The 131,179-nt window shown below is 63.7% G+C and overlaps 14 protein-coding genes across 20 annotated transcripts in view; 9 read left to right on the top strand and 5 right to left on the bottom strand.

Moving 5' to 3' along the window:
* Nucleotides 1-6,747, top strand: part of FAM83H (family with sequence similarity 83 member H) — a 7,321-nt gene extending 574 nt beyond the window's left edge. Inside the window, exons 2-5 of one of the 2 annotated variants that reach the window (XM_056125025.1) lie at nt 1,261-1,722; nt 2,064-2,228; nt 2,294-2,418; nt 2,604-6,747. In XM_056125025.1, coding sequence (XP_055981000.1) covers nt 1,276-1,722; nt 2,064-2,228; nt 2,294-2,418; nt 2,604-5,424 — 3,558 coding nt within the window. In that variant the 5' untranslated portion in view covers nt 1,261-1,275 and the 3' untranslated portion in view covers nt 5,425-6,747. Of the gene's footprint in view, nt 1-1,260; nt 1,723-2,063; nt 2,229-2,293; nt 2,419-2,603 lie in introns of those variants that run through there. The other variant, XM_056125026.1, reaches the window with a different exon arrangement.
* Nucleotides 6,748-7,519: 772 nt separating this feature from the next.
* On the bottom strand, nt 7,520-11,256 carry MAPK15 (mitogen-activated protein kinase 15). The gene is made up of 13 exons (XM_056125417.1): nt 11,188-11,256; nt 10,451-10,549; nt 10,295-10,324; nt 10,129-10,219; nt 9,541-9,671; nt 9,312-9,475; nt 9,080-9,219; nt 8,777-8,834; nt 8,450-8,587; nt 8,264-8,366; nt 8,087-8,186; nt 7,794-7,999; nt 7,520-7,696 (listed from the first exon to the last, which is right to left on the bottom strand). Exons 1-13 carry the CDS (start codon nt 11,254-11,256, stop codon nt 7,520-7,522), a joined length of 1,506 nt encoding a protein of 501 aa, XP_055981392.1.
* Nucleotides 11,257-15,298: 4,042 nt separating this feature from the next.
* On the top strand, nt 15,299-16,650 carry CCDC166 (coiled-coil domain containing 166). The gene is made up of 2 exons (XM_056125416.1): nt 15,299-15,706; nt 15,808-16,650. Exons 1-2 carry the CDS (start codon nt 15,299-15,301, stop codon nt 16,648-16,650), a joined length of 1,251 nt encoding a protein of 416 aa, XP_055981391.1.
* Nucleotides 16,651-20,096: 3,446 nt separating this feature from the next.
* On the bottom strand, nt 20,097-21,224 carry ZNF623 (zinc finger protein 623; the record flags this gene model as incomplete). The annotated part of the gene is made up of 1 exon (XM_056125415.1): nt 20,097-21,224. A coding segment is annotated over one exon (1,128 nt), but the record flags the coding sequence as incomplete, so codon positions are not given.
* Nucleotides 21,225-30,655: 9,431 nt separating this feature from the next.
* Nucleotides 30,656-34,040, top strand: GFUS (GDP-L-fucose synthase). Its single transcript, XM_056125044.1, has 10 exons — nt 30,656-30,856; nt 31,157-31,271; nt 32,157-32,285; nt 32,430-32,503; nt 32,648-32,781; nt 32,863-32,927; nt 33,171-33,237; nt 33,353-33,432; nt 33,559-33,658; nt 33,822-34,040. Exons 1-10 carry the CDS (start codon nt 30,711-30,713, stop codon nt 33,875-33,877), a joined length of 966 nt encoding a protein of 321 aa, XP_055981019.1. The 5' UTR covers nt 30,656-30,710; the 3' UTR covers nt 33,878-34,040.
* A 575-nt stretch (nt 34,041-34,615) lies between these two features.
* PYCR3 (pyrroline-5-carboxylate reductase 3) lies at nt 34,616-37,573 on the top strand. Its single transcript, XM_056125045.1, has 6 exons — nt 34,616-34,735; nt 35,801-35,865; nt 36,285-36,464; nt 36,576-36,788; nt 36,948-37,040; nt 37,138-37,573. Exons 1-6 carry the CDS (start codon nt 34,633-34,635, stop codon nt 37,318-37,320), a joined length of 837 nt encoding a protein of 278 aa, XP_055981020.1. The 5' UTR covers nt 34,616-34,632; the 3' UTR covers nt 37,321-37,573.
* Nucleotides 37,574-37,800: 227 nt separating this feature from the next.
* On the bottom strand, nt 37,801-41,969 carry TIGD5 (tigger transposable element derived 5). Its single transcript, XM_056125414.1, has one exon. It carries the CDS (start codon nt 41,967-41,969, stop codon nt 39,099-39,101), a length of 2,871 nt encoding a protein of 956 aa, XP_055981389.1. The 3' UTR covers nt 37,801-39,098.
* Nucleotides 41,323-48,710, top strand: EEF1D (eukaryotic translation elongation factor 1 delta). Of its 4 annotated transcripts, XM_056125028.1 has the most exons (11): nt 41,333-41,498; nt 42,831-42,914; nt 43,852-44,882; nt 45,399-45,522; nt 45,722-45,793; nt 47,456-47,497; nt 47,718-47,814; nt 47,883-47,980; nt 48,062-48,280; nt 48,360-48,554; nt 48,637-48,710. In XM_056125028.1, exons 3-11 carry the CDS (start codon nt 43,852-43,854, stop codon nt 48,673-48,675), a joined length of 1,917 nt encoding a protein of 638 aa, XP_055981003.1. In that variant the 5' UTR covers nt 41,333-41,498; nt 42,831-42,914; the 3' UTR covers nt 48,676-48,710. The 4 variants fall into 4 exon arrangements, with proteins under 4 accessions (XP_055981006.1, XP_055981004.1, XP_055981003.1 ...); XM_056125031.1 differs by lacking the exon at nt 47,456-47,497 and having other exon boundaries at nt 41,323-41,498; nt 45,402-45,522; XM_056125029.1 differs by lacking the exon at nt 47,456-47,497 and having other exon boundaries at nt 41,323-41,498.
* Nucleotides 48,711-49,470: 760 nt separating this feature from the next.
* NAPRT (nicotinate phosphoribosyltransferase) lies at nt 49,471-52,882 on the top strand. The gene is made up of 13 exons (XM_056125039.1): nt 49,471-49,696; nt 50,399-50,526; nt 50,603-50,685; nt 50,802-50,932; nt 51,003-51,118; nt 51,229-51,425; nt 51,492-51,632; nt 51,763-51,847; nt 51,946-52,026; nt 52,172-52,274; nt 52,359-52,513; nt 52,596-52,703; nt 52,783-52,882. The coding sequence occupies exons 1-13, from the start codon at nt 49,471-49,473 to the stop codon at nt 52,843-52,845; spliced, it is 1,617 nt and encodes a 538-aa protein (XP_055981014.1). The 3' UTR covers nt 52,846-52,882.
* Nucleotides 52,883-53,995: 1,113 nt separating this feature from the next.
* MROH6 (maestro heat like repeat family member 6) lies at nt 53,996-57,907 on the top strand. The gene is made up of 14 exons (XM_056125046.1): nt 53,996-54,226; nt 54,319-54,471; nt 54,561-54,715; nt 54,912-55,029; nt 55,125-55,309; nt 55,395-55,532; nt 55,628-55,742; nt 55,836-55,979; nt 56,052-56,225; nt 56,681-56,848; nt 57,034-57,153; nt 57,260-57,362; nt 57,482-57,547; nt 57,657-57,907. Exons 1-14 carry the CDS (start codon nt 53,996-53,998, stop codon nt 57,902-57,904), a joined length of 2,118 nt encoding a protein of 705 aa, XP_055981021.1. The 3' UTR covers nt 57,905-57,907.
* Nucleotides 57,908-59,326: 1,419 nt separating this feature from the next.
* Nucleotides 59,327-62,919, bottom strand: GSDMD (gasdermin D). 3 transcript variants are annotated; one of them, XM_056125041.1, is made up of 11 exons: nt 62,817-62,919; nt 62,261-62,493; nt 61,997-62,189; nt 61,322-61,490; nt 61,120-61,231; nt 60,956-61,009; nt 60,572-60,619; nt 60,115-60,290; nt 59,897-60,038; nt 59,731-59,804; nt 59,327-59,630 (listed from the first exon to the last, which is right to left on the bottom strand). In XM_056125041.1, the coding sequence occupies exons 2-11, from the start codon at nt 62,487-62,489 to the stop codon at nt 59,391-59,393; spliced, it is 1,437 nt and encodes a 478-aa protein (XP_055981016.1). In that variant the 5' UTR covers nt 62,490-62,493; nt 62,817-62,919; the 3' UTR covers nt 59,327-59,390. The 3 variants fall into 3 exon arrangements, with proteins under 3 accessions (XP_055981016.1, XP_055981017.1, XP_055981018.1); XM_056125042.1 differs by having other exon boundaries at nt 61,394-61,490; XM_056125043.1 differs by having other exon boundaries at nt 61,415-61,490.
* A 4,926-nt stretch (nt 62,920-67,845) lies between these two features.
* ZC3H3 (zinc finger CCCH-type containing 3) lies at nt 67,846-101,440 on the top strand. Its single transcript, XM_056125027.1, has 12 exons — nt 67,846-67,947; nt 68,367-69,498; nt 69,768-69,961; nt 79,476-79,629; nt 89,421-89,605; nt 91,630-91,672; nt 91,752-91,913; nt 92,615-92,684; nt 93,620-93,751; nt 99,756-99,937; nt 100,017-100,375; nt 101,338-101,440. Exons 1-12 carry the CDS (start codon nt 67,860-67,862, stop codon nt 101,367-101,369), a joined length of 2,733 nt encoding a protein of 910 aa, XP_055981002.1. The 5' UTR covers nt 67,846-67,859; the 3' UTR covers nt 101,370-101,440.
* A 2,662-nt stretch (nt 101,441-104,102) lies between these two features.
* Nucleotides 104,103-105,145, top strand: MAFA (MAF bZIP transcription factor A). Its single transcript, XM_056125238.1, has one exon. The coding sequence runs from the start codon at nt 104,158-104,160 to the stop codon at nt 105,136-105,138; it is 981 nt and encodes a 326-aa protein (XP_055981213.1). The 5' UTR covers nt 104,103-104,157; the 3' UTR covers nt 105,139-105,145.
* A 15,238-nt stretch (nt 105,146-120,383) lies between these two features.
* On the bottom strand, nt 120,384-126,176 carry RHPN1 (rhophilin Rho GTPase binding protein 1). The gene is made up of 15 exons (XM_056125302.1): nt 125,989-126,176; nt 124,113-124,186; nt 123,655-123,786; nt 123,497-123,572; nt 123,333-123,410; nt 123,076-123,200; nt 122,837-123,003; nt 122,560-122,744; nt 122,324-122,480; nt 122,166-122,252; nt 121,901-122,095; nt 121,246-121,322; nt 120,864-121,010; nt 120,626-120,787; nt 120,384-120,490 (listed from the first exon to the last, which is right to left on the bottom strand). The coding sequence occupies exons 1-15, from the start codon at nt 126,067-126,069 to the stop codon at nt 120,479-120,481; spliced, it is 1,755 nt and encodes a 584-aa protein (XP_055981277.1). The 5' UTR covers nt 126,070-126,176; the 3' UTR covers nt 120,384-120,478.
* Between the last annotated feature and the right edge of the window lie 5,003 nt (nt 126,177-131,179).

The following is a 131,179-nucleotide window of genomic DNA, read 5'->3' as shown; positions in this document are numbered from 1 at the left end:
CTCACCTGGGCACCTTCCACTTCCGGAAGAGCCGGGGTCTGCAGGCCCGGGTTAGGGAGCCATCCGGTCCCCCCACCCCAGGCCCTGGGAGCTTTATCTGGTTGTTTCGGAGGCCAGAGGTCAGTGACTGCTGCTGAGTCACGCCAGTGGGGTCCAGCTGGTCCCTCCCAGCCACAGGTGCGGGAGGACGCTGCTGCGGTTCCCCACTGCTGGTTGGAGTGACCCTGTCCCCAGCCAGGCTGGGGAATAGTCCCTGACTTTGTGAGGGCCCTGGCCTGGACACCGGGACCCTCATTCCAGACCAGCCCTGTCTCAGGAGCCACCTCTGGCTCCTCTACGGCTTCCCCCAACCCCCATACTTCCCCTCCCACAGGGACCCTGTAACCCCCCTTCAGGGTAGCCCCAGAGCATCCCCAGCCTGTGGGGCCTATCGCACGAGGCGGTGCAGCCCATGTGCTCAGCCCAGCACAACCCTGCACCCCGCCCTGAAGTACGGCCCAGCTCCAGGAAGGCTGGTTCCCAGCACTTAGGCCTGCTGCAGGGGCCCTATGTGGCCCCCAGAGCTCACCCCTCCTGGCTCCTTAAGCCCAGGGACCCCACCAGGACCTGTGCCCAGACCCTGGGCGCTCGGCAGGCTGCAGCGCGCCTGAGCCGGCCCTCCTGCTTGGCCGGCGGCTCCCCAGGGCCAGCTCCCACACAGATCCGCCCCGCAGACACTGGGTGCAGGCAGTCAGGGAGCCTGGGGCAGCTCTTGGAGGGTGGAGAGGGCCACGAGCTGCTCTCCCAGGTGGGGCAGCGTGGGCGGAGGAAGGAAAGGGTCCTGGTGAGTGGGACACAGGGAGGGTCTCAGGACAGTCCTGTGTGCTGGGGTGGCAGGAAGAGCTGAGGGAGGGCTTGGCCCTTGAACCCTGCAGGCACGGGGTGTAGGCCTGACTCACCCAGCACCCGGGGCAGGCCGGGAAAGTGTCAGAACCAGGCAAGAGGAAGGTTGTGGTAGCAAACACGTGATGACTCGGACCTGCCTTGCATTTTCTTTGTACCAACAGTCGCCCAACATTTTTCCTGTGGCAGAAAAGCTGGGACCGTCTAAGGCAGAAGTGATGTCAGGGAGTCAGGGCGCCTGGGCTGGGCCCCCATCTGGTTCTGGTGCCTCGGCAGGCCCCTGGGCCCAGAGCCACCTCCTCTGTGCCCCTGACAGTGTGAGGGCTGGGCTGGGCCGGTGCTGTGCCCTGGTGATGTGCTTCCCTGCCCCCTCCCCAGGTCCCTGGCCCCGACATGGCACGTCGCTCACAGAGCTCGTCCCAGGGGGACAACCCCCTGGCACCCGGGTACCTGCCGCCCCACTACAAGGAGTACTACCGCCTGGCAGTGGACGCACTGGCCGAGGGGGGCCCAGAGGCCTACAACCGGTTCCTGGCATCAGAGGGGGCACCGGCCTTCCTCTGCCCAGAGGAGTTGGAGCATGTGAGCCGCCACCTGCGGCCCCCCCAGCACGCTGTCCGCGAGCCGCCGGAGGGCAGCCCCCCTGATGCAGACTTTGATGGCTCCTCGGGCACCTACTGGCCCATGAACTCAGACCAGGCAGTACCCGAGCTCGACCTGGGCTGGCCGCTGACCTTCGGCTTCCAGGGCACGGAGGTCACCACACTGGTGCAGCCCCCGCCGCCCGACAGCCCCAGCATCAAGGACGAGGCCCGGAGGATGATCCGCTCAGCACAGCAGGTATCCGACCCTGGGCCCAAGACAGAGCCTGGGGGGCACCCTGGGGTCATTCCCTGCAGGCTATCCCCACTTCCCGCGGTGGCACATTGTCCCCCTTCGCATCTTCAGAGAATGACCTCTAGTCCCGCTTTTGACCCTGGGGGCTGCTTGCCCCAACAAGCTGGTGGCAGTGGGAGCCTGGGGGTGACAGGTCGCTGATTCTGACCCCTGGCCAGGGAACAGGGGCCCATCTGAGGGCAGCAAGACTGGGCTGGGCTGTCCTTCAGGGCTTCCATCTGGGGTGGCAGAGAATGGTGGGACAGTGAGGGCCCTGCCCTCTGCATGTGCTCTGACCCCGGCAGGTGGTAGCAGTGGTGATGGACATGTTCACCGATGTGGACCTGCTGGGGGAGGTGCTGGAGGCAGCCGCGCGCCGGGTGCCTGTCTACATCCTCCTGGATGAGGTGAACGCAGAGCACTTCCTGGACATGGCCGACAAATGCCGCGTCAACCTGCACCATGTGGACGTGAGTGATCGGCCGGTGGTGGGAGAGGGGCCGGCGGAGCGGACCTAAGGCCTGTCTTCCCACAGTTCCTGCGCGTGCGCACCGTGGCGGGCCCCACCTACTACTGCCGCACGGGGAAATCCTTCAAGGGCCACGTGAAGGAGAAGTTTCTGCTTGTGGACTGTGCCGTGGTGATGAGCGGGAGTTACAGGTGCGCCCAGCGCTGGGAAGGGAGCAAGGACTCCTGCTTGGGACCCAAGCAGCAAGCCTTCCCCGCCCCCCTCCCCCACTGACTCCCCTGTCAGTCCCCACCCGACCCCCCCCAGTCCCCCGCCGGACTGGCCCCACCCTCCCCCAGCCAGCCCCTCCACTCCTGACTCTGGCCTTCCCACACAGTTTCATGTGGTCCTTTGAGAAGATCCACCGCAGCCTGGCGCACGTGTTCCAGGGCGAGCTGGTGTCCAGCTTCGACGAGGAGTTCCGCATCCTCTTCGCGCAGTCGGAGCCGCTGGTGCCCTCGGCCGGGGCGCTGGCCCGCATGGACGCCTACGCGCTGGCGCCGTACATGGGGGCCGGACCCCTCCTCAGCAGCCAGATGGCCGCCGCGCCGACCCCCTTTTCCTTCCCCAAGCGCGCACACCTCCTGTTCCCGCCGCCCCGGGACGAGGGCTTGGGCTTCCCGTCCTTCCTCGACCCCGACCGCCACTTCCTGTCCGCCTTCCGCCGGGAGGAGCCCCACCCGGGGCTGCGGCCGCTGGCGCGCCGACTGGACGCGGAGCCCGTGGAGCTGGCGGGCGCGCGTGGCTTTTTCCAAGCGCGCCACGTGGAGCTGGACGCCTTCAAGCGGCACAGCTTCGCGGCCGACGGTGCGGGCGCCGTGGAGAACTTCGCGGCACGACAGGTGTCGCGGCAGACGTTCCTGAGCCACGGCGACGACTTTCGCTTCCAGACCAGCCATTTCCACCGTGACCAGCTCTACCAGCAGCACTACCAGTGGGACCCGCAGCTGGCGCCACCGCCACGCGCGCACGGCCTCTTCGAGAAGCTGCGTGCCGGCCGCCCGGGGTTCCCAGACGCCGATGACCTGGCGCTGAGCGCCGCGCCCCGCTTCCCCGAGCTCGGCCTGGACACGCCGCAGCGGCTGGACTACGTGCCGTCCAGCGCCTCGCGTGAGGTGCGCCACGGCTCGGACCCCGCCTTCGGGCCGGCACCTGGCCTGCGCGGCCCGGACCCCCGCCCCAACCTCGGCCAGCGCTTCCCGTGCCAGGCCGTGGCGAGGCTGGGCGCAGAGGCGGCGCCCGACGCCGACCCCGAGCGCCGCGCCGGGCCCGAGGGCCGCGCCGGCCTGCGCCACTGGCGCCTCGCGTCTTACCTGAGCGGCAGCCACGGCGAGGACCCAGCCGAGGAGGGGCTGCCCGCGCCCATGGACGCGGAGCCCTACGAGGATGACGCACTGTCCGGCGGCCGCAGCGGCCCCGCAGGTGACCCGCAGGTGACCTTCCGCCTGCCCGCAGCCTTCCCGCCCAAGGGCCCAGCGCCCGGCGGGGGCGGGGGCGAGGGCGCCGAGCGCGAGGGCCCAGAGGACGCAGGCCTGTCCAAGCAGGACTCGTTCCGCTCGCGCCTGAACCCGCTGATCCAGCGCAGTTCGCGCCTGCGCTCCTCGCTCATCTTCAGCTCCTCGCAGGCCGAAGGCGCAGGCAGCGCCGCCACCACCGAGAAGGTGCAGCTGCTGCACAAGGAGCAGACGGTCAGCGAGACGCTGGGCCCTGGCGGCGAAGCCGTGCGCACGTCTGCCTCCGCCAAGGTGGCCGAGCTCCTGGAGAAGTACAAGGGTCCAGCCCGCGACCCCAGTGCTGGGGGCGCCGTCACTGTCGCCAGCCACAGCAAGGCCGCGGTGAGCCAGTCGTGGCGCGAGGAGGTGGCTGGCCCGGGCGCCGCAGGCAGTGAGCGCCGCAGCCTGGAGAGCTGCTTGCTGGACCTGCGGGACTCGTTCGCGCAGCGGCTGCACCAGGAGGCCGAGAGGCAACCCGGCGCTGCGACACTCACAGCCACGCAGTTGCTGGACACGCTGGGCCGCGGTGGCACCGACCGGCTCCCCTCTCGCTTCCTCTCCACGCAGGGGCGAGACAGCCCTCCGCCAGAGGTGCTGCACTTGGACCCAAAGGGAAGCCCCACGCCAGGGTTCCCCCCTCCGAGAGGCAGTTCGACTGAGCAGAAGGCCAGTCCCACCTCCGGTTACCCGGAGCGCAGGGGCAGCCCGGTGTCACCCGTCGCTGAGCGCAGGGGCAGCCCAGTGCCGCCCGTAGCCGAGCACAGGGGCAGCCCGGTGCCACCCGTGGCTGAGCGCAGGGGTAGCCCGGTGCCGCCCGTGGCTGAGCGCAGGGGCAGCCCGGTGCCCCCCGTGGCCGAACGCAGGGGCAGCCCAGTGCCTCCCGTGCCTGAGCGCAGGGGCAGCCCTGTGCCCCCCGTGCCTGAGCGCAGGGACAGCCTCACTCTCTCCTTCCCTGGGGAGTCTCCAAAGCCCGGGTCCGCCGAGGATGCCGGCGGCACCATGGACGTCCTGCGTAAGGGCTCCTTGCGCCTCCGGCAGCTGCTGAGCCCCAAGGGCGAGCGGCGCACTGAGGATGACGGCAGCTTCCCCGCTCCGCAGGAGAACGGGCAGCCCGACAGTCCCCGGCGGCCGTCCCTGGGCCGAAGCGACAGCTCGGATCCTGCTGCCGGAGATGAGCGCAGCCCACGGGCGCGCCTGGCCTCAGCCACAGCCAACGCCTTGTACAGCAGCAACCTGCGGGACGACACCAAAGCCATCCTGGAGCAGATCAGCGCGCACGGGCAGAAGCACCGCGGCCCCGGCCCCGGCCCCGGCCCAGCCCACAGCAGCCCCGAGCTGGGCCGCGCCCCCGCAGGCAGTGGCCTGGCCCCGGACATGTCCGACAAGGACAAGTGCTCGGCCATCTTCCGCTCGGACAGCCTGGGGACTCAGGGCCGCCTGAGCCGCACGCTACCCGCCAGCGCCGAGGAGCGCGAGCGCCTTCTGCGCCGCATGGAGAGCATGCGCAAGGAGAAGCGCGTCTACAGCCGCTTTGAGGTCTTCTGCAAGAAGGAGGAGCCTGGCAGCCCCGGCGCGGCCGAAGGCCCCTCCGAGGAGGACACCAGGGACAGCAAAATGGGCAAATTCATGCCCAAGATCCTGGGCACTTTCAAAGGCAAGAAGTGAGAGTGGAGCCCACAGCGCGGACCTCGGGGCACACCCAGGAAGTGGCTGAACTGGCCCCAGCGCCTCTCTGGTTCTACCCTCCCTCCCTCTCTCCCCATCACTCAGGGACCAACTGCCTTAGCCCACCCGGTCGGTGCCCTGCCCCTCTGTGCCTCAGCCTCCTCTCGGGGCTCGTGCGCTCGGGTTCCCCAGCCCCGTCCTCTGCTGCAGCCGCGCCTGGTGCCCCAGGACCCCTCTCCACCTGGAGGCCAGCTCCCCGCTGCATCTACTGCCTTATTTGGGGGCCCCCCTTGGGGCCCAGCTGCTGGTTATAAGAGACAAGTGGGACCAGAAACAGGATAAGTCCAATGAGGTGACAGAGAACCCCTGTAGCCGCAGATTTGGGGCCCTCACAACTCTGGCACGTGGCACAGGTGCCATCCCCGGCCACACTCCACAGGGGCTGAGTCAGGTGAGGGCTGAGGGTGGCCACAGCTGCTGCTCTGAGGGTCCCGGTACTGAGCCTTGTCCCCGTGCCTTTCTCACCACCAGAGTGTCTTCAGTTTGGAATGACTCATTCTAGTGCCATTTGCTTAGAAAGTTTCTCAGTGCAGGTGCTAGTGTTGGCAAATTTATTTTTGCTATTTGTGGGGGGGCGTGGCACACCCAGCGATGCTGGGGGTTACTCTTGGTTCTACACTCAGAAATTACTCCTGTCGGTGCTCTGGGGGGTGGGGGTGGGGACCATATGGGATGCCAGGAATTGAACCTGGGTCAGCCACATGCAAGGCAAATGCCCTACCTGCTGTATTATTGCTCTGGCCCCAGCTTTGGCTGTTTATTCCTGAGTATTTTTTAAGTAAAAATATCTCCAGTCATTCAGGCTGAGTAAAGAATTAAAAAGCAGGGCTGGAGCAGGAGTACCCTGGGGAGGTCACTTGCTTTGCACGCCTTCAACCCAAATTCAGTCCCCAATTCCCCATATGGTTCCCTGGCCCACCAGGAGTGATCCCTGAACACCACTGAGTGTGGTCTAAAACCCAAAACTTAAAAACTACTGTCACAATGTTTGGGGAGTGGAGGTAGTAGGCACAGTCATGAGAGCCACCATTAGGTGAGGGCTGGGCAGGGCCGCCAGGGCCCAGAGTTGTCCCTGGACCTTGGTTGTCCCCAGGCAGCCGGGGGGAGCCCTAGGTGGGTCCAGGTGCTGCCAGAAGAGCCCAGTGGGCATCCTTTCCAGGACAGGCCAGAGGCGGGCTCCATGCAGGAGCCTCGTGTCTGCTCTCCCACCTCCTCAAATGTGATTTCCTTCCTGGAGTCAGCAATAAAGCAGCACACCTATGACTAACAAGCTTTTTTTTGGGGGGGAGGGGGTACATCTGTCTCTGCATTCAGGGGTCACTCCAGGCAGGGCTCAGGGAACTATGTGGGGGTGCCAGGGAGCCAAGCCAGGCTGGCCCCGTTTCGAGGCAAATGCCCACTGGATGAGTGCTCCAGCCCCTGGCTCTGACTTTTAGCCTCTGAACTCAGTTTCCCTCTGGGCACAGCTCCCATCCCTGGCAGGTGCCTAAAGGTCCCCCCAGTCTGGCCCATCACTGTGCCTGTATCCGGTAACCCAGCACAATTTCCCTCAGCCGCTCGGCAGGCCAGGAGGGGCACCGCCCTCTGGGGGATTGTCAGCATCCCTAGCTGCCAAGCCATCCTCCTGTCCCTTAGCAGTGATGGGGTCCACAGGGAACTCACCACTGCCCCCTCCACCCCAGCTGGACACCCAGCACAGGCATGGCAGAGTGCCAGCACAGGTGCCCGTACAATCCCCACCCAAGCCTGAAGACAGGATGTTCCAATAGCCAGTGGTGAGGATGACCCCTGTCCCTGTCCTTTGCCTCTGCTCAGGCTATCCTTGCCAGCGCCTGAACTGTCAGGACCCACTGGGGACACAGGCCATGCAGAGGTGGACTCTGGGTGGGCCTTAGATGGGGTTCCCAGGGTGGGGTGGGCCCACGGGGATCAACAATAAGTGGGTGGGGGGTAGACAAGACTTTATTGGGAGAGGGAACTGGGAGTGGAGGAATTGAGGGCCCCCAGCTGACGGTGGGGGGCAGGGGTGGAACGTTCAGGTGCGGGGCCCTGGGAGCAGGGCCAGGCGGCTCAGTGCCGACTGGCACACGGTCCCGTATGCTTGTGAGTAGCCCCCCAGTGCAGCCCGCGCGGCCCCCTGGGCGCCCTGCGAGACTGAGGAGCCGAACATCCTCCGACCGGGCCGCTGCTCCACTGGGGGCGCGCGGGGAACCTGCAGGGGCGGTGGGGGTGGGGGGCGCAGGTGAGGGCCCAGCCAGGTGGATGGGGCGCAGGGCACCAGGGCCGTCCAGAGCGGGGGCGGGGCTCACCCGTCGCTCGCCGCCCATCCTGGCCCCTCGGCCTGGGTTCCCTTCACTCCGGATCAAGGCCCGGTTGGCCATCCCTGCGGCGGCCTGAGAGGTCAGGGAGGGCGCGGGGGGCGCGGAGGGCTCCGCCTGCGGGGCGGGGTGCTGACGACCTTCCCGCGGTCCTGCCCCGTCCTCCCGGGGACCGTTCTGGGCTCCGTCGGGGGCTCCTGGGAAGCGGAGGGGAGGCCCAGGTGAGTGAGGAGGGGCTGCGGCGGACACCGGGTAGCGGGGCGGACCGGGCCGAGCTCACGCACCGGGCGGCTGTCGGGGGTCCGGCGCAGCGCGGGGACGGAAAGCCGGGCCCTCCCCGAGCACGGCGCCCCCCGGGCCGCTCTCTCTGCGCTCGGCGACCATCTGCGGGAGGACGCGCTCAGCGGCCAGCGCTGGCCGGACACGGCGGGCAGCGCGGGACGGGCAGGGGCTGCGCGCACCCGGTACAGGCGATTGCGGAACTCGCGCTCCGAGAGCCGCTCCTGCTGCCCCGGGAGCCGCACGGCCGAGTCCAGGGCCCACTCGCTGGCCGGGCAGTGGAACCTGCGGGAGGGGAGGCCGCTGGGCAGGGCGGCCCCGGCCCCGCCCCGCCCCGCCCCCGCCCCCGCCCCCGCCCGCTTTCCCACCTCTGCACGTAAGGGTGCCGCAGCGCCTGCGCCGCGCTCAGACGCTTGTCCGGGGCGAACACCAGCAGCTTCCCGAGGAGGTCCAGGGCCTCCGGGGGCGTGTCGGGCGGCAGGAGAGTGTCCAGAGGCCGCGGTGGCCTGCGGGTGGCCTGCATGTCACCCCCTCCAGGCCGAGCCCCTCCCCACTTCCCTGCCTCCGGAGATCCCCCCAGCACCCCCAGGCAGCCACTGCCGGTCTCCCCTGCGTAGGGAGGGGTGCGGGGGCTCCCCAAAACAGCACCACTGGACTTTGGTCCCGGGGGCAGGACTGGCGCGGTTGGGCCTCACCGGCAGTGCAGGCGGTGCCTGATGGCGGCGCTGAAGCCGGAGCCGAGAGCCTGGAGGTCTGGTGGGTGCAGAGGGCAGGTTCACTGTGCAGTAGGGATGTCCGCAGCTCGCCCCGCCTGGCGCCTGACACCCCTGCACCCGCCTTCTGGGCATAGGACCCCCCCCCACGTGCTGCCTCCTGCTGATCCCCCTCCCTGGACACCTCTTCTTCAAAACTCCCACAACTTCCCCTTGCCCTGTCTCTCCTGCCAGCCTTCCCCTCCACTCCAAATGTCCAGGGGCGGTACCCCAAGCTGTGCTCACCCTCCTGGGATGGAGGCGGCACAGTGTCGAGGATGAGCTGCAGCTGGTGGAGTGTGGACGTGCCGGGGAACAGAGGGCGACCCCGCAGCATCTCCCCCAGGATGCAACCCAGGCTCCACAGGTCAACCCCCGGGGTGTACCTGGGGCAGGAAGGGTGGAGGCTGGGGGGGGACCCCACAGGCAGAGGCGGGGGCGTGGGTGCCTGGGGCAAGGACACAAGGGGGCAGGTTACCAGCGGGAGGACAGCAGCACCTCGGGAGCCCGGTACCAACGGGTGGCCACATACTCGGTCAGCGCCTGGCCCTCAGGCCCCTGCGGGAGGCCGCTCAGGGGCCTCGCCAGGCCGAAGTCACAAAGCTTCACCACACAGTTGGCATCCAGGAGGACGTTGGCTGGCTGGGGGAGAGGAGAGTGAGGGAGCCTGTGGGCACACAGGAGTGGGCCAGGGGCAGGGCAGGCACCTTCTGGTCCCGGTGGATGACGCCTCCAGAATGGATGAACTTGGTGGCCCGCAGTAGCTGGGCAAAGATGTAGCGTTTGTGGATGTCCTTCAGCAGGGTCCCCTTGCAGATGGCAGCATGCAGGTCAGTGTCTGGGGGTATAGGACTTCCCTGTGAAGCCACCAGGGACAGCCCCTGGCCCCTCCGGCCCTGGGCTTGCTCTCTGACTTTGTCTAGACAGTAGGAGAGTTTGAGGGTTTGCTTTTGATACTTTGTTTCATGCTGCTTTTGGTTTAGATAATGGGCCCACACAAGCTGGGGGAAAGGCCAGACCTGGATGGGGGTCAGTGGGGGCCATAGCCCCTACATGGGAGGTGCCATATGGTCCCCTAGCACCACCAGGAGCACCTCTGGGTTGGGTGATGCCAAACAACAACAACAACAAAAAATTTTTAAAGAAAAAAAAAGACAGTGAGCAAAGCAGGTGCTGAGGCAGTGGGGGCCATGCTCACCGGGTGTCCCTGCTCCGGGCCACCCAGGGTGTGGAAGTCGAGGATTGGGAGGCCTGGGCATGGGGCAGAGGCAGTGGCGCTGAGTGACCTCACTCACCCATAGACTCAAACACCAAGTAAAGATCCTTGTCATTGGCCGCTGGGATCACATCCAGGAGGCGAATGATGTTGGGATGACCCTGGAATTCCTGAGGAGAGTCCAGGAGGTGCTAGGAAAAAGGTCTGGAGGCCGGACTTGCCCTCCGCTGGATTTGGCCACTCACCTGGAGCAGTGCAACTTCCCGGAAGGTCCTCTGCAAGAGGCAGATGTCAGCATAGGGGGTCAGTGCACTCCCCCCCACCCTCGCTTCCCCAGGTGCTCTGGGAAAATCCAGAATCCTGATGGGTCTGGGCCCAACCCCACACCCCGACTCACACACCTGGGCGTCCATCTCGTCCCTAAAGGCATCGAAGATCTTCTTGATGGCCACAACCTCACCAGTCCTGCGGTCCACTGCCTTCCACACGATGCCATACGCCTGGGACCGAGGCTGCACTCAGAGATCGGTCCGGCGCACACGCGCCCCCTGCCGGGCCCTGGCAGTAGGTGCAAGGGTGGCGCCACCGCGCCCTGGGGGCCCTGCCACCTGCCCAGCCCTGCTGGAAATGGATCCCCCTCGAAGGCAGCCTCTCTCAGCGCTCCACCCTGTCCCTGTCTCTGACCACCCGGGACCAGCTCCTGCCGGCCCTACTCCAGCTCCCTGGCAGCTTGTCACCCACGCCTGTGTTCTATCCTCACCAGACCTTCCCGTTGGTCTCAGCACACACCAAGCGGGTGCCCATCTGCAGGCACTGCGGGTACAGCCTCTGCCCTCACAAAACCCTCAGCCCCACACCTTCCATGCTGCTCACGCCAGAGTCCTTCCCACCCCGGGAGCGCGGAGTCCCTGGAGCCTCCTCACCGGCCAATCCAGAGGTCTCGCAGTGGCTGGGCCACACCTGCCCGCGCAGCCCTGCAGCCTCGGCCCTGCACATCAGGTGGTCGGGGGTCTGAGCCCTCCCCGAGTGCCGCCCCCGCCCCGACGTTCCCCCCCAAACGCCCCAGGGGCTGCTCGTTCAGAGGCCCCCTCTGCTGGGGCTGCTGCAGAAGGGCAGCGCATGACCTAGACCTGCTCACCCCCTTCCCGAGCCGCCGCCTGAGCAGGTATCTCTGGGCGACGTGATCGTCCACCTCAGCCGCGCACATGCCGGACGGCTGAGCCCGAGCCCAGCTGCGGAGCCTGAGCAGCAGACCCCACGCGGCCAGCACTGTTGGACGCAGTTGCCGGGGAAACCGCGGGACGCGCTGTTGTGGGCGGGGCTAGGCCGCGCGCGGCCAATCCGGGGCTGCCGCCGAGCCGGGCCCCCAGGCAGCGCATCCCGGGAGAGGGACGAGGGCCTGAGCAGCGCAGCCCTGAAAGAGGGGCGGCATTCAGGCCTGACTGGGGGCTCAGGAGGCCCAGCAAGGAGGCCCACTGGGACGGACGCCCCTGGCCATCAGGGGGGAGGGTGGAGGGCGAGGGGCGGCGCTGGGGCGCGTCAGAGGGGGCACCCCTGGATTCGCGGTGTAGAGTGGACGTGAGAGAAGGGGGTCCCAGATGATTCCGTGGTGGGGGAGGAGCGGACTGGGAGGAGACCGGAAGCGAAGAGTCTGAGCGTGAGACGTGGAGCCGCCCCAGGATGGCAGAGTTTAAGGCGGGCAACTGATGTGGCTGGAGGAGGTGCCTAGCCGCAGCTGGACAGATTCCAGCTCAGGCAGAGACCAGCGATGGCGAGCAGAGACTGGGCCTCAGCTGTCACTCAGGGCCAGGCCGACTCAGATACAACGGCCAGGTGAGATGCTGAGGGTGGGGCATCCCTTATACACCAGTCTGGTTTGGGTGGTTTGGTTGCCAAGTTACTGAAAAAAGCCCATCAACAAAACACAAGGCCCTGGAGTTTGGTCAGGTCCCACAGCTGTCACTGCTCTGTCACTGGTCGCATTTCTCAATGATTCTCCTCGGAGTCACTTAGGGGTAGGCCAATGACTAGCAACTGGGGACGATGCCTGGGAAGGTGGAGTTGGAGCAGAGTGAGAGGTGAGCAGCTGAAAAGTCTGGTTGTGGAGAGGACACGGATGAAGGCCACTCACTGGCCACCCAGGGCAGCAGAGTGCGCAGACACTGGTGAAGGATGGTGAGTGTGACCCGAGCAGAGAAGCGGGAGCTGGTGGAGGTCTGGGAATATCAGGCTGGGAGCCTTGTCACGGTCCCCTTGATGGGCCTGAGGGAATGAGCATGTGTGAGACACCCAGAGGCCAGGCCAGTGGGCATCTCTCCCCTCTGGTGTGGCCACCAGCGGTGGGCTGTGAGAGGGGCAACAGGCATTGCCGGTGACTCATGCCAAAGCTGTCAGGTCAGCCTCATCCTCCACCTTCCCTGTGAAGACGGAGGAGGTCCTGACCTGCTCCCTCGCTGTCAGGAAGAGGTCAGTATTCAGAATGATACCAACACCAGTGAATTGATGTAAAAAATAAAATCGCAGAACTTTGGCTCCACTCTGTCTTCTTTTACTTTTTTGCTTTTTGGGTCATACCCGGCGATGCACAGGGGTTACTCCTGGCTCTGCACTCAGGAATTACTCCTGGAGGTGCTCTGGGGAACATATGGGATGCTGGGAATCAAACCCAGGTCGGCCACGTGCAAGGCAAACGCCCTACCTGCTGTGCTATCTCTCCAGCCCCATCCACTTTGTCTTTCTGAAGAGGCCCCACGCCAGGGACCCCAAATCTGGTGGGTTCTGGCTTCTGTTCCCAGGTTCTCGGCTGTAGCCACTGGGGAGGGGTCCTGGTGCAGAGCCAGCATGGGGTGAGGGGGTGGCATGATACAGACAGTACCACAGGGGGAAGGAGAGGAGCTTCTTGGTCTGGTGCCCCCAGAAGGCCCCGTGGACAGGCCATCTCCGTGGGCACTGAGCACTCCACTGCCCCGCAGCCCTTGTGATGCTGTGTCCACCCAGCAGAGCCTCAGCCCTGACCCTGGCCTCACTGGAGCCCTCCCAGCACCGCAGCCAGGCTGCAAATGTTGAGTGTGGTGGAGGGAGGACTCAACAAGAAGCAGGGGACATGGTCAGAGGCACAGCTGGGCACCCACAGACAAGTGCCCTGTGCCTTAGTTTCTCCATCTGTGAAAGGGGAGCAGAGGTTGTAACAAGAACCCACCCCAGCCCACTGAACACTCTCAGGAAAGTGCTCACTATGTCTCAAGAGCTGGCAGAGCTACAAAACACAAGAACAGCAAGACAGATTGCAACTATGGGCCTCCAGGGCTGCGTGGGCAGTAGGATCCAGGGTCCTGGCAGAGAGAACTGGGGTGGCTATGAAGCAAGGCTGGGCACGGTGGCCACCACCATCAACCCTTCCAGATCAGGAGGTGAGCCAGCCCCAGGTGGTCGCTGCTGTCTGGGAGTGAGCCACAGAGAGAGGGCAGAAGGGCCGGGTGGGGAGACCTCTGCTCGAGACCTGGAGCCTGGTGGTTCCCTGAGTCACCCCTCGCAGCATGGCTCCAGGGGCAGTGCCAGCCAGGGTTGGAAGAGGTCCTGGAGGACGCGACCACGTGGGGGTGCAGGCTGGGGAAGGCAGCAAGTGAAGGAGGCAGACGAGGAGGAACGGGTCCCTAAGGTGGCAGCACTTCTGAGCCTTAAAAGGACACATTGTGGAGAAGGCCAGAACACTGGCACGCCGTCCAGCCTGAAAGCCGCTGCCTGTGCAGGTCGTGCCTGCCCGTCAGTAAAAGGCCCAACTCCATGCAGACTCCAGAAGTCAATAGGGCAGAACCTGGAGGGGCGGGGCCTCCTAAGGCGGGGTGGGGCCTACCTCAGGACAGGGCTTCCCTGGGGTGGGGCGGGGCCTCCCAGGGTGGGGCGGGGCCTCCCTCAGGGTAGGTCCTCCCCAGGGCGGGGCCTCCCCAGAGAGGGGCGGGGCTTCCCTCAGGGCGGGGCCTTTTCTGCTTCAGTCTTTCAGGTGGGTACTGGTGCGCCCTGAGGGTGGCCAGGTAGAGACTCAGGCAACTGGGTGGGCCAGAAGGGTCCTGGGGTGTCCATGCCCAGTCCTGAAGAGAAACTGGAACGCACCCGAGGTGGACCGTGGGGGCACCCTGGGAAGAAACTCAGTCTCCGCCAGTCCAGTTCTCCCACGGCTCTGGTGCCCGTGCGGCAGAGCGCGAATTTCCTTGATGTCTTACACGGTTGCTGATTTACAGCTCTGTGAATAATTTCGGAGGGTTTGAGCGTATAGACAAAGGGGGGGGGGACTGGAGAGATAGCCCAGCGGGTAGGGCGTTTGCCTTGCAGGCGGCCCACCCAACCCAGGTTCGATTCCCAGCATCCCATTTGGTCCCCTGAGCACCGCCAGGAGTAACTCCTGAGTGCAGAGCCAGAAGTAACCCCTGTGCCCCTGTGCATCGCCGGGTGTGACCCAAAAAGCAAAAATAAAATAAATAAAGTTAAAAAAAAAAGACAAAGGGAGATTTGTGTCTTGGCTTATGCCTGTGGGAAGAAGCACTCGCCCTACCTGGAGCTGGTCCGTCTGTGTGTCCCAAGAGTTGAGCCCAAGTCCAGGAGACAGCCTGGAGCCCGGAGTGACCTGTCTTCAGCCTCCCTCTCCCAAGCCAACTGCCTGCGAGAGGGCCCTGCGTGGCCGGCCCTGGAGGGGCTCGCATACCTGGCCAAGGTGAGTGGAAAGACGATGAGACTGGTCATTTCCAAGGCCAAAGGCGAGGCCCAGCGTGGCCACCAGCTGAGCAGGGGAGCAGGTGCCCAGGGCAGGGGCCAGTGTGCGCTTAAGGGCCCCCGAGGCAAATGCCCAGGGCAGGGGCCAGCGTGCGCTTAAGGGCCCCCGAGAGGCCTTGCGAGGCCACGGGTGGCACCTAATGGACTCAGTACCGTCCAGCAAGCGGAAGTCTCACCGAAAGCTCCAGAAGACACCCAGGCAGTCGGGAAACGCTTCCAGCAAACGGCGGTGACGGCATGGAAGCGCCGACACCAGGTCGGGACCGCCAAGCTCCCCCTCTGGTCCGCGGGGATGGGACACATCTCCGACGGGGAGTGAGGGTGGGGGCAGTTGCCCCAGGAACGGGTGTGGGTGGGGGAGGGCGACTGAGTTCTGTCTCCCTAGAGACGGGGCGACTGTCAACATTGCTACAGCTGGAGCAGCCCGGGGCAGCCGGTCCCTCTCCTCCGGGGCCTGGACGCCAGCAGGCCGAGCCCGGGCCATGGCACCCAAGAAGCGCCCGCCGCCGCCGGCGGCGCGGCCGCTGCCCGAGCGCGTGCAGTACCTGCAGCGCGAGTACGTGCTGCTGTCGGAGCTGCTGAGCGCCTGCGAGCAGCGCGTGGACCGGGTGCTGCAGGAGAACGCCTTCCTGGACCGCGAGGCGCTGCGCCTGCGCGAGGAGAACCGCCTCTACGCCAGCTTCGTGAGCATGCGCGCGCAGCGCTGCGCCAACGCCGTTGTGGGGCTGGACGAGCAGAACCGCGTGGACCTCTCGCAGGTCCAGTGCCAGCGGGCGGAGCTCGAGCAGCTCTACCACGGCCGCGAGGACAGCGTGCGCGCGCAGCTGCAGGAGACAGAGGCGCGCGCGGCGCTCGTGGCGCAGCAGGTGCAGGAGCTGCAGCCCTACAAGGCGGGTGCCCGGGGCCACCCCCCCACCCCCACTGAAGGCGCGGGACCAGGCGGGCGGGGCGGCCGCGCGCCGGCCTGCGCTGACCCACACCCCCGCCGCAGGAGCTGCAGCTGGAGCAGCTGGCCCGGATCCGAGCGCTGGAGCGCGAGCTGCTGCACAAACGCGTGGAGCACACGCAGCTGCTGCACCGCGTGAAGCGGCGCTTCCAGGACGACCGGCTGGCCTTCGAGCGCGAGGCGCGCCAGCGCGTGCAGTCCCTGGGACGGCGCGCCGAGCGGGAGGCGACGCGCGCGCTGCTGGCGCACACGCAGGCCATCCGCGTGGACAACCGGCGCCTGCGGCTGGAGCTGCTGCGGCTGCTGAGCCGGGCCCAGGTGCTGCACGACATGCGGCGCCAGCTGCTGCAGCAGCGCCAGCAGCTGCGGCAGGAGCACGAGGACGTGCGGCACCTGGCGCGGGTGCATGACTGGCTGCGCCGGGGCCCCGGGGGCCCGCCACTGTGGCGGCGGCCGCCCTTCACCTTCCGCCCCAGCATACTGGACAAGCACCCGACACCCGCGGCATCCACCTCCTCGACTTTTTCCACCTCCCAGCAAATCCCGGTTTCCGCCCCATCCCACACCCGGATGGACCTCCCCCCTCACAGGTCCCAGTCGTCCACGCAGAAGGCCTCGCGGGCGGGCTCCAGGGCCCTGTCACTGTTCTCGTCCAAGGCAGACTCACAGGGCCTGCCTTTGACCCAGCCCTGTCCCGAATCCCACATCCTGTCTCCGCCCCGGTCCCAGCCCAGCTCCAGGGCTCTGTCCTCCGTGGGCAGTTCCCAGGGCCCCTCCCCTCCACACTCCCACCTGAGTTCCCAGGTCTCCCTGAAGCCCTCCCACAACACCCTCCCCTCTGCCAAAGCCGCAGGAACCCCGGTTAAGGAAGGCAGTGAGCAGTACTGAGCAGGCGTGTGGGCAGGGGCACCGTGGGGGGGCCGGGGCAGGGCTGGGAGCAGGGCATCGTAATAAAGCAACCCTCCTTCGGCTCCTGCCCAGCACCATGTGCTTCTCTGCCCGGCTGCCCTGGCCTGTGCAGAGCTGCTTATCCCTATGTCCACTTCCAGGCTGATGCCCACTAGGTCCTAGGGCAGGATCTGCGGACACTGCATCCCACCACACCAGGGGCCTGCAGGAAGCTCAGGAGCCTGACAGTCTGGTGACAGCTGAAGTGGCAGGCAGAGACCAATGGTGGAAGGCTGGAAGGGACTCCCAGTGCCAGGGAGCTCAAGGAGGTGCTGGCTCAGGATGGTGGCTGGGAGTGCCAGCCAGCAGGGGCAGTGCTGCTGGCTGGGGCGGGGGGGGGGGGGGCATAGGCTCTGCCAGAGGTCCTGTTCCATGGGGCCAATGCTGTGGGCATTGCTGGCAGCCTTTTCTCCCCTGGCTGCTCCTGGTTGGTGTGGGTGCCCCCTGCCGCACTGTCTGCACCTGGCACTTTCTCCTTGCTCCCTGCCGGCACAAATGAGCACCCAGACTGGCCCTCCTGCTGGTAAATGCCTTCTCTTTGCCCTTGGATGCCTGCCCGCTGCTCTGCAGTCCTGTCCAAGGGAACCACTCATAGGGTGTGATGGGGATAACCATCACAGCCCCAGGTACGCCCTGGCTCAGGCTAGCCAAGAGAGTGGGAAGCAGAGCAGCTGGCTATGCCTGGCACTGAGCCCCCAGAAGCTGCTGCCCTTTCAGCTTCCTGTAGCTCTGCGGAGCAGAGAGAGTTCCCTGCGAGGGCAGGTTAGCACTCCAGTGAGGAGGTGACTTGGCCTTGCCCAGAGCCAGGCTCGGGGTATGCTGCCAGGACCCTGGAGAGTTGGGCCCATACAGCCTGCTTTTGCGGGGTCTGGCCGGGCCAGGGGGCAGGGACAATTCTCTTGAAGGCCAGTGCTTGGTGAGGAAGGTGAGAGCATGCCTGTTGGTATGACCAGGGTCCCCATGCAGTCACACCCGTCTCTCGGTAGACACTCTGTGTTAGTCAAGGTCCATCCGGTTCCCAGAGATCTGGCTCTGTTCACCTCCTTGGTGGCCCGAAGACAAGCCCCATGGGTGCTGCTGTGGGTAACAGCAGTCAGGTGTTCCTGGGCCAGGTTGGAAGGTGAGATAGACGTGAGCTGGTGAGGGGTAGTGGTGGCAGACAGGGTCCAGTTCCACCAGTGGCAGCTGCTGCCCTGCCCCATGCATTCCTGCTCGATGTGGGCCGGGTCCCGCTGATTCTGCAGTCCACATCCAAGTGCCCACTCCTCTGAGGGTTCAGAGAGGCATCTGCTTTGGGCTCTGCTTGGGGCCCCAATGTGAAGTTTGAAGAACTGGGAAGTGACTCATGTCACCCATTTTCTCTTTTTATTGGACTCTAAGATCGGCCGTGTACAAGGCAAACACCCACCCTGCTGAACTATTGCTCTGGCCCCATGTCCATTTCTTTAAAAACAAAACAAAATCCTGAGGTGATGTTTCTTGGCTTGGAGCTGCACTTCTCTGTCAGTTTAGGGAGAACAGGAATAGAAATGCACATGCAGCACACACTCCACACCAGCCTTCCTCAAGCTGTTTACACCTGCATCAGGTGCTTGCCTGCATACTGTCTCCAACAGCCGTTTGAAACAGTGATGGCCCAGTATTTCTACACCTGTGCATGGCCCAGATATTCCTACACCTGTGCATGACAAAGGTCCCTGGGTGTGCTTCAGAAACACTAACTTAGGAGCCAAAGCAATAGTATATTGCTTTGTATGCAGCTGACCTGGTGATTCCATATGGCCCCCTGAGCATGCCAGGAGTGCCTCCTAAGTGCAGAGCCAGGAGTGACCCCTAAGCACTGCCGGGTGTGGCAAAGAAAAGAGAGAAACACTAACTTAAAGCAAAAGGAGGTGTCCTTAAACTCATGGGAGGGGCCCAGCTCCAGAAGAGCAACACCAAGTGCTGGGGAGGACGGCCCAGGGGAACACCCACGTGTCCTATGCCCAATGGTGCCACCTCAAGGGGGAACTCACTGGCACTGCCCTGACAGTGGGACAGAGAGAGAGACAGGACAGTGAGTAAGGTGCTGGCCTTGGTGTTCTGGCTTTGCCCCCTTAACAAACAAATTGCATTTATCTGATAACCCAGCAACTAAATTCCTAGGGTTCACCCAAGAGAAATATAAAAGGTACTTTTAAACGCTTTTACATAAATGCTCATTTTATTACTAAGAGTCAAAGCTGGGAGCCACATTTCCATCAGCAGACAAGGGACAGGTTTCACACTTACATGCCGCAGTAGTTGGCAGAGGAGATCCTGGGGCACACGGCAGACAGCCTGACCGTGCCAGGAGGTGGCTGGAGCGTGCACTGTACCAGCCCGTTTCCATGAAGTTCCAGAACAGGGAGCGCTGGATGTGTGTGTTCTCCAGCGACAGAAAGTGGTCACCTGGGGTGGAGGTGTTAATGAGGAAAGAACAAACATCTGGGGGGGCAAGTGGCTTTTTCCCCATGAGGTGAATTCTTGGGGGCATGGATCTGTCAAACCTCTATGCACTATGGAGATTCACTGTGTGGAAACCACACATCCACATGATGGTCTAGAATGACCCATCTGCATGAAGCCAAGTGAGGCTGTGTCACGCTGCCTGCAGCTGAGCCGGGCTCTCCAAGACACAGGCTGTGTCACCCTGCCTGCAGCTGCCTGCAGAACGAAGCTCTCACTCCCTTGGCTGCCTGGATCTGCAGATGACACCGTCCAGCACAGGCACATCCAAAACAAAGCAGCAGCCCAGGAAGTGAAAGCAGGAGAGTGGCAAGTCCATTTACTGGTCTCTTACTGTCTAAAGTGACAAATGAGACACACCCCTCCCCCAGAGAGTCACTGTCCTCAGGAAAGAACAGTGTCACAAGGGAGTGGGGCAGCTGAGCTGGGCGCTGAGGAGTCCTGCAGGGGAGGGGAGGGAGCCCTCACATCAGGATGAGGAAGGACAGGAAGCAGCAGAGACAATGTGAGGGGGCACTTGGCACCAAGCAGCCGTGGCAGGGAACTGAGTGCAGGGAGGCAGCACTGGAAGCGGAAGGTCTTCAGCTGCAGGAAGAGGGTGCTTCTCCCTTAGGACAGCAGGAAACCCACTGGTGGTTTGAACAGAGCTGGATCTTTCTCCAACTTGCCTTTCTGTAGAATATCTGTTATTATGGACTCTTTCAGGTCAACCAAGATTAGACTGAGTGCTCCAACTTTAAAGAGGTGAGAATCGTAACTGTGCGATCTAGAACCTTCTTTCCAGGCCAGGTTCCTGCCCGGTTCCTACACTGCAGTCCCCAGAGTGGCCGGAGGGCTCACAGCCTGCAGGGGAAGGAGGCCCCTGACTCGGCCTGAAGCCAGTGGTTTTCAAAGGGTTCTCAGAGGTGGGGACTGCTCCCAGGAGACTGGGGGGCACCCTGGCCTCCAGACTCCTCATCCAAGTGCGCGGGGGACGTGCTCAGGGCAAGCCCCTCTTCCTGAACACCTTCGGTGCTTTGCAAGTGTGCGGTGGTGCCGAAATTATTCCCACACTGGCCGCGCTCATAGAGCTGCTCCTCGGCGTGGACCTTCTGGTGCTGCAGGAAGTTGGACCGCTGGATGAAGCCCTTGCTGCAGTGGCTGCACACATAGGGCTTCTCCCCAGTGTGGACCACCTGGTGCAGAAGCAGCTTGGAGCTCTGGATGAAGCCCTTCCCACAGTCCTTGCACTCGAAGGGCCTGTCCCCGGAGTGGATCTTCTGGTGCTCGGTGAGGTGGGCCTTTTGGAGGAAGGCCTTCCCGCACTCCTTACACTCGTACACCCGCTCCCCGGTGTGGATCTTCTGGTGGCGGATCAGGTAGGAACTCAGAAAGAAGGCCTTTCCGCACTCACTGCAGGCATACAGCTTCTCGCCGGTGTGGATTCTCTGGTGCTGGGTGAAGTTGGATGTCTGGCTGAAGCATTTCCCACACTCGCTGCACACGTAGGGCCTCTCCCCAGTGTGCACCCGCTGGTGCTGGATCAGCTTGGAGCTTCGGATGAAGGCTTTGCCGCACTCACTGCACTCAAAGGGCCGCTCACCCGTGTGGATGCGCTGGTGCTCCGTAAGGTCAGAGCGGTGGCGGAAGCCCTTGCCGCACTCCTGGCACTCGTACTGCTTCACCTGTGTGTGCACCTGGTAGTGGCGGATGAGGCTGGAGCTCCGGATGAAGGCCTTGCCGCACTCGCTGCACTCATAGGGCCGCTCGCCCGTGTGGATGCGCTGGTGGCGGATGAGCAGGGAGCTCTGGCTGAAGCCCTTCCCGCACTCCCGGCATTCAAAGGGCCGCTCCCGCATGTGGCGGAGTAGGTCGGAGCTGTGGCTGAAGGCCTTCTCCCCAGCGCGTACCCTCTGCTGCTCTGCCAGCTCCGCGTAGTGCAGGAAATCTCTCATATTCGCGTTGCACACGTACAACCTCTCTCTGTGGTGGATCCTCGGGGGCTCGGCGAGGGGGGGGCCATGATCGAGGCCATCCTCAGGATCGGGATCGGGATCAGGATTGGCTGGGCCAGCCTCTTCCCCTGCGGGAGAACCTGGCACACCCGGAAGGTCGGGATCCCACGGGAGGTCCACACGGGCCTCTTGCGGCTGCACCTCCCCCATCAGGAGCTGCCTCTGCAGGTGCAGCAGGCTGCCAGCCGCGCCGCCTGCCTCAGCTGTCCCTTCTGTGTGGATCTCCTGGTGGGCAGTGGGCAGGCTCTGCCCCCCTGATCCTGGTTCAGGGGCCCCCCCAGACCCGGGGGCAGGAGGCTCCATCACTGTCAGAGTTTCCGACACGATCTTGTGTTCTACATCCTCAGAAATTCAAGTTCCACGGCTCCTTCCTGAGGCCAAGCCCCACACCAGACCTGAAACGGACAGAAGGTGTCAGCTGCCCTCACAGTCAGATGGGCCAGAGAGTGACTTGGTCCGGCCCACGCCAACCTGCACATGGCCCCAGGCTAAGAAAGCAGGGGCAGACCAAAGGGGGCAGGGCAGCAGGGATGAGGACTGAATTCCGCCTAGAATTCATAATGTTTCCACGGGCGGGGGGGAAAGCACAGAGGGGAGGACGTCGGCCTTGCACAGGGCCGACCTGGGTTTGATCCCCAGCATCCCAGAGGGTCCTCCAAGCCCACCAGGAGTGGGGGCTGGAGTGTTAGCACAGGGGTAGGGTGTTTGCCTTGCATGCTGCCGACTTGAGTTTGATTTCCAGCGACCCACATGGTCCCTTGAGCACTGCCAGGAGTAATTCCTGAGTGCAGAGCCAGGAGAAACCCCTATGCATTGTAGGGTGTGATCCAAAAAGAAAAAAAAAAAGCCCACCAGGAGTGATCTCTGAGCACAGGGTCAGTAGTGAGTCATGAGCACTGCCGGTGTGCCCCCAAACAACAGCAAAGGAATTCATGATGTTTCCTCACTGCCCTCCTCTCCCGAGTCTGAAGCCGGGGCCCCTAGCAGCAACCGAGTCTATCCTGTTGACCAGGCCCGTTCCTCCCTTCACACACCTTCCTGGGTGAAGTGACTCTCAGTCTCCACGCAGGCTTGGGGAGAACCAGCACTTTCCACGCTGTCTTCCTTCCCAACCCTGGCTGCCCCACCCCTCACATAGCGGAGGTGAAGGGGTCTGCCAGCAGTTGTGCCCACACTGCACCTCTGCATTACCAGATGCAGATGCCCTCGATCCCATGTGAGAAGGCAGCAGCCCCCTCCCTACTGTCCCCTTTCCAGGGTTGGAGTGATAGCACAGCGGGCACAGCTTTTGCCTTGCACGTGGCTGACCCAGGTTCGATCCCCAGTATCCCATATGGTTTTCTGAGCACTGTCAGGAGTAATTCCTGAGTGAAGAGCCAGGAGTAATCCAGTGCATTGCCTGACCCAAAAATCAAAACAAAACAAAACCTACTGTCCCCTTCCTACCATCTCAAACCTCATTTCCAGAGCACAAACCTGGCCTACTGCCCACCTCCTGCACACCACTTCCTCCCTAGAGGGCAGTGCCAGCACGAGCACAGTGCTAGGGGAGTGACCATGACCACATTCCTTGGGACTGCTAAGAGGTGGCTTTCTTCATCCGCAGAGCCCATGCCCTCCTTGGTGCCTTTCCTTCCTGGCCCCCGACCAGTCCATGCATAGGCAGATCCTGTGAGGTGCTCCCATGGCTTTCAGCCGCCTTCCAACCTCCAACTGCCATCCCAGGTTCCCTGCCAACACGGCAAGGAACTGGCACTGTCCCCATCCATGTATCTGCCTTCCTGAGAGCCATGGGGCCATGAATGCAGTGGCAGGATGTACCCATCTGAGTGGGGAGTCGCTTCCAGCCCAGACTGAAATGTCAAGTAGGACACAGACCAGGTAGGTGCCCACCTCCTCTGGCGACATGGCTCTCTTGCAGCCCTGAGCCACATTGCTGCCTCCCAGCCCTCACCACATGATGTGTCCCTGCCTGCCCCATCATAGCCCATCTTCCAGGGGATAGGGGGGACACCCACTGGTGTCAGGGCTTACCCTCAGTAGACTTAGGAGACCATATGGGGTGTCAGGGATCAAATTCAGGTCAGTCATATCCAAGGGAAGCACCCTCGTTCTGTACTATCGTTACAGCCCCAGTTCGGCTTCTTGTGGAACATGCCAAAGCATGCCAAGTCTCAGGAAGTGGGATTCCGACATGGGACACAATCTCGGAGTTCCTGGGGCCCGAGGCACCGCACACACTGTCCACATGACACAGCCCAGGTGTGTCTGCTATGGTCCCTCCCTGCATGGCTCTGACACTGGCACCATCATGCAGTGTGGTGGCAGGTGCAGGGTGCTGCCTGGGTGCTTGAGCCTCAAGATTGCAGCATGCAAACCTGCATGCTGGAGGTAACCAAGCTCCCCAGTGAGAGACCTGGGCCCGCAAGGGGCAGGGAGAAGGCTCTGAGGAACCAGGGTCCCCTCCAGGGAAGGCTCTAGGAGGCCAGGCCAGTGTCCTCCAAAGGAAGTAGGCGTGTTCCTCAGCACAAGGCAGGTGCCCAATCCTAAAGTCCAGGCCCCTGACGTGTGACACAGGAAGAACCCGGTGGAGCAAGAGGCTATGGTAGCAGCGTTGGGATTGGGACGGGGACCCTCGGGCTGCCAGGCCACACTGGGGGCTCTGCAACCAGTTCTGCCCATGTTTGCCTCTGAAGTCTGCTTCTCTGTGCTGTCCTCCCATCCCGCCCCTTCCCTGCAGCATCCCAGGTTAGCCCCTGAGGCAGGGTCGCTGCTTGGGGTCATTGTGTCCAAGTCTGGAAAAATCTGCTTCCAAGCCAGGTGGTGGGCAGATGCCTGCTCCGTGGCCTCAGGAGCAAGACCCACACCCTCCAAGCAGATGGACGCGCCCTCTGTCCTGAGTTGTGGGCACATGCCCTCAGTCCTGGCTTGGTCATGGATGTCTCTCGGCAGCTATGTGAGTGAGCCAGGTGGGATGTGTGTGCTGGGGGTGAGGCCAGCTTGGAACTGCTGGCCACACTCAGCCATGCCCAGCAGAAACAGGGGCCACAAGCACCTCCATTGTCACGGCCTCCACCCAACCCCACCTTCCATGTGGAGTCCATTTCGAAGGGCCCCACGAATGGCCAGTCAGTTACTCTGGACTCATTCTGCACCAGGGAGGCACTGGCTGCCTTCGAGTGGGGAAAGGGTGCCCCCCCCGCCCCCAACTTGCTCTCCAAAGCCGAGCTAAGCAGGGCCCAGCACCCCATAGCTGCACTAAGCACACACACCTCCCCTTGCAGACGTGTCCTGGAAGCCATGGGGCGCATGCTGGGCTGTGAGGCCACCTGCCTCTGACATGGTGCCTTCTCTGCTGGAATGTGTGCCACACACCATGTGACGCCTCCACTGCGTGCTCTTCAGCATGGGGTTCCCTCCCCACAACCACCTTGAACCCTGCTGTTCCAGTCAATCCTCTGCTTGTCCCTCTAGAGATGGGGTCCTCGGCTCCTCTGCATGGATGCCTGGAGCACCCCCTGGACACCCCACTGCTCCTGGGGGCTGCGTGGAGAGCCACTCGCCACCTAGGGTCTAGGCCTAGCAGGGGGTGACCTAGGTGGGGGACAAGTGACGAGTGTGAAGACCACTAGTGTCCCCACTTCCTCTAGCTTACAGAAACCTGAGGGTAACCCACGCAGCTACAAATGACACTGCAGGTGCCCAGAGGCAGGTTCAGCGACAAGATGGAGAGAGGGAAACACACACACTGACCCAGGCACCAGGGACCCAACAGGCGCCTGCACGCGAGACGAGCAGAGTTCCAGGCCTGAGACTGGTCACAGAGGTTAACACACTGAATCACAGCTGGTCCCGAGCGACAGCATGCAAATGAGGTGCCTGTTACAGCTGGCCTGCCTGGCTTGGGGTGGGCGGGGCGGTGGGGTCTGGGCCAGTGCCTCCTGCAGCCCTCTCCTGTCAGTGCCACTTCTGGTCCATGTGAAAGTACATGCGGATCTACAGCGCTTCTGAGACCACCTGCTGCCCTCAGACTAATTTTCAAACTTGTTTGGGCTTTTGGTGTTTGGGCCCCGCCTGGTTCTCAGGGATACCTACTCCGGGCTCTGTACTCAGGAGTCACTCACGGCAGGACTCGGGTTAGTCTATGCTGTGGTGGGATTGACAGGGCTGGCTCCAGCCAAGCAAGCAGCCTTCCTGCCGCACTGCCTCCCTGGCCACATACTTCTTAACTCCAGAGTAAGTGTGTTCTTGTGTGGGGCACATCCATCTGTGTGGAGAACTGCCCTTGGAGCTGCTGGATCAAACCTGAGACAGCAGCTCCTACCTCCATTTTTGGTCCTGTTGTCACTGTTGTTTTGAAAAGGTCACTCCAGCGCAGTCAGTGGGGGTGCCTCCGGCAGCAGTGGGTTGGGGGCTCTGCAGTGCTTGGGCCTGGATTCAAGGTCTCACACTAGGCATGGGCGTGGCTACTTTTTTTTTTTTTTGCCTTTTGGGCCACACCCAGTGATGCTCAGGGGTTGCTCCTGGTTCTGCACTCAGGAATTACTCCTGGCAGTGCTTGGGGGACCCTATGGGATGCCAGGGATCAAACCGGGGTCGGCCACATGAAAGGCAAACGCCCTATCGGCCATACTAGCTCTCTGGCCCCATGTGCTCGGCTACTTGACTGAGCCCCAAGGCCGTGCTTGGCCAATCAGGCCTGTGATGCTCCAGGGTCCAAGGATGCAGCACTGCTGGGCCAGTGGGGCCAGAGACCACCAGGACCACCCCAGTGGTGCTCAGGCCTCCAGGGAACACACCCAGTGATGCCTAGAAGCCATGTGATGCCCGGGATCAAACCTGGTCAGGCACAACTAAACATGCACCCCTATCACTTTATCTCCCAGGTCCCCTAGAGAATGTTTTAAAAATTCAGATCTGGGAGTCAGATAGTACAGTGGGCAGGGCTTTGCAAATAGCTGACCTGGGTTCAATTCCCAGGACCATAGTTCTGCCAGAACACTGCCAGGAGTGACCCCTGAGACTAGTGGTAGAAGGAAGCCCCAAGCAGTGCGGCTTGTGACTCCCCAAAATGTTAAAAAAAATTCAATTAAAAAAATCAAATCTGCCAGGATCACAGAAATAGTACAAGGGTCAAGGCGCCTGCTTGGCAAACCTTAGGCTGATCCCAGCACACATGGTCCCTCAAGCATCACCAAGGTGAGCCAGACAATCCCAGGGCAGGAGCAGCGCTGCATCCCCAGGTCTCACATTGAACCACTAGCCCCACTGGCCAAGAATCAGAGGAAGGGGCCCCAGGCCCTCCTGTGCACTACGTAGGAGAGCTCTCCACACCAAATGCTGTGGGCTGGGGAGAGAGCTCAAAGGGCTACCTGGGGTCCATCCTTGGCACCATGTGGTCCCCTAAGCACACATCCAGGAGCAGCTCCCCAGCACTGCCATAGCAGTCCCTGAAACAAATGCACCTTGCATTAAATATACATGTGGAAAAAAAATCAATCTTCCTGGTTCCGCTTCACTCCTATTTTTTGTGCATTCAAGCAAAAATTAGGTACTCCTTCACTTAGAGAAATTTGAAGGGGAATGAACAAAACAAAACAATCCACCACCATAGTACTAATCAGACCCTCCCTTTTTCTAGAACAGAGAACACAGTGGATCAGGCGGCCCCTGGACTGACAGAGTGGAGGGAGAGCGGGCAGTTCTTGGAGATAGGAATGAAGTGGGTGCTGGACCGGGCAGGGAGCTGGGAGTGGTCCTGAGCAGCTGGGTGGCAGGAAGGAGCTGAAGGGGTGTCAGAGCCTCCGGCTGGCAAGTTGGCCAGTCACTGCACATGGAAAGGAAGAAGGGAGGGAGGGGGAAGGAAGGGGGTGGAAGGAAATTAGTCTCAGGAGCTGCACCTTCGGGAACCACCTGACAAGAGCAAAAAGACACACCTGAGCAAGAAGTGATGCTGCCCCGTGACAGCCCCCTGCGACGCCCCAACCCCCGCATTCCCCGGATGCAGTCATGAGGGGCTCCATCTTCCTCTGCATCGCCCAGCCGCCTGTCACGTGCAGCGAGGTGACGTCTGCAGCGTCCTCCGCCCGGGATGCCAGCGGCCCCCCTCCCCTCCCTCGCCATCGGCCCGCGCCTCCCCCCGCCCCGCGTCTCGCCCGGGTCAAGGCCAGTCTCGGGTCAAGGCCAGTCTCGGGGCGGCGACCAGGTCCTCCTCTCAACGGGGACCAGCGTTCCGTGTCTGTGGGGAGCAAGGCGGGGCCGACGCTTCCGTTAGCCGCGCATCCCGGCTCCAGCGTGGGAAGAGGCGGCGCGACGTCGCCGGCGGGGGCGCGGCGGCCGCGGCGGCTGCAGCGGGGAGGCCCGCGGGACGCCCCCGGACGTGCCCCGGCCCGGCCCGGCCCCGCGCCCCTCGGCCCCGGGAGGCGACGCCGCCTCCGCCCCGCGCCCCGCCACCGCCGTCCGGCCGCGCCCGGGCCGCGGGCACCGCCGGGCCGCCAGCGCCCGGCCCCCACACTCACCCGACGCCGGCGGCCCCGGCGCGGCGCGCACCTGCACGGGCGCCCGCCCGCAGCCCAGCACGACGCGACAAAGCCAGCTCGGCCGCCCGCGCTTGGCCGCCGGAAGTCGCCGGTGCCCCGCCCGGGGGACTTCCGGCCGCTCGAGCCGCGCCGCCGCCGCGCAGAGTCGGGGCGAAGCGGGGGCGCGCGCGTCGGGAGCGGCGGGGCGCGAGGGGCGCGCTGGGTCTCAGCCCGGGGCCCGGTACCGCCGGACACTCCCACGCGGGAGCCAGAGGTCACGGCTGAGGCCGGTCAAGGCCCCACGCAGAAACCCACGACAAACCCTGGAGAATAGCCACACGCGCCACACACCCGCCACGGACACCGCTCATTCACCACACACTCCCACAGATACCACACACACACCCCACAAGAACTCACACAGGCTTCACAGAAACCCACACAGACACCGCCAGTGCCCACACACAGACCACGAACACACATACACTACGCCGATGCCCACACAGACAACACGGAACATTCAATGCACAGAGAGCGCAGAGACACCACAAGATGCCCAGACAGACACCTCCACATTTACCACACAGATACCACAGACACCCACACATACATCCGCACAGATCCTACAGAGACGCCACAAACATCACACATTCACCACACAGACACACACACACACACACACACACAGACACCACAGGCACCCACACAGACAGCACACAAACACCACAAATGCCCAGACATTCACCACATAGATGCCTACACGGGCACCATACTCAGTACACAGACAGCACAGAGACACCACAAGATGCCCAGACACTCGCACACATACACATTTACTACACAGATACCACAGACACCCACACACACTACACACAACTACAGAAGCGCGAACACATTCACTACACAGACACTCACAAAAACAACACGGACACCTACACATCCCAAAGACACCACACAGAAATCTACACCAGTAAGGACTCAGACACCCACAAAACACCACAAGGCACCAAACAGACAGCACATACATCGACACAGAGACACACAGACATGCACACAGTCACCCACACAGACATTTCATAGACACCACAGATACCAACAAAGACACCAGACACCACACAAGGCACACAGACACACACAAAGACACCACACAGATACCCATAGGTACACATACTGAGGCCACACAGACACACACAGACACCACAGCCACCAGACGCCACAGATATTTCAACATAGATATCACACAGACACCACAGACACTATACAAACACCTCACAGACTTCCACACAGACACCACAGACACTCCAAAGGACACCCACAAGATACTGCAGATACAACAGACATCCACAAAGCCACTACACACACCCACACAGATGCCTTCAGCTGGCCCCACCCGCATAATCATCAGAATTTCTCCACCCGGAGGGGAGGGGGGCTTGGAGCAAGCTGGGTGAGGGGCAGCGGCAAGTTCAGCATCAGGACTGCCCTAGGGAGCCTTGCGGACATCGGCCTCGTCTAGGATCAGCGCAGGCCGAGCGGGAGGAAAGGGGCCCCCAGACCACAGCTCTATCCGCTCGGAGCCGCAGGAGCCCCTAAGTCCCGTGGCAAAGACCCCCCCCACCCCCCGCACTCTGCTGGTTCAGACACTCCCAGCTCGTGCCCCTGCAGCTCCTTCCGTCTGTCCGGCTCCCCCAAGTTCAGGCCAGTGGAAGGGGAAGGTGCCTACATGCCCCGTTATTGCCGCTGGGAACCTGCAGCGCACTGTGCGCCCCGCCTCCCTCTGAGGCTTTGGCCTCTGCTCCACGCCCTGTGCTCTCCCGGTGCCTCGTCCGGTGAAGGTGGTGATGACCCTCGGTAAGGCGGGGCAGGCGACAAGACGGACATCCCGCAGGCGGCCGCGAAGTTCCGCGGCCCCTTGCCCAGAGTGCCGCGGGGCGCCTGCCCGGGACTCCATTTCCCAGAGTGCCGCGGGGCGCCGGCCCGGGACTCCATTTCCCAGAGTGCCGCGGGGCAGCTGGCCCGACCCCGCCCCTTCTACCTGCCCAGGGAACGTGGCTGGAAACCCGGACGCTGCTCCCGGGAAGGCAGGCAGGTGCGGCCAGGTGCAGGAGAGGTGGGCTGGAGAGGTGGGCCGGGCCCCGCGGGGATTCCCGGGTAACTGTGTGAGTGCCTATTCGGGTGCTCCCAGAGGCCCAAAGCCCTGAGGGGTGCCTGGAGCCGGGCGCCGGAGGTCCCGGGAGTCGGGCTGCAGCTGGGCTGCAGGCCTCGGGGCGGCGGGCGCGGGGCGCTGGGGGTAACCTCGGGGCGCGGGGGAGCCCGCGGGCACCCGGGGTCGGGAAAGGGCGGGGCCGTCGCGATGCGTTTCTCCTTGCCGGGATGGCGTCTTCGCACTGCCCTGCTGTGCTCACAGCTTCAGATTCTTTCAGCATAGCATCTAGCATATGCTGACCAGGGCAGTGGCACCCCAAGGCCCGCCCAGTTCTGAACCGGAAGGGCCACGCCACCTGCCCAGGAGGAAGCGAGGTAGCCCAAGCGCAGGACTAACCTGCGGGGTGGGCCCTGGGCTGCAGACAGGCATGCCTCCCGACCCCCAGCGTGGATTGCACTGGTCGGGACCAGCCCCAACTTCGTCTCCTCCCCACTTGTCAGCCAGAAGGGAACTGGAGCTACCCGTTGTTAGGCCCGTGGGTTTAGAGGGGGTTGTGTGGGGTGCGTGGCGGATACGGGGACAAGCTCTCTTGGCTGGTGACTCCAGGGAACCCTTGGAGCACCGAGCGGAGTCTATCGTCGTCCCCACCCTTCCGAGCAGGGCCGGGTTGTAGGGGTGATTGGAGGCAGCTTCGTGGGCTCTGTCCCGCTGTGGGCTCCCATCTCTCCCCACCCCTTCCCGGGAACCTTGGGACAACCCTTGGACATTTGTGGGGCTGTGCTGGGCTATGAAGGTAGCAGGTGGAGAGCACGTGGGTCTTGGCCCCATACCATCTGGCCTACAGGTGCAGCCAACATGGAGGAGCCCCAAGGGGCGATGCGGATCCTGGTGACGGGGGGCTCAGGGCTGGTGGGCAGAGCCATCCAGAAGGTGGTGGCAGAGGGGGCCCGACTGCCCGGAGAGGACTGGGTGTTCGTCTCCTCCAAGGACGCCGACCTCGCGTGAGTGCACCCCTGCACACACACCCGGCCCTCTGCAGAGCCCCAGGCTGGCCTGAGGTACAGCCACCTGCTCATCTGGGCCCCACCAGGTGCTGGCCTGGTCTGGGTTGCCTGGCTCTGCTCCTGGGCAAGCACCCTTCCACCTCTTCCTGGAAGTCGGCCTCCTCCTCCCAGCCGGTCACTGGGCTGGGGTGCCTTTCCCCCTTGGTCCTGGGGAATCCCTGCCCCCCAAGTGCCTCCCACCCTTGGGCGCTGATTCCTTCGGGCTCCAAGGGGTCCCTGATGTCTGATTCTCCTCAGGGATGCAGCCCAGACCAGGGCCCTGTTTGAGAAGGTCCGGCCTACACATGTCATCCATCTTGCTGCAATGGTGGGGGGCCTCTTCCGAAATATCAAGTACAACCTCAACTTCTGGGTAAGAAGTGAGTGTTGGGAGGCAGGATCCAGCTCTCTGGCTGGGTCCCCATGCATAGGCCCCACCCAGGAAAGTTCCTGAGGGTCTGAGGTGTCATGCTTTTTTTTCTGGTTTTGGTTTTGGGGCTACACACAGAGATGCTCAGGGATTACCCCCGGCTCACACTTAGAGATCACTCCTAGTGGTTGCTTGAAGGACCACATGGGATGCTGGAGACCAAAGCTAGTTTGGCTGCATGCAAGGCAAGTGCCTCACTCCCTGTACTATGCTTCGGTCTCCTGAGGGTCAGCGTCTGGAGCACCTGCAAGACCTGGACACCCCTGATGTGTCTGTAGGGAGCAGGGGATTTGGCCAATTGGAAAAGCCCCAGAATGATGGGGGGGGGGCTGAGAAAAGCAGTTTCCACTGTGAATGCCGCTTCCAGAGCCCTCTGGCCTCCAGACCTGCCTTCTCGCCTGCCTGCAGTGGTCCAGCTCCACTGAGCCAGGCCCTTGGGTGCTCTGGGAATGAGGAGGAGGGGTGCCTTGCGCATGTGAGCAGCAACTTTCTCGCCCGCCTGCGGCCAGTGCTATTGCCCTGGAGGACCCATGTCGGGCTCAGCTGATCTCGACCTGCAGAGAATGAGTGGCGCCAGTGCCACTGGCTCAAGGGAGTGGAAGGACCCTCCTCCGCAGCCCCCCAGCAGTGGGAGCCATGCCCTGCCCTGATGGGAGGGCGGCGGGTCCTCTCTCAGCCGGGTGTGAGTGCAGAGCTGCCTGTTGGCAGGGAGGGGACAGCCACTTCTGAAAGGTCTGCCTAGGAGCTTTGCCTGGGCCAGGGCAGCAGGGTCAGGTCGTGTCCCCATTTATGTGCCTGGAAGCGCCTGACACTCCCCACCCCTTTCAGAGAATGAACATGCACATCAATGACAATGTCCTGCACGCAGCCTTTGAGGTGGGTGTGCGCAAGGTGGTGTCATGCCTGTCCACCTGCATCTTCCCAGACAAGACCACCTATCCTATCGATGAGACTATGGTGAGAGGCTGGGGTCTGGCTGGGCGGGGACCTGGTGGGGCTGGGGCAGGGTGTGACCTGATGGGCAGGGCCTGGGTGGCCAGGGCAGTACATGGCAGGGGTTGGGGCGGGGCCTGAAGTGACTGCCCCCTTCTCCTGCCATAGATACACAATGGGCCTCCGCACAGCAGCAATTTCGGCTACTCCTATGCCAAGAGGATGATCGACGTGCAGAACAGGTCCTCCACAGCAGCCCGAGCCCAGGGGGAATAAAGGAAAGGGTGGAGTTCTGCTGCCTGTAGGGGGTCTGTGCTCCTGTTCCTAGCCTTCCTCTGGCCTGGGTGAGGCAGGTTTGGGCTGTAGGATCTTGCTGTCCTCTGCAGGGCCTACTTCCTGCAGCACGGCTGCACCTTTACGGCTGTCATCCCCACCAATGTCTTCGGGCCCCACGACAACTTCAACATTGAGGACGGCCACGTGTTGCCAGGCCTCATCCACAAGGTGCACCTGGCCAAGAGTGAGTGCCTGCCCCCACACTCCCACACCCCGGGAAGCCCCTGGCCTGGCGCTCGCCCACACAGCCCTCCCACCTCTGCAGGCAGCGGCTCGGCCCTGACGGTGTGGGGCTCGGGGAAGCCCCGGAGGCAGTTCATCTACTCACTGGTGGGTGCCCCGGGCCCTCCGTGTCACTGTGGCAGGCTGGGAGGGGGCAGTGCTGGAACAGAGACCAAGGAACAGACGCTGAGAGTATTGATGCAACTCGGAGCTCAACCTGAGAAAGAACCACAGCTGTCAGATCTGGGCTGACCGAGGGGTGGCCCAGGAGAGCTGGGCAGCAGTGCGGGTGGACCCCAGGCGAGGGCATTCAGGGGAGGTGCCCTTTGACCTTCCTCATTTGACCTCTAGGACCTGGCCCGGCTCTTTATTTGGGTCCTGCGGGAATACAATGAGGTGGAACCCATCATCCTGTCAGGTGCGGGCCCTGCAGACCCCTGGTCTGTCTCCAGAGTGGCTGGGGGTGTGAGTGGGGATGCCTGGTGGTCTGAGTGCAGAAGAGGAGGTTTAACCTGGCCTTTTCCTCTGCACAGTGGGTGAGGAGGATGAGGTTTCCATCCGGGAAGCAGCTGAGGCCGTGGTGGAGGCCATGGACTTCCATGGGGAAGTCACTGTATCCTTCGCTCAGGCACCATGGGTCTTTGTACAGACTGGAACTGACCACTCGGTGCCCCCTATGGGAAGCAGGGTTGGGGAGTGGTCAGTTGCTGCTGCTGTGAGACCTTAACCTGGCTCCCAGTTCGATGTCACTAAGTCTGATGGACAGTTTAAGAAGACAGCCAGTAACAGCAAGCTGCGGTCCTATCTGCCCGACTTCCGGTTCACTCCCTTCAAGCAGGGTGAGCCCCTGGCCCTGACAGGGCTGCCTACCCCATCCACTGGGACCTGGGCTTGGGTCCCAGGTCCCATCTCCACCTCTCCCTAGGCCTCAGCTTCCCCTGTATGGGGCATAGTGGACACCTGCAGGCTTGGTGACAGGTGACATCCCCTTGTGTTTGGCAGCTGTGCGAGAGACCTGTGCCTGGTTCACTGACAACTACGAGCTGGCCCGGAAGTGAGGGTGAATGGCATCTCCTCCCAGACCGACTCTGCTGGGACACAGGGCCCACCACCTTTTCCAGGGCAATTGACCAGAGGTGTCCCGTCTATGTCCCTATCTGTCCTCAGGGAAATGAAGGGCCCACCTGGCAACCGAGGCCCGAGGGCAGCATCTTCAACCCTGCCCTCCCTGCTCCAGGACTCAATAAAGTGTATTTCATAGGCCTGGCCCAGCAGTTCTTGTCCACTGTCCCCCCTGCGTGCCGACACCTTCCCCCACGACTTGGTGTCCTAGTCTGCCAGTGCCCAGGGTTGAGGGCGGCCTTGGAGGATGACTGCTCATGGGGCACAGCGTGGAGCAGAGTGCGTTCCCAGGCCCTCCGCACCTGATAGCCTGGGTCTCCCCAAGAGGGAACCGGGGCTTCCCACCAGTGTGATTTCAGCAACAGTTGGCACGCTGGGCACGCTGCTGGCACGAGCCGCAGGAACTGGCAGGCAGGTCCTTTCCATGGGAATTGAGCAAGACGCGCGGCTCTTCGGAAAGCCGGGATCCCCTGTGCGCGCCCGTGCCGGGGCAGGTTGGCCAGCGCCGCAGCATCTCTCGGATTCGAGCCCGGACCCCCGGCTCTGCAGGGGCGCGGCGGCCCCGCCCACCGCAGGCTCAGCCAATGGGCAGTGGGGGCGGGGCCCGACGTTGCGGAGGCTCCGCCCACCCCAGGCTCAGCCAATGGGCGGCGGGGGCGGGGCCCGGCGCGGCGGCGGCGGCGGCGGCGCGATGGCGGCGGCTTCGGCGGCTCCCGGGCCCGGCCCGCTGCGCGTGGGGTTTGTGGGCGCGGGCCGCATGGCCGAGGCCATCGCGCAAGGCCTCATCCGAGCAGGTGGGCGCGGGCGGGGCCGTGTCCGGGGACGGGGACTGCCGTGGGCCGCCCCGACTTTTCCTGGTGCAGCGGAGTGACTGGGCAGCCCGGAGGTGTCCGTTGTCCCGGCAGTGCCGCGCCAGGCATCGGCTGCTCCGTGGCCACGGTCCCCCTGGTTGGCCTGAACTCCCCAGGGTTGCAGCGGCTGCGCTCCAGGAGGAGGAGGAGGAGTGTAGACACTGCGGCCAGGGCCTGGCTTTCTGCCTCCGTCTGCTGGCCTCTTCACGGGGCTCTCCTGGACACTGGCGTGTGCGTGGGGGGGGGGGGGGGCGGGGTCGCTGAATGCCTCGTGCTTCCTGTTACACCAGGGCTGATAATGCCACGCTTAGGAGCCTTTTTTTTTTCCTTTTTGGGTCACACCCGGAGATGCACAGGGGTTATTCCTGGTTCATGCACTCAGGTATTACTCCTGGCAGTGCTCCGGGACCATATGGGATGCTGGAAATCGAACCCGGATTGGCCGCGTGCAAGGCAAACGCCCTACCCACTGTGCTATCACTCCAGCCCCAACTTAGAAGCCTTTTATTGCTTTTATTTTTTGGATTGCTTTCTGCCCTCAGCTGGCCCCCGGCCAGGTCTACAGGCCTTGAAATCAACTTAAAAAGAGTTTGCTGCAAACCTCAGGTGTTAGATTGGCAGAATAGGCCTTGTGACTTTCCAGTTCCTGCCAGGTGCTGTGCTGGCCCCAAGTGGCACCAGGGCCATTGTCACTGCTGACAGTTGCTGCCCCTCCCGAGGAAGCTCAACCCCTCTCCCCTTGTACCTTTCTTGCCCACATGTCCCTCCCTGTGCAGGAGGCATGGGCCACTTGGATCTGGGTGTCCCCCACTGCTGGCAGGCCACCAGCACCAGAAACAAACAAGTCTGATGCCAGGTCCCAGGTGCCGTCTGCACAGTGCCCTGCTGAGCATGGGGTTCCTTCAGTGTCTGGCAACAGAGACCAGGGTGTCAAGGAGGACTGCACCTGACAACTGGCAGCGCAAGGCAAGCTGCTCCCTTTTCCCCGCTCTGTGTCTTTCCCTCCAGGAAAAGTGGAAGCACAGCTCGTGATGGCCAGTGCACCATCGGACAGGAACCTCTGTCGCTTCCGGGTGAGCGAGCCAGCTTCTCACCAAGCTGAGGCTTCCTTGTGGTCAGGGGGTCCATTTGGTGGGTGTCTTTTGGCTCCTATCCTCTGGGACAAGAACTTAACTGGGTCAAAAACTGAGCTAGTTTTGAGACTGGCCAGGCTGGGGAAGGGGAGGGCAAAGTCCGGATGGGAAGTGAGGGTTGTGGAGTGTCAGGCAAAGGGCTCATGTCTGCGCTGCCTGCATGTGCGTGATGTGGCTACATGCAGACAGGCATGCATGTTGCAGTCAGGGCTGATCATGAGTATGCTGTATCAAGGGCACACTGGAAGGTACTGGTACAGGGGTCTGTGAAGTGCAGGTGTGTGACTGGAGGAGGGGTGCACTGCTGCTATGGTGAGACCCACAGGATACCCCTTTATGCCGGGGCTGGTGTCGCACAGACCCTGGGCTGCCAGACCACCCATTCTAATCACGAGGTGCTGCAGACCTGCCAGCTGGTCTTCTTTGCTACCAAGCCCTACGTCCTGCCTTCCGTCCTGGCAGAGGTGGCCTCCTCGGTGACCTCTGAGCACATCTTGGTGTCCGTAGCTGCGGGGATCTCGTTGAGTACTTTGGAGGAGGTGAGTGGCTGTGTGGGGTCAGCTTCTCATCTCTGGCGCCCCCAGACTGCTTTCAGTCTGGCTTGGGTGTTTCCTGGGGCAGCACCCCCTGACATTAGCCTCTGTCCACAGCTGCTGCCCCCCAGGGCCCGGGTCCTGCGGGTGTCACCCAACCTGCCCTGCGTAGTCCAGGAGGGGACCATGGTTATGGCACGGGGCCGCCACGCTGAGAAGAGTGATGCCCAGCTCCTGCAGACCCTGCTGGAGGCCTGTGGGCAGTGTGAGGAGGTGCCTGAGGACCACGTGGATATCCACACTGGCCTCAGTGGCAGCGGTGTGGCCTTTGTGAGTGACACCTCAGGACTCAAGGGGTGGAGCCCTGGGCAAGCTTTGGCCCAGCTGCCACCTGGCCAGGCTCAGAGCCCAGGAGTCTGGAGCTGCGTGCCAGTAAGTCTGGGCTGATGCCTGTCTCCCCCCACCCCGCCCGCCGCCCCGCTGCTATAGGTGTGCGCCTTCTCTGAAGCCCTGGCTGAAGGTGCCGTCAAGATGGGCATGCCCAGTGGCCTGGCACATCGCATCGCTGCCCAGACGCTTCTGGTGAGTGGGGCAGGGACGGGCCCAGCAGCCTGCTACCTGGGTGCTGGGTGCAGAGCCTGTGTGCTTCACTGGCACTGGCCCATACCCTTCTTCCCAGGGGACAGCCAGGATGCTGCTGCAGAGTGGTCAGCACCCAGCCCAGCTGCGGACAGATGTGTGCACACCTGGCGGCACCACCATCTATGGCCTGCATGCTCTAGAGCGGGGTGGCCTACGGGCGGCCACCATGGACGCAGTGGAGGCCGCCACATGCCGAGCCAAGGAGCTTAGCAGGAAGTAGGCGTGAGGCAAGGCCTAGCCCCATGTCCAGACAGCCCTATTCATACCCGCCCCTCCCCCCCGCCAGCTTTCTGAGGACAGGCGGGGATGTGTCAAAGATCCTTCTCTGGGTCCAGGAGAGACCCTGGCAGGCAGGATGTAGCCCTGCAGAGGCCAGAAGGAGCCACAGGCAAGGAACACTGTCTTGGCGCTAGAGGCAGTACCGCTGGACCTCACCTGTGTGCCTGCCCCAGGGCCAGCCCCTCTGACCCCGGGTTTCAGTCCTCCTGGAATCTGCCATGTCCTGGGAAGGGTAATAAAGACACTGTCCAGGCATGGGTGACCGTGGCTCTTGTGCTGTTCGTCTCAGGTGTGTGTGTGTGTCCTGAGTAGGCCAGAGAACCTAGGACGCCTGTGCAGGTCACCCTACAGCACCTGAAGACGAGGTGTTCCGGGCCTGAGCCCACTACAAAGGTGGCAGGAGGGAACAGTGTGACCATGTTTGACCTTTATTACAGAGCACTGGTGCCCCCCAGCCCCCCAGGACTCACACTCCAGCCAGCCTTGCCCAGGGTACCCCTACCTGAACCAGGGCTGGAGCTGCCTGGGAACACAGGTTCTGACAGATCTGGAGGTAAGCAGTGCCCTGAGCCACCACCTCCCCAGGTGAGCACCTCTTGAAGTGACCTTCTGTGGCCTGGAGTGCCAGAAGGCCCTGACCTGGGCATCCAACCCTGGCGTGGGCATGTGGTCCGGGCAAGACCCCGTGTGCAGCAGAGCCTCGCCCTCATGCAAACTCCCAGACTGGCTGGGCAGGTGACACAGGGAAGGTACCTTGTGGGGGGGTGAGGGGCACTAAGCCAATCAGTGGCAACTCCAGGGTTCCCTGAGGAAGTCCCTGACCAGACTTCCTTGTGACTTCACATGAAACAGGGCCCGGGTGGTGGGTCTGCATGCCAGTGCCCTATGGGGACCATAAACCAGCTATCCTAAGAAGGCTGCAGCGGCTGTCCCTGGAGGGCCTGGCCAGGACAAGGGGAAAACAATGGCAGAGGCTTCTGGGCGGCCAGTGCAGGCCCCTTTCCACACTGGAAGGCCTCTGCTGAACAGCTGGGGGGGAACAAGCGTCCTCAAGCAGCCTTGCCTGTCCTGGCTCCTCCAGGTTCAGAACCAACACAGCTCTCGCTGCCCCGCCCAGGGATCCAAGCCTTTCCTCTCACACTATCATGCAGCAGCCCCGTTCCACAGGGCTAGGAGCAGCTTCCTGGCATCCCATGGCACTGCCAGAAGGGGGTGGGGCAAGAAGGCACTGAGGGTCACCCTGGCACGGCTGTCAGTGCTGGGCCCACATCCGGGCAGGCAGCTGCTCGGCTGTGGCCAACGGAGACGGAGCAAGTGACTGGGGGAAGCACCAGGGCCCAGCCTGAGGCAGGGGGCAGCTCCAACGGGACCCTGCACCCAGGAAACTCCCACCGCCACCTACAGCCCAGCTGCACCCAGTGGCTCAGGAGCCCTGAGGCCAGCCGTCACAGGTCTGAGATGGACCCAACACAACAGAGGCCAAAGCAGGCTGGCCCTTGCCCATGGGACGGCCATGCAGGGCTCTGGCCACAGCCATGTCCAGGTCACGCACGTCACGGGTGGCCACAGTGGAGGCACTGCAGAGGGCTGGGGACCGGGGGACCCCAAAAGCTGCCCCCGAAGGGCTGGACGACCCTTCACAGAAGCCTGCAGGCCAGACGGGTGCAGATCCCAGAGGCAGGAGGATGGGGAGACCACGGGTCCGAATGCAGTAGCGGCTCACTCACCCTGGGCAGGACCTGCTGGGGAGGGCGCGAGGCCCCCCAGCCTGCGGGCCATGCTGACCAGCGAGCGCAGCTGCACCAACTTAAGGGGCCCCACCTCCAGCGGGTCCCGGCTCTCCAGCCACCGCAGCGCCGTCTCCAGACCCCGCACAGCCTCCCTGGCTGTGGGCACCGGGGCCACTCCGCGGTCAGGAGTGTCTTCCTCCTCTCCGGGGTCCGCGGGGCACCCCTCGCCCCTACCGCCATCAGGCAGACCCCGGTCGTCGTCCAGGTGCAGCCACTCGGCCACCTCTTCGGGAGCCAGGCGCTGGTAGGCCAGGGCGGCCAGGTGCGTGAGGTCGCTGAGCACAGTGCTGTGCTCGGTGGCCGCCTCCACTTGGCCAGGCAGCTGCCGCCCGCGCTCCCCGGCAGGCTGCGGCTCAAAGGCCGCGCGCAGGCCCAGGAGCCAGCAGCGCTCGATGCTGCCCGCCTGCACCAGGTCCCAGGAGAGGCCGGCCAGGTAGAGCATGTCCTTGAGCATGAAGCTGCGCATGAAGTCCAGCGGTGAGCCCGCGGCACACGACACCGCCAGGCGCAGAAGCTCCCGCTTGTACAGCTGCTTGAAGGTGGCCACCACGCCCTGCTCCAGCGCGGCGGGGATGGGCGCGCGGCCGCTGCCTGCGCTAAGGAACAGCACGCGCACGGCCCCGTCGGGCGTCTGCAGCTCCTCCGGGGAGCCAGGGGCGTCGGGGCGGCGCGGCCTGCAAGGCCCCTCGCCCTCCTCCGGGCCCGGCGCCCGCGGAGGCGCGCCCGGGCAGGGCGGGTGGGCCACGAGCAGCACGGCCTTCTGCTGCAGGCAGCTGCGGCGAAGGTAGCGCCTGACGCCCGGCACGAACTCCTCGAAGAACCACCCGCGCAGCAGCGGGCGGCTGAGCCAGGCGTCAGGGCTGTAGCGGTAGGAGGCGGGGAACTTGTTCTGGTCGTGGTGGCGGAGGCTCGGGGGGTCCGGCAGCTGCCCGATGACCAGCGGCTTCAGCTTGTGGCTGCCGGTCAGGTTGGCGGCCAGCAGCACGGTGACCCGGTCGCCGCGCGCGTGGCGGCTGTGGCCCCCGGGGCTCCGGGGCGCCGCGCGCTCGGGCAACAGCTTCCAGTAGAGGCCAGTGACGTTGGCGTTGTAAATCTGCTCGTCCCCGTAGCCGCCGTCGGCGGGGCCCGGCGAAGGGGGCGCGCGGGTGGGCGCGGGGCCGGCGCCGGGCGCGGGCCCGGGCTCCGGCTTGACGCGGGGACCGGGCGCGGGCGCGGCGCGCGCGGCCGCGTCCTCAGCCTCGCCGTAGATGCGCTGGCTGGAGATGCCGTGGCGCTTCTGCCAGCGCCAGAACCAGCCGTGGCTGGCCTTGAAGGTGCACTCGGGCCCGTGGATCTGGCGCGCGAAGGCCTCGGCCTGCGCCTGAATGAGCGGGCCCGACAGCGGCACGCCGTGCCGACGCAGCGCCAGGAACCACGCGTACACGGCGCGGTCGATTTCCTCCTCGTTGGCCAGCCGCATCTTCTTGCGCTGCGTGCCCACCTCGCCGCCCAACTGCTCCAGGAACCAGCGCAGCTTGGGCTCGTCCTTAAGCCAGCCGCGCAGCGTGCCGCCGGGCACGCCGAAGTCGCGGCACACGCTGGCCTGCCGCTCGCCGCCCTTGACGCGCTCGATGGCCTGCAGCTTGTCCTTGATGGAGTAGGCCTTGCGGAAGGCCATCTTCACGGCCACGCGCGGGCGCGGCGCGGGCGCGGGCGGCGGCGGCGGCGCCGGGAGCCGCGGCGCGTCGGCCGGGCGCGGGGCCGGCCCGGCCGGCGGGCCCGCGGGGTACATGGCGGCGGCGACGGCGGAGGCGGCCGCGGGGACGCGGGAGCCATAAGCCCCGCGGACCGGCCGCGCGGGGCGGGGCGCTCGGGGGCGGGGCCGGCCGCGGCCCTCCCCTTTGTCTCGCCGGCGCAGGCGCGCTAGCTCCGCCGGGCCCCGCCCCGCTCGTCCAGGCCCCGCCCCTCCCGGCCCGCAGGCCCCGCCCTGCGCGTCACCCGCCGCGAGCCGGCCCGGCCGCCCCGCCCCGCCCCGCTCGGGCGAGTCCACGGGGCTGGCCTTGGAGGGGGCGAGCGCGGCACGGGCGGCCGCCCGGCTCCCTGCCGCTCGCTCCGGCTCGTGCGGGGAGGGGCGGGCTCCGCGGGACTTTCGCTCCCCTGTCCTCCGCGCGGGCGCGGAACCTCCCCCCGCGAGCGCGCGGGAGCTGCGCCGCCGAGCCGGGGCCGCCCCCCGCGCGGCGCGTGGGAGCGCCCGGGGCTTCACTTCCGTGCGCGGCTCCCGGGCCCGCCCTTTCCTCCTGCGCCCCGCGCCGCCTGCCTGCTCCGTGCTCGCCGCGTCCTTGGCTGGCGTGTGAGTACCGTGGGCCGCGCCCGCGCCCGCCCCCGCCGGGACCCCAGCGCCGGGACTCCGGCGCGCCGGCCGGGCTGAGGCCGAGGCCGAGCGCCGCTCTGCGCGCGCCGGGGGCGGGGCCGCGGCCACGTGGCGGCCGAGCTCGGGTCCGGGCCGCGCGGTGCCTCGCCCACCCCTGGAAGCTGGGATTGCCGGGCAGGGCCGGGCCGAGGGGTGCTGCTTGCTCCGAGAAGCGGCGGGGGGCCGTGGGCGCCGGGCCAGGTGGACGTGACCCCGTGGTGCAGGGCGGCCCCGGGCACGCGGGTCCACGAGCGTCCGTGCGCGGTTGGCAGGTGTGGGCGTGGTGCGTGTCCCCACCACCCCAGGGCCCGCGGCGCCTGCCGACCCCCCTGGAAGTCTGGTCGGGGACCTGGTCCAGGCCAGGAGACTGCCTTGCCGCGGCTTCCCCCAGAACCATTCCTGGCGCCCCATACGGCTACTTCCCGCACCCTGTCACCGCCACGTGGGGCCCCAAATATCGGAAGGAAGAAACGATCCCTAGAAAGTGATGGTTTTCAGAAACCGACAGCGTGCCCTGCTGTTGGCACCCGTGCCAGGCTACACTGACAGGGTGCGGGCACAGGCAGTGAGGCTGAGCAGAGAGCACTGCTGGTGTGCCAGGGGCAGTTGGCTCAAGCCACGGTGCCTTGGGTACGGGGTGGGTAGATCTGTCCCATAGTGGTGATGGGGCAGCAACCTTCCCTGGACACCTTCCCTTGGAGCCTGGGCTGTACCCCCACTCTGGCCACCGCCTTGTGCTGTCCTCCTGGTGGCCTGCACCCCAACGCCCCTATGCCCCAGAGAGGGCACAGAGGCTCACTGGCCAGGCATGGTAGGCAGGGGGCCCGGCCCTGGCTTCATGAATCCACTTCCTTTTCCTCTCCCTTGCCAGGGTGGCTGTGGAGGTCTTTCGAGTTGCTGGGGTGGGAGTACCCACACAGGCACATCCTGAGGGGTGTGGGCGTCCACCTCTGGATGCCTTGTGACTGACCAGGAGGGTTCTGCCAGCTCCTGACCTTCTTCAAAACTCCTTGAGCCCTCAGGGTCGGCATCCTCTTGTGGGTCTCGGGTGGGTGCTCAGGGCCTGCTCGGGCCTTGGCTCCTGGGACCCTCGTTCTGAGTGAAGCCCGGCTGGCCCTCTGGGACTGGTGGTGGGTCGGGCTGGTGCCGCGCATCCATCTCTTTTGCCAAACTCACCTGCACGCCTCACCAGCTGCTTCTGAAAGGGGCTCCTGCCTGCCAGGCTGCAGTCTGGCACCTCTAACCTGCTGCTTTCTCTTCACGCTCTCCTAGGACACTAGAGCCAAAGTGAGTACCCGGGCCCGCCTACTGGTGGGGGACAGTCCTCCCAGACCCTGTTAGGGTCCTGGCACTGGGGTACGTCTGGGAGGGGGGGGCCCAGTCTGGCATGCCAACCCCCGCCTGTGGTGTGTCCCATGTCCAGCTGTGAGAGAAGCCCAGGTCCTGCCCGGGCCCCTGGGCTCTGTCCCTTGGGCGCAGTGGGTGATGTCACAATGCCCAAGCCCCTGGGTGCACACTCTGCCCCCACTGCCCAGCTGGCAGCCTGGCCTTGGTGAGTGCTACCACCTGCCTGAGGGAGGGCAAGGGCAGGCTGGGACCTCGGGAGCCCCGGTCCCTGTCCCAGCCCTTAGCCCTGCACTCCCCGCCCCCCCCCCCCCCCCCCGACCTTGCTGTCCCCGTCCCGCTCTGGGATGCTGCCCGGGTTGTCCGGAGCTCAGCTTGAGGCACACCAGAGGCTTGTGTCCATCGAGCTTGACCAAGACCTGCCTCTGTGCTGGGGACAGTGGGGTTCCCCGGGGGGGCTGCTCCTGCTCAGCCCCTTGGTTAGTCCGTGTGCCTGGACACTGCAGAAGCCAGAGGCAGGTCTGTCCTGGGAAAGCCCCCGCCGGTCAGCTGCTGGGTGGTCCCCACAGGAGCAGAGCTCCAGGGTGCATCTTGGTTCTCTGGCCAAGGGGCCCTCACCGGCTCCCCACCTTCAGTGAAGCCCACTCTGCCCGGGGCGGGGTAGGGCACCAATGTCACAGGATGTGCCCTCGGGGCCCGTCTGGGCATGTCCTGCGCTGAAGGCAGGCAGCTGTGACCAGGATCTGGATCCTGAGGCTTGGCAGCAGCCTGGCACGCATGGCGCTTCTGCTTGGCTCCGCCTTTGCACGTGGCCTCCTGGCACCCCCATGGCCGTGTCCCCGGTCCCCCGCAGCATGCCCGCGGGGGGTGGGGGGTACCCGGTGCCCACCGTGCATGGGCCGACCGCTGCAACTGCCGCCCTGTGCTTGCTTTTCACGCTGCGCCGAAGATGAGGAGCGGGAAGGCCCCCCCTGCCCCGGAGAGCGTCTGGGAGGACACGCAGACGCATGGGGAGGCCGCGCAAGCTGCTGCCCCGCTGCAGCCCCCGAACGAGGCTCTGGCCGTGAACGGGCCCAGCCCTGAGGACACCGGGGAGGCCGAGGCCCCAGAGAGTGGCCGGAGTGAGCCAGGCAGGGAGCGCCCGGGGAAGAAGACCCTGCAGAAGAAGAGGAAGCGCTCCCCCAAGGGCGGGCTAGGCCAGGCGGCCCTGGCCCTCGTGGGTCTCTCGGCGGACCACGTCTGGCTCGACAAGCCGCTTTTCGACCAGGCTGAGAGCTGCTACCGCCAGAGGCTGGCAGATGTGGCCGCCCAGGCAGCCCAGCCACCGGCCCTGGGCTCACGCGGCCCCTGCACCCACGGCAGCCTGGTGGCCTGCCACCACGTGACCTGGGGCATCTGGGTGAACAAGCCGGCCTTCGATCAGGCCGAACGGGCCTTTGTGGAGTGGTCGCAGGCCCTGCTGCTGGCCACGGAAGGGAGCAGCCTGCAGGGCGTTCCTGACACGGGCCAGAGGGTCCCTGCGCCTGACCCGGCCCCCCCGTGCCAGCCCAGCCTGCCTACCAGCGGGCAGCCTTTGGGCAGTCTGCAGGCCCTGGTGCAGGAGGTCTGGCTGGAGAAGCCCCGCTGTGACGCAGCCCTGTGCGATGGCCACCCACCCGGGAAGGTGCGTCTGCAGGAGCGAGCCGGCCAGGCCGAGGGAGCCCGGCGGGCCCGCAGAGATCGACGGGGCCGCAACGCCACCGGAAGCAAGCGGGCAGGACCACGGCGTTCAGATGGGGAGGCCCCCTCGGCCCTGCCTCATTGGTACCTCCTGCACAAGGATGCCGAGGCCCCCTGGCTGAGCAAGCCCACCTACGACTCTGCCGAGTGCCGCCACCATGCCGCCGAGGCGCTCCGCATGGCCTGGCGCCTCGAGGCCGCGGCCCTGGCTCACCGTCCCACGCCCCGGGCTGGCCCGTCCATGTCCAGCCTGAGACCCAAGTAGGAGCGACGTGCCGGGACCCTGGGCGGGATCCCAAGACTCTTGGACCCGCCGAGCAGATGGGCTCCCCGCGCCGGGTGTGAGGGAGGGGGCGGGAGCTGTGCCAGCAGGCTAGGGGCAGAGGCTCGACCTGAGGGAGGCCAAGTGGACCCTCTTCTCCGGGGGTGACCCCTCGCCTTGGCCATGGAGGGATGGGAACGGGCCGTGGACTGATGGTGGAGGCCTGGCTGTGCTGTCACTGGGGCCGGGCACACTTGGGCTTGCCGGGGGGGAGAGTCTCTGGGCTGTACCCCAGTGCTCCCAATTTGCCAGTGCCAGGACGCACTGCGGGTGCACCGGGCCTGCGGCCTCTGGTGGCATGAACTCAACCTCACACAGGTGTGCTCTTGGCACGGTGCCCTGCCGTTGTGCCTGCCCTGAGCCACTGGTCTCCCCAGCTTTGAAGGACACCAGGGCGGGGGTACCCCAGGGCCAGCTTCGTCGTAGCCGCCTCAGCCTCCCCTCCACTCTCCCAGCAGGAAAATGGCCACAAACTTTCTTGTGCATGAGAAGATCTGGTTCGACAAGTTCAAGTTTGACGACGCAGAGAGGAAGTTCTACGAGCAGATGAACGGGCCAGTGGGCAGCTCGGCACGCCAGGTAGGGGCTTAGGGTGGGGGTGGGCCTGGGGGCCGGCCACCCATCTGCCCGACCCTGGCCCAGGTGGTGGCCACTTTTCGCTTCTGCTAAGCTTCTGCGCTAGGCTTTTACCCCCACAGGAAGGCCCTTTTATTTAATTTTTTTTTAACTAAAATTTTTTTTAATGAGGGAAAGACAGTTCTTTCTGCACTGTCCGCAGGAGAACGGCGCCAGCCTCATCCTCCGCGACATTGCGAGAGCCAGAGAGAACATCCAGAAATCCCTGGCTGGAGTGAGTACCACGGCGCAGTATCCGAGTGTCCTTGCCTGGCCTGGTCTGCTGGCTGGCGCCGCCACGCCCACTCGGGCCTCCTGCCTCCTCGTGGAACTGGCCCCTTGCCTCCTGGGCATGCGGCCCCAGCAGCAGTGACCTCACCTCGCTGCCATGCTGTCCCTGTCCCTGGGGGGGTGCTCGGGGGTGGAGGACAAGGGCCTTGAGTGGCACCTGTCCAGGTCCAGCCAGTGACCTCCCTGAAAGTTAGGCCCAGGGCTCCAGGGTTCGGTTCTGCCACACCCCGCAAGCCAGCTGTGGTCCCCTCAGAAGGGGGTGCCTGCCAGCCCCCCACTCCTGCTCCAACCAGTTGCCGTCCTCTTTCTTCCTGCTTTTGGCTCGCCTGCTGGTGCTGAGGGGCTGCTCCTGAGGCTTCTTGCGCCTTGCCGTGCTGGGGACGGAGCCAGCCTCGACTTGGTCCCCATTTTCTTTGAGAGCTTATTGGCCGCTGAGGTCTTATCGGCCATTTCCCGGCTCTGTACTGCCTGGCCAAAAGCTCTGTGCTCAACCCGATGGCTTGGCTATTTGGCCCAGGATTTGGGGGCCTTGTGCCAGCCTCTGGGGGAGGACCCACACCAGCAGGCCCCTAGGTGTCCCCGCCCACCAGCACCAGCCTCTCCTGGGGAGGAGTGGCCATCCCTGGACACCCAGACTCGATCCCCAGTTATCTCCCCATGGCCGGTGACCTTTAGGGCCCAACGCAGCCACCAGCTCTCGGGCAAACGTGCCAGCAGCTCCCCCGTGTACTCATGTCCCTGCTCTTCTGACTTCCACCATGGCCCCTGGCCCCTGCCCTACTGCCCTCTGGACCTAGCAGACCTGAATTCACGGGCGCTCAGGGGTGTCTGTGGGCTGTGCTGCAGGAGACCCCAGGGCGTCTCTGTTCTGTCCCACAGTTTGGGGCCCTGCTGACCTCATGGAGACACCAGCCCTCAGACCCAGGCTAGGGTGCAGAAGGCCAGTCTTGGGGCTCTTGGCTGCAGGCACCCCCGCCTCACTCGGGATACCTGTGCTGGGTGCAGTAGCTGTGTCTGGGCCTGGGGGACCGCGGGTGAACTGCTGACCCCAGCTCTGTGGGGAGCATCTGCAGGCAGGCTTGGCGGGGGCTGGGGTGTCTCACAGCCCACCCTTCTGGGCACTGCCTGTCTGATGGGCGCGACCCAGAATCGGGGGGCTCCTGCTCCAATGATCTGCCAGCTGCCCTGGAACCCGCTGCACCCCCCACGGGCCACCATGCCCCTTGCCCTGAGACACTGTCTCCAGCAGGCAGGGTACCTGAGTGTCTTACAGAAGGGGGAGGGGGAGGGTCTCAGGCCATCATGCTCCAGCCCACGCACCAGAGGCAGTGGGGAAGTGTGTGCCTCGGTTGTGGACCCCACAAAATTGCCATCACCTCACTTCAGCTGGAAGAGAGGCTTCCACATGGGGAGGGGCCGCCCCGCAGGCCTGGTCCTGATGCCACTCTCAGTACTCAGCAGGGAGCCGCAGTGGGCCAGGAGAGGCCAGAGTGCTCCTTGCTGCTGCTGTGCCGAGTGGCCACGCCAGGGACGGGGGAGAGGGGTTGCCCCCTGCACATTCTCGCTCGACCCACACTCCCCTCAGTGGCTCTCCATCCCCTTCCAGCTCCAGGCAGTGCTGTCCAGCCCCGCTGACGTGCCTGGGACTGTAAGTCCTCCGCCGGGTCCTGCCATGGCAGGTGGCCCGTCTGGTGTGCGCTGACGTCCTGTGTGGGGCTGCTGGGGCCCTGCTTTGTGCTTGGCTGCGCGTGGTGGTGAGCCAGCCCGACACCCCCGCCCGGGGTGCGATTGGCCAGCACTCGGCTTGGGGGAGCTGGGAACAGGGCCTGTGCCAGCCAGACACCAGCCCTCATCCTCCTGCCTTGCAGGGCTCCGGCCCCGGCGCCAGCGGGCCAGGTGGAGACCACAGCGAGCTGGTGCTGCGCATTGCCAGCCTGGAAGTGGAGAACCAGGGCCTGCGAGGCGGTGAGGCCCGGGCTGGCGGGTGGGTGTCGGGGCCCGTGCTGCCTGCTGACGCTCCTCTGACCCCGCAGTGGTGCAGGGCCTGCAGCAGGCCCTCTCCAAGCTGGAGATCCGGCTGAGCGCGCTGGAGAAGAACTCGCCTGCCCAGCGGGCCGCCCCACAGACCCAGGTGCGTGCCGCCCCCCCCCTGCCCCCAAGGCCGCTGCCTGCCGCCATGGCCTCACCCCTGCCCCTTCCCTCCCCCACGCAGCACGTGTCTCCCATGCGCCAAGTACAGCCCCCCACCCAGAAGGCAGCCACGGCCACTGAGGACGATGAGGATGACGACATGGACCTGTTCGGCAGTGACGAGGAGGAGGACAAGGAAGCAGCGCGGCTGCGGGAGGAGCGACTGCGGCAGTACGCCGAGAAGAAGGCCAAGAAGCCCACGCTGGTGGCCAAGTCTTCCATCCTCCTGGACGTGAAGCCTGTGAGTGCCCGGCGTGGACCCCCTGGGGGGCCTCCCGCTGCCCCTGCTTCCCCCCACTCACCTCTCCCTCTGCCCTCAGTGGGATGACGAGACGGACATGGCTCAGCTGGAGGCCTGCGTGCGCTCTGTCCAGCTGGACGGGCTGACCTGGGGGGGCTCCAAGCTCGTGCCCGTGGGCTATGGCATCCGCAAGCTGCAGATCCAGTGCGTGGTAGAGGATGACAAGGTGGGCACGGACCTGCTGGAGGAGGAGATCACCAAGTTCGAGGAGCACGTGAGTGGGCAGCCCAGGATGGGGTCAGGGGCCGGGGGGCCAGGGCGGTGCACCCACTCACCACATGCCCTCCCGCCTTCAGGTGCAGAGCGTGGACATTGCTGCCTTCAACAAGATCTGAGCCATCCGTGCCGTCAATAAAGATAGATTCTCGCACTCCGGCTCCGCAGTCTTTGGGAATGGTTTCCAGGGGGCTTCGGGGGTCCTCAGGGAGCTGAGCGGGATGCCAGAGGTTGAGCCCTGGTGGGCCGTGGGCAGGGCAAGCTCTGGCCCGGCCCTGTCCTGAGGAGGAGGCAGTGCTGGACTTGGCCTGGGCAGCCCAGCACTCTGCCCCGTGGTTCCCACCCACCCTGTGTGTGTGAGCTGTGCTTGACACCCTGTGCCCATCTCTCCAGCAGCAGTGTCCCTCGGTGCCCTCCCAGGCCCCTTTGTTAGCACCTGGGGAAGCAGCCCGCTGGGGCCCGCTGCCAAGGCCACGGCTCTCCTGATGCCTTGCTGCCAGGTGGCTCCTTGCCCCTGGGGCCACCCAGCTCCCAGTCCCATGTATGGCCAGCACGTACATGTCCCATAGCCCTGGACACCCAGGTGGTTCAGCCGTGTCCTACCCTCCCATACCCATACCCGGGCAGGCCCAGGGCTCTGTGGGCTGCAGTCTGCTGGAGATTGGGGGAGGGGGGTCCGGGGCCCTGCACCTGGAGGTCTGGGTGTGTTGGGGAACAAAGGTTAGCCGAGTAGGGCTGTCCCGCCCTTTTCCCTCTCCGCCCCGCCCGGGAGTTCCAGGCTGGAAACTGGATCCTGCCCCGAGGGGCCCAGAGCTGGGGGCGGGCACCGTGCCCGGCGGAGGCGGGGCGGGTCAAGGGCGGGGAGGTGCCCGCCTTGGTGTCACGCGGCCGGGCCGGGCATTCGTCCCGGCGCGATGGCGACGGAGCAGGACCCCGAGGGGCAGGCAGCGGCACGGCCGCTGCTGACAGACCTCTACCAGGTGACCATGGCGCTGGGCTACTGGCGCGCGGGCCGAGCGCGGGAACCCGCCGACTTCGAGCTCTTCTTCCGCCGCTGCCCGTTCGGCGGCGCCTTCGTGCTGGCCGCGGGGCTGCGGGACTGCGTGCGCTTCCTGCGCGCCTTCCGCCTGCGGGACGCAGGTACGCGCCCCGCGCTCGGTCCCGCCGTGCAGTTCCCGGGGGTTGGGCCCGCTCAGCCCCGCGCCCGGTCCGGACGTGCAGTTCCTGGGGCCCCCACCCAGCCCTGCGCTCGGTCCGGACGTGCAGTTCCCGGGGGCCGCCCGCGCAGCCCCGCACAACCCCGCCCTCGGTCCAAACGTGCAGTTCCCGGGAGCGCCCACCCAGCCCCGCGCCCGGTCCGGACGTGCGGTTTCCGGGGGTTGCGCCCGCGCAGCACCACCCAGCCCCAGGCTCTGTCCCAGGACGTGCAGTTCCGGGAGAGGGGGCGTCGACCGCCTCTCCCCGTCCTGCCCCGCGCTCAGTCCCAGGACTTGCAGTTCTGGTGGAGGCGCCCACCCAGCCCCGCACTCTGTCCCTGGGGTCGCGCCTGCCCAGCCCCGCCCTCCGTCCCCGGACGTGCAGCTCCTGGCTGGGCTGTCCGGGGGTCGTGTCCCGACGGCCGGGCAGTGTGGGGTCCCGCTTCCCACTCAGCCGGCATGCTCTTCCCCAGGGTCACGCCCCTCACAACCCCCGAGCTCTGTCCCCAGACATGCAGCTTCTGGTTGGGCTGTGTGTGGGGGGATGTTGCACCCGGTTGGCCAGACTGGCCCTGGGGTTGTGCCCCGCTGGCCAGGCTGTCCACAGGGTCCAGCACCCCGCTCAGCTCCTTGCACTCCTCCCTAGATGTGCAGTTCCTGGCCTCCGTGCTGCCCCCAGACACGGAGCCTGCCTTCTTTGAGCATCTTCGGGCCATCGACTGCTCCGGGGTGACTGTGCGGGCCCTGCCTGAGGGCTCGCTCGCCTTCCCTGGAGTGAGTACAGGCAGGGTGTGGGGCACCTTGTGTGGCTGGGCTGAGGTGGCCCATGCTGAGCGACCCTCGCCTGCAGGTGCCACTGCTGCAGGTGACCGGCCCTCTCCTGGTGGTGCAGCTGCTTGAGACGCCGCTTCTCTGCCTGTTCAGCTATGCCAGGTGGACGCTGGGGGGGCGTGGGCATAGAGCGGCCACCAGGCACACCCAGAGGGTGGGGCACTAGGGCTCGGGTGCCTCTCTGGCACTCAGTCCAGACCCCCACACCGCGCCCCCAGCCTCATAGCCACCAATGCTGCGCGGCTCCGCCTGATCGCTGGTCCTGGGAAGCGGCTGCTGGAGATGGGACTGCGGCGTGCCCAGGGGCCTGATGGGGGCCTGTCAGCGTCCACTTACAGCTACCTGGGAGGTGAGGTGGGCAGAGGGATGGGCGGCCGCCCCCCTCACCACAGACCCTCTGACCCGAGGCTCTGACCCAGGCTTCGACGGCACCAGCAACGTGCTGGCCGGGCAGCTCCGAGGCGTGCCGGTGGCCGGAACCCTGGCACATTCCTTCATCACGTCCTTCTCAGGCACAGAGGTGCCCCCAGACCCGGTCAGTAGCCCCTGTCCACCGAGGTCAGCCTTGTCCAAGAGGGGCACCAGCGTCCCTGCTGGGCGTTTTCCCCCTCACCGTCTCTCCCCCTCACCGTCTCTCCCCAGCAGATGTTGGCTCCGGCCAGCGGCCACGGCCCCAGAGTGGATCTGGCCACACACGTGGAGATGTGGCTGGAGCGTGTGTGTGTCCAGCTGGGCCTGGGGGTGCAGGAACCACACAGAGGGGAGCGGGCAGCCTTTGTGGCCTATGCGCTGGCCTTCCCTCGGGCCTTCCAGGGCCTGCTGGATACCTACAGTGTGCGGAGGTGAGACTCGGGGTCCCGCCCCCCCTCTGACTGCTGCAGCCCCTCCATGCTTGCCTCTGCCGGCAGGAGCGGCCTCCCCAACTTCCTGGCTGTGGCCCTGGCCCTGGGCGAGCTGGGCTACCGGGCAGTGGGCGTGAGGCTGGACAGTGGCGACCTGCTTCTGCAGGCCCAGGAGATTCGCGGGGTCTTCCGGACCCTCGCAGCCTGGTGAGTCCCTGGGGAGTCCCGGGCACAGAGCAGGGCCAGGGACTGTGAGGAACAAGCCGCCTGTTGACCAGGGAGGGCCCCAGGGTGACATCGGGAGAGGGAGGTGGACACTGTGCCCCCCCACACACAGGTTCCAGGTGCCCTGGCTGGAGTCGGTCCCCATTGCTGTCAGCAACAACATTAACGAGGAGGAGCTGGCCCGCCTGGCCCAGGAGGTGGGCCGTGCTGGGCTCCTGCCGGTTCCTGCGGGAGGGGGCAGAGGGGCCAGGGGCCCCGTGGGCTCAGTCTGAGTCACCTTCCTGTCCTCTTTCAGGGCAGTGAGGTCAATGTCATTGGGATCGGCACCAGCGTGGTCACCTGCCCTCTGCAACCTTCCCTGGGCTGTGTCTACAAGGTGGGGTAGGGCCTGCTGGGAAGCAGAGGGGAGGGGAGCCGAACGGGGGTGGGGGCAGGCCGGTGGCAGGGCGCTGCAGGGGTTATGGGGGAGGGCCCAAGGCAGGGGGCCGTGCCAGGTTCACTGTTGGGGTCCTCTCCCATAGCTTGTGTCCGTGGCCGGCCAGCCTCGCATGAAGCTGACTGAGGACCCCGAGAAGCAGACACTCCCCGGGTGCAAGGCTGCCTTCCGCCTCCTGGACTCCAGCGGTGAGCACCCTGCCCCCCTCCCCAGCCCCTCCCCCCATCTCCAGGCCCCCGGGCCCCTGACAACAGCCCTGTCCCCTCCCACAGGGGCCCCGCTGCTGGACTTGCTGCAGCTAGCAGAAGAGCCGGCACCCCAGGCTGGCCAGGAGCTGAGGGTCTGGCCTCGAGGGGCCCAGGAGGCCCGCACTGTGCGGCCAGCCCACGTGGAGCCACTGCTGCGGGTGTGGGTCCAGCAGGGACAGGTGACCTTCTGCACCTTGCACCCAGAGGAGCCCTTGATCCCTTTCTGGGCCGGCCTCTCACTTGCTCCCTCCCCTCCCCCAGCTGCGTGAGCCCCTCCCACCCCTGGCCGAGTCCAGAGCCTTCGCCCAGCGCTGCCTGGGCCAGCTGCGCCCGGAGCACCTGCGGCTGCAGCAGCCGGAGGAGTACCAGGTGGGTGGGGCCCCAGTGGGCCCAAGGCACTCCTGCCCACCGCGCCTCTCTCCTCTGACCACCCACCCACCCCCTGCAGGTGGCGCTGTCCGAAAAGCTGCGGGCCCTGGTGGACAGGCTGCGCTCGGGAGCCCTTGTGTGAAGCCCGCCGGTGGGCCCGTGGAAATAACACAAGCCCCTCTCCACAGCGGTCTCCTGTCTTTTTTTCCCCAGGGCCTTCCGTGAGCCATTGCCCGGCTGAGGGGCACCCACGGAGGGCCTATGCGAGAGGCCAGGGTTTAAGAATTCAGGTGCCCCCCTACCCCCTCCGTGCCAGGGTGCTGCCCCTCCGTGGCCCCTAAGCTTCCCAGGCAAAGGAAGGAGAAGCCAGGGGTTGTCTGCCACTGGGCCCAGCCCCCTCCAGCTCCCATGGCTCCCATGGTCTGACACCTTCAATAGGGTCAGGGCAGCCAGGAGGATGCCTGACCTGCCACTGGGCAGACAAGTGAGTGACCTCAGGCCCACTCGGCTTTGGCACAGGGCCCCAGGGAGCTGCCTGGGGCAGGGGCTGGCAGCAGGCGGGCACCAGGCAGAGGAGGGCGTGAGGGAATGCTGACAGTCTGGGGCACTGCAGGGAGCACTTCCGCTGCCCAGGAATTCTGCCCGACCGGCTCTCCTGGCTCCCTGAGGACCCGCAGTGCTGCTGGCAGACCTTGGCATGGGGGGAGGAAGGCGGGGACTCTCAGGGCAGCCCCCGGGGCCCCTGGAACCCACTTTTCAGACCCTGGCGGGGGGCAGGGGCAAAAGACACCAGCACCTCCGCCCACTCCGCTGACCCAGCTGAGCCCAGAGGTGGCGACATCTCGCAGTCATGCCTGTCCTGCAGTGTGGCGGGGTTGGAATGCAGTGGGCACGGCACAGCCCAGCCCCCTGGCCCACAGCTTCTCCATGGCTGAGTCAGCAGTGCCAGGTCGGAGCCAGGTGTAGACCTCTGGGCCTGGCTGGGCATGTGTCTCCTAGTCAGGCCCTCGACTCTCCTCTTGGCCACCCCGGACCCAAGCCCAAACTTAGACGAGGGCTCTTTGTGAGGCTGGCCACTTGCAGCCAGTAGCCACAGGAAGCTAACACTGGTCTCAGAGTGGGCGCCACGCCCCGTGTACCCTGCGTGGCTCCCTCCCCCGCAGCACACGCTGACACAGGCTGCCACGCCTGTCCCTAGTCCCGCCCGCCTGGGGCCTGTTCTGGGTCAAGCCCGGGCACAACTTCCCGAGAGGACCAGAGGCAAGTGCTCCGGGCCAGGCTCTCCCGAGACCATGGCTTGGGGCCTGTGGGGCCGAGCCCAGGGGCCTCCCGTGGGGGCGCTGACCCTAACAGCGCTGGCTGAAGGGATCCGAGCCGGCCAGGGCCAGCCCATGGAACCTCCTTCCATGGTGCCTGGGCCTGTGGTGGAGACGGACATTGGAGTGGCCCCGCCCGCGGCTGGCGTGGAGCCCTGCTCCCCAGACAGTGCCCTGGAACCACAGGACTGTGAGGAGCCCCACCAGGTGAGTGCGGAGGGGCCAGGGCAGGGAGCAGGGAGGCTGTGGCTGAAGAGGTGCTGGACACTTCCTGCGCCCCCCCCCCCATATTGTTCTAGGTTCCTCCAAGCTCCTGGGAGGAGGGAGCCCTCGCTGACCTGGCCCTGTGCACAGCTGCCTGCATGGAGGAGGCGGGTTACTCGGGCACTCAGGCCACAGCACTCACCCTGTCCTCAGCACTGGAGGCCCAGGGGCAGCGGCTAGAGGAGCAGGTTGGCCGCCCCCCCACCACCCCCAAGCCCAGAAGGGTGGACCCGGTGGCCATTGGGCCCTGTGCCCACCCAACCCTGTGCTCCCACAGGTGCACGCGCTGGTGAGGGGGCTGCTGGCACAGGTTCCCAGCCTGGCCGAGGGGAGGCCCCGGCGGGCCGCTCTGCGCGTGCTTAGTGCGCTGGCCCTGGACCACGCGCATGACGTGGTGAGCGCGCTGCTGCCCTGCTCGCTGCCCCCGGACAGGTGAGGCCCACCCCGCTCGCGGCTTCCTTCCTCCTCCCCTTCCCGCTTGGGCTGGGAGTCTGACTCGGTCTCCGTGTCCCTGTGTGTCCCTGCCCCGCCCACCGCAGGGCCACAGGGTCACGGGGTGGCTGCACCATGCAGAGGTGCTGGGAGGCGAGTCTATCTCAGCCTCCACTGACCGTGTCTGCACCTGCAGGGCCGCCGCCGAGCTATGGCGCAGCCTGAGTCGGAACCAGCGTGTGAACGGGCAGGTGCTGGTGCAGCTGCTGTGGGCGCTCAAGGGCGGGGCAGGGCCGGAGCCCGAGGCCCTGGCGGTAGGTGACCCCGGTTGGGGTCCAGGCCTGGGTCGTGTCCCAGAAACACCCTCACCCAATCCTCGACCCCACTCTGAGCCCCCTTCCTCACATAGGCCACGCGCGCCCTCGGGGAGATGCTGGCCGTGTCCGGGTGCGTGGGCGCCACGAGGGGCTTCTACCCGCACCTCCTGCTGGTGCTGGTCACGCAGCTGCACGAGCTGGCCCGGAGTGCGCGCTCGCCCAGCAGCCCCAAGGTCTGGGCGCCGTCTGATCCGGGGCCCCCGCACGGCCACGCCAGGTAGGAGGGAGGCCAGGGGAGCAGGGTGTTGGGCCCATGCCCGCAGCCGGTCTCACTGCCCCATCTGCCCGCGCTCATGTTCCAGCTGCGCCGTGGAGGCCTTGAAGGCCCTGCTCACGGGGGACGGTGGCCGCATGGTGGTCACATGCATGGAGCAGGCCGGAGGCTGGAGGAGGCTGGTGGGCGCCCACACCCACCTGGAGGGCGTGCTGCTGCTGGCCAGGTGCGGGGCAGTTAGGCGAGGTGGGGGCGGTGCGCAGGGGAGGCCCCCGGCTGAGGGAGCGCGCATGTCCGCCCACCCCGTGTCGCACCCTGCAGTGCCATGGTGGCCCACGCCGACCACCACCTGCGGGGCCTCTTCGCGGACTTGCTTCCACGGTTGCGGAGCACGAACGACACGCAGCGCCTCACGGCCATGGCCTTCTTCACCGGGGTGAGCCCGCTGCGGGGTAGGGGGTGGCCACGGCCCTGGGCAGTGCGGGCCGGCGCGGGGCCCCGAGCGCACTGACCCAGCGGCCCGGCCCAGCTCTTGCAGAGCCGACCCACGGCAAGGCTCCTGCGGGAGGACAGCATCCTGGAGCGGCTCCGCGCCTGGCAGGGCGACCCCGAGCCCACCGTGCGCTGGCTCGGCCTGCTGGGCCTCGGGCACCTGGCTCTGAATCGCGGCAAGGTGAGGAGCGGGCCGGGCGCCAGGAGGGGCACCGCCTCGGACCCGCCCATCCCATCAGCCCCGTCCCCGCAGGTGCGGCACGTGGGCACGCTGCTGCCCGCGCTGCTGGGCGCGCTGGGCGAGAGCGACGCGCGGCTCGTGGGCGCCGCTCTGGGCGCGCTGCGGAGGCTCCTGCTGCGGCCGCGGGCGCCCGTGACGCTGCTGAGCTCAGAACTGCGGCCGCGCCTCCCGCCTCTGCTGGACGACGTGAGCCACACGCCCCGCCCCGCCCCCACCGCGTCCCGCTGCCTGGGCCGGGTCGCCTGCCCTGCACGCCCCTTCTTAAGTTAAGCCCGCCCCCCGGCCGCGCCCCCAGCGCGCCACGCCCTCCCTCGGTCCCGCCCCTCCACTTGACCCCGCCCTCCTTCAGTACCGATCCCATTTGGCCACGCCCTTCCTCAGTCCTGCCCCTCGCTTGACCACGCCCCTCCCTCAGCCCCATCCCTTGTCTGGCCACGCCCCCGGCGCGCCCCGCCCCTCCTTGGCCACGCCCCTCGGTCCTGCCTCTTCCTTCGGCTCCGCCCTTCTTCCCTGTCCCTGGCCCAACCCGTCTTCCCTGCCTTGTCCACCTTGCTGGCCCCTTCCCACCCGACCCCTGATCGCGCCTTTCGCGCCCTGCCAGATTCCTTCCTTGCTCCCGCTGACCGATCCCTCCTACACAGGCCCGGGACTCGGTCCGTGCCTCCGCCGTCGGGCTGCTGGGGACCCTGGTGCGGCGGGGCCGCGGCGGGCTCCGGGTGGGGCTCCGCGGCCCCCTGCGGAAGTTAGTCCTCCAGAGTCTGGTGCCGCTGCTGTTGCGCCTGCATGATCCCAGCCGGGATGCCGCTGAGGTTGGCTACCCCCACGGAGTCCCAGCCCTCCCCACAGCCTCTCCAGGACATCGGTTTGGGTCTGGGGCAGGTGCTGCGGCCCCCAGCTTCCCTTGGCCTCGGGCATGTCCTTGGGCTGCATGACCCCACCCTCCTACAACTCCCCCTTGCCATTTTAAACGCCCTGGATCCTGCTCTCGTTCCAGAGCTCAGAGTGGACACTGGCCCGCTGTGACCAGGCACTGCGCTGGGGGCTGCTGGAGGAGATGGTCACTGTGGCCCACTATGACAGCCCTGAGGCCCTGAGCCGAGTGTGCCACCGCCTGGTCAGTGGGGAGGTGGGCAGTGACTGCGCTTACACGAAGTCCTCAGTGGCTTTGTGGTTCCCACATCCTCCCAGCCACGGGGACTGACCCTCCTGTCTGCCCCCAGGTTCAGCGGTACCCGAGTCACGTGTGTCGCTTCCTGAGCCAGACCCAGGGCTACCTCCGTAGTCCACAGGGCCCCCTGCGCCGGGCCGCTGCCGTGCTCATAGGTGAGGTCCTGCCCGGCCGGTCCCAGACCTCTGATCTCTGGACGTGGCATTCCCTCCGGCAGGCGGGGAGGGGGGAGCGGTGAGGGTGGTGAGGCGCTTACACGCTTTCTTTGACCCAGGCTTCCTCGTCCATCATGCAAGTCCCAGCCGCGTGGACCAGGACCTGCTGGACGCCCTCTTGCAGGGTGAGGAGCCGATGGCCAGAGCAGGCCCTGGGGAGGCGGTGGATTCTGGGTGTGGCCCACCCCCTGGTGTGGACATGCTGACAGCCGCCCAACCTCCTGTGCCCCACAGACCTGGGGCAACTGCAGAGCGACCCCGAGCCGGCTGTGCTGTCTGCTGCTCAGGTGTCAGCCCAGCAGGTGGCGCTCCTGGTCCGCGCGCAGGCCCGACCCCGCAGCCCCCGCCTGACCCGCCTGGTGCGCCTGGTGCGTCTGGGCCACCGGTTTGCACGACCCCCCAGACCGGAGCCCGTCTACTCCGACAGCCCCTTCCAGCGTCGGAGCCTTGCGGGCCGCTGGGGCTCCTCAGGGCCTGGCTGAGTGAGCAGGGCCTCTCCCGGCTGTGCCTGCACACTAGCAGGGCAGGGGCTAGAGCCAAGCCTGGGGGCATCTCATTCTCCTCAGGACAGCCTGTGTGTGACCCTCCTGGGGCCCAGACGGTGAGCAGTGCCTTGCGGGCACCATCTCCCCACTGACCCCTCCCCCCTCTGCCAGGACTCTGCCTACCCCATTCTGGGCATGGCGTCATCTGCTGTCCGGCCTCCCCACACACTGACCACTTGTCCCTGCTCCCCCCCCCCACACACACACACCGTGCCCATGGCTACTCCACACCCCTAAGGTTTCTCTGGGAGGTCAGCAGACTTCCCTCGGTCCACAGGCTGGGATCACACCTAGAGCTCAAGCCTGGGGTAAAGGCATCAGACCCCTCCTACCTGAGTCCTCAGGCTGGCCCCCAACGTCCGCCTGGGACTGAGGGGAGGAATAAAGAAGACATGGACAGCCAGGACCCCGGGGAGCCCCTCTCAGGCACTGCCTGCAAATCCTCAGGCAGCCCCCACGCATAGCCACCTGGAGGGGAGCCCTGCCCAGCAGTGCTGGAGACACGGCTCTGAGCTAGGAGGCTTGCCTGGCGTGCGGCCCACCTGGGCTTAACCCCCAGGTTTTTTGAGCACTGCCAGGAGTAAACCCTGAGCATTCCCAGGTGTGACCCCCCAAACCACAACAAACATAATGAAATAAACAATGTGAACCAAGGGCTAAGCCTGTGTCTGGCCAAGCAGCACTCCTGGTGCACTGACTGGCAGGAAATGGAACTCAGGAAGGGACTGGGGGCTCTGCTGTTCCCAGGGGAGGGGGAAGCTAGCACTCCCCAAAGCTGCTGCAGAGCAGTTCACAGGGAGCACTGCAGCTTCCTGTGCTCCCCACCTCATAGGGTCTGAGTCCAGACCTCGGGCACCAAAGCCTGCTCACTGCAGGGGCTCCAGATCGCCCTGCCTGTCTCCGTGCTCACTTCCCATGGGGCTCCCTGAGCCCCCAAAATGGGAGCAGGCGGTGCTTACTGCAGCCTGGGCCTTAAGGCTTCAACTCTTGAGACTTTCCCGGGGCAGATGTGTGTGGGTGTTCGACTCACCAAAGCAAGTCTCAAAAGGTCCTGCTCTGCCCCTGGGCATTGCCCCTACTACTGGCACCTGCAGCCCTGCACCCAGGCACTCTCTGCCCGTGATGCCCTCCAGGCCAGGTGCAGAGGAGGGCCCGGGTCTGTGCTGAGCTATTACCGCAGGAAACCCACCCTTAGTCTGTGGGAAATGCCGTGCCATGAACAGTGAAAGTTAAAATCTTAAAGGAACCTCCAACCCTGCCCTGTCTGCCCATCCACACCCCACCCGGCCCCTTCCTGTCTGTTGTAAGCAGGTCTCTGGCCCCCACAGAGCTCCAGTCACACGCCATCCTCGTAGTCACTTTACTGGTTCCATGCTGGGGAGGGGGCTCTTTTCATCCAGGGCTGGCCGTGGGCAGCTCCAGCCTACAGGTCCTGGCTCAGCCTCGACAGCACCACAAGGCAGGCATAGAGGGCGTGGACAGTGTCCAGGGCCTCAGGCACCCAGTGCACTTGGGGCGCATTCTCCTGCAGCCTCAGACCGCAGTGCTCCAGCAAGATCCAGGCGGGCGCTCCTTCTCTCCACCGGCTCCCCAGGGGGCCAGCAGGCAGGGTCACCTCTCTGCCCTGCTGCCATGGGTCAGCTTGTTTCAGAAGACTCCGCACCTGTGGGGAGGCACAGTACAAGAGGCTGCCCCGGGCACCCACTGCCCAGCACCACTCACCTGGGCTCTTGGTTCAGCCCACCTGCCAGCCCCGTACTCACCAGGCTGAGGGGTTCTGACAGGGCCCTGGCCTGCAGCTCCTGGGCCAGCAGGGCACGCTGGGCTGCACTGAGAGCTATGGAGAGACAGCATAAAGGGGTGACCCTGAAAACCCACTGCTTCCCCTACCTTGTCAGCGTCCACCATCCAGTGCTCCCCATGACTCACCAGACAGTGCTCCCAGCAGATACACAGCATGTTTCGTGAGCTCCTCCGCTAGCTCTCTGGAGGACTTCACCAGGCACTCCAGGATGGTGCCCACTGGCCCGTCCTGCTTCTCTACATGGCCCAAGCACATACCCTGCTCCAGCTGAGGGACATGGCGGGTGAGCCTGTGGCCTGTCCAGCCCATTTTCCACCCACTCGCCAGCTACCCAGGGGCTCACCGCCTCCTCGAAGGCCAGCAAGGCTGCCTCGTCCCGCAGCACAGTGTCCAGGCCCCGCAGCAGCTGGCGGCACAGCTCCCTGGACAGGACACACAAGCCCTCGGCCTGGTCCTCCGCCTCCATCTCCAGTAGCCGGAACCCTTTCACGGTCTCAGTTTTGGTCCCGGTGACTCTGTCTGCGGGGAAAGGGCTGCATCACCCGGTGCCGGGGGGCTGGAGAGCACTGGTCAGGGAGGGATGACAACAGAGGCTGCAAGAAGGTACTGGCCAGGGGCCAGAGCGATAGCACAGGGGGTAGGGCATTTGCCTTGCACGCGGCCGACCCGGGTTCGATTCCCAGCATCCCATAGGGTCCCCCGAGTACCATCAGGAGTAATTCCTGAGTGCAAAGCCAGGAGTAACCCCTGTGCATTGCCCGGGTGTGACCCAAAAAGAAAAAAAAAAAGAAGGTACTGACCAGACATCTTGGAGCCTTGAGATCCCTGGCACTGTGAGAACAGGACATCTGTGTGGACATCAAGGTTCAAATGCTGTCCTCCTGCTGTGGCCCCCCGGACACCCTTCCCAAGCCAGCAGCCCACACTGACAGCCCTGGGATAATGCCGTGTGTGTGTGTGTGTGTGTGTGTGTGTGTGTGTCTGTGCGTGTGTGTGCCATGCTCCGTGTGTGTGTGTGTGTGTGTGTGTGTGTGTGCAGGATACATGTGTATGTGCCCGTGTGTGTGTGTGTGTGCATGCCTGTGCCCTGTGTGTGTGGAATATGTGTGTGCATATATACAACTGTAGTTGGGATTGTAGACATGTGTGTATGCATGTCAGTGCTCAGCGCTCCGCGGCCTCACCTGCCTGGTTTGGCACGAAGGTCTTCTGCTTCTTCTCTGGGAACAGGATAACATCTGGGGAGCAGACCGGAGGCAGCGGTGCATGTGTGTCCTGGCCTCCCACACGCTAGATTGCACCCAGACTGGGGTGCCCGCTGCACCCCTGCCCACACCCCCAGACTCACCCCAGCCACGCGACTCAGAGTCAATGACCAGCAGGGCCGCCCGGAAGGCCAGGATGCTGCCTGAGGGGATGGTGACCGTCGTCTTGCTGCTGAGGTGGCCCTGACCCTTGCCCTGAGGAGTGGCAGGGTTCAGACCCTCGTCATCTGTGTCTGCAGGGACCCACACGCCCCCCCGCTGCACACGGGGCTCCCGCACCCCCACCTGCAGGCTCAGGGTTCCGGGCAGTGCAAACTGGCCCGAGCCCTCGCGCTTGCGTGTGCGTGTGGCCTCTACCTCCTCCTCTGTCCGTAGTACCTCTGTCACCACATAAACATTGACCCCGTACTGGCGTAGCTGCTGCAGGATTTTGGGTTCTGGGTTCTGCAGGCGCCTGTGACAGGAGGGAAGCTCCAGGGACCTTGGCCGGTGCCACCACCAGACCATCCTCGCACCATCGCCAGTGCCAGCTGCGCCAGCACCAGAAGCAGCGTCAGAGCTCGGCCGCCACCAACCATCCACCCCACACACCCGTGTCCATAGCAGCTTCAACGCAGCCCTCGAGCCTGCTGGTCAGTGGGCCCCGGGGTCTGTGCTGCCCAGATCCAGGCACTGCTCACCTGGCCCTGGGTGTTCCTAATGGTGCCCTGGGTGAGGGGGCACCAAAGGCCCCTGCAGCTCCGTCCCCAGGCCAGCTGCACACCTGCCAGCCCCCCCTTCCACACCCTGGCTGACATGAGGGACCTGCTGAGGACCCTCTGCTGTAGCCCAGCGTGGCTTCCTGAACCCAGTAGCACTCCCCAGCCCCATCCCAGCCCTGGGGCTTCTCCCACTGTCCCAGCCTGTCCCCAACGCCCAAGATGCCGGTGGCCAGTCACCCTGCCATGCCTAAGGGCTCACGTTTCCTGCTGCAGAGCTGTCCAGGTGCGGGGGTCCACCTGCAGCTTGGCCACATGCATGGAGGCACTGGAGCTGTTGGACATGGAGGCTCCGGCCTTGAGCATCCCCTGACTGGCTGCCGCCAGCTCCACGCTGCCCTGCAGCTGCCCATCCACCAGGTTGAGGAAGTGGAACGTGCCAACGAGGCGCGGGGCTGTGTGAAAGCAGGGCCTGAGCACAGGGTCCCAGACAGAGCCCCTCCACATCCTCCGGCCCCGTCCGCACCAGGGAGGCTTGGGGGCTCCGAACCACCGCCTTCCAGGATGTCCTGGATGGACAGGTTGATGCAGCTGTAGCGTGACTGTCCAAACCACTGCCTAGAGAGCTTCTTCATCAGAAGGTGATAAGGCTGGAAGCCGGACGCGCTCTCCAGGCTGTCCACGGTGCTCAGCTCCCGGCGGGGGTCCAGCTCCCGGATCACGCTCCTGACCACCCCATTGAAGGCCGATGCCATGCTTCTGAGGAGGGCAGTGGGGCCGGCTGTGCAGCCTCAGTACTGCCAGCTCGGGCCGCCTCCAGCAGTGGGGGACCAGGAACCACCCCAAGAAAGGGCAAGGCCAGGCCACTGTGGGCAGGAAATAGGCCCGCTTCCTGCCCCCTGCTGGGGCCCCAGCAAGCCCCCCCCCCCAGGTCCCAGCGACCAGGGGGTCCTCCAGAATGTTCTCTGTGCATAGCGGCTGGGCTGGGTGGGTCCCGCACTCCCCAGAAGCCCTGTTTCCCAGCCCTCCCCAACCCCGGGCCAGGCCGTGGCAACCCCCCACTACTGGGTGGCACCTCTCACCTGGGAGCCGGGGAAGAGAGAAGCGGGAAGTAGGACACTTTGCTGAGACTCACACGGGCGCCCCTGATCCCCGGATGTGCTGACCCCTGACCTGTCCAGGACACAAAAGTGAAACCAGGAGCCGTGTTTGGGCCCGCCCCATCCCGCCACACGTGGGGTGCGCCTGCCCCCGCTGCTGCTGGCCCCTGCCCTGTCCAGGACCCAAAAGTGAAACCAGCAACCGGGCTCGGCCCGCCCCATCCCTCCACTTGTGGCTGAGCCCAGCCCGTCCCGGCCCACCAGCGCCCCCACAGGAAACGGGGAGATCCTGGCCCACACCTGCCCCTGCCCTCTGTACTCTCAGCTGCCTCGCTCTGACACTCTGGCCTGGAAAACAAATTTGTAGAAACCCCCCAAAATGCAGCCAGTGCCCCAGACACCAGCTGTCGGGAAGGTCCTGCCCACCTCTGTGATGAGGGGCCAACAAAGACCCGACCCCCCCCCAGAGGCATCAGGGACCAGTGTGCCAGTCACTCAGGCAGCGACAAATGTCCACCAACTGGTGATGAGCCAGAGGCAGATGTGGCCCCGGAGAAAATTTCCTCTTCCTGCAGGCAGGAGGGTGGAGGGCCAAGTGGACCAGCAGCCCTGAGGATGGCAGTGGGGACTGCCCACCACACCTAGCCTGCAGGCCCTGCCAGCTTCCTGGGAATCCTCGGGAAGGCGTGTGCTAGGAGGTCTGCAGCCCCTTCTGCACATTGGGCCCGAGGTCCCAGCAGGACTCTGACCCTGAAACAGCAGTGCCGGGGCTGGCAGACAAGGGTCCCTGAGGCCTCTGTCCCGCTCACAGGGGCATTCCCTCCCTGCTTGTGTGCTGCTACGTGTGAGCCTGTGTGCCCCCGTGTGCAGTACAGTCAAGCATGTATTTTTTGAGTGTATGCGTGTGTGTACATGTGTGTGCGTGTGTGCACATGTGCGTGTTTGTGCATGTGTGTGCATGTGCGCGTGTGCGTGTGCGTGTGCGTGAGTGTGTGCACATGTGTGTGGAGGGGGTTGTGTGACTGACCTCCGAACTCTCTAGACCAGTGTTTCTCAACTGGCTGACCTCCGAACTCTCTAGACCAGTGTTTCTCAACTGGAATGCCCTCCCGGGTGTGGAAGGGGGCCCATGGGGGAGCAACCGCACTAGGGGAACGTTATGTGATGCCTGGGCAGCAGGAAGCAGTTCAGGAAGGCTGTGTGGTAAGGGCAACTGGGCCCAGGACCCCTGGGGTTTCCTGTGCAAGAGCCATCCGTGTAGCTCGTTTCTTCTACTTCTTCCATTCGGTTTCAGAGCTACACCCATTGGTGCTCAGGCTTCCTTCTGCCTCCATCCTCAGGGGACCAAAGGCAGGTCAGAGGAGTGCAAGGCAATGGACCTGCCTGCTATGTTATCTCTCCAGTTCTTTTTTTTTTTCATATTTTTTGGAGTGGGGGATGTGGGGGGCTCCAGTTGGCAGTGCTCAGGGCTTATTCCTGGCTCTGTACTTCAGGAATCTCTCCTGGTGGGGCTCAGGGGACCATATAAGGGGTGCCCTGGAATCCAACCCAGGTCCTTTGCAAGCTGTGCTATTGCTCTGGACCCTTTCAAATTTTTTTTTCCCTTTTGGCTTTTTGGGTCATACCCAGTAAATGCTCAGGGGTTATTCCTGGCTCTGCACTCAGGAATCACTCCTGGCAGTGCTCAGGGGACTGTATGGGATGCTAGGGTTAGAACCCAGGTTGGCTGTGTGTGCAAGGCAAACGCCCTACCTATGGTACTGTCACTGTTGCTCTGGACCCCCTTTTGAACTTTGTGACTTAGCATGACACCTGGAAACTTCATCTAGCTGAAGGAGATTCCTTGTGTACATAGATCACAATTCCTTCTTTTTCTGTGCCCATATTTTTGGGCTTTGCCACATGCAGGGGACCCTGCAGTATTGAGGACTGAACTGCGACTGGTCACAGGCCAGGCATGCCTCTTACTTCCTGTGCTGTAAGAAAGGTTTTCTTTTTGCCACACCCTGAGGTGCTCAGGACTTACCCTGGGCTCTCGCTCAGGGATCACTCCTGACAGGGCTCAGAGGATCACATGTGGTACCATGCAAGGCAAGTGCCTTTCTTCTATCCTATCACCTCAGCACCAGAAATTTCTTTTCAGTTACCTGTATACTTTTATTGCAGTGGAGCCTGACCCTAACCCAGGCCTCATGCTTGCAAGGCAAGCACCTTCCCCAGAACCCTGGCCCCCCGGGATGTACTGGACTGTTCTTCACTCATGTTTGCAGCGCCCAGTGGACCAACGCATCATATGTGAGAGCAGGTGCTTCTCCTTGGAGCCACCTGCCAAACACGCCCCGTCTTCAGGGACCAGCAAGGAAGGCCGGGGGGGGGAGTCTCTGGGGAGGAGGGTGATGCTCAGGAAATCAAACGGGCCGACAGAATGCGGGGGGGGGGCTGGACTGCCCCACTTCCAGCCTGGCCCTATTAGGTGAGGGTTTGGCCGGGGGACTCCAAGACAAGTCAGCTCAGAGCCTCTGCCCGCCCCCACAGAAGGCTGGAGTGAGGGCGGGCCTGAGGGTCCTCATGTGGGGGGTTGGCAGAGGCAGGAGTGGGGGCCCAGGAAGCCATTTCAGGGTTCAGATCATATGGGTGAGCTTGTAGCCAGCAGGAGAAAGCCGGATAGTGCGTAGCAACCCGTTCCCCCAGCCCCCCAATCCAGAGAAGCCCATGATCCTGCTCCTCCAAGCTCATGGCCAATGCCGCGGGATGGGAACTGGGGGGACAGTTCTCCCTAAAGGGTCCAGGTAGTCCAGGACTAGAGGCGATGTGCTTCTGGCGTCAGGTAGGGCCCCACACTGGCCACTACTTGCTACCCCCTGGCTCACAGCAATGCCCATAGGTACAGGGGCCACCTCCCAGCACCCCTTCCTACCCGAGGACCCCACAGGCTGGGCAGGGGAGAGGCAGATGGGAAACTGCCCTGGAGAACCAGGTGGCATGGTGTGGCCTTTGCAGGGCAGGACTCTGGGCTGAGGTCAGCCTGAGGTCAGGGACCTGTCCATGGCTTGGGGCTGTCCACCAGGCTGACCCCTGACCCCAGGAGCCCATGTCGGGTTCAGTCACTGCAGGAGACAGGAGGGAGCCTGGGACATGTCGAAGAGCAGTGGACAGGCAGGGTGTCGGGCTGCTTCCCGTCTGTGCCGCCCCCCAGGCCCCGGCCAGGGGCCGCAGTCTCTTGAGTCCTTGTTGCTCTGGGAGTCCCGAGTCTGACTCCCAGTTTCCTGAAACTGTGACTGGAAGCCAGGTGACAGGGTAGACACCCTTGGATGTCAGAATGACGAGAACACAGGCATTTCAGTATGCAGGCAATACATGCTCCCCTGCCTGTGGTTCCAGAACGTTCTCATCACTGCCCAGCCACTCCCCAGCTCTTGGAACTCAGCCCTGTCTAGATACCACAGGGAAGTGCAGTGAGGCCCTTGTTGTCCTTCTGGGCTGGACTTAATTCAGGTGGTTTTTGGAACAACCCAGGAGGTGCCTGGGGCTACTCCCAATTCTGGGCTTGGGGTTGCCACCAGCAGGACCAAACCCAGACTCATGCAGCAAAGACATCAACATTATCATTTCCTCAGTTCTCCTTGGATGTTTTTGAGGCTCCATATGTGGGAGTCGGGACCAGCACCCTGTTTCTAAGGTAGAGCTTCCTGGCGTGGGCTCGGGCAGCCTGGGGCTCCTCTACCAGCACTCAAGCAGAGGAGCACACATTGCTTCCAACTTCCTGCTCTTTTTCCTTTTTGGGGGGCCACACCTGGTAGTGCTCAGGGGTTACTCCTGGCTCTGCACTTAGGAATTACTCTTGGTGGTGCTCAGGGCACCATATGGGATGCCAGGGGATCAAACCCAGTCAGCTGCATGCAAGGCAAATGCCCTCATTGCTCCAGTCCCCTTTTTTCTGATTTTCTTTTTTTTGGGGGTGTGGCATGCACACCCAGTCATGCTCAGGGCTTACTTTTGGTTCTGTGCTCAGGGACCACTTTCTGGCGGGCTCGGGGATCGTCTGGCCTGTCATGATCCCGCCCAGGTCAGCCAAGGCAGAAGCCCTGTGAGCTCTTGTACAGCTCCGGCATACCTTGTTTGTTTTTTAACCTCTTCCAGGTCCCTTGTCTCTTGCCATCATGTTGTTTATGGCAACGCCTGGTTGTGGTGCTTGCCAGATAGCACACTTTAGGGTGAGGGTGCGCTGGAGACCAAGCACTGTGGCACTGTGGTTCACATCTCTAGACCTTAATTGACAGATCTCTGAGGGCTCGGGGGATCAAGCCCCGGACTCCTGCATTCAAATAAAGGACACACAAGACCACTTTAGCTCTCTTCCTGCCTCGGAGAGCTGGGGACAGGGGGTGTTGGCATGGCCCGGGTCCCTTGGTGAGTCTCCGCCCTGCTGGGGTCCTCAAGGTAGGAAAGGGAACTTCTGGGACATAATGGCAACTCCCCGTAACTACTTTTGGGGCCACACTCTGCGGTGTCAGGGCTTCCTGCTGGTTCTGTGTCCTGGATCACTCCTAGAGGTGCCGAGGATGGAACCGGTGGCCGGATGAAGGCCTTCCCCACTGTCCTCTCTCTGACCTCACCACTCTAACATTTTGAGGATTCTCCCTTTTTAATTTTGCGTCACTGGGGATGAAATCTGGTGAGATTTCTGCCACAGAGCCGCACGCCCGGCCCCTGAGCGCCCCTGGACCACGTCCAAGCCCCAGTCTCACTTTCCCAGGGGTTTCCCTGCGGGGCTCCTGGGATCAGGGCGCAGGGCCAGAAGCCAGACCCGACGCAGGCCCCGCCCACAAGCTTACAGCACCAACTCCGCCCATCAGACCCCGCCCGCAACTCTACGTCATCAGCTCCGCCCAGCGCAGGCCCCTCCCGCAAGCGCTTCGTCCCTGCCCCGCCCGTCCGCTGTCGTTGCCAGGGCGACGGCGCGTCCCTCGCACTGCGCAGACTCGGCTCGGCCCGCCTCGCCCGCCGGGAAACCGTCGCGCGGCGATGACGTCGCGGGGGCCTGGCCGGGCGTCGCGGACTCCCGAGATGGAGGAAAAGGAGCAATTACGCCGGCAGATCCGCCTCCTGCAGGGTGGGTCGGCGGGCCGGGGTCGCGCGTCGCTCTCCGTCGCCGTCCTGGCGCCGGACCCGCGCCCGCCCCCGCGGGGGCGTCGTCCCCGCCGGGGCACCGGGGCGGCGGGGCGGGCGGCCGCGGGGCCTGAGGGGCTCGGGGGCGGCCGCGCCGGGGCTGGCCGGGGCCGTCGCCTGGTAACGAGTGCGGCGCGCTGGGGCCTCGGCTTAGTTCTCGGGGGCTGGCCTGGGGCTGACCCGCAGCGGGGAGGCGCCCTGGGCGCGCCCGATCGTCCAGGGCTGCCCTGGGAGCCGGGGGCCGGTCACTTCTACACTCCTGGACGGGGTGGCCTCCCGGGGGATGCTGGGGCGCCGCCCCCGGGGCGAGGCGCAGGGCTCTGGGCAGGCGGCTCCCGGCCAGCCTCGCTTCTGTCTCCGCAGGTCTGATCGACGACTATAAGAATCACCACAGCAGCGCCCCTGCCCCTGCCCGGTGGCAGCCGTCTGCATACAACAGCTGCCGGGCCTTTGGCACCCGCTACCCGCGGCCGAGCCGGAGGGGCTTCACCCCGAACCGCGGACCCGAGTGGCGCAAGAAGTACTCCCTAGTGAACCGGCCGCCGGGCGCCCCGGACCCGCCCGCCGATGGCGCCCCGCGCCCGCCGCTGGCCGCGGAGGCCCGCCAGGGGCCCGACCCCCCGCAGGGTGGCCCCGAGAGGCAGGTGCAGCTCAGTTCGGATCAGAACATGGTCATCAGGATCAAACCGACGCCCTGCGCCGCGGGAGCCGGGCAGGGCACGTTGGAGGCACCTGCAGAGGCCCGCTGGGGCGAGCCCCCTCAGGGAGGCGAGGGCGAGCCCCCCGTGGGCCCCGCGCCGGCCAGGGGCAGCTGTGGCTCCGAGGACCCGCTCCTGGTGTGCCGCAAGGAGCCGGGCAAGCCGCGGGTGGTGACGTCGCTGAGCAGCGGCAACTCCGCCGAGCCCCGGCGTGCCGTCAGCGAGAGTGCCCTCACGGCCCGGCCCTGCCTACCCCGTGCCAGCCAGCCCCAGCGCAGCAGCACGGCCCTGGGCCAGCGGGGAGGTCTGTCCATGGGAAGCTGTGGCTCCTCGGGTCCGACTGCCCCCTCCGGCTCAGCGGGGAACCCCTCCAGATTGGCCCTGGGGGCCCGGCCTGCCCGCGAAGCTGCCGCTCTCGGAGCCTGTCGGAGTGGCAAGTTCCGGCGGAACAACTACAAGTGGGTGGCCGCCTCCGCCAAAAGCCCCCGGCCCAGTCGGAGGGCCGCAAGCCCCCGGGCCGCGGAGCAGGCTCGCAGGACACTCCCCGGGCCCGAGCCGGAGCCCCACACCCCGCCCGGGGCCTCCCCCAGCAAGTATAAGTGGAAGGCATCCAGCCCGGCGGTCTCCTCATGCTCCTCCTTCCGCTGGCAGCCGGAGGCTGGCAGCAAGGACCTGATCTCTCAGCTCTCTCCAATCCCGTCGGGTTCTCCCCCTGGAGACACACCTGCCCAGCCGTCCCCCTCTGCTTACAAGGTGAAGAGTCGCACCAAGATCATACGCAGGCGGGGCAGTGCCAGGTGGGTGTCTGGCCACCCAGCCCCTCTGCCCGTCAGAAAGAGGGAGTCGCAGGTCTCCCGGCACTGAGCGGCCAGTGGATGTCTGCTGGACACAGGCTTAGGGACAGCAGGCGACTGCCCACCCTGGCCCTGGGAGGGGCTGCTGGGATGCAAGGGATGGCCCTTGGGCGTTTCCCCCTGGCTGTGTGTCCACCCAGCCCGCCCACCCGGCCGAGGCTCAGGATCTGCTGTCCTAGTGCCTGTTGGCAGCCTCTGCTCTCTCTCCGCAGCCTCTCCGGGGACAAGAAGAGCAGCTCTCCCCCCGTGGCCGCCACCAGGAGCCAGTTCAGCCTGAGGCGCAGACAGGTCCTGCGGACCAAGAGCAGCCCAGTGCTGAAGAAGACCCCGCACCGGGGCCTGGCGACACTCAGCAGGCAGCGATTGAGCCAGCCTCAGGCCCGGGCAGCGCTCCCCAGCAGGGAAGGTAGGACTGGCCGGGTGCAGGGCGGGGCGTGGGCTCCACCGGGCCGGTTCTTCTGGTGCTCTAGGAGCCGGAGCAGAACCGCATGCACGTGTGCTGGTGGGACAGCCGAGTGTGCCTGGTGCCGCAGCTCCTGTGCTGGTGAGGTCAGAGGGTTGGCAGGGGCGGGGCTGCTGGTTTGGGGGGCTGCTGCGCTGGTGCCCTAGGTCTGAGGGCAGGCGGGACCCTTGCCCAGGGCTAGGCATGTGGGGCCTGGGTGCAGCTCATGTGGTGGTGGTGCTGACCTGCTCTTCCTCTCGGCAAACGCTTGTCTGCAGCCCTCCTCCTTCCCCCTTTGAGGCACCAGCCCTCTGGGAGCCGGCTTCCTGCGGTGCCCAGCCCCCTGCACCCCTGCTGGGCTGGAGCAGTGTGGGGCACATGGGCAGCAGGACACCGGGGAGCCTCTTCCCCACATGGGGGTCCCAGGGTGGCCTCAGCTGATCTTTTCCTGGTTTGGGGGTTGGGCCATACCTGGCTGTGTTCAGTGGTCGCTCCTAGTGGTGCTGACACTCCCCTTGGGCGTTCCTGCTGCCCTGCTGGGGGTCCTGCACGAACCCGGGAGCCCCCCTCCCCCCCTCGCTGAGCGCAGGCAGCCCCCCCCCCGCTGAGCGCAGGCGATGGGGTGCTGCCCTCGCTACGCTCCTCCCTCCCTGCTGTGCAGGCGCTTTCCACGTACGGCTCCGCCTGTGGGGAGACCAGCTGGCTTGGGGTGCTGCCCCGCTCAGTGCCCAGGGAAACCAGGTGGGCCCCCAGGCCAGCGCGGTGAGTCCTTGGGCGTATCTAGCCACGAGCCAGTGTAGGTGCCCAGCGGGGAGAGGGGTCCGGTCTTGGGGGGAGCGGCAGCAGGTGGCCTCCAGGTCCTTCTGTGGGCCCCTTTCCTTGACCACACGGCTTCCATCGGACGCTCAGATGCTTGTGGGGAGCCACAGCGAGTTCCTGGCCCCTGTGGTTGCTGCCTCCCACCCTGTGGGGACCCTCGGCCTCCGGGGGGAGGGCAGATGTAGGCAGGGTGGCCCTTTCCTGGCAGCCTTGAAGCTTTCCTTTCCTCACTCCTTAGTAGGGCCAGAGGGACCGACCTCTCGGCTGGGGAGGGAGAGGCCCTGTGCCCACCGAGCCCAGCTGTGTGGCCTGGTGGGCAGCAGGGGGCGCCCTTGCCCCTCACATCCCCTCTGCCACCTCTTTCTGGTAATTGATTGCCTAATTTCCTCTTTATGTGAAAGAAAGCAGATATCAAGTAATTTGCAGCAATAACCTGCTAATGCCGGGCCAGTATCGAAACTCCCCTGTTCATTCCAAGTGGCAGATAAAACACTAATACATAATTATCCTTGCAAATTGGATTGTTTTAAATAACCAAAAGGCTACGGCCGGGAGAAAGCGATCCCATCTCCCTGGAGTTCCTATTGCAGTGTAATTGCCGCGTTCAATCAATTTCCCTGGCATTAGAAATTCCATCACAATCAACATTAAGCTTTATTCATTGTGATGGCTAAGAGCCGGGCCATTTCTCCTCTTTTTCTTAACTGGCAAAATTAATCAGGGAAAAGATTTTAAACATTTACCCGTGCGAAAGAGGTCAGTTCTGCCACTATATTGCTCAGCAGATAAGGGGGCTAATAAAAAGAAAATTGAATTACTAATGATCACCAGGCACTGAGTATATAAAACCTGGCAATCGCTGGCGCAGGAACAGGGAGAATCAATTTTCGTGGGACAAGGTGCGCTCATTTTTTATTTTGGCGCATATTATCAGCAATTTAATTTGAGAGCGCATAAACAGGAGGAAACAGTTAGGGAATAATGAGCCTGGAGGTGTAAAGTGCCGCAGGATATATGCTGTACACAATTTATTTGGCACTACAGATAATCGCTTTAATTGAATTCAAAACTGCATTGTTCAGCAACGTCAGCTCGGGCCTGCAGCCCCTCCCGCGCTCCCTGCCCTCTGACCCGCCTCCTGTCAGCCCGCCCCTCCTACCCTCCCTGTCCCCTTTGAGTTCCCTGGGCCTCAGCTTGGGGGGAAGGAAGGGGCAGCCATCAACCAGAACCTCCTTGGCCGCAAAAGCCGGGTGCTTAGATGACACCTAGGAGGGCCTGGGGGCTGCTGGAGAGTCACAGGGCTGGGCACAGCCCCTCTTTCCCAACTGACCACATCCCACTAGTGGCCTTTTCTCCCCTTAATGACCTGGGAGAATGCAGAGGGGGGACAGTGTGGCCTGCTGAGACCCTTGCTGACTGGAAGGGCAGTTTTTGAGCTGCCTGAGCATTCCGAATGCCCCTCAGCTGGCCACCGAAGGCTTCGCCATGTGCTCCACTTCTGTGACCTGCCGCAGGACTCCAGGGACTAGGGTGATTTTGGGCCTTCCACCTCCGCTCTATCCCTGTGCCCCCACCGTGGCCTGCAGCAGCTGGTCCTGCTGGCCCCGGAGCTGCTGGCCAAAGACCGCGCTCTTCGCTCTACCCGCTACCTTCGGGGTGTTGGGGGACTCAGAGTACATCTGCGAGGAGTGGGAGGCCAGTGGCTCTTCCGCATAGCCACGGTGGGAAGTGGGAACCTGAGAAAGATTCCTGGGCAGGAAAACCCCAGCGGCCATCCGCCTTCTCTCCCTCTGGTCACGCCCACCTCAGACTAGCCCCCTCCCAGGCTCCACCTTCTCAAGGCCCCGCCCCTCCCAGACCACACCTCTCCGCCCCACCCTTTCCCGGTCGAATCCTGCTCCCAGCCCCGCCCTCCTCAGGTGGTCCCCTTCTACCAGCAGTGGACCAGAGGCTGCCTGGAGCATTGCTTGTGGCCCCTGCTGTGCTGTCCAGGCCTGGCCCTGCCACAGAGCCACCCAAAGGAGAGGGTTTTCCTTTTGGGTGATTGGGGGCAGAAGGGCCAGCAGTTATGAGTGTCTGCCCCGCTGGCACTGAAGCCAAGCTACTGGGGGCCCTCTGGGCTGGGCAGTTTTCCCTGGGGGATGGTCCAGGAAGGTGTTTGAATTGGGACTTCTCTGAGCCTGGGCTCTGGAGCCTGGTGGGACAACAGGCTCTGTTCACGTCCTTCTGGTGCCAACCAGCTCCTGATTTGCCCAAGACCACCACTCCTAGCCTGGCTCATGGGCCGGGTCACCAGTCAGCCCTCTGACAGCCCTACAGGAGGGAGCAGGGCTGTGTCTTGGCCGGGACACTGGTGCCAGGGCAGAGGTGTGTGACCTTGAGGCGTGGCTGTCCTGGTAGCACCTAGCTGTGGGCTGGGGTGGGCTGGGGGCTCAGTGGGGAGGTGGGAAGACTGCAGTGCATCTCGGGGGCTGACTTGCACTCCAGCTGTCGAGTCTCACCCTGGCAGACGCAGGAAAGCGCTCGAGAGCAGTTAAATTTGGAGTCCTGCTTCATAAGGGAAAAAGAAAATGCTGAATTAGGCGCCAGCCAGCAGCCCAGCGATCCTGAGCCCTGCATAAATCGCAGCCCGTCGCAGGCCTCCGGTTTTACGTCTGCTGAGGCTGTGCTAATGAATTATTCCAGGAGAACTGGCGAGGGAGTGCGTGTGCTCATGCTTGGGGGTGCCTGTGTGGCACCTGCCCCCCCAGTGCCCAGCTGGGGGAGGTGCAGTTTGGATGGGGCGCTGCAGGGCAGAGGGTGGAGGCCCTGGGGATGGTGGGATGCTGGCTACCGGCCCAGGGCTGGCTGCTCCTGCTGTGTCCCTGGTGCTGTGGTGGCTGTCCTGGGCACTGGGCTCAACAGGGAAGTGACCCGAGGGGCAGTGGCCATTCCAGGCCAAGGCTGTGTGCCGAGGAGATGCTGGGGCACCCTCTGTGGAGGGGGGTGGCAGCCTGTGTCTGGGTGTGTGCATGTGGCTGGGTTGTGTGGGGCCGTCCTTAGGGAGATGCTTGCCCTTAGGGGGAGACCTTGACCTGCGGCACCTCCTGTCTGGGCATGTCACCCAGTGGGGCAGGGGCAGGGAGAGAACCCACTTGCTCACTGTCCTTGCAGCTGTAGCTTTTGGTTTTGTTTTGGGGCCACATCTGATGATGTTCAAGGGTTACTCCCGACTGTACTCAGAACTACGAATGGGATGCTGGGGATCAAATCCAGGTTCGCCATGTGCAAGGCAAGTGCCCTCTCGGCTGTAGCTTTTGAGGGAGTGAAAGTTTCAGTTCTTCTTTCTCTGGGGGGTGGGATGTGCCCTGGCTGAGGAGGGTCTCCTCATGCACAGCGCGTCCCATCTTCCTGGACGTGTGTAGTCCACACCGGCACATGTGTTGGTTCCGGCCCGTGTCTGTTGAGCTGGTGTTGGGCTACCCCCAGCAGTGCATGGTCCGTGGCATCAGGGCCCTGGTGGCTCTCGGCCACATTTCTGCCTTTTGCTGCCTTGCAGCCTGGCCCCCAGTTGGTACCCCAGTGCTTGGCCCTTCCTCCCTCCTGCCTCTGCGTGGCAGGTAGGCATCGGGGTGCACACTTCCTGTTCCGGGGCCATCCCAGGGTCTGCTGTGTCGACCCTGAACTCCCCCCACACTTCTCAGGGTGTTGCCCAGAGATGCTGGCCCACTCCCTGCGGGTGAGAGGCCAAGGGTCTCGGCTCCGTCCCCTGCAGTGCTTACAGGGGCCCCCAGAAAGCTGCATGCTGGGAGCATTCTCATGAGGCGGGACAGAGAGGGGTTGCAGGGCCTGGAAGGGCAGTGGGTGGGTGGCCAGGACAACACTGCCCAGCCCTGGATGGTTGCCCCTGTGCACCTGTCCCGGTAGTGTTGCAGTGTTGAGCCGTGGCTGGCTACTGTCCCTCCTGCCACCAGCCAGGCCAGCGTGGGCAGGAGGGGTGAGTCTCAGGGTGGGAGCGTGCCTGTGGAGCAGTGGGTGTGCTCAGGTCGTGCTTAGAGGGGCATGTGCCTGGCCCCACTTGGCCCTGGCTGCTTTGCAGGTGTGCTAGCGGCCAGAGACCAGCCGCGGTTGGAAGCATGCACCAGGCTGGGCTGTGGTCTGGGACCATGCTGCCAGAGCCTTGCCCAGACTGGCACAAGCTGGTAGTGACCATAGCAGTGTCGTGGGCAGAGAACCCAGGCACAGGTGTGTGCTGGAGCCTTGATGTGCCCCAGACCTGTCACCTGGGCTCTCAGCCCCAGTTTAGACCCCAGGATCGCTCTTCTCGCTCAGCATTGGCTGGCCTGGCCTGGGCAGCTGCCTGACCATGGTGCTGTGCGGAGCCCAGGATGGTGGAGCCAGGGCCCGACTCGGCTCTGCCGGGTGCCGCCCACACACCTGCTCGTGCCATCCCCGAGTTCTGGGCCAGATCTGGGGGCCCCGATCCCATAATCTGTCGGGGCTGTCAGGGAGCAGAGCCCCACAGTGAGACGGCGTGTGCACGATCGATGCGTACGCGGTAATTACAGCAGCTTGCGGCTCGCGCTGCTCCAGTGAGCCTCGGAAGAGCGGGCCTCAATCTTCCCCCTAATAGGGCGCTGACAATCTGCTGTGGAGCCATTAAACACCAGGTAGTGCGGGACAGGCGGGGACAGCCAGTGACACAGGCTGTTTGTCTTCACCCCACCGCCCGTGCTGTCAGGTTGACACGTGGCCCATCTGCTGCTGGGAGCTGTTTGCACAGACCAGCCAGTCTGCAGACTGTGGGTGCCTGGCGCATGACCCCAGCCGGGACCCCCACCAGACCCTCCATCTGGGACCTTGGACCCGGCTCCACTTGATCTTGCCCCAGCGTGCATGACCCTGTGTGGCATGTCCCCAGGATGTGGCTGACTGAGGGTTCCCCAGGGACCTCAGGTGTGGTGCCAGTGGCCTGGCCTCCAGCAGCCTTCCTTGCATCAGAAATGTAGAAATTCTCAGCAGGACAAGTGGGTTGGCTCTCAGATTCAGAATGTACGTGGTGCGGCCATCCTGCCTTGGCACACACAGTACCCGCTGACACACAGTATCCACAGTACCACAATACCCACTGCATGCACAGTACCCACAGCACATACAGTACCCACTGCATAAACAGTACTCACTGTACCACAGTACCATAGTGCCCGCTGCACACATAGTACCCACTGCATACACAGTACCAACAGCACACGCAGTACCACAGCACTACCTACTCCCACTGAACACACAGTATCCATAGTACCACAACCCACTGTACACATAATACCCTCAGTACCCCAATACCCATTGCATGCACAGTACCCACAGCACACACAGTACCCACTGCATGTAGTATCCACAGCATACAGTACCCAAGGCACACACAGTACCCACACTACCACAGTTCCTACTGCATCCACAGTACACATACTACACACTGCACAGCATAGACAACATACAGCACACACAGTACATGTGGCATACATGGCACACAGTACACATGGCACATAGAGCACATACTACGTACACAGTACTGCATCCACAGCACTGCACACATAGCACTGCATATCCAGCACTGCACACAGCACTGCTCAGACTTTCTGAGGGGCCTTTGGGTTCAGTCTTCTTGCCAGCTCAGCCCTCCTGGGAACACGCTCGAACCCGTGAGCTGCACTGTGTGCAGTTACCGAAGCACTCCTATCTCTACATCTTTCATGGGCAGCCGGGTCTGCAGTAGAGTGTGGTCGTGGGAGCACCTGGCTGGGCTCACTGGGAGAAGCCCCCGGAGCAGGGGCGTGCAGGGCGCGGTTCGCAGGCCTCTCCTGGAGCCGTCCCCAAGCACTACCTTGGCACTGCTTCCAGCCGACTTTCCTGGCACAGGGCCTGGGCAGCTGACCCCAGAGCTGGGTGTGCTGGCCAGATCTTCCTTCCAGACCCCCTGGGGGTCTGTTTCCTGGACCTGGGTGAGAGCTGCCTTGGGGTCTGCGCCTGTCCTGCCCTGTGCTTGTCCTTGGTCCCTCAGCAGGACTGACCGTGGCCGTGGCCACGTGGCTTGCTCTTAGGGCCTGCCCTGAGCTCTGCCGTGGGAGGGGACTCACAGCCTGGAGCACAGTGGCCTGGTGTCCGGGCTCCCCTCAGGGTGCTGCTGCTCACCTCAAGCCAAGGCACAGGTCGTCCCCGTCTCCCAGCAGGGCCCACCCCCACTGGTGACGTCCTGTGGCTGGACCAGGGAGCAGCTGCTGTGCCCAGTCAGGCCCTGCACACACTGAGGGCCTGGGAAGGTGGTGGGGTTCAGTAGGAAAGGGGCTGGAAGCCAGACCGTGCGCATAGGAAATTGTCTGCACATGTGCATCTCCCAAAGCCCCTATGTTTGCACACCCTGAGTATGTGCTGGTCTGTGATACACACAAGTGTGCGCACACATCTGTGTATACTTGCCTATGTTTATACACGTATGCCTGTATACCTGTGCATGCATGGGTCTTCATGCCTGCACATGTCTGCATCTTTGTCTTGCATGTTTCTGTGCACGTGTTTGCCTCTTTGTGCCTATGCCCATGTGTCTGTACGTGTCTGCGTGCATGTGTGTGCTTATCTGTACATGTTCGTGTGTGTATCTGTAAACATGCATGTCTGCACATGTGTGTCTCCATGCATTTGTGCTTGAGTGTCTGCATTGCCTGAACATGTGTCCGTCCATATCTATATCTGAGCTCATCTCGCGCTTGGACTGACTGGACTATATACTCCAGACTGTGGGTGTTGACGTGTTAGGGCCGAGGTCAGGCAGGGCCGGACCTCATAGGACGCCAGGTGGCCTTGTACACCCTGGTGGCCGGGACTGGTGTGGCACTGGCTGCTGTGAGATTGGAAACCAGCCGATTTGTCTCCTCGATCCGGCATCCTCAGGTCCGCGCAGCCCGGCTGTGGGGGGTGGGCCCCGGCCTGGCTTCCCCTGCACGATCCAGCGTCCATGGGCAGATGACTGGCTCTGTCCCAGGACTGATGCCCTGGCTCTGCTGACATGGTGCCTGCTGCTGCTGCCAACACAATCTGCATTCAGGTGCTGGTCACTAGCTTGTACTCGGCTGCCATCACAAGATGCAGGGAGAAACTTCTGGAATGCAGACGGCAGCCCAGCTGAGCCTTATCCAGGAGGGCCTGCTGGCTGGGGGCGGTGGACCAGAAGCCCTGCTGCTTGGTGGGGTGCACACTCCCCCAGCGTCCCCAGCCCCTTGAATGGCCTCAGCCGGAGCCGGAGCTGGTGGGCTATGAGCCACACTCTGGTCAGCACAGGGGGTCCTCTGAGTTTCGCCCCTCGATGCACTGCTGGGAGATGGAGGGGCGCCAGGGACACCGTGAGCCCCCTTGTGCCTCTGCTGGGTTCCGGCCGACGTGGGCCCTGATAGATGGGCTCATGGCGCCCCATATGACGCCAGCACTTTTCCGTGGTCTGTCTTTGAGCGTGGCAGTAAAGTTTTTAATTAGGAAAGCTAATGAGATCGATTAGTCATTAGAAGTGGCCTCTGCAGGCGGGGGGAGGCTGTACTGGTCTGATAAGAGTGCCCGGGCACCGCTGGCAATAAAGGCACGAGGGCTGGGTCTGAGCAGAACGTGCCACGGGGAATTCATCATGCTCCAGAGGCTGTAATGAAGGGCATTAAACCAACACGCGGTCTAAATAACACGATTATCTACACTGCCTGCAGCCCACACGGACACAGGGTGCGAGTGGCGGCCGTGCCTGGGGCCAGAAGGAGGGGCGCTGGGGGCCCAGTCCTGCCCCTTCCCTTGCAAAGGGACAGTGTTCTGGAAGTGAGTCTGGATCTGGACCCAGAGCAGCAAGTGGCCTGGCTGCACAGGCCTGTCCTACAGTGCCTGAGCCCCTGGCCTGGTGCCCTGCCCCACCACGCACTGGGCGCCCAGAAGCTCAGCAGAGCCTGAAGCCTGTTCCAGAGCTCTGTGTCCTTTCGGACTCCGACATCCCCCATCGGGGGATGCCCCGACCTCCAGATGCTCCCCAGTCGCCATGCTGTCCGGTCGTGCTGACCCTGGGTGCTCCCTGGACCCTCATACTGCCTGGGGCCCTTGCTGGGGACTGAGACTGGTGGGTTTGTGGGGCAGGTGCTTCCTGGGCTGTGCCCTCACAGTGGCATTGGTCTTGCGCCACACCAGGGCCTACAGGTGGGTCTTGTGGGTGCTGGGGCCCGGGGACAGTAGGCTTGGGGAGTGCTGGGCAGTCGGACCCAGACATGGGACAGCTCTGCTATGTGGTCCAGTGCTGTTGGCTGCTGGGGCACTGCCACCACGCCCCTCTTCCTCAGCCTGCCCTGTCCAGCTTCCTCCTGCCTCCTGCTGCCCTGTCCTGCCCCAACCATCTCCCTCCTGCCCCTTCCTGCTCTGCTCTGTGGGGCCCCTGTGGGGATGGTGAGGGCAGGGACTCCTTCTCCGGCTACGTCCCACCCAGTGCTCACTGTGGGGAGTGCCCACACCACAGCCTGTGGAGAATGAGCACCAACTGAGTCTGGGGGCCTGTGTGCCCTGCTCTGCTGGGGCCTGTGTGCCCTGCTCTGCTGGGGCCTGGGAGTGGGTCAGGGGTGACGGAGGCCCCACTCACCATCTGGTCTGGCTTTCCCTGCAGTGTCCAGTGCCCACACTCTGCGGACCCCTCCCAGTAGCAAGGTGATCAAGACCCGCTACCGCATCGTGAAGAAGAATTCCGCGTCACCTTCCTCTGTGCCCCTCGTGGCTCAGTCTGGGCCCTCCTGGCGCTCACGGCGCCTTGCCCTGTCCAGGTAGGAGCTGGGACTGTGAGGGCAGGGAATGGGGCCCTCGGGGAAGCCAACAGGATCTGTTGCCCCAGAAATATGGAAGACACAGGCATCTGCAGGCATGCCATGCACTGGAGACACAGATGTGTGTACAAACAGGCAGATGTAGACATGTGCACACACAGACATGGATGTGAGTACAATACACACAGACATAGACGTGGGCAGACACACAGACATAGATGTGTGTACAACACACACAGACACGGGTGTGTGCACAAATAGAGACGTGTGTGCAACACACAGATACAGACATGTACATCTACAGATATGGATGTGTGCACATATACAGAGACATGGACGTATGCACAGACAGACATAGGTGTGTGCACAGACAGGCAGGCACAGACATGTACACTAACATGTAGACATGGACATGTGCACAGATAGGCAGACATGGACGTATGCACAGACATGGATGTATACACAGATGTACAGACACGGATTTGTGCACAAACACAGTCACAGACATGTGCACAGACACATGCAGATATGGACATATAGACATGGTCAGACACACGTGCAGACATAGACTTGCACACACAGACACTCATGGAGATGTGGATGCACACGGACATGCTTGTAGTTATGGACGTACAAGCTGGTAGCTGGCCCTGTGGCACTCAAGCAACCACTACTCAGTTGCTGCCAGGGACCTGCTGGCCAGTCCTTGGGAATCTTGTGGGGTGATTCTGCGTGAAGATGCCGTGGGGTGTCACTGCGTGGCTGTGTGCACTGGGAGGGAGCAACTTCAGCCTCTCTGCTGGGCTCCTCGCCAGGACCGGGCGTCCTGTGGCACCCGGGGGCAGCAACCGGCCAGCAGTGGGGACTCCTGCTGAGGCTTCTTGCTGCAGTGGGGCAGCCCTGCCCTGGGGGGAGTACGGCCTGCATCTGGCCTGGGCTTCCCACCAGGATGCACGCACCCTGGGGAAGGCTGGGCTGCTCGGTGCCTTGGCAGGGGCTCCCAGCAGCTGTGGCCCCTGCTCCCTCCAGCCCGTGCCCACTGGGCCACAGAACTTGCCAGCCGCCTCTTTGCTGGAGGCAGTGACTGGTAGTCTATTTTAAATTAATTTTGGTGCGCTTTTTCTAATATTTTTGTTTTAAATAGATTTATAAGCGTCTTGGGGCCTATTTCTGTGAATCTATGAAGATGATTCTCGCTCTCTGGATCAGGTTGAATTTACACCTGCGATTTCTATATTAATTCTTGGTGCTAAGTGGGTCTAGTTTTCTTCCTCCTATCTGGTGAGTGCGGCCTTTCTGAATGCAATTTCCCCCTCACTAAATCACAGGCATCGGGAGTCATGATCGAGCTAAATTAACTTAAATTAATTTACTTAATAAGGGCCCGGATCGCTGGGAACGAGCTTCAGATTTATGGGTCCCGTGCCCGGCCGCCTCCCGCCTGGCAGCAGCACTCGCCCCCTGCCTGCTGGGCGCCTCCTGCTGCAGGGGCCCAGGGCCAGGCAGGGCAGGGACATGCGACCCAGCCACCAGTCGCATGGCCTCACTCCTCCAGCTGCCTGCCCCAGGAGGGACCTGGCGGTGGACGTGAGGTGGACAGGGGGGAGGCTCCTCTCACATCTGGGCTCTCCGTGTGGTGAGGGGCAGCTGGGCCTGACCTTGGGCCAGGAAGGGGGTGGGCTCCCTTGGTTTCCGGCCCCAGCAGGGTTCCTGCTTGTAGCTGGGCCTAGGCTGGCAGGCTGGGCATGTGCCCAGTGGCTGCCTTCACTCGCCGGCTCCACCCTGCTCTGCTTACAGGGCCTAGAAGTGTGACTCTGGGGTTGCAGCCAGTCTGACCAGCACTCCCAGCTCCCTGAGCCGGTGTGTATGCACATGCGTATATGCTGTGTGTGTGTGTGTGTGTGTGTGTGTGTGTGTGTGCGCGCGCGCGCACACACGCGTATGTATGTGCATGCATGTATGTGTGTGTATACATGTGTGCACGTATGCTGAGACTGAGGCGCTAATTGGGGGTGGGGGATCCTCACCGAAACCCCCAAGTCCAGCAGCTGCCCTTCCCCGGAGTTTGGGGAAGGGGCATGCCTACAACCTCCGACCAGGCCTGTGTAGCTGAGGGCCCAGGCAGACACAGGGCTCCTGGGGGGGGGAATGTTTCCTCCCTCCCTGCCCTGGCATCAGCACCCCAGCCTGGAGCTAGGCCAGCAGGCAGGAGTGGGGTGCATGTTGCAAATGTGGGTCTGACTGCTGGCTCTATGGGGGAGGGGGGGCAGGCCTGGTGTGGAGTCCTGTGCCCAGCTGCGTGGCAGGAGCTGAGAGCTGGATTGCCCTCCACCCCCCTCGTCTGTGTGGGTGCTTGGGCTCCCTCTGCTGGCTTCTGGCTGGCATCTCCTTTGGGGGTTTCTGTCCCCAACCTCTGCCTGGGGGTGCTGCTGCTGTGTCCTTGGCTGGGGCTCACCTCTTCTGAACTTCAGTGACCTGGGTGCACGCTCTCCTGCTCCCTGGCTTCTTCCTGACCTGCCCAGGCCTATGTTCTACCTCTGCTGGGCCGCTGGCCCCATAGACTGCCCAGGATCCTGGCATGGGCACTGGCCGTTCGGGGGTGCCCTCCGTCAGAGTGCTGACCAGGACAGCCCCCAGCCCTGGCCCTGCCGTCCAGCACCCCCACACAGAGCCCCTGTCTGGCTCACCACCACTTGCCCAGAGGAGGTCAGAGGTCAGAGCTCGAGCTTCTGGGAGCGTGTCCCTGCAGGCCGTGAAGGGCGTCCTCTGGCGGGTGTCTTTGGGAATGCTAATGTGGCAGTTGCCCCATGCCTGTGCTCATTTTGATAATTTTTTTACTTTATGAAACAAGACAGGGAGCTTAGTGACTTATTACTATTCATTTCGTTTCAATGCAGTAAATATTGATTCAGTTGGGGGTTTTCAATTTAAACCACTCTGCGATTATATAAAATATTACTGGCCTCTGAAATTATGCTTACCGATTCCTTTGGCTGCTCGTTAAGGAGGAGCGCGCTGCAGGCCCGCGGCCTCCATCATCCTAATAGATGGGGGCTGCCCTGAAGACGTGCCTTGGGGTTTGGAAGGCATCTCAGAGGGGGCAGTGTCTGTCACAGCAGCCAGGGCACCTTTCCTGGAGAGGCCCGAGGCTTGAGCAGGGTCAGCCTCATTGCTGGGGTGGAAGGTGAACCCCTACCCTTGGCTCCAGCCCTGGGACCGAGCTCTGGATTGACTGGTCCTCTGGGATGGGACTCCTTCACCCAGGGACCATGTGGGATGCCAGGGATGAAACCTCAGGCTGGCCACGTGCAAGGCAAACACCCTCTCTGCTCTCCTTTTGCTCCCCCGCCAGGCCTCAGATACTTGGCGTTGCCTCACATGCAGGGGTATGATGGGGTGCGCTGGGTGGGCCCAACTGGTGGGGGTCCAGCCTCCATATGGACACATGGTCTTTTCTGTCCCTTCCCAGGATCCGGGCTGGGCCCACAAGCAGTACCTGCATCTTGGTCTGCATGATGGGGAAGGCAATGTTCACCAGTGGCTCTGAGCAAGAGGCACCATGGCCAGCTGAGGTCAGATAGGCCTGGCACCCCATGGGCCTGTGCATTGGACTGTCCAGCCTGCTGGGCCTTGTATCATGAGGGGCTCCCCCGTGATAGCAAAGACACTGCCCCCACGAGAGCAGGCCACTGGCTGTGGTGTGGCCTCCTGTAGCCACAGCACCATGGGGCATCTAAAGCAAGCTGCCCCCACCTCCTGGGAGGGCACCCGCCACACCCGAGCCCAGCTTCCTGGGGTAGAGTGAGGGGCCGTGGGAGGGGGCTGCCACATCCATCTGCCCTCCGGTGGCAGTGAAGCTCTGTGTCCCTGCCCTCTCTAGCCCTGACTGCTGCGGGCCGGTGGAGAGATCTTATGCACGGGTACCCATGCTGGCTCTGAAGCGCCTCAGGACAGGGCATGTGGCACTGTGCCCTCCACCACCACAGCCCCCGCCCCAAGCACTGCCCCATTGGTCGGGTCCCCCAGTTCTTCCGTGCAGACCCAGGAGGCCCAGGTGTGTCTGAACCAGGTTTGTCCAGTGGCGGGGGAGGGTCGCCCATGAACCACCCTTGCCTGCCCAACTGTGGGTCCTGCTGCTGCCGTCCCGGCCCAGGAAGATGCAGGGAGCTGTGGCCACAGCTTTCCTCCTGGTCAGCAGGCAGCTGCCCCCTGTGGGGCCACGCTGTAATTTGCGGGTAGATGTCTGTTAAGATTGCGTCCACTTCCCAAGTCAGCACTTAATTGGCAAGGCGCTTGATTTAACAGCGTGGGAGCCTCCACCGGAAAAATGGCTTGAATAAATCACCTCCCGACGCCAGAAAATAGATATAATCTCAGCATTAACTACATTAATAGTAGCAGGAGCTGAATTAAGAAAGCCATAAAGCATAGGCGGGGAGCATAAATTAAGGCCTCGCTCCGTACTGTCCACTGCAGGGTGGTGTGGGGGCTCTACCCCCAACCAGAGGGAGGCTGAAAGTGGGGGGGGTGACTCAGGCTCCTCCCCAGCCCAGTGGAGTGGCTGAAGCAGCCATGGCAGGGCCGGGCCGGGTGGGCAGAGCTGCTGGTGGGCATGGCTAGAAATGGGCTTGGCTTGGGGGGGCTCTCGCCCCATTCTCCAGGCCTGCGCTTGCCCGGCTGCTATAGACTCTCCGAGGGGCTTCTTTAAGAACAGGGCACTTCCCACCTGGGCCATCTCTGCCCAATGGGGCCAGTAGCCCTCGGGTGTCAGTGCTGCCGCCTGCCTTTCCCACCCACGTTTCCTTCCCACGGGTGACCTGTACCTACTGGTATCTGCAGCAGGTGGTGCTTCCTGGCAGAGGCAGCAGTTGCCTCCTCATGAGAACTGGTTCTTGTTGTCGCAGCCATGTGGGGTGGCCCTCTGGCTCTGCTTGGTGCCGGCTGGTGGCCAGGAAGTGGGCAGCAGTGCAGAGCACGTCCCCGCTCTGCCTGTGCTGGCCTTCCCAGGACAGCCACTCAGCACTTCTCACCCCTCCTGGCATGTCCGTGACACTTGGTGCTCGCAGGAGAGCCGGGTATCACTCAGTTGCCGTCATTGGCTCCTGTCAGTGTGATTTCTGGCATGACTTCTGTCCGTCTGAAATCTTGAGAACAGCCCTGGATTTTAGGGTTCATTTATGTGTTCTTCCAGAGCTGTGGTTTCAGATCTCACATTTAAGGCCAGGGAACTTATCTAAGATTAAAATTCAAATGCAATTTTGGGGCTTGTTCTCAGACCACATCTGGCAGTGCTCAGGGCTTATTCCCGGCTCTGTGCTCAGGAGTAAGCCCTGAGGGGACCATATGTGGTGCCTGGGATCGAACACCAGAGCATCACTTGCAAGGCAGTACCTGTCGTGTCACTCCAGCCTCTGAATGTAATTTTTTTCCTAATGATAGCTGGATATCTCAGAACCAGTAATTACTGAGCCACTTTACTGTCTTTTGGCGCTCTTGCCCTTACTCTACCCAGAAACTTCTTTTCCTTCTTCCTTCGTGTTGGTCGATCAAGGTCGTACCTGCATAGTGACAGAGGTGCCCATCCGGGATGGTACTTGGAACACCTCCAGTGCTCCTGAGTCATGGAACTGTTGTTTCTCAGGCCCCAGGATTTTATTTAGGGGCCCTTCCAAGCAGTGCTTGGGGGCCCAAGCTCCAGTCCCAGCAGTTCTTGGCCACCAGATCAGGCAGAGTAGTGCTCAGGCCTAGTGACGTGGGTGCCTGAGAACCACAGGCTCTAGTGCTCAGGGACCTTGTCAGTGCTGGGGATCAAACTGGGTCCTTGCCCATGCCATGTGTGCAGCCCAACCCCCGAGTGCCTCGTGACCCTGTGGAGCATCCTGGTGAGTCTCTTCAGTGCTCAGCTGCATGGGTGTTTGTCCTATATCCACCCCAGGTCAGGACATGCCCGCTGCTGCTCAAGGTTCCGCTTCACAACCAGACTCAGAATAGTCCACCCTATCAGCTCTTCCTGTGCAACGTGCTTTGCTCATTTACTGTTAGTTCAGTTGGTCCTGTCTCAAGCAAGTGGTAGTGGGTCTGGGCCTCTCCTGGTGGGCCCCCCAGAGGCCTATGCTTTCACGAGAAGTGCTGTGCACTTGGGGACCCCTTCCGCCCTAGGGAGCCTCCAGGTGGCTTTTTCAGGGCCTGTGCACTTAGACCCTCTTCCTACTGGATGTGACTCCTTAGATCAGCCCCCCTTCCCTTAGGCTCCTTCCCTCAGACTCCTCCCCTCAGGCGTCTCTCCTCAGGCTCCTCCCCTCAGGCTCCTCTCCTCAGGCTGCTCCCCTCAAGCTCCTTCCCTCAGGCTGCTCTCCTCAGGCTCCTCCCCTCAGGCTGCTCTCCTCGGTCTCCTCCCCTCAGGTTCCTCCCCTCAGGCTTCTTTCCTCCGGCCCCTCCACTGGCTGCTCTCCTCAGACTCCTCCCCTCAGGCGGCCCTCCTCAGGCTCCTCCCCTCAGGCTCCTTCCCTTAAGCTCCTCCCCTCAGGCTGTTCTCCTCAGGCTTCTCTCCTCAGGCTCCTCAGGCTTCTCTCCTCAGGCTCCTCCCCTGGCTGCTCTCCTCAGGCCCCTCCCCTCAGGCTTCTCTCCTCAGGCTCCTCCTCTCAGGCTGTTCTCCTTAGGCTCCTCCCCTCAGGCTCCTTTCCTCAGCCTCTTTCTCTTAGGCTCATTCTCACAGTAACAGGTGCTCTGAGCCACTGGTTCCCAGGGTCAGGGAAGCACTAGCCAGGGCATCAGTGGTCCTGCCCTGTGGAATTGGCAGCCTGGGGACAGCACGGTGGAGAGTATGGGTGCACCCCCCTGCAGCCCTGGCGTGCCCGTCCCTGCTGTTTGCTTGTCATCTTGTCCTCCTCAGAGGATGGCAACCAGATCCCTGACCCGTCCTGTCTGTCACCCACAGAGGGTCATTCTTAGTCCCAGCACCAGTACAGTGCAGAGCATGGTTCTGCCTGTGGGCCCGAGGGGCTGCTCCCAGCGGGATGTGGCAGGTCTCAAGTGCAGGGGACCCTCCCTGGGGTGCTCCACACCCTACTGCTGGCCGTAGGATAACCCCAGAGGCGCTGAATGTGGATGTGTGGGTGTGGAAGGAAGGGGTGGCTTGAAACATGCCAAGGGGCAGGCAGTGTGAGGATGGGCGCCCCGTACCTGACCCCGCGTGTGCTGGTCACTCGGGGCTCTAGGAGAGGATCGTGGCCCGGGGGTCTGAGCCCTGTGAGGCCATTAAGGCTTGCTAACCCTTGGTTTTTTTGCAGCTAACATAGAGAACACCAATCGCTTCGGCTGAAATGGATTTTTAAAAGTGTCATTTTATGGAGAACGTTCCCTTCCATCTCGTTTATTAGGTTCTTACGGGGAAGCTTGTAATGCACGCCCAGATCGAAGTCCTGATCGAGCGGACGGCCACACGCCGCTGTGGCCGAGCCAAGCCCAGGCGGGCGGGGGCAGCTTCTTTCTGAGGACAGACCCCGGGGCCCGGCGCCTGCCCCCTGCCATGACGGTGGCCCCCACGCTGCCCCACCGGCCACGCGGGGCCCACCGCGTCCTGTTCTCTTTCTCCCAGCCCGCAGCTTCATGGGCCCGCGGGCGCTGCCCCAGCAGGGGGGTCGTCAGCGATTCCGTGGAAAGGCCACTTAAGCAGTTTGCAGGCTGTCACGGGCGCTGCGCCTGACCTACTTGGGCCGGCTGCACGTCGCCCGCCTCGCTCCCCTTCTGCTGACGGCGCAGTCCCGCGCGCTCCATTTCCCAGCGACCGGCTCCCGGCACCGCTCCCGCGGCCGCCACCTGACACCCCCCAGCTGAGACCAGACCGGCCTCTGACCGCGAGCCCTTTGGGGGGAGAGAGGTGCCGTGCGGCCCCCATGGGAACAAGGTGTGATGGAGCCCCCGTGTGACATGGAGTCGTTTAGCGCCTGTGGGGACAGGTGTCATGCAGCCTGGGAAGTGGCAGCAGGGGGACCAGATGGGCATGTCTTTTGTGACAAACATGAGCACACGGCCCAGACATGGCTGGAGGATCTGGGATTCGCACCCTCTCACTTCTTTTTTTTTTTTTTTTTTTTTTGCTTTTTTTGGGTCACACCTGGCGATGCACTGCACAGGGGTTACTCCTGGCTCTGCACTCAGGAGTTACTCCTGGCGGTGCTTGGGGGACCCTATGGGATGCTGGGAATCGCACAAGGCTTGGCCACATACAAGGCAAACACCCTACCCGCTGTGCTATCTCTCCAGACCCTGCACCCTCTCACTTCTGACTGGTCCTGTGGCCCCTCCAGCACGCCTCCGTGCCAGGGTCTCATGCCCACAGGCATCCAGGGATAACCGAGCCCCTGGCAGAACCGTCGTGTCCATGGGCTGACGTGGAGATGGAGCTGTGGGGACATGTGCAGCCTGGCGGAAGTGGCAGGATTTGTTGGTGGCTCTTGGGCACGGTGGCCGCACCCAAGGTGTTTCCCATAGCGGCTGCTTCCCAGGTCTCTGGGCCTTTCCCAGCTCCCACACGGGCCCCCACTTGGAAGGCGTGACAGGCCCGGAGACAGGACACCGGGGAAGTCCTGCCTCGCTGAGTGCCGCTGGGTCCTGGGGTACGGGGTGGTGGGGCTGCCTTCCTGTGTCCCCACTGTGTGCGAGTATCCCCCGTTCCTGCCTCGCTCACTTCAGACGTTGCTTGCCCCCACCCTCCGTGCGCCCCGCTTGGGCAAGGGGAGCCCACCCTCGCCCCGCCGTAGTCAAGGTTATGGTGATAAATCCCCGGGCATTGTCACTTCTATTCGGAGTAAATTGGCTGGCCGCTTTCGGGCTGCAGGAGAGATAATTTGCTGTAGTATTTCAAATGGATTAGAAATGGATTTGAGGGAAAGTTCATGCCTCCCATTACAAAGGCGAGAAGGGGGACTGTCTCCGGGCCGCCCCTCCCAGCCTTCATTATCCACGCTTAATACCTCTACTGTTCGCCAGTGCTAATGACATTTCCTGGAGGCTGGCTGGGACAGGCCTGAGGGCCCAGGGCCCAGTCGCGTGTCCCCTGCGCAGTGCAGCGCTGGGTCAGGGGACGCTTGGCTCCCTCCCGGGGTGGCCAGCTCCCTCGTTCCCTGGGGGCCCCGATGCGGCTCCTCACTGTAGGCAGAGCTCACGCCCCACTCTGTGGTGCCCCCATGCTCGGCTGTCCCTGGGGGCGGGAAGGAGGCAGGATGCTGGGAGGGCTGCCCAGCTCCCGCCACAGTCAGAATCAGGTGGAGTGACTGTCAGGAGTGACCGGTAGGCATGACTTCATCCTGGCCTGCTGAAGCGCCCCCCCCCCCCCAGCCTCAGGGCGAGTGGTAGTCTTGCTTCGCTCCAATGAGGTACCTGCAGGGCACAGGCACCCAGTGGGCTGAGCCTGCCAGCGCCATTTGCGGGTGTGGCAGCTCCCACTGGGAGCTGGGGGGGGGCGGCCCAAGGTGTGGGCTGAGGTGGGCATGGGCCACGCCACGCCTCATTTCTGGGGGCGCCACAGCCCCTACTCTCACCTGCCTGTGGGCCTCAGCTGGAAAGGATGCAGACCCCCTGCCAGCCACCTCTCTCCGCGGGTCTCAGCGACTCTGCACCACCCGGACTGCCCAGGCCTGCCCTCAGCCTGACCCTCCCGTGCTCCCTGCTGGACTCCTGGCCCTACAGCAGTGCAGCCTTTGTCCCGAGTCCTTCCCTGCCGGAAGACGCAGCCCGGAGCCGCCTGCAGTGCCCCGCCCTCCCAGTGACAGCGCTCCCTGTCCCCGCAGGTCCCTGGTGCTCAACCGTCTGCGCCCGGCCACGGGGACTGGGAAGGCTCAGCCCAGCTCCCCGGCGTGGCGAAACCCAGGCTACCGCTGCATCGGAGGAACCCTCTACCGGGTGTCTGCCAACAAGCTCTCCAAGACTGCTAGTCGCCAGGGCGATGCCGGGAGCAAGACACCCCTACGTGTGGGTGAGTCACCGGACCGGACCCCTTCCAGGGAGGTGCCCCTCACTCGGACCCCCCACCAGACCTGCTGGACCAGGCTTGGGGCTTCTGTGTCGAAGGGATGGGAGCAGCCAGCCTCCATCCCCAAGGGTTGGCACAGGACAACCGCCGAGGCAGGTGGGGGTGGGGGGGGCTAAGGCAGGGGTCACGTGAGCTGCTCACTTGACTTCCTTGGCGCTGCTGTGGAGAAACGCCTTCGTGTTTTGGCCTCGCTCTCCCCTTGCTCCACCTGATGCCTGTGATTGATGCCTGCTGGGGTGGTGTCCAGTGTGCCTACCCTCCTCTGCCCTTCCCCCACCCTCCCTGCATGAGTGGCTGCTCCCCCTGTGCAGTCACGTGCACCCCTGGACCAGGCGTCTTGCAGGGCTTCCTGTGAGTCAGGGTACAGGGCACTGTCCCCTCCTTGAGCAGCCTCATAGGGAGGCCTGGAGGCCTGGGCAGGCCACTCTAGAACTGAGGGGCAGGTGACGGGCGCAGAGTGGGGTCGCTCGAGGAACTCTTTTCTTCATGGACCAGTGATGTGGAGGGGCCTGGCCTCCCACGGGCTGTTTGCACGCCCTGTGCCCGGTGGACCCCCAGTGGGAGCCCTGGCTCCCAGGACTCGGGTGGGCCTTTTCATGAGGACCTGCAAGAAGCTACCTCACTGGTCCCTGCGTCTACACAGAACGCCCCACCCACAAGGCCGCCTGGGCCACAGTGGAGGGGTGCCTTAGGGGCATGCAGGTCAGTGAGGGGGTACCTCTCAGGCCAGGGAAGAGACAGGGCTGTACATGCCGTGTGCAGGAGGCCGTGAGCGTGGACAGTCCCGTGCGGGAGGCCGTGAGCGTGGACGGTCCCGTGCGGGAGGCCGTGAGCGTGGACGGTCCCGTGCGGGAGGCTGTGAGCGTGGACAGTCCCCGTGCGGGAGGCCGTGCATATGGATGGCTCCCTGTGGCAGGAAGCGCTGACCTGCGGCCCACTTAAACGAGCAGTAATTGAAGAAATAAATTTCTTCTGGTGTCAGCACACTTCGACTTCAGCAGGAAAGCACCGCCCTCCTGGGGGCTCCCTCCTCCCTTCCCCTCCTCCCCTCCTCTCTCAGCCCCTCTTCTTCCCGCTGCCCTGTCCAGGAGTCCATCAACTCCTGACCATCCCGGGCTGCTGGGGGCCAAGCACTTCCTTCCGAATTGGGGACACTGTGGGTCTGTGTGGGCCACTGACATTCCCTGCAGTCGGTAGGCAGTGCCCAGCCGCTCACCCTCTGGACGTCACCCCATTGTGGCCTGTGGTCCCAAGAAGGCCTGGTGGGCTGTGGCTGAGCGGGATGCAGGAGCCGCTAGAGCCTCTGGACCTGGTACCAGATGGGGGGGCACAGCCACAGCGATTCTGGGAAGGCCCCTAGGCCGTGCACGTTGTCTGGAAGGTGCTGCGCCTTGCCGCGTGGCAGGCTTGGTGCTCTTTGCGCCACTGCGCCTGCCTCCTGCAGCTCCTTCCTATGCATTTTTAGCATCATGCAGTGCCTGGCACCCGCCGAGCGAGGCTGTGCTTGGAGCAGAGAGGTGTGGGGAAACGGCCTGGTCCCCACTTAGCCCAGCTGCACTGATGAGACCCGAGGGGCCCCTCACGCCCTGAGTCTGTCCCCACCCTGTGCCCGGTAGTGGGTCCCCCGTTCCTGGGGAGTCTCCTTGCCTTGCCTGGAGAAGTCAGCAGGGCTGGGGGCTGGGCTCAGAGCAGGACAGGAGCTCCCTGCCCTTCCCCTTCTCAGGGTGCCCAGGCCAGACCTCACCCTTCCTGAGTGCAGTGCTGGGCCCTTGGCAGGCAAGACTGGGCTACATGTTTTGCCACCCTCGTCCTCCCCCGGCCTGGGCAGGAGGAGCTGGGCAGACCTTCCTCCGCATCTGGTTCCTGGCGCTTGTCCCCGGGGAGCCCACCCGGGGAGCCCACTGGGCTGGCCAAGGTGTCCAGGAGGACAGTGTGGTGCCCTGTGGTCACCTGACTTCTCCCCACAGGCCGACTGGACTCTGCCGGCAGCTGTGGTCGCTCCCTGGCTAGGTATGTCCCCGAGGGGTGGGAGAGAGGGGTGCCTCGTCCCCCCTTGGACTCACCAGCCTATGCCCCGCCCCATCCCCAGCCGGGCCGTGCAGCGTAGCCTGGCCATCGTGCGGCAGGCAGGGCAGAGGCGGCGGAAAAAGGAGGAGGAGTACTGCACGTACTACAACCGCTTCGGCCGCTGCAGCCGCGGGGAGCACTGCCCCTACATCCACGATCCTGAGAAGGTGGCTGTGTGCACCAGGTATGTGTGGGGCATGTGCACAGCTGTGTGAGGAGTGTATGCACAGGTGTATGCAGGGCATGTGCACAGGTGTGTGCGGGGCTGTGTGCGCAGGTGTGACGGGCGTGTGCACAGGTGTGCGCAGGCCGTGTGCACAGGTGTGCATGGGACGTGTCACAGGTGTTTGCTGGGCTGTGTGTACCAGGTGTGTGCTGGGCCGGGCTGTGTGTACGGGTATGTTTGGGGCATGTGCACAGGTGTGTGCGGGGCATGTGCACAGGTGTATGCGGGCCATGTGCACAGGTGTGGGGGGTGTGCACAGGGTGTGTGCAAGGTGTGTGGGGGAGTGTGCACAGGTGTGTGGGGAGTGTGCACAGGTGTGTTCTGGGCCGGGCTGTGTGCACAGGTGTATGCTGGGCCGTGTGTACCAGGTATATTCGGGGGGGGCATGTGCACAGGTGTGTGCGGGGTGTGTGCACAGGTTTGTGGGGGAGTGTGAACAGGTGTGTGCAGGGCCGGGCTGTGTGCACAGGTGTGCACGGGGCGTGTGCACAAGTGTGTGTGGGAGTGTGCACAGGTGTGTGGGGGAGTGTGCACAGGTGTGTGCTGGGCCGGCAGTGTGCACAAGTGTGTGCTGGGCCGGGCTGTGTGCACGGGTGTGTTTGGGGCATGTGCACAGGTGTGTACTGGGGCCTGCTGACTCAGCTTCCCCCTATGCGCAGGTTCGTTCGGGGCACTTGCAAGAAGACCGATGGGACCTGTCCCTTCTCGCACCAGGTGTCCAAGGAGAAGGTGGGCCCCTAAACAACGCCCATGGGAACCAACCTGGACCTCACCTGCCCATCAGGGTGGGGAGGGGCCACTGAGGGGGGCCAGAGGAGCCGTGGGGGGAAGCGGGTTTGGGGAGCAGGCTGGGCGCTGCTGCTCCAACAGCTTTTCCCCTTGAGGAACTTGGGGAGAATCAGCATTTTTCTCCCTAATCGAGCTCCGAAACTGTCTTGAGCGATCTGGAAATTCCCGTCGAGTTTCGGGTTCATTAGCTGGCAGCTCGGAAGCCGCGCGCATTCTGTGCTGTCTAATGTGGACGCCGCGCCCAGCCCTGAATTAATGTTATTGTTATTTGTGTGGACGTGGGGGGGTGAGGAGGTTAATTGAAACGAGAACGCGGTTTCCGCTTGGTGCTGAAACGCTGACAGTGAGGCGGGGCTGTGCCGGGCGGGAGAGTGGGCTTGATTGCCCCTTTTTATTAGAGCTAATTTGGGCTCTATATCAAAAGCCACATTAAGGGAATCGTCTGTAGCCGCACCACTGCCAGCCCCAACCGGCCTCACCCCTCTGCGGCACGTTAAGATAATTAAAAATAAAGTCTGGCGTTCAATCACCCTTTGTTTGCTCACTCCTCTCAGGCCACTGCCCAGTCCCCTGGGGACTCATGGCCTCAAGCCCTCCGAGGGCCTGTCGGAGACACTGGCCTGCCAGGGAGCCCCAGGGCCTTCAGGGTGGGCAGACAGGTGAGGCTGAGGCTAGCAGCTGCCCCCACACTGTCCCTTACCGACCCTCGGGGATCTGACAGATGTCGCCCTGGAGGCCATCTTCCGCCTGAGGCCCACCTGGCCCTGGCCCAGCGCCGACATCCGTAGCACTAATCATGTTCAGCAGCGCCTTGGGGTGGGCACAGAGCCTGGGCCACAGCCTGAGTGGGCACCTCACCCTCCCTCTGCCCGCAGATGCCCGTGTGCTCCTACTTCCTGAAGGGCATCTGCAGCAACAGCAGCTGCCCCTACAGCCATGTGTACGTGTCCCGCAAGGCTGAGGTCTGCACTGACTTCCTCAAAGGCTACTGCCCGCTGGGTGCCAAGGTGAGGCTCGTGAGCAACCCTCGGGCCCCCTCCCTCCTGGTGCATGGGGCCTGCAGGCGGGCGGCGAGCAGGAGGCCCTGCAAAGCGCTGGTTAAGCAGGGCTGCTGGAAACGCTTAGGCGGGCGGGCGGGGCCGCGTGATGGATGGGGGCTCGTAACTGTGCGGGAGCCAGGCCGGCCGGCAGGAGCGCAGCAGCCGGGCGCCGAGGGTTAATTTTATTCTCTAAATAATGTGGAAAGTGCTGAGTCGTCACCCTGCGCCTGGAGCACGGTCCTCAAACGGGCCCCAGAGAGTTTCTAATATTCCACCGAATCCAGGGAAATTGTTAACCTGCTCTTGCCGCACGCTCGTTAAAGCGCCGCCCCCAGGCCCGCTCCCTCTCTGAGTGCGAGACCACCTGGGACTGCAGGTCAGGGGTCAGCTCTAAGCACTGGGCTGGTGTCAGTCCCTGGGCTCCCCATGGTGGGGTGCGGTTCACTGCTAAGATTCACAGCCCCCGTTTGCTTTCTGCTGGCAGCCTCCGCCCAGCCCCTAAACACCCGGCAGCTTATGTGGCTCGTCCTGTGAGCAGCCCCCCCGCCCCCTGCTGCCTTCCTGGTGTTCTTTGCAGAAGGTGGGGTGGGGAGAGGGGAGCACTCCAGCAGTGCTCAGGGGCTGCTCCCAGCTCAGTGCTCTCAAGAAACTATGAGGTGGTGGTAGTGGATTGCACTTGGGTGGTCTGTGTGCCAGGCCAGCGCACTGGACCTTTGTGATCTGGCCTGTGCCCTCCTGTGACATGCTGTGGCCAGCATGGCTTCTTGCCTAGTAGAGGATGAAGGAAACGCCCACATTCACCTCGAGCGCGCTCACCCCCAGACTGTTGCAGCATCCGCCCAGCAGCAGCTCCGCTGCCCCGCATCATGCCCCTCAGCTGGAGCCTCCTGGTCTCAGGGCAGATGCTGACGGGCACCATTGAGGGAAAGAAGGTGGCGGCTGTGGGTGCCCAAGAGCGCTGGGCTCTGGCCCTGAAGGCTGGGCACACCCTGCCACCTCCCAGAAGCTTCTCACCCGCCCGCCTTGTTTCAGGGGATCTCCTGGGTTGCTTCCTCTCTAGACAGCCCCCTTCTTTGCCCCCTCTGCCCCCCTTCTGTGTCCCTCTGTGCTCTCTGCCACAGGGTGTGTTTCGTGCTCCTCTTGCCTTGCTGAGTCCTCCAGAGGCTCCTGGAACTGAGCTAGCTGAGTCCTCCTATTCGTGGGCTCGTCTGCCTGTTCTCCCCCCCACCCCACACCACCCCGTGGGGCACCTTGGCCCTGCCCCCCAGCCCTTGGGGCACTCTGGTGCAGAGGCTGTCCTATGGGGCGGGATTTTCCCTCTGGCTGTGATTTGAATGGGTCTGTTGGGAATCTGATCCTTGGGGCAAGTTCGCCCTCCCTTTAGGGGCTCGGGCTCCAGTCCCAGAGTCCCGCCAGCGGCACTGGGCAGGCCTGACATATGACCCAGCCTCACTCCTGCCTGCTTCTCGGGTCTCTGCAGACTCCTTTCCATGTGGCTGCTGCCGGGTGGACCTGGGAGGGGCTGGGAGCGCCCCCCTGTGGCTGTGCAGCGTGACAGGCCTGCCTTCCCTCCTGGGGGTAGTGTCTAACCAGGAGAGGCTTGCTGGTGGGGCAGCACTGTTCTGGCGCCTGATCACATTGGCCACCTCAGTCACAGTGACACTCTCGGTCATGCTTTGTGTGCTCTGGCCCTGCGGGATCCCACAAGGCTGGGTCTGCACCCTGCCGCCTTCCTTTCTGGGCTGCTCTTAGTCCGGGCTCCCTGTGCGACCAGCCCGGAATACCGAAAAGTGGCGCTTCTCGTCCTCCCCTGGTGCTGTGCTCTCTGCTATGCGCTGAATCTCCTGCCAGACCTGGTCTCTCCCCAGAGACTGTGCTTTTCTGGCACCAGGCTCGTTTCATCTCCCCGCCTGCAGAATAGGGGCCACTGTCCTGTGTTCCTTAGACAGGCACTTGTGGCCGGCGCTCCTGGCATTTTATAGACCCAGCTGGGCTTCACTGCTCGGCCTCTCCTGCGCTTGCAGTCTGCTCTTGTCAGGATGCGGCTTGGGGGGGGGGGACTTTGGGTTAATTGTGCACTTTTTATTTGGGCCACACCCAGCAGTGCTCAGGACTTACTTCTGACTCGGAACTCAGGGTCACTCCTGGCAGGGCTCAGGGGACTCGCTGGAGTACTAGGGATCAGACCGAGGAGGGCCACGTGAATGGCAAGAGCCCTCAGTTGCTGAGGTACCCACAGAGCTGAGGCTCCTGGTGAGCTTTGCAGACGAGCTTTGCTGGTGCTGTGCTTCTGCCCCGCCAGGCTAGTAGCTCTGCCCGCTTCAGATAAGAAAGTGGTCGTCCGGGTAGCTGAGGTTCTTTGCTTCGTCACTCCCAGTTTGCAGTTCCTCTCGGCCACTGTGCTAAGGTCCTATAGTGGCAACATCTCCACAGTGGCACAGCCACCCGGGCCCGTGTCTTCGTCAGTCTGCCCAGAGCTTGTCCAGACTGCGGGCCAGAACCTGGCTGTAGTTCCTCCTTGCCTTCCTTCTGCCTATTCGGAAGCGGTGCCGTTGTGTGCTAGCGTGGACTCTGCACGGTGGCCTCAGCGCACTCTCTGCCCCCTTGTGGGGTCCGTGTCTGCTGTTCTCAGCCCCCAAGAATAAACCCTTCAGCGGGATTGGCCAAGCCCAGCTCTGCCGCGCGTCCGTCCATGGTGCTGAGGACTCGGTGATGGCCAAGGCCCGCTCCGCTACCAGTCCGTACTGGTGCTGAGGATGCGCAGACTGAGCTGGAGCTTCTCAGAGATCTCTGGAGACTCAGTGACAGTGCAGAGGCCTCCTGTGGAAGGGCACATTTTTTTTTCATGTATGAATTTAGATACCTGTGTCTCACGAATTTAGACGTGTTAGACTTCCGTTCTGATCATTATTCCCCCGAGACTTGCCTTTTGACACACAGATTGTTCCAGAAGCATGTTGTGTGGCTGCCCCTCATCCCTGAGGCCATATGGTGAGAAGATGCAGGATGTGACAGTGCAAGTGAATATGTCGCTGTTCTCTGGGCTTGATTCCTTGAGCTGTGTCTAGCTCGAGTGCATGTGTGACCTGCTGGACTGCACTCCCCTTGTCACCTCAGTCTGGGGTCCAGCAGTCCCCAGCGGGAACCGTGGCCTGCCTGGGATGCAGTTCTACTCTCTCATGGGGCTGCCTTCCCCCTCTTCTTCCTGGCAGACTCGGGGCTGCTGGGCTGGGCTGGGCTTTTGGATCAGTTGTTGTATTTTAGCCTTTCATGTTTTCGGGGGACAGATTGGGTCCCCAAGTAGTATGAGGTATGAAACTGGGGTGCTTACAGGACAGACCACCCTACCTGTTCATATGTTGTGTAATTATCCCAGGGACTGCGGGCTTTCCTCTTTCTCACTCTCATCGTTCGTGGTCTTCTGCCGAACTATGGTTGCTTGAACCTGTTTTAGAAGGTTTTATTTTCCTATAGTATTTCTGGGTCTGTGTCCACAGAATGAGTGTCTGGGTGTGTCTGTAGTGTCTGAGAGGTCTGTAGTATCTGAGAGTGTCTGTAGTGTCTGGATGTATCTGTAGTGTCTGAGGGTGTCTAGCGTCTGGGTGTGTCTGTAGTGTCTGAGGGTGTCTAGTGTCTAGGTGTGTCTGTAGTGTCTGTGTGTGTCTGTGTGTCTGGGTGTGTGTGTAGTGTCTGAGGGTGTCTGTAGTGTTGGGTGTGTGTGTAGTGTCTGAGGGTGTCTGTAGTGTCTGGGTGTGTCTGGTGTCTGAGGGTGTCTAGTGTCTGGGTGTGTCTGTAGTGTCTGAGGGTGTCTGTAGTGTTGGGTGTGTCTGTAGTATCTGTAGTGTCTGATGGTGTCTGTAGTGTCTGAGGGTATCTATAGTGTGGGGATGTTTGTGTCTGAGGGTATCTATACTGTAGGGGTATCTTATAAATCTTGGTAATTAGTCCCTTATCATATGGGTATTGGGTGAATAACCTTCCCCATTCCATGGGCTGTGTCTGTTTCCTGGTCACTGTTTCTTTGGAGGTGCAGAAGCTTCGTAGTTTAATGTAGTCCCATTTGTTTATGTTTGCTTGCACTTGTTTGCTCAGTGGTGTTTCCTCTTTGAAGATGCCTTTAGCTTCAGTGTCATGAAGGGTTCTGCCTATGTTTTTCTCCATGAACCTTTTGTATTCGGGTCTGATGTTGTGGTCTTTAATCCATTTTGATCTGACTTTTGTGCATGGCATTAGAGGTTTGAGTTCATTGTTTTTGCATGTAGCTCCCCAGTTTTCCCAGCACCACTTGTTGAAGAGACTTCCCTTGCTCCACTTCATATTTCTGCTCCTTTATCAAAGATTAGACTATCATATATTTGAGGGTCTGTGTCAGGATACTCAACTCTAGTCCATTGGTCTTCAGGTCTGCCTTTATTCCAATACCAATCTTGAACATAGAATTTTATATTTTGTTTTCAGTAATTTTACTAAACTAATCATTTATCCATAAATTCTGCGATTTTTGGTTTTGTTTTTTTCCCACAAAATGCTGACTTTGCAAATAATGACAATTCTTTGCCCTTTGAGGTCAAACGTTTCTTTCTCTTTTTTGATGTTTGGCTCTATCTAGGTCCCCAGTATAGTGCTGATTAATGGTTATTGGGTTCCAACCTTCCACATTGATGAGTGATGCTTTCTAGAAGATTCCTTCAGAAACCCCGAGTCACACAAAAGGTGCTCCCTTCAGTCACTGATCACCAGGCTCAGAATTGGCACAGGACAGAGGAGACATTATGGAGGTGTTCACCCAGCCTGACACTGGGTGCTCTCCTTTTTTCCTCCATGGACACTTGTGGGTGGCCCTGGGCATCCCCCTCCCCCTGTGGACAACCATGGGACTCCCTACATCCACGAGTCATTCAGGACTTCTTCCCCTTTCTTCTTTGGAGGCAGGGGCCGCACCCAGATGTGCTCAGGCTACTCCCAGCTCTGTGCTTGGGCCTCACTGTGATCCTGTCTATCTGTGGAGGTCGTGGGGTGCCAGCGTCAACCCCCGCATTCCTCTACTCAGCTCGTGCAGCCACGAGTGAGGTTGACCTGAATATTCTGATGTCCACTCTGCTGGGTCCTGACTGAAGACCATCTGGCCTGTCCCCTGGCCAACTCTCGCCTGTTGCACTCACCTTCTTGTCAGTCTCCATCCGTACATCCAGTCCCCTGGCTGGAAGCCTGTCCTCTTCTCTCGGGCGACACGCCCCGTCCCCCAGCTTGTGCTGTCAGGATATGGTCAGCTTGGTCTGTGTTCTGGGTCCTCTCCAACCGCTGCCCCTGTCCACAGGATGGGGTGGGGGGCAGTACTGGCCATTGCCAGGTCTATGGAGGGCATTGGGGTGTTAACGTACACCTGCAGTTGGAGTACACCTGGTCCCTGTGGCCTGGGGTTTCCATTTCTGGGGCAGCCCTGGGCGTTGTGAGGTGGCTTCTGGGCTCCCATCACGGTCTGGGCGGATCTTAGGAGGAAGGAGCATGCAGGACAGGTTCCCACCAGTCACGCCTGCGGGCCCCTGCCTGCTGGTCACTGCCCCTCTCAGCCTTGGGGCAGGACAGCATGGGCGCCGGACATGGTCTGTCTGGGTCAGCCAGAGAAGCTTCTTGTCCTGTGAAGGTCAGTGGCTCTGGACAACTGCTCCGAGGCCACCCAGCCTGGCCCTCTGCAGAATGGCAGGGGAAGAGGCTGGAGCTGGCTGAGGGGGTACCCAGCTGCCTGTAGGGAGTGCCTGCCCCACTGGTCAGAGGAGGCCGCTGCCTGCACCCCAGCCGTGGGTATAATTAGTCGCGGCGACAGCTGTGCTGGGGCGGGCATGTGGCCACCCCATGGCCTGGCCTCGGCTAAACTGCTGCGCCCAACCCGGGCCTGGCCTGAACCCCACGCGAGGTGCCCACTGCGCCTCAGACTGCCGCTTTGCCTCCGATCCCTCTGTCTGCCCCACAGTGCAAGAAGAAACACACGCTGCTGTGCCCTGACTTCTCCCGCAGGGGCACCTGCCCCCGGGGTGCCCAGTGTCAGCTGCTGCACCGGAACCAGAGGCGAGCCAGCCGGCGGGCGGCCACTCCGGCCCCAGAGCCCGGCAGCACGCCCCCTCGGAGCCGGGCCTCCACCAGCCACGGGCCCAGGTGAGGCGTGGGCCGCCCTGCCAGGGCTGGCACACACCTGGCCCCGACTGCTCTCACCATGCTCCCCTCTGCCCTGCAGGAAGGTCTCGGCCACCCAGCGCCCCGCCAGACAGATGTCCAGTGCCTCCACCTCTACGGCAGCCGGCTCAGCCTCCCCCCAGTCCCCCCGGGCTGCACCCTCAGCCTCTTCCTCATCTTCCAAAGCTCCTCCCCGCGTCTCCTCCCCCTCTTCCTCCTCCTCCTCTTCCCCTCCCGTGCCCCTTTCCCTGTCCCTCTCCTTAGACCAGGAGGAACCGTCCTTGCAGGAAGCTGCCCAGGCAGTATCCAGCTCCGGGGGCCTCTCCAAGCTGCCGTCCTTCATCTCCCTGCACTCCACGCCGAGCCCTGCAGGGCAGCCCAGGGCCCAGACCCCTCGGACCCTCCCCATCAAGGACTCAGGTAGGGAGTGGGCCCAGCACTGGATTTCCGGGCACCTGACTCAGTCTCCCAACTCAGAGGTCCCTGGATGTGGCCCGGATGGCTCCAGAAAGCTCTGCACTCGCTGCAGGACCCACGGCCAGGGCAGCCTTGGGGCTGCTGCACAGCCCGGCCTGGCGAGGCCCATTTAATTAGCGGCCCCCATTTCTTCTAATGCGTTCTGGAGAGCAGCGCCCGCGCCTGTGGAGAACAGATGTTCTCACTCCCCGATGCACATTTGGGGCCCAGCGAATGGCTCCATGCAGCCTTGTTTAGGAGAGAAAGGAGGATTTTATGGCTGCAAACGACCCTTTCTGTAAACATTTTACAGCTCTCCGCGCGTTTGAGTGACGATAAACCCCACGCAGCTCGGCGGGCTGCAAATTTGCGACCATACGGCTGTCATTTGATCGTCATATTTCACAGTTGTAATGTTAATGGAAGCTGCTCTTCGCAGCCCTCTCAGCTCCCGTGCGCAGCCCCTCCCCGAATATGACCCCACCTGGGCAGCTGACCCTGATGGAGGTGGTCAGTTGGTGGGCCGGGCTGAGCCACGGGGCAGGTGAGAAGAGCTGACTGCCCCGTGACGAGACCAGGTGGCACCATTTGCCCCCGCAGCAGGGCCGGACTCCATGGGATATGGGGCAGTGGCATTAGCCCTAGGCTGCCAGGGCAGCTCCACCCACGGGCTGTCTCACAGAGGCACCTGGTCAGGGTGAATTGGACTCCTGGCAGGCCCTCTCCTCCGGTCCCCAGGCCTTGCCCTGCACGTTATTGGCACCATCCTGGCCCAGCTGTGGCTCCTATGTGCAAACATCAGTCTGTGACCACACCTGCTGCCCAGCACCGCTCAGTCCAACTGCCACTCTGCTCCTGTGAGCTGGGACTGTCAGTGACCACCCGTCCCCTTCCGGCCACTCAGGGCACTTCTTCTGCCCGCACAGGGAGGCCTCTGCACATCAAGCCTCGGCTGTGAGCTGGCAGGACACACCACGGCCTCGTCCGAAGAGAGGCTGCCGCGCTAAGCCTGCTGCCGGCCCCACGGTGCAAACGGGACCCCGCAGGCCTGGACCCGCTGTGAGTGAGTGATGTGCCGCGACACACCGCGCCCAGGACTCTAGCCCTCACGCCCTTTGTGACCAGCAATAAAAGTTCTGTCCTGATAGCACGTTGTCCGCTCCCTGCCAGCCGCACCATGCCCCAGCTGAGGACCCAGCAGAACTGCATGTGCCCCTTGTGGGACCCTCCTTCCTGTGCACTGCTCAGTGCCACCCCGGACACCCTGGCCTCAGTCTCCCCAGGGCTCTGGCCCTCTGGTCCAGCTTAGGCCTCTGCATCTGAGCAGATCCCACGACAGCCCAGCTCAGGCGGGAACACGCTCTACCCCAAACCTCAGCCTACATGAGCTCCCGAGGGCCCTGCCGGGACTTGGGGTCACTTGCTGGTGATCGTGGCTGCTGGATTGAGCCTGATCATGGTGGTCCCTGCGCCCACCCACCCCCAGGGGCAGAGCTGGGGAGCCCTGGTTCTTGAGGTAGGGGGCTGGGCTGTACCTGCATAGCAGGGGATGCCCCAGGGCTGACTTTTGACCTTGGACTGGGGTGGGGCTCAGGAGCGTCATTTGCTAGGGAGGCAGACTAGTCCAGCCTCTCCCCAACTCTGTGAACCTCCATCCCTGTAAGTGATGGGACACTGGCACACCTCAGACCCCAGAGGGTTCTCCTGGGGGTCATTACCAGACTCTACCTGGACCCTGACCCCTCCTCAGAGGAAGCTCTGGGTGCCCACAGGTCTGCACCACCTTATGGGTGTAGTGGAGAAAGGATGGGATTGGGAGCGTTTGGGGCCCGTCTGCAGCCCTCCACCCTCTGGCTGCTCAGAACCTCCTCACCTGGGCCTGTGGGCACCCACCCAGCCCAGATTCTGGGCCACAGTGCCTTTCATTGACCTGTGAGTGCCTGAAACCCCAGCCCCACCACGCCCCAGGTTGGGCACCTCAGGGCATCTTGCCCTTTGATCTCGGGGCAGAAAGTGGGACTAACAGAGCAGCTGTGACATCTGAGGGGGCAGGGTGAGCCCCGCCTTTCGCTCCACTAAATCATGTCATCAGTGCCCAAGTGGCCATGGCAGAAAAATGGTTCCCATGTGGCTAGAGTGATAGCACAGTGGGGAGGGCTTTCGCCTTGCACTTGGCCAGCCCAGGTTCGATCCCTGGTACCGTATACGGTCCCCCAGGTAATGCCAAGAATGATTCCTGAGTGCAGAGGCAGGAATCAGCCCTGAGCCCCACTGGGTGTGAGTCCCCCACAAAAAGGAAAAATGGTTCCTGCCCTCTATTAGATGCAAACAAATTCCCTAATTTCTAGAGCTCCGCCTGGGAGAAGGGTGGGTAGTGTCTGGGAAGGGCAGCACAGCCCCACCCCAGCCTGCCCCTGGAGGCAGAGCAGACCCCCTGGGCGCCATGGGGAGGGCACCCTAGGCCCCCAGGAGGAGGCAGCCTCCCCTTCTCACAGGCCGCCCCCTCCCCACCCCCAGCTCTTCCATCTCAGGGTGGTTCTGGATGGGCCGTGTCCCCTTCTGCCTGCCGAGCCTAACAGCTATAGCCCCTTCAAGACCCCAGACTCCTGGCTGGGGCCCAGCCACCCCTGACCTGGAGCCCGCACTGCTGGCGTGACCTCCTGCCCCATGGACCAGGAGTGTGACCCCGGAGAGTGAGGGAGGAGGTGCGGCCCGGCAAGGGGCAGCGGCAGCTGGTGTGGGTTGGCTCCTAGCAGCGGGCGTTTTTCTTGTGAGAGAACAGATGCAGGGGACAAGGTGGGGGCCTGGTGTGCCCGGGACGGGGCGCGGCTTCCTGGACCGGACCAACCCCCCCACCCCCAGAGACAGGCCTTTGAAGTGGGGTCTGGGCTCACCTGGGCAGCCTGCCGGAATGGAACGTGGGGTCCCGCCCAGCTCCGAGGTGCCAGAGGGTTTGTTGATCACATTCCTGCACCCGCCTCAACTTCCCGGCTAAAAATAACCGGGCCGCCCAGTGTCACCGGTTAGAGGCCAGAAGGTCCCGCAAAGCCATCGCGCGCTGCAGTGCGCGGGGAGCCAGACGGGGCTTCGGCGCCCCGCAGCCCTGAGCCCAGAAGCCAGCGAGAACAGCCTTGCCTGGGGGTCCCGCACGGCCTGCGCCCCGCGCCGCCCCGCCCGCACCCCGCGTCCCGTGCCGCCTGGTGGGCTGCGGCCCCGTGCCCTCCGCTCCGCTCCCGGGCTATGCAGTTCTCGCGGCCGCCAGCAGAGGGCCCTGCCCCCTCCCGCGCGCGGCCCTTCACCTCGCGGTCCCACAGCTGTTCCCCGCCGAAGATTGGCAGCCGGGCTGCGGGTTGCCATGGGGATAGGCAAATAAGGGCGGGCGGCGCGGGACTCCGATTGGTCCGCGGGCGCGCGCCCCGCCCTGGAGGGCGGGACCGGGCGCCAGGCTCTATATAGGGGAGCGCGCGGCGCGCCGGGCCGCGGAGGCGGGGCCGGCGCGGGGGCGGGGGCGGCGGGAAGCCGGGGCAGCGGCCGGGCGCCTCCCACGCGGCCCCGCGTGGGTCCCGGGGCAGCGGCCGTCGTCCCCCTCGAGGCCCGGCCCGGGACGTGTCCGGCGGCCGCCTCGAGTTGGCGGCCAGAAACTTTTCCCTCCCGCGGCTGGCGTCCCGCCGCTCGCGGGAGAGCGGGGGAGCGGCCCGGGCCTCCCCCCGCGCCGCCGCCCGTCGGGGCCGCGCCGCGCGCGGGCGATGGCCGCGGAGCTGGCGATGGGCGCCGAGCTGCCCAGCAGCCCGCTGGCCATCGAGTACGTGAACGACTTCGACTTGATGAAGTTCGAGGTGAAGAAGGAGCCCCCCGAGGCCGAGCGCTTCTGCCATCGCCTGCCGCCCGGCTCGCTGTCGTCGACGCCGCTCAGCACGCCCTGCTCGTCCGTACCCTCATCGCCCAGCTGCTGCGCGCCCAGCCCGGGCGCGGGGGGCGGCGCGGGCGCAGGGGGCGGCGCGGGGCCGCCGGGCGGCGCGGCCGGGGCCGTCGGGGGCGCGGCGGGGAAGGCGGCGCTGGAGGAGCTGTACTGGATGGGCGGCTACCCGCACCCGCTGCACCCCGAGGCGCTGCACCTGACGCCCGAGGACGCGGTGGAGGCGCTCATCGGCCCCGGGCACCCCGCGGGGCCCCACGGCGCGCACCACCCGGCGGCCGCCGCGGCCTACGAGGCCTTCCGGGGCCCGGGCTTCGCGGGCGGCGGCGGCGCGGACGAGGCGGGCGCCGGCCCCCAGCACGGCGGCCACGGCCACGGCCACCACCACCACCACCACCAGCACCAACACCACCCCGCGCACGGCGGCCACCACGTGCGCCTGGAGGAGCGCTTCTCCGACGACCAGCTGGTGTCCATGTCGGTGCGCGAGCTGAACCGGCAGCTGCGCGGCTTCAGCAAGGAGGAGGTGATCCGGCTGAAGCAGAAGCGCCGCACGCTCAAGAACCGCGGCTACGCGCAGTCGTGCCGCTTCAAGCGGGTGCAGCAGCGGCACATCCTGGAGAGCGAGAAGTGCCAGCTCCAGGGCCAGGTGGAGCAGCTGAAGCTGGAGCTGGGGCGCCTGGCCAAGGAGCGGGACCTGTACAAGGAGAAATACGAGAAGCTGGCGGGCGCGGCCGCCTTCCCGCGGGAGTCCTCGCCGCCGCGGGCCGGGCCCGGCGGGGCCAAGGGCGCGCCCGACTTCTTCCTGTGAGGCCACCGCGCGCCCCCCCGCACGCCCCCCGCGCCCGCCCCACGCCTGCCGGCGTCGGACTCTGCAAGTATCTCGGACGCGAGCGGAGGAAGCTGCTTCGCTCCCGGCCGGTCCCCTCGGCCCCCGTCCCCGCATGTGCGCCCGCCCCGCCTGCCGCCTGCCGCCCGCCCCGCCCCGGCCGCGCCCGTCCCGCCGCCGCCGGACCCCGGGCTGCGCCCCCGCCGCCGCTCCTCTCCGCGCCGGACCCGTTGTGTTCCTGCTCCGGGAAAACGCGCAACGGGTCCTGCTCCGGGGAAACGCGCTTGCTCTCGACTCGAGCGAGCGGGACGGTGACCACCGTCCGCTCCGCAGACAGCCCCCCTTCCGAGGAGGTGCGCGCCCGGGCTCCCGCCTGGGGTCCGGCTGTCCCGTGAAGCCCGTTTCCTTCTGTCCGTGAGCCCCACGGTGTTCCCGGGCGCGCGGGCGCCGGGAAAGTTCCTCGGGGGACCTGGTCTCCCCGCACACGAAGAAGGGCGCGTCGGCACCAACAAAATAAACCCGTTTGGATCACCGGTCTCCGGAGCCTGGGCTCTCTGTGCCGCCTGAGTTCCCCCCCCCCACACACGGGGAAAAAGTGAGGCCCCGGCCGGGGCGTGGGGGAGCACGCCCAGGGGGCAGTTCCGAGCTGGGGACCTAGTACCAGGCACTGTCCCCTCCTCGCTTCTTGCTTCTCCTCGCTTCTTGCTTCTCGGAGCTGACTACTGCCCCGAAAGGGCAAAGGGCGTCCCTTGGCGTCTCGGGGTCCTCCGCAGCCAGGTCCGGTGTTCGCACCGGGGGGCACTGCCTCCGACTGCCGTGCCCCCGGGCCTTCCCGGCTGGGGGTGGGCTTGCCCCCTGCGCACCCGGAGGCAGTGAGTTTGTGGGTTTGTGGGGTCTCCCTGCGGACACCCTACCTGGAGGCACCATCACAAGAGTCTTTTTTTTTTTTAATTTTGCTTTTTGGGTCACACCCAGCGATGCACAGGGGTTACTCCTGGTTCATGCACTCAGGAATTACTGCTGGCCATGCTTGGGGGACCATATGGGATGCTGGGAATTGAACCCAGGTCCGGCTGCTTGCAAGGCAAATGCCCTCCCCGCTGTTCCATTGCTCCAGCCCCACCAGAGAGTCTTTAGAAGTGAACTTAGATAGTAGAAACACCAGAGGTGGGCCACCTCAGAGAGAGGGGAGGGAGCGAGCAGGATCAGATTGGGGGCTGCTCACACGGGAAGTCCAGCCAAAGCAGGACCTCAGAACAGGACTGACAGGGGTGGAGGGGGATCCTATCCAGGTCCATGACTGGGGGCTCTGAGAATAATTTCCGGGAGGTGGGTGGGCAGAGCCCTCAGGGCTCCTCTGCCTGCCCCCTGCTCCCCACCTCCGTTCCTTGATCCAGGCAGGAGCTCTGAGTGGGTTTAGAAGTGTAGGGGGACTGTGAGCCTGGCAGGCAGGGGCCCTCACCAGCCCGTCCCCTCCCAGCCCCTGCCCTGCCACCCTATCCAACTGGCAGGAACCTGGGCCACAGCAGCCAGGGACAGCTTTGGGAGGCTGGGCAGGGAGTGTGCAGGCTCAGTGGGCTGAGGGGTCATAGACTCTGCACCCCAATCTCAAACCCCTGGGACCTGGGTCTGGCCTCATTCCTTGGCTTTGCACCGCTCACGGGCCCAGTTCCCACCTTGTTGTCATGGGGGTCCCCAACCATGTCCTCGCCCCCTATTTGCTCTCTTGTCACCTCCAGCCTGACCGTATGGCTTCAGGGTCCCCACCCGTGAGAAGCGGGTCCCCTGAGGTAGCAGGAGCCCCTCCTGGCACCACCCCCGGCAGCATCTTGGGCGTCACAACAGGTGGGGGTGTGCATGCGGGGAGTGTGAGAGGAGGGCTTTACAGAGCACATTCTACCTGCTACCCCCGGAGCCACCCCAGAGCCCCTGAAGCCTCTCCTGCATCTAGAAGGCTCACCCCAATGCATGCAGAGTGCAGGACCCCGCCCCCCCATGCATGCAGAGTGCGGGACCCCTTGGCCCCCACGCATGCAGAGTGCAAGACCCATACATACCCCCAGTAACAGCAGCGTGCATTGCCCCACAGCCACCTAAGTGCACAGCTCCTCATAACCCACAGAGCACCCTTCCAACCCCCCAAACCCCTCATACCCCCTCACAGCCCCTCACAACCCTGATATACCCCCCCACAGGCTACATAGCCCCCACAGGCTGCAGCCAGGTATGGACTCCAGCAGCTGGATGGTGGAGTCTCACCCACATGCCGTGGTAACCGGTGCTCCCCGCGGGCCCCTTCTCTGCACCCTGCATCCCAGACCCAGTTGCCACCAGCTGCCTGCAGCAGTACCCCACCCCGCCCCCGGCTCCTGGTTTGTGCGGTGCTCAGGGGGTTGACGAGACCAAGGCTGTGCCCTCGAGGTGGGCCACACAGACACCCTCCAGAGACATCCCGTGGGGGACTAGGACAGACACAGGGACCCCTGAGATTCATCCATCCCCCACCCTACCCCATGGAGCAGCCCAAGGCGCCCCAACACCTGCCCTGCTGCCCTGGGCCCCTCAGATGGGCAGAGGGGCCTGTGGGGGCGGTGAGGATCTGGAGGCTTAAGAGGTTGTGAGATCTGTGGGATTGGGGTGTGGGGGCTCTGGAGGCTGTGGGGGAAGTGGGACTTTGGGGGACTTTGGGGACTATGGGACTGTAGGGGCTATTGGGGTCTGTAAAAATGTGGGGGGCTATGGGGGCTGTGAGGATTATGGGGCTATGGAGGGCTTTGGGGGCTGTAGGTGTTTGTGAGGATCTTTGGGGGCTGTGGGGGGCTGTGAGGGGCTGTGGGGATCTTCGGGGGCTGTGGGGGGCTCTGAGAGTCTGTGAGGATCTTTGGGGGCTATAGGAGGCCTGTGGGAGGCTGGAGGTTCTGGGGGGCTATATGGGGCTGTGAGGGTTTGGGGGGGCTGGGGGAGCTGTGACACTTCTGGCCCTCCCACCCTCCCATAGACCTGTGTCAGCTCACACCCCATCCGTGGGCCTGAGGGAATCAAAGCTCCAGGAACTCGGAGGTCTCCTCCCTCCAGCCACCATGCAAACTACAGAGAGGTGAAAGGGTCCCGGTACTTGGGGACACTCCTGGGAGTCCCCAACCTCCCCTACCCCGTCCAGCCCTATGCAGCCCTGCAGGCGCCTCTGGGCTGGCTCCAGCCTATCACCCCAGGGCCACTCATGACTAGGGTACCGGGGCTGCAAAAGGACTGCTGGAGTGCAGGGAAGGGGCCCAGAGATCCCCGTCTGGAAGGTGCCTGAGGGAAGGGCCACAGGGAGCAGTGGAGCGAGGTTCAGGGGACACCGCAGCTGAGAGGGACCAGCTTGAGAGCAGAATCCACCACAAGAGGGCGCTGCCCGCTCCTGATCCAAGGGGCACTCTATTAGGGCCCAATTTAAGGAGTGCAGAGGGGAGGAGCCGGGAAAGCCAGATGCCCACTGACCAGGTTTCTAGGGTCCTGGAAGTGAGATGCCCCCGGTGGCTTCATGGTTTGCTAAGGGACAGGTGGGTGGGCTGGCAGAGTGGGAGGAACGGAATGGAGGAAGAAGAGGGGGAATGAATGAAAGGGGATGGGATGGAGGGGATGGAGGAGGAAGAGGGGGGAGAAAGGGATGGAGGAGGGGAGGGGTGGAGGAGTAGGATGAGGAGGGATACAGGAGGGGGAGGGATGGAGGAGGTGAAAGATGGTGAAGGGGAGAAATGGAAGCGGGAAAGAAAGAAGGGAGAGGAAAAGGGTGTGGAGGGAAGGGAAGAAGGGGATGGGAAGAGGAAGGAAGGAGAGGGCTGCAGGAGAAGCCAGGGGGAGCAGAGAATGAGTGGCCGAAGTGCCACCGGGATGGGAAGATTTGGGTGGGAGGTGCCTAGGAGTCCCCGCAGAGCTCCAGGTCCTGAAGCTCCCCGCCACGCGTCCTCGCTCACTGCAGAGCACAAGCACAGAGAAGAGCAGACTCATTTGCTGATGGATTTATAGCCGTCCAGGTTCACAGTGACTGGGGCAGCGCAAGGGGGGGGTAGACGTGGCTGGAGCAGCGGAGGCGTGGCTAGAGCCTAGTGGGCGTATCCATAGCAGAGGAGGCGTGGCTAGAGTTGAGGGCATGGCTGGCGTCGAGTGGGCGTGGTTGTGTTCGAGTGGGCGTGGCTAGAGCAGAGGTGGCTTGGAGAAGGGGTGGGGTGATTACCCAGGAGAGGTCTTTGACCTTGCACAGGACCAATCTGGGTAAGATCCCCGGCTCCCCACAAGATTCCCTGAGTTCGCCAGGAATGATCCTTGAGCTTAGAGGCAGGAATGAGTCTTGAGCACTGCTGTGTGTGCCCCCCACGGAAAAAAAATAAGGAATCTTAACAGTAGCTGTGCAGGTAACAGGCAGGTCCAGCCCCGGCTCCTCCTACCCACCCCCCCCACCCCCCCCAGTCTCCCTTCCTCCCGCCTTCCAGGCCTTGCCGCCAAGCTTGCTGACCTGGGCAGAAAGCACAACTGGCTTAGCCTGGGCACCACCAAAGCTGCATTTCCACAGCTGCGGCTGCAGGGGCTCCTCTGAGAGCAGGGACTGCAGGCGGCTTGTGTGCAGGTAATGACGCAGTCTGTGAAGACAGGCGAGATGGATAGTGGGTTCAGGCTAAGAAAGAGGACCTGGCCTGTTCTGACGTGACCTCAGCAGGGCTTGCTCTTTCGCTGCCCTCTGGGCAATTCCTTTCCTGAGCCTTCCTCCTCCAGGCTGGCCTCCCTGACTCCCCAGTTAAGTGCCCTGAGGTCCCTGGGAGCAGCTGCTCCAACAACAAGGGCAGGCACTACCCATCCCTGGGTGGAGACCCCCTGGCCTTGTCCCTGCCACCACCGCCCTGTGCGCCCTTCTGAGAAGCTTCCTGGGGGCTAGCACCCCTTCTACCCCAGGGAGCATCTGAAGGTCCCAGCACCCAAAGGGCCCTCAGTGGGACTCGATATACAGGCAGCTGCTGGTCCAGTGATGTGAGTGTCTCGCCTCCCTCCCTGCCTCAATCACATGGGCCAGGGTCTCCCTGGAGGCCCCCAGCACTCTGCAAGGGTCTGTGCCCTGGAACTGTGGGGGCTGCGGGGAGCTGCAGGGGTTGTGGGGAGTTATGAGGGGCTGTGGGGGGCTGTGGGGGGCTGTGGGGATTGTGGGGAGCTCTGTGAGGCTGTTGGGACAGTGGGGGCTGTGGGGGGAGGAAGAGGGGAGGGAGGGGAGGAATGGGGGAAAGGGAAAGAGAAGGGGAGAGAGGAGAGGCTCAGGGGAGAGGAGAATGGAAGGGGGAAAGAGAGTAGGGAGATGAGGAAAGGGAGAGGGGAGGCAGGGAAGGGAGGGGATGAAAAAGGAAGGTAAGGGGGAAGGGGAGGGGGAGAGAGGAGGGGAGAGGGAGGGGAGAGGGGAGGGGGCAGGGATGGGAAGGAAGGAGGGAGGCAGGGGAGAGGGAGAGGGGAGGGAAGAGAGAGGAGGGAGGAGGAGGGGGGGCTGAAGAGGAGAGGGCGGGAGGGTGCAGAGGCCCGAGGTCTGGCCACCCAGTCTCATCTGCCCGCACAGGCTGGTGCCTGGACCTGGCTAACTCCTGGGGGCTTGAGAAGTCAAATGAAGCTGACTCAGCACCGAGGGCCAAGCGTCAGGCTCAGCAACCAGAGGGTTGTGAGCGCCTGGTCACTTCTTACCAAATCCTCTGGGCGGTGGGGCCTGAGCGATAGGACAGCGGGGCGGGCACTTGCCTGACCTGCAGAGGACCTGGGTTCAATCCCCAGCATCCTGTGTGGTCTCCCAAGCTGCCAGGTGTAATTCCTGAGTGCCGAGCCAGGAGAAACCCCGCAAAGACACAAAGACAAACAAGCAAGTAAACAGACACAAAAGAATTCCTGTGACAGGTCAGAGCGAGCAATAGTACAGCAGGCACAGCTCTTGTCTTGGACATGGGGACCCCGTTTGCTCCCCAGAACCCTGCATGGTCTCTGTGGCTTCCCAACTGCATATAGAGCCAGGAGGAAGATTGAGGGGCTGGAGCAATAGCACAGCGGGGAGGGCATTTGCCTTGCACACGCCCAACCTGGGTTCGATTCCCAGCATCCCAGATGGTACCCTGAGCACTTCCAGGGGTAATTTCTGAGTGCATGATCCAGGAGTAACCCCTGAGCATCCCCAGGTGTGACCCAAAAAGCAAAAACAACAACAACAGGAGTAAGCTTGATCTCTAGGGGAGCCACAGAGGCAGCCCAGGCCTAGGGCAATAGCCCAAACCCCCGCTAGGAGTGGTCCCCAAAGCCAAAAACCAAATGAAATATAATAAGTCAAGCTGGACCCTTCCACTCAATCCTCAGGGCCAGAACCTGCCCCTCTGTGCCCCAGCAGGACGGCCGGGTGCCCCCCGCGCACAGGTGCTACATGGCTGAGGACTTGCACACGCACCCCTCCTGCCTTTGGGGAGGACCCGGGAAACTGGTCCAGCATCTGTGCCAAGGCCACAGACTGGACTTCAGTTCCCAAGACACAGTCCAGGCCACTGTTGGGTCAGAAGTGAGAACCTGGGTTCACACAGGACGCCGAGGGTGAGCAGAAGACAACCCAACACAGGGCGTCGGAGGGAGAAACTGGCAGAGAATCGGGTCCTGTAGGAGGTCACAGCAGGAGGGGCCAGGGACTGGGTTATTGGGACCAGGGTGGAGGGCAGGGGACGGACACTGGTTAGACTGTAGTCTGGATAGTGTTATGCAGAAAACTGATGACGAATAATATTGTAAACCTAAAATAAAATGTAACAGAAAGAAAGGAGAAAATTGGATGCATGATTAGGAATTTGAAAGAAAGAAAGGGAACTGGATGCGTGCCATATAGATGGTTGGTGAGGGATAAATGCACAGTCGGCAGGGGGAGGGTGGAGGGAGGGAAAGATGGGTGGGGAAGGGAGGGGCGAGTGGGTGAGGGAGGGAGGGCAGGATGGGCAGCTGATGCATGGATGAAAGGGTGGGTGAATGGGAGTATAGGTGATTCGTTTGTGGAGTGGATGGACAGGGGGCGAGTGAGTAATTTAATTAGATGGGTCTGCAGAGAGACGGGGGGTGGACGGATGGTAGTCTCTAGGGGAAATTATGTACACACTTCTGTTTTTCAAACACAAGGACTCGCTCCTGTGTCTAAGGAAAGACAAAGGGGCCTTAAGAATCCACGTCAGGGGCTGGAGCGATAGTACAGTGGGTAGGGCGTTTGCCTTGCACGTGGCCAACCGGGTTCAATTCCCAGCATCCCATGTGGTCCCCCGAGCACCGCCAGGAGTAATACCTGAGAGCAGAGCCAGTAGTAACCCCTGAGCATCACCGGGTGTGACCTAAAAAGGAAAAAAAAAATCCACGTCAGAGGCAGGAGAGGACAGTGGGGAGAGCACTTGCCTTGCACAAGGCCTGTCTGGGTCGATGCACCCAAGCACTGCCAGGGATGATTTCTGAGCCCTTCTGGGTGTGGCCCCAAAACAAACAAACAAAAAGAACCGACCAAACTGTCTCCTGTTCCCAGCTTGCCGATAAAGAGCCTCTTGTGGAGTGACAGGTAAGCAGGGCTCAGGGCCCTGGCTGCGCAGTGGCTCTGGGGTCCCCTCATGTGGCCCATAGCCTTGGTGCCTCCTCTGGAGGCCTGTCCTGTGGGGCTGAGCCACTGGTCCTTCCTGTTGTCCCCTGCAGTCCGGCCCTGGGATTCTTTCTCTGACAGACTTGAGCCTGGTTTCCACGGCCACACTCGTCTCTCGGGGCCTGAGCGTTAGCGGCACTGTGGGACTGGGGGCCGCCCTGCGTGTCAGGACAGCGTATGCGCAGGTGACAGGAACACAGTGAGGCGGGGGAGGCCAGGCCCACCAGTAGCCACTGGCCCCCAGTAAATGTTCTCCCTTTCCGGCCGGGGCTCCCCCACCTCTGACACCTGCTGGCTTTGGTGGCCGGGACAAGGGGTTGCTCCTCACTTACGGGCACTGCCCCATCCCTTGTCCCCATTAAAGGGACAATGGGAGAATAAGCACTTTTCTTTCTTCATTTGCCGCTGTCTGCTAATACCATATTGATGATAATTTCTCTTTAATGGGCTATTTGCGGTAATTATGATACACGGAGTGAGTAATTGTCTCTGACTGGGAGCAGCCTGCAGCTTCTCGGCCACCAGCTCTGCCCTCTACCGACCCGCCCCAGCCTGCCAGGGCACTGTCCCTGGATCCATCCTCTCTCCCCAGAGCCGCCCCTCCCACCTGTGTGCCACCGGCCTTGCTGCTGGGGACCCTCCTGCTCCCAGGGACAGGCCCAGTGTCCAGCTCTCTGCCCAGACATGGGCCCCCCACAGCTTTCTGGGCTCTCTGGCTGCACTGGAGCGGGCACCCTCATCACAGGACAACGAGGGACCTGCTGCTCTCAAGAGTCAGGACTGCTGCCAAGTCCCTAGATGCGAGCCCCTCAGACCCTCACACCCCAAATGCCTCAGACCTTCACACCCCTCAGACCCTCACACCCCTTAGACCCCTCAGACTCTCAGACCCCTCACACCCCTCAGACCCTCACACCCTTCAGACCCCTCAGACCTCTCAGACCCTCACACCCCAAATGCCTCAGACCTTCATACCCCTCAGACCTTCACACCCCTCAGACCCTCACACCCCAAATGTCTCAGACCCTCACACCCCAACCCCCTCAGATCCTCACAGCCCTCAAACCCCTCAGACCCTCACACCCCTCAGACCCTCACACCCCAACCCCCTCAGACCCTCACACCCCTCACACCCCAAAGGCCTCAGACCCTCACACCCCAAACCCCTCAGACTCTCACACCCTCAGAACCTCAGAGACCCTCAAACCCCTCAGACCGTCAGACCCCTCAGACTTTCAGACCCTTATACTCCAAACCCCCCAAGCCCTCATACCCCTTTGACCCCTTAGACCTCTCAGACCCCTCACACCCTCAAGCCTCAGACCCCTCAGACCCTCACACCACTCAGACCTCAGGCCCTCAGACCCCTCACATCCTCACATCCCTCAGACCCCCAGACCCTCAGACCTCAGACCCTTATTCCCCAAACCCCTCAGACCCTCAGACCCCTCAGACCCTCAAGCACCTGCTTGTGACAAGGTCTGAGGGCAGTGGGCTGGACGTCCAGACTGCACTGGCCAAGGAGAGAGCAAATGGAGGGAGGAAACAGTGCCCCCCTCCAGGCCTGGTGGTGCTGTGGGCAGGGGCGGCCTCTGGCGTTCTGGTCAGTGCACCCTAGCACTGGGGGCCCAGGGTGCGGGCACTGGCCCAGCCCCCACACTCCGTCATAATTAAGCCGCATCGGCTAATTCATTGAGTGGCCAGGACGCCAATTAGCAGCTTGATTGAGACTGGAGGAGGGTGAAGGGCACCACGGGCTGTGACTGCGCCCGCCTCCCCGCCTCCCTGCTCCCCTCTGACCCCCACTGGCTCCCCTGCAGGGCGTGCCACTCTCTGCCCAACCGGCAGCAGGACAGGGAGCGCTGCCCCTCTGGAGCCTCTCGGGCCTCATCTCCAGGAAGAGTCTGTCCCGGGTGGGTGCAGGACCACAGTTTACTTCTCACTTGCCCTCCCCTCCCCGCCCTCCCCTTTCCTCTCCTCCTCTGCCCACCTCACCTCCTCTTTCTTCCCCTCAACTCACCTCTCCCTTTCCTCCTTCTCCCTCCTCCTCCTCCTCTCCTCCCCCTCCCCCTCTCCCTCTCCCATGCTCCCTCCTGGGTCTGCACCGAGGGCTGTGGACACACAGGGGCCTGAGCCTGGGCCTGTCTGGAGCCTCTTGCCCCCATGTCCATCCACATGGCTGCAGGCCCTTTCTCGGCTCCTCATTCCTGGGCTGTAACAACACCCTGTGACAAGGCTGTGCCCCAACAGGCCCCGCAGCAGAGGGTCCCACCAATAGTCTGGGTGCAGAGGTGAAGCAAGATGGAGACTTGCAGGCTGAGGGACCCTCTCCGGGACTTCCCAGGGGGCAGGAGTTCTGGGAGCCCTGGCAAGGTTTATGCGGATGCTGAGGCAGGTACAGTGGGGAGACCCCAGGTGGGCAGGACACAGCCTGGGGAGCTGTGGAGGGAGCACCCAGGGCCCGGGGCCTGTGGGAGGGAGCACCCTACGGTTCTGTGGCTCCGTTCCAGGTACCAAGGACCCCTCGGGGTCACTCCTGAGTGGAGCCAGGCTAGGCCGAGCCCCTCCAGTGTGGCCCTACCCCCAACCCCAGGTGATGGACGTATGTTTGTATCAGCTCTGACAGAACCGACCCCACACTCGGCACTGCCCAAGTCGCCCAGTGGGTCTCCACAGAGCAGGGCGGGGGCCCGAGGGGGACCTGCTGGTCTCGGTCCCTGAGGTGGACGGCCTGTGAGGACCCAGGAGGCCCCATTGTCCTGCCCCCATACCTGAGTCTGCACGGTGACAGGACCCCTGGGTGCAGTGTGCCAGGAGAAAGGGCGCAGGTGTGCTCACCCAGAGCAGGGCACCTGCCGGGCGGGGGTGCCACCCGCTGCCAAGGTGTGGGCTTAACGGCTTCGGGGGCAGTTCCCCCTCCCAGCTTTGCCGGGCCCTGATGGCTCTGTCTGCCTGTGCCCTGGTCTCTGTCCGCCTTTCTCTGCCTCTGCCTCTGTGTCTCTGTCTTTTAGGCGGGGGTGGGGGGTGGGGGGTGGGGGGGGGGCGATGGGGGTTGGCACACACCCGGACAGTGCTCAGGGGTCACTCCTGGCAGGCTTTAGGGACCAAAAGGGGACTGTGTGGGGACTGTGTGGGATTTTAGGGACCAAAGTAGGGTTGGCCTCGGGCGGGTCAAGGCCCTGCCCACTGTACTGTCCAGCCGCGTCCCTCTGTCTCCGTCCGTCTCTCCATCCCCGCCCCACCCCGCCCTGCCGCGCATCAATGTCCAGTGTCCACGCTGCCGGAGCCTGGGGCGCGCCCACACCGTGGACGGGGCACCGTGCGGAACTCCGGGTGCTGAGCGCCCCCTGGCGGCAGCGAGGAGCAGCACAGCCGGACGGGAAGCCTGGACTCGCCAGGTGCGCGCCTGGGTGTGGGCCCGGGTCGCGCCGCAGCTCCCCGCGCTCCTGAGCGCAGCCAACCGGCCAGCAGGCGCCCTGGGGCCGCCGGCGCAGCGCCTCGGGAGACGGTCGATGTGACCACTGAGTCCCAGAAGTCCCAGAGGACACGGAGAGGACACGGAGCACACCCCAGGCTCCCCTCACCTCCCGTCCCAGGGCAGGCATCAGGTCCCCAGTATGGTCGTCTTAGGGCCTCTCGGCCGCTCAGGAGGAAGGAGGGGCCGCTTCCTACAGGCCTGGGGCGGGTGCGGTGGGGGAGGGAGAGTGCAGGTATCCCCGCCTCCCAGTGCTGGCCTAGGGGGAGGTCCTGGGAGCAGAATGGGGAGAGTGGGGTTTCCTGCTCCTTCTCACTTTTTTTTTTTTTTTGCTTTTTGGGTCACACCCGGTGCACAGGGGTTACTCCTGGCTCTGCACTCAGGAATTACTCCTGGAAGTGCTCGGGGGACCATATGGGATGCTGGGAATCGAACCCTGGTTGGCAGCATGCAAGACAAACGTCCTATCCCCAGCCCCACCTCGCACCTTTGGGACCCCCTCACCATATCCACTGAGGTGCTGGTGACCAGTACACTTAGACAGACACCACTGGGGTGACCTCCAGGGGAAAGGACCTGACAGGAAAGGAAACATAAATACCACGAGGGGTGGTTGTGTGTGCACGTGTCCTGTGTATGTGTGCACATGCACGTGTGTCATCTGTGTGCATGCATGTGTGTACATGTGCATATGTGTTGTGTCTGAATGTATGTCACATGTGCATGTGTGTTCACGCACATCATGTATGTGCATGCATGTGTGCAAGTTTATGCACATATTTCGTGTGTGCAGGTTGAGTGCATCGTGTTTGTTCATGCTTGTGCATCTGCATGCATGTGTGCATATGTGCATGTGTTGTGAACATGATGCATGCATGCAAGGGCATCATGCGTGCATGTATGTGTGCACCTGCGTGCACGTTGTGCATTGTGTATGCATGTGTCCATGTTTGCACACGGTGTATGCATTCATGTGTACATGTGTCTTGTGTGCACTGCTCATGGTTGTCTATGCTGTAGACATGCATATGCTTGTATGAATGTGTGTGTACATGTGTGTGTGTGTGACAGGACAGGATCAGGAAGGCGCCATTGAGCCCACGTCTGAGGCCCCTCAGAGGAAACCAGGTTTATCCTTGGTGTCTTGTTGCCTCTCCAGCTGTGCCATGGACTGTCACCGCAAACACCAGGCCCTGCCCTGCACCTCTGGTCTGTTGCAAATTGGGAGCTGATGTGTGAAGGCGGCCCCCGGGTGGGGGGGGCCGTGTCGGGGAGGGTGCTCCAGTGTGCGTGTGTGGGCAGCTCAGCAGGGCCCTCAGTTCCTGCAAGTCTGGCGGGGCCCACACTCCTGGGTCCCCTCCTGGCCAGACCCACCCATTTGCCTCTATCACTTCCATTCCCACAACCCCCCCCCCCCGCCAGGGGCCTGGGGTCTGAGCCCTGGGGGGCAGCAGGTCCTGGTACAGAGAGGTGCTCAGGGAAGCACGCTGGAAGGAGATCCACTGCAGGGGGTAGGAGCAGGTGCCGGGGCTGGGTGGGGGTGTTATTAGCAGGCGTGCTGGGGTCTAACTGGGAGTCCTGGCAGAGAGAGGGTGTAGCAGAGGGAGGGGGAGGAGGGCTGATTGCAGAGAAAGAGGGGTGCCGGGGTGATTAGTAGGGGTCCCAACACGGGAGCATGCTAGTGTCAGTCATCTGCCTGGTGCCCCCTCTGGTTTGAAGGGTCCCCCGGGGCAACACCTGGCCTTGAACCTGAATTTCCAGCTATCCTCAACTTCTGTGGGGACCCCAAGAAGAGTTGCCCCAGGTCTTCCTGCTGAGAGCACAGAGCCACGTGCCCCCACAGCCTGCCATAGTGTCCGCAACTACCCTGGTTGTGTGCCAGCGGGTCACCATCCCGGCTGTCCATATCGCCTTGGCCGGACACCATCTCAGCTGGACATCACCTCAGTTGGACACCACCTCAGCCGTTCACACCACTTTAGTCAGACATACCTCAGGCAGACACCACCTCAGCTGTCCCCACTACCTCAGCCGGACACCACCTCAATTCTCCACAGCACTTCAGTCGAATACCACCTCAGCTGTCCATACATCAGTGGTCTACCTCTGCCAGACACCACCACCTCAGTCATCTATACCACCTCAGCTGGACACCATGGCAGTCATTCACACCACCTGAGCATTCTATACCACTTCAGCCAGACAACTCAGTCATCCACACCGCCTGCAGCGCCTCTGAGTAGGGTGACATCTTCCACATGCCACTGCCCTGTCCAGTTTGTTAGTGGAGCCGGTGGGCTGCATGGGGCAGGGAGGCCCTGGGGGGCTGCGGGGGCTGGTGTCCCTGGCAGCAGGAACCCCTTTGGACCCGGAAGGCTGTGGTAGTTCCGGTGTGGCGCATTAGATAGCCTAATGGATTCTGGATTGATTTTTCATTAATTTGGTAAAAATCTTTTCCTTTCCCCCATGATTCTGTCTGAAAGCACGGCCCCGACATTCCAGTAAGTCACTCTTGCTTTCACGCATGTCTGGCTCGTGGTGGGCGCGGTGAGAGCCTGGGTGCCAGTCAGGCAGGTAGGAACTACATTACACAGGGGGAAACTGAGGCAGAAGGTGAGCCCCTCCCTCCCATGCGGAGGGCCCTCCTGGACCTGGTGCTCGCCTCCACCCTCAGACTTAAGTGCTGGCCTGGGGACCAGTTGCAGTCCTCGCCCTACCTCCTCTCTGCTACAGCCTGGGGGGCCCCTTTCCTCCCTCTGTGCCAGGGTCCAGGTGCTCCGAGATGTGAGGGATGAACCTGGGCCTCCTCCATGCAGGTACCTCTAGCCCTCGGTCCCCTGCTCCTTCCTCTCCTCTTTCCCCTCCCCCTCCCCCTCCCTCCATCCCCTGCCCCCTCTGCTCCTCCTTCCCCACCTAAGTCCAGGCTCAGGGGCTGCCCTAGTACATGCGTGTCCCGCTGCCCCTGGGCATGTGTCTAGTTTGCAGGCCTGCGCTGGGCTGTGGGGCTGCTTCCTGGGAAGGGCACTGCAGAGCCTCCGCAGGCCTGTCCAGTGGGGTGGCTGCAGCCTGTGCCCCTCGCCCACTGTCCCAGGTCAGCGGCCGTAAGTCTAGGCCCCGTGAATGTCCAACCCTCCTCGCGGGTGCTCCCTGCCTGGCCCCGACTCTCCTACAGTTAACCCTGGGGAGGCCCCGGGGCAGGACAGAGGCTCTTCCCGCATGGGTGGGGGAACAGAGAAGGGGGCTCTGCAGACGCAGCCTCCCCATCCCCTGGAACGGGACAACAGCAGGAGCCACACCCAGGACCCCCTTGTGGGAGACAGCATCTTTGCGGGCCTTGTGGGGGTCAGGGAGCAGTATCCTTCCAGGGCTGGCAGGGCGGTTCTCTGGGGCCTCTCCACCCCTGGGAGCCCCCCAGTGACCCTTCAGCAGGCTGCACTCCCCGTCTCTACGAGCAGGGGTGGGGGGGGAGTGTGAGGGGCCCGGGGGTCCCAGCAGCAGCTGTGGGTGCCCTGGGGTGTCTGTGTGGTGGTGGGGCGTCCAGACGGCTCACTGGGATGAGCCGGCTCCACGGCAGGCGTGGCAAGGCCTGGCAACGACAGAAGGCCCAGGCCTACCCACAGCATCCCAGCCCCCTCGGGTCCCCAGCGTTGCTCCCTGGATGGGCACACGGGAACCCACAAGAGTGGGAGGTCATGCTACAGCAATGCCAGTGCTGTGGATGTGCATGTCAGGGAACAAACACGTGTGCAGGCATGTGTCAGTGTGTGTAAGCGTATGTCAGGGCATGTCGGCGTGGGGTATGTTTGTGTGGGAGGGGGCTGTGTGTAGGGGCGTGAGCTTGTCTGCATGAGTGGAGTGTGTGCCAGAGTACATGTGTGTGCTTGGGGGGGTGTGTGTTTGTGTGCGTGTGTGTGAATGTGCATGTGCATGTGTGTCAGCGTCTGTGTGTGTGTTTGTATGAGGCATGTGGAGTGTCTGCGTGTCAGTGTGTGGGTGAGGACCAGCCGGCTCTTAGCTCACACGGTCTTTAATAACTGTTCCGCAGGGGCAACGAGCTGGCCTGAGGGACCCCTGGGCTGTAGGGCCGCTCCTTGCCCCCAGCCCCAGCGGCACAGGTGGGGTCCTGTCCCTCTGGACTCTGTGGCTCCAGTCGGCACGGTCCAGGGCTGGTGTCACAGGTGCCTGGCTCCTCAGCAGGTCCCCTGCAGGGGACAGTAGGCAGTGGTCACAGACCTGATGAAGGTGAGGGGGCCCACAGGTGCACCCTGCACCCGTGAGAGAGGGTGGCGCTGCCCAGAGTCTTCTTGGCGGGGATGGAGTCAGTCCCCACAGCTTACCATGGCAGGTGGCTCAGGGCTGGGTAGCGGGGTGGCCACCTGTAGGCTCACGCCCTCGGCGCCGACGCCCCTCAGCTGGGCCACCAGTTCTGCACGCGGCCACCACCGGCAGGGCTGCCCCCTCACAGACACGATGTAGTCGCCACCCTTCAGGCCGGCCGCCTGCAGGACAGCACAGTGCTCTGGGTGTGCAGCCCCCTGCCCTCCCGGGCTCCTAGCGCGCTGCCCCCCACCTTACCGCGGCCGGGCTCCCTGGAATGACGGCGGCTATGAGGACAGGCGCGTCCCCCCGCAGCGTGAAGCCGAAGCCACCCTCTCCTGGCGTCACATGCACGGGCCCCACCAGCCGCCACTGGTTCCTGGCTGAGAACACAGGCAGGGGCCCCTGGGGGGCACAGAGCTCAGGGGCCAGGCTGGGCCTCCCACTGTCCCCTGCACAGACAGCGGTGCAGGCCGAGACCCAGCTGATGCAGTGACTGTTGTCGGTGAGTGAGGAGCAGGGCTGACCACCCCTCTGCACTGCCCTCCCCATCCTGACCCCTCTGCTGATCCCTCTAGTTGACCCCCCTATGCTGACCCCCGCCCGTGCTGACGCCCCCTGCCCCTCCGGTGCGCCTCACCAGCCTGCGGAAGATGTCAGCCGCCTCTGGCCGGGAGAAGCTGGGGGTCGTGACCTCGAGCTGCTGCTGGGTCTTAGCTGAGGGCGGGGGTGGAGGGGGGCGCAGGGGGCAGAGCTCAGCGAGACTCCAAGGCCCAGAAGCCGCAGAGTGCAGGGGGTGGGGCAGGGCCCCGACACAGACCCCAGACCCTCTGGGACCAGCCACAGCAGTGGGGGGAAACCTCGGTGGGCATGACGTGGGCGTGGCCCCAGGGCGGAGCCAAGGGGCGGGCTGGAGCGTGTCCTCGATGGGGGAGTGGGCGTGACCCCGGGGTGGGGCTAGATGGGCGTGGCCTCAGGGTGGGCGTGGTCTCGACGGGCGGGGGGGGAGTGGGCGTGGTCCCAGAGCAGGACTTGGTGGGTGGGGCGGGGCCTAAGGACGGGCTGGGTCTCAGGATGGGGCGTGGCCGAGAAATGGCCTGGGGCGTGGCCTCAGGGTGGGGCGTAGCCTCGGGGCAGGGGCTGAGGCATGGCCTCGGTGGGCGGGATCTCAGGGTGGGTGTGGCCGAGGGGAGGGCTGGGGCGTGGCCGTTGGTGCTCGAGGGCGTGGCCTATCGGGCAAGGTCGAGGGCGTGGCCGGGACTGGGCATGGCATGGCGCGGGCAGGGGCTGCTCACGCCTGATGTCCGGGGCATCCGCAGCCTCGCCGAAGTCATCCTCGCGGTCCAGCTCCGAGTACTTGGCCAGCGTCCGCCGCAGCGCCTGGGTCAGCGCGGCCTGCAGCGGGTCCAGCGTGCGCAGCGCCCGGCCCCGCGCGTGCAGCCGCAGGGCGCGCTCGTGGCCCCGGAGGGCGCGCCTCAGGTGGGCCTGGCCTGCGGGACGGCGTCCATCACCCGTGGCCCGCGGGGCCCACGGAGGGACGCCCCCCGCCCCCTCGCTCACCCAGCCTCCTGCGCTCCTCGGGCTCCGGTGACGCCGCCGCAGGAGTTCCGGGGGCCGCGAAGACGCGCTCCAGGTCCGCGGGGGCCACTGTGGGAGAGGCTGGTGAGCCGCGGTCGCCCCTCACCCCGCGTCCGCCCGCCCCCCGCGGGGTCACTTACCAGGCCCCTCGCAGAGGCCCAGGGTGGCGTGGTAGTGGGCCAGAGCCTGGAAGTGCTCGGCCTTGACCAGCGCTAGGGCAGCCCAGGCCAGCGGCACGAGGTCCCGGAGGGCTGGCTGGGTCATGGCCCCATGCACCAGCCGGTACTCGGTGGCCACCTGCAGGGACAGGCAGGGGACGGGGTCAGCCCTGGCCTCACAAGGTCCTGCCCACCCCGCGGGGCGTCTCCCCTCGCACCTGGGCGGCCTCCTGGGCCAGGAGCAGCTGGGCAGGGCCACTGTGGGGGGCCTGCAGGGACAGCCCCTGGAAGATGCACTCCTGGGCCTGCGCTGTCATGAGCCGCTCCAGTGCCAGGAGCCAGGGCGGGCTCAGGTCCGGGCTGGGCGCGTGGGAGAAGCTCTCTCGCAGAAGGCGGAAGGCCCCTGCAGGGCAGCTCAGGCTGCACCGGGGCCCTTGGACCCCCCCCCCCCCCACCGCGGCCCGTGCCCCCGCAGGACCCGACAGTGGGGCTCACCTGCGGCCTTCTGGAAGGCGTCCACAGCCCGGCCCGTGCCGGCCAGGCAGGTGCGGTCCTGGCTCGCCCCGATCTGGGTGTGAAGGGCCCCGATGTTGAAGAGGACGCTGCCTTTCTCGAAGGCCAGGGCCCGCTGCTGGACTGGGACGCCCGTGATGCTGTCATACCTGCAAGGGGCCGCTGGGCAGAGTTCCAGAGGGAGGAGGGGGGCCCCGGCCAGCGTCCCCCCGCAGCCTTACCAGTGGAAGAGCAGCCGCAGGCCCCGGCCGGGGGCCGAGAAGCGCGCGTCCAGGAAGCCCAGCTGCGTGTAGTAGGCTGCGAGCACCTCCACGCTGGCTTCGCTCCAGCTTGGGGTCCGCGTGGCCTGTGGAGAGGGGCTGCTGAGGCAACGAGTGCCCCTGTTTCTGCCGGCACCTGGGACCCAGGAGGGCAGTGCCGGGGCGCATGTGCCCTTCTGCCCCTCACGTGAGTGCCCACCCACCACCCTGGGGCTCACCTGCCGCAGCTCGTCCAGCTCTTGGATCTCGGCCTCATAGCAGGCGCTGTCCTCCCCGAAGTGCCCCGAGATCAGCTCCTGGGGCGAGTAGGGATGGGGGGTGCCTGTGGTGAGGCGGGAGGGTCACCCGGACCCCCAGGGCTGCCCAGCCTGGACTGACATACCTTTAGGGCTGGGGCCCAGTCCAACCTCCGGGTCTCCTTCAGGCCCAGAGGGATGAGGGGGACGTCGGCGCTGGCGCTGGGGGACGCGGGAGGACTGAGTGACCGGCTGTCCCCAGGCCACCCAGGCGCCTCCCAGCCCCGCGTGCGTGCATACACACCTGGCGGGCGGGTTTCCGTCCACGCTGCCCCCGCCAAGCCCTTGCAGCTCCTCCCTGAGCAGCTGCAGGCCGCTGTTGATGCGACAGAGCTCCAGGGCCACCATCTCCCTCACCCGGGCGCTGCGGGTGGCTCTGAGAGGAGGGAGGGAAGCCTGGTGGGCAGCGCTGAAGTGAAGGCAGCCACCCCAGCCCCTGTGGTCACGCCCGCTCGTGACCGCGTCTGGGACCTGGACACACCTCTCTAACTGACCCCAACATTCCACTTGGGCCCCGTCAGGGGTCATAGGTCAGGCCCCTCCGTGCGCCCGTCATTGGCCTTCAGGAAGGTCGAACTGTGGGCAGGGACTGCTGGCAGAAGGTTAGACCCTGGTGTTGGCTGCCTGTGGGGTCGGCATGGGCCGGGCCAGGGGGCTGCGCGGTCCCACAACCCACCCACACAGGCGCCCGCCTGCACTCACCTGTACAGGTTCTCAGCACCCGCCCGGATGCGCACCTCCTTGGCGATCAGCTGGTGGAGGCGGGCCCTGCAGCTCTTTGGGGACACAATTGCTGGTCTGTCCTGTGTGCCAACCCTGTGAAGAGGCTGGGGGCCGGGGGTCCCAGCAGCACGGTGTCTGGGTCTCACCAGCTCTGCTGGACGCACAGTGGCCCCGGAACAGAGGGGCCAGTGCCCACAGCCTCCCTGCAAAGCCGCTGTACTCAAGTTTCCACCAATCTAAGGTCCGGGGGCTGGGGGGGGAGGGGCCGGCCCAGTGCAGGGTCCTGGAGGTCACTCCTGAGCCCAGCCTGACTCCAGAGGGCTGCGCTCAGAGCAGAAGGCAGGCAGGGGTGTGGCAGGGGTCGTGTCTAGGCCTGGAGCTGCTGGGGGAGCTGGATTTGAGGGACTCCCTCCAAGGAGTCAGGGAAGATCTGCAGGGTACACCTCCCTCGGGGGACATCCCTGTGGGTCCTGCGGCCAGAGGGGCTGGCTGGGGCACAGGACAGGAAGAAGCACACAGCCTTTCCCGGCCTGGAGCCCAGCATTCCCAGCAGGGTGGACTGCCTGGAGAGCGGCAGTTCCCAAGACGGAAGGTATGGGGACAGCGCACGTGTTCTGGAGGCAGCCAGGCACCTCCTGTGACTCTGTCCCTGACAGCTGGGTGGCCTCAGGGACACCTTGGAGCAAGCGAGCAGCAGGAACGCATCTTCCGTCTTGTGGGGCTGACGGAAGTCTGTGGTACAGTGGTCCCGGGCCTCAGGATGAGGTGTGAGGGGCCACAGCGGGACACGGTGAGCACAGGGCCACCAGCTCCCTTTTTTGTGCGCACGGCCTCCCCCATGCTCAGGGAGTGGACAGCAGGACGCAGGCAGAGAAACCCTCCCGCGCTCCACAGCCGCCCTGCCGACCCACAGCCGCTGCCCAGGGTTCTCTGATGTTTCCGGGGCTGAGACTCGGTCCAGAGCCAGCACAGTGCTCACGAGAATGGCAGAGGCACCTTGGAGGGGGTTGGGGGCAGCCCCCAGCCACTGCTCCCAGTCTGGCTCTCCCTGTGAGGGGGGTCAGGACCCCAGACAGGGCACATGACTGGGGGCACGGACAGAGCACAGCTTGGCCACAGCCGGAACTGCTGCCCACCAAGTTCTCTGGGTAGGAACCCAGTGCCAGAGACGCCCTGCGGAGCCCCTGCCGGGGGCCAGTGCAGGGACAGAAGCGGGCGTCCTGCTGTCCACAGCTTCACCCCCTAGGGCCCTGGCAGCACTGGCCGATGAGGGCACGGTTGCCTGCTGCCTCATGGGACCCCTGGGACTCTTCCTTCCCATGCCCGGGGAGCCTGGGTACTCATGGGCAGGGTCACAGTCCACCGGAACCCTAGGTCCTGGCCCGGCAGAATCTGGAGGGTGGGCCTGAGAGTGGGGCCAGGGAAGCTCTGCAGTGTCCAGCCCCCGCCAGGAAAGTTTCACAGCCCAGGGCTGGCGGGTGACCCCAGGGCCGCAAAGAGCCAGGTGCTGGCCTTGCATAAGGCTACCCGGTTCCTGAGCCCGGCAAGGAGTGACCCTCCGGGACAAAGCCAGGCCAGGCCCAGGGGCGAAAGAGACAGCATCGCTGGGGGCTCCGGACCCCACCCACAGTCGCTGCCTCAGTTTCCCACGCCTGAGCGTGAAAAGTGGCCACAGTGCGGAGGGAGTCGGGCACGCGCGTGCCGGTATCCGCTGTCCGGCGCTGTCCCCGCTGCCCCCGTGCCCGCGCTGCACACACCGTCCCCTCCACTGCCCGCGCTGTGCCCTCTGCTGCCTCCCCCGCTGCCCGCTGCCCCCACTGTCCCCACCGCCCCCTGCCCGCGCGGACGCGCCCACCTCGCTGTCTCCGCCGGCCACTTGCGGGGCGGCGCGGTCCTCGCGGGCGCGGGGGCACTCGGGGCTGTCGCCCGGGACCATGGTCGCCCGCGTCCGACAGTGCTGGCTGCAGGTCCCTCGGGCCGGCCGCGGGACGGGCCACTCGAGGCGGGCGCGCGGATCCCGCTCCCGAGGGTTCCCGGGGTGGCGGCGCGCGCCGGCGGGGGGCGTAGCACAGAGCGTGCGAAACTTGCGTCTGTCCAATGGACAGCGGCGGCGGCCTCGACGGAAAGGGGTCGCAGCCAATCAGGGCTCGAGGGAGGTGGGCCCGTCCCTCCCGCCCCGGGTCCCGTCGCTCCTAGCAACCGCCAGGGCTGATGCCGGCGGCGGGCGCGGGGCGCGCAGTGCGCATGCTTAGGGCAGCCGCGGGGGCCAGCGGGGTTAGGGAGGAGGGAGAATTCCATGCTGGATAGACTCTACCCTCCGCCCGCCGGGACCGGACCCCCTGCTGTCCCCGACGCCGGCGCTCCAGGCTCCCTCGATGCCCGCCTGACTGCAGCCGGCCCCGCCAGCCCCTGCTGAGCTGCCTGAGGCCACCCGACCCGCTGGCCCTGTACCCTGCAGGCCCTTTTGGCCTGCCCTGGCCACAAGGAGACAGACAACAAGAGGGTCCAGACCCTAGTACAGCGGGGAGCGCGCTTGCCTGGCACGCGGCTGGGCAGCTGGACCCTGGTACCCCAGATTGTGAGCGCCACCAGGGATGATACCTAAGCGCAGGGCCAGGAACCAAAACAAAACCCAAGACCTTTAACTTCTCAGGAAAGAAATAGCTGTGCAGGAAACAAAAGTGATCTTAGAATATCACCTGGATGGACCAAGTGTGTTGTGTGCACGTGTGTATTGTGTATGTGTGCATGCATGCAGTGTATGGTATACACAAGCACATGACTGTGTGCACATGTGTATATATGCATGTGCACATATGCATGAGTGCATGTGTGCACACATGTGTGTGTACACGTGTGTGTGTCATGCATGCACGTGTGCATGTGTGTGTGCACGTGTGTATGTGGGCATTGCAGATGTGCCTGGGGCCGCATCTCTGTGTGTGCCCGCCTGGGCTCTCTGAGCCCCTCCCTGCCCCGCACTGATTCCTTGCATAGGTCCTAACAGTTTGGTCAGTGTCTTCTGTGACCTGTTGGGCTGGGGGAAGGGGAGAGTGGACTGAGGCCCTGTGTGTCCAGCTGTAGATCTCACAGAGTGTGGAATCCAGTCAGGTTGGAGCTGGGGGAGGCTGCCATGGGGGCCCCCAGGTGGCTTTTCACAGCAGGGAGTGTTAAGCAAACCTCCCAGTGCCTGCTGCCCTTTGGCAGGGAAGCGATTGCTAAAGCAAGTCAGGGCTGGGCCTGAGGCTCAGCGGAGAGTGCCCATCTGGCAGGCACGCAGAAAATGAAACAGTCAGCAAGGCCCAGGGAAAGGGGGGTAGGCGTGCCTGGGATGCACAGCCCACATGGACTCCAAGCCCTTCAGGACACGCCAAGGACTGATGGGTGAGTCCTGTGCCGCCGAGCACTGCCTGGGAGCTCCGAAGGGACACCCTTCTCCCTCCTCCGACTCACCCCCTAGAGAAGTTTGAAGGGAGACAGGGCCGAGGACCGTGTCCTCTGCCAGGCGCTGCAGCGAGAGAACAAGCTGCCTGTGTATGGAAGGGGAACAGGGCTGGGGACCAGGAGGGACAGGATGCTCAGAACCAACATGTTTGGAAAGAGGAAGCAGCTAGCTCCCAGGTAGGAGAGCGTCACAGCAGGGGCCAACCGGGAGAGTCCTGGACACAGGGGAGGACCCAGCTGGGCCCACAGTGCGGCTCCCAGAAAGGTCAGCAGGAAGGTTGGAGCGTCAGAGCGGCCAGTGCGCTTGTCCTGCGTGTGGCCACAAAGCTTCGATCCTCAGCACCCGATAACGGTCCCCAGGCTGACCCCTGAGCACAGAGTCCAGGAGCCCTGGGCAGCGCCGAGTGGGGCCCAGACAGCAAATCAGCCAGCAGAGGTGGAAGCTCCCGTCCACCCTCAGGTGTGTGACTGCTTCCGACAGCCCTATCCACCTTCATGGCCCCCAGGATCCCCTGACATCCTAGCAAAGTCCAGGAGCACCCCCTGGGAGACACCAGCCAGGGTGACCCCCTGTGTGCCAAGTGCGAAGTGGGCAGGGCTCTGAGGAGATGGAAATGTTGGTCAGTCACTGGGCTGTCAGCCTGTCCCAGGCCCTTGAAGAACTGGGATTTGGGGCCTGTGGTTTCTGCCCTCGTGTCCGTGAGGCACGGTGAGCGCCAGGAGAGTCTGCACCGGGCCAAAGCTACACCCCCCACTCCCAGGGGAGCGGCTGGCTGGAATTTAATTAGCTCCTGTTTGCTCAGTGCCCAGGGCGGGCCCTCCCACAGCTCTGACCAGGAGGCATGGGCCGGGGGCAGGGCCAGTGAGGTCCTCGGGAGTCACACGTCCAGGCTCCACTGCAGAGAACAGGGGCTGGTGGACACAATCCCCGCATTAGCCAGTGTGCTGGGTGTCACCGTGTCGGGTGTCACTGGGTGTCAGGTGTCCCTGGGTGTCAGGAAGAACCATTGGTGAGGGGGGTGACTTTCTGTGCAGTGACCCTGACGGGGAACTGAGATGTGACAGGCTGGGTGGTGCTGGGGAGCCCCAGGGTCCAGGGGGCAACAGGACAAGCCCTGGGGGAGGAAGGAGTGACTCTGAGTGTGGCTTTGGGAGGCGGTGAGCGGGACTGAGGCCAGAGAGGCCCTGAGACCTGCTCCTGGCTGGCCCCCCAGGTCTCCCAACCACTCTGGCCCTTGCCCTGCTGGGCACTGCCTGGGGAGTGGCTGGCACTGAAGGGGCCATGGCCAGAGCTTCTCATGTGTCCGGGCCGGGGGCGCGTCCCCCATGGCCAAGACGGCCAGGGAGGGTCAGGCAGCAACTGAACGGGGCAGACCCTGGTCTCTGAGGTCTGAGGTCCGCAGCCTTCACCAGGGGTGGGGAGCAGGGGGCAGAGCCCTGGAGGCCTGGCTGCCGCTTGGAGGGTGACCTGGATTCAGGGCCTGCCATGGGCGCTGGGCTGCGGGCGCAGACGGGGGAATATTCATCACCAGAAAACCTGCCTCGTTTTTCTCCCACGCCAGCAGGGGCATCCGTCAACGGCCCCACGGCCTCCCGGAGCCGCTTCTATTTTCCACGTCTGACTAATTTTTAATCTCAGGACAGAGCGTGCGCCGCTGACGCCGGCGTTTTTAGGGGCGATGATGGATGCCGCCGTCACAGGGCCCTCGCCAGCGACCCTTCCCGTGGCTGCGTGGATGAGACGGCCCCTCCCTGCCCGGGTCCCCGTGCACACCTGGCACACAGCCCACCCACCCAGGACCTGTGATCCTGGGGCCAGACACGGGGGCTGGATCGCTGCTCCATCCTGGGAAAGCCAGACCCCACCCAAGCCCCCACTGTGCACCAGACCCCACCCACGCCGGCTGCCACCTGTGGACACTCCGGGGCAGCCTCTGCCCATCATCCTGACCAGAGGCTTTGGCCTCCCCCATGGACTGATGTGTGTGTGGGGGGCGGGACTGCCTGTGCCCCAGGATCCTCAGCCTAGAGGGGCCCCAGGGAGGAGGCTGGACACTCCAGCGATCTATTACAGAGGAGGGGAAGAGAGTAGGAGAGGGGGAGAGAGGAAGAGAGGGAGGGAGAGAGGGAGGGAGGAAGGGAATGGAGGAGGGAGGGAGAGAAGTAGGGAATGAGGGAGGGAGAGAGGGAGAGAGAAGTAGGGAATGAGGGAGGGAGAGAGGGAGAGAGAAAGGGAGGGAGGAGGAGAGGGAGGGAGGGAGGGAGGGAGGAAGAGAGAGAGGAGGGGAGGGAGAGAGAGGAGGGGAGGGAGGGAGAGAATGGAGGAGGGAGGCAGGGAGGGAGGAAGAGAATGAGGGATGGAGGAAGTGAATGAAGGAGGGAGGGAGAGGGAGGGAGAGAAGGAGGGAATGAGGGAGGGAGGGAGCAGAGGGGGAGTCTGGAGACACCCAGGCTGCGTAGGCAGAGCTGCCTGTCTGCCCATGCCAATGGGGTCGGGGCCTGCTGGACTCCTGGTGCAGTGCCCGTCTGCCTGTGCCCAGTGGCCGAGAGGCTGCACCCCCAGGCAGGGCTGAGGAATCCCTGGTAAATGTGGGCTCGGGAAATGGTGGCTCAGTGGGGGGCCCTTGGGGTCCCCCACCAGGTGGGGGTGGCTTGTGCCCACCCAGGTCCAGGCCCAGCCTGTGTTCCAAGGAGACAGGTGCCCAGCGGCACCTCGCTGGGGAGTGACTGGGGTGACAGATGAGCTGAGGGCTCCTTGGCCGCCCCTGCAGGGCAGCCTGCATATATGCACAGAGGGCAGCTGGAGGCCTGGGGTGATGTGCTCTGCATGCTCACATGCTGGGCTTCTGGTGCTGCCCCACCCCGGCCTCTGTCTGGGCAGTGCAGGCCGTGATGGAGGCACCCTCACCCCCCCACCCCCAGGTGCAGCAGGGGACCTGGGCCTGTGTGGGCGTGAGGCCCAGGCCTGCCCTGTTGAGGCAGCGGGTGGGCATGGGCAGGCTCCCCAGAGATGCCTCCTCCTCTCCATCAGTGGGCACCGCGCCAGGACTCCAGCCAGCCCTGACCCCACAGGCGTGGCCACATGTGCTGAGGGGCCCAGCATGCACCCCGTTGCCCCATCTTCCTGCAGGACAGAGGAAACGCCTGACCCAGAAACCCAAATGGTTGCTCTGGAGCGCTGCTGGCCAGGGGCCCTCAGGACGGGACGGACTGGCATCTTGGGCAGCAGCGGGAAGCGCGGACAGTGCCCCGGCCATTCCTGGCTGTCCCCAAGCTGCCCCCGCTGTGGCCTCGTGGCCCCTGTGTGAGGGACAAGGCTGTCTGCCCATCCGCACTGCAAGGCGTCCCTGGCCAGGCCAAGCTAACTCCAGGGAGACCTCCGGAGGGCCCGTGTCAGGCGCCCCCTCAACACGCTCAGGGGCCCTCGAGCTCCGCCTCAGCAGCTTGTCTTGGCTTCTCCGCTTGCGGCTTTTCCACTCCGGAGAAGCCTCTCTTGAAAACCTATTTTCTCTTTCTGTCCTCACGTCTTTATACATGTTTCATTGGATTAAAAACCATCTTGCAGGGCTGGGGTGATAGCATAGTGGGGAGGGCGTCTGCCT

Source organism: Sorex fumeus, unplaced genomic scaffold (assembly GCF_029834395.1).
Source record: "Sorex fumeus unplaced genomic scaffold, SorFum_2.1 ptg000054l, whole genome shotgun sequence".
Classification (NCBI taxonomy): Eukaryota; Metazoa; Chordata; class Mammalia; order Eulipotyphla; family Soricidae; genus Sorex; species Sorex fumeus.
This window is presented reverse-complemented; position numbering and strand designations above follow the sequence as displayed.

Coding starts and splice junctions, on each gene's coding strand:
- MAPK15 (XM_056125417.1), bottom strand. CDS start 11,256: ATGTGCGCGGCTGAGGTGGACGATCACGTCGCCCAGAGATACCTGCTC. Junction 9,672..10,128: donor CTTGGTGTTTGAGTCTATGG/GTGAGTGAGGTC, acceptor CTATACCCCCAG/ACACTGACCTGCATGCTGCC. Junction 9,476..9,540: donor TCATCCACCGGGACCAGAAG/GTGCCTGCCCTG, acceptor CCTCTCCCCCAG/CCAGCCAACGTCCTCCTGGA.
- CCDC166 (XM_056125416.1), top strand. CDS start 15,299: ATGGCACCCAAGAAGCGCCCGCCGCCGCCGGCGGCGCGGCCGCTGCCC. Junction 15,707..15,807: donor AGGAGCTGCAGCCCTACAAG/GCGGGTGCCCGG, acceptor CCCCCGCCGCAG/GAGCTGCAGCTGGAGCAGCT.
- GFUS (XM_056125044.1), top strand. CDS start 30,711: ATGGAGGAGCCCCAAGGGGCGATGCGGATCCTGGTGACGGGGGGCTCA. Junction 32,286..32,429: donor ATCCTATCGATGAGACTATG/GTGAGAGGCTGG, acceptor CTCCTGCCATAG/ATACACAATGGGCCTCCGCA. Junction 32,504..32,647: donor ATGATCGACGTGCAGAACAG/GTCCTCCACAGC, acceptor TGTCCTCTGCAG/GGCCTACTTCCTGCAGCACG.
- PYCR3 (XM_056125045.1), top strand. CDS start 34,633: ATGGCGGCGGCTTCGGCGGCTCCCGGGCCCGGCCCGCTGCGCGTGGGG. Junction 35,866..36,284: donor GGAACCTCTGTCGCTTCCGG/GTGAGCGAGCCA, acceptor GGTGTCGCACAG/ACCCTGGGCTGCCAGACCAC. Junction 36,465..36,575: donor CGTTGAGTACTTTGGAGGAG/GTGAGTGGCTGT, acceptor CTCTGTCCACAG/CTGCTGCCCCCCAGGGCCCG.
- TIGD5 (XM_056125414.1), bottom strand. CDS start 41,969: ATGGGGCGCCAGGAATGGTTCTGGGGGAAGCCGCGGCAAGGCAGTCTC.
- EEF1D (XM_056125028.1), top strand. CDS start 43,852: ATGAGGAGCGGGAAGGCCCCCCCTGCCCCGGAGAGCGTCTGGGAGGAC. Junction 47,815..47,882: donor GAACCAGGGCCTGCGAGGCG/GTGAGGCCCGGG, acceptor CTGACCCCGCAG/TGGTGCAGGGCCTGCAGCAG. Junction 47,981..48,061: donor GGGCCGCCCCACAGACCCAG/GTGCGTGCCGCC, acceptor TCCCCCACGCAG/CACGTGTCTCCCATGCGCCA.
- NAPRT (XM_056125039.1), top strand. CDS start 49,471: ATGGCGACGGAGCAGGACCCCGAGGGGCAGGCAGCGGCACGGCCGCTG. Junction 50,686..50,801: donor TGCCTGTTCAGCTATGCCAG/GTGGACGCTGGG, acceptor CCGCGCCCCCAG/CCTCATAGCCACCAATGCTG. Junction 51,848..51,945: donor TGGCCCGCCTGGCCCAGGAG/GTGGGCCGTGCT, acceptor GTCCTCTTTCAG/GGCAGTGAGGTCAATGTCAT.
- MROH6 (XM_056125046.1), top strand. CDS start 53,996: ATGGCTTGGGGCCTGTGGGGCCGAGCCCAGGGGCCTCCCGTGGGGGCG. Junction 55,980..56,051: donor TGGCTCTGAATCGCGGCAAG/GTGAGGAGCGGG, acceptor CCGTCCCCGCAG/GTGCGGCACGTGGGCACGCT. Junction 57,548..57,656: donor GCTGGACGCCCTCTTGCAGG/GTGAGGAGCCGA, acceptor TGTGCCCCACAG/ACCTGGGGCAACTGCAGAGC.
- GSDMD (XM_056125041.1), bottom strand. CDS start 62,489: ATGGCATCGGCCTTCAATGGGGTGGTCAGGAGCGTGATCCGGGAGCTG. Junction 61,010..61,119: donor CTCTGAGTCGCGTGGCTGGG/GTGAGTCTGGGG, acceptor TCTGCTCCCCAG/ATGTTATCCTGTTCCCAGAG. Junction 59,805..59,896: donor TCTGCTGGGAGCACTGTCTG/GTGAGTCATGGG, acceptor GTCTCTCCATAG/CTCTCAGTGCAGCCCAGCGT.
- ZC3H3 (XM_056125027.1), top strand. CDS start 67,860: ATGACGTCGCGGGGGCCTGGCCGGGCGTCGCGGACTCCCGAGATGGAG. Junction 91,673..91,751: donor TGTGGTCGCTCCCTGGCTAG/GTATGTCCCCGA, acceptor CCCCATCCCCAG/CCGGGCCGTGCAGCGTAGCC. Junction 91,914..92,614: donor AAGGTGGCTGTGTGCACCAG/GTATGTGTGGGG, acceptor CCCTATGCGCAG/GTTCGTTCGGGGCACTTGCA.
- MAFA (XM_056125238.1), top strand. CDS start 104,158: ATGGCCGCGGAGCTGGCGATGGGCGCCGAGCTGCCCAGCAGCCCGCTG.
- RHPN1 (XM_056125302.1), bottom strand. CDS start 126,069: ATGGTCCCGGGCGACAGCCCCGAGTGCCCCCGCGCCCGCGAGGACCGC. Junction 124,187..125,988: donor TGGCCGGCGGAGACAGCGAG/GTGGGCGCGTCC, acceptor GTGTCCCCAAAG/AGCTGCAGGGCCCGCCTCCA. Junction 123,004..123,075: donor CTGCGGCTGCTCTTCCACTG/GTAAGGCTGCGG, acceptor GGCCCCTTGCAG/GTATGACAGCATCACGGGCG.